This window comes from Halichoeres trimaculatus, unplaced genomic scaffold, assembly GCF_033239565.1.
Source record: "Halichoeres trimaculatus isolate MK-OKI-2021-1 unplaced genomic scaffold, fHalTri1.1 fHalTri1_scaffold_10, whole genome shotgun sequence".
In the NCBI taxonomy this organism is placed as follows: Eukaryota; Metazoa; Chordata; class Actinopteri; order Labriformes; family Labridae; genus Halichoeres; species Halichoeres trimaculatus.
Window position 1 is genome coordinate 19674657 of NW_027437187.1, and position 144179 is coordinate 19818835.

At 40.6% G+C, this 144179-nt stretch overlaps 2 protein-coding genes across 3 annotated transcripts; both read right to left on the reverse strand.

The window, feature by feature from the left end:
* Positions 1-6787: 6787 nt before the first annotated feature.
* On the reverse strand, positions 6788-50442 carry sema3ab (sema domain, immunoglobulin domain (Ig), short basic domain, secreted, (semaphorin) 3Ab). 2 transcript variants are annotated; one of them, XM_074678235.1, is made up of 19 exons: positions 50308-50442; positions 29059-29183; positions 28574-28949; positions 21869-22029; positions 21363-21425; positions 18581-18700; positions 16997-17087; positions 16152-16271; positions 15530-15672; positions 13949-14063; positions 13767-13836; positions 13539-13683; positions 13225-13444; positions 13039-13130; positions 12902-12943; positions 12268-12425; positions 10988-11055; positions 9571-9716; positions 6788-9368 (listed from the first exon to the last, which is right to left on the reverse strand). In XM_074678235.1, exons 3-19 carry the CDS (start codon positions 28689-28691, stop codon positions 8841-8843), a joined length of 2400 nt encoding a protein of 799 aa, XP_074534336.1. In that variant the 5' UTR covers positions 28692-28949; positions 29059-29183; positions 50308-50442; the 3' UTR covers positions 6788-8840. The 2 variants fall into 2 exon arrangements, with proteins under 2 accessions (XP_074534336.1, XP_074534337.1); XM_074678236.1 differs by lacking the exon at positions 50308-50442 and having other exon boundaries at positions 29064-29403.
* A 27234-nt stretch (positions 50443-77676) lies between these two features.
* sema3d (sema domain, immunoglobulin domain (Ig), short basic domain, secreted, (semaphorin) 3D) lies at positions 77677-109343 on the reverse strand. Its single transcript, XM_074677578.1, has 18 exons — positions 109086-109343; positions 100333-100591; positions 96715-96875; positions 94231-94293; positions 93985-94104; positions 93799-93892; positions 93305-93433; positions 90596-90732; positions 88908-89022; positions 88604-88673; positions 88373-88517; positions 87607-87829; positions 87122-87210; positions 86367-86408; positions 85481-85638; positions 83849-83913; positions 83537-83676; positions 77677-79448 (listed from the first exon to the last, which is right to left on the reverse strand). The coding sequence occupies exons 2-18, from the start codon at positions 100538-100540 to the stop codon at positions 79017-79019; spliced, it is 2391 nt and encodes a 796-aa protein (XP_074533679.1). The 5' UTR covers positions 100541-100591; positions 109086-109343; the 3' UTR covers positions 77677-79016.
* Between the last annotated feature and the right edge of the window lie 34836 nt (positions 109344-144179).

Consider the following 144179-nt stretch of genomic DNA (forward strand, 5'->3'; position numbering starts at 1 on the left):
ATTAGAGGGTATTTCAGAGTTTGAGAAGTGGGGCTGCTGACTTGTTGCTCACAGTTACTTTATGTTTAAAGTTGAGAAATGAGAGATTTATTCAACCCACCGCCAAAAGAGCAATACTGACTTTTTTTTTTTAATGAAATACTGTTCAACACGTGTGTCTCTTCATCTGCAGTCTTCAGTTCCCAAAAGTTTCCCCCCAATAACATTGAAGGGCAATAAATTTATTAATAGGTTACAGTTTCAGACTGACGTCAATGTGGGACAAGTGAGAGCCAGTAAAACTTGTGTCTCCATTCTCTGATTGTTGCAGGGCTCCCAAACCTCCAACGCCTTTATTTGTCACTTCATGTGCCAGTAATTACTGGACTTACATTCCCACAAAAGCCAAAGTGAGATCCGCTCTGACTCTTTGAAGAGAAGAAGAGGTAAACACTAGGGTTTCTCAAAGTCAATAAAATCAGCACTTCATCTCCCCTGACAAACATGTTTTCAGGAACAAAGCACCCTTGTTTTGGGTCACATTTTTCAACCCACAAATGTATACTCATCAGCGCAGTTTCACACAACCAGCAGGAACTGTGAAAAATACATCGTGTGGTAGCAGGAGGAATTCTTTTCTCAACCACTAATTGGTAAATGTGGCAACAGCACAAAACAAATGTGCTTTTTTATATGTTAACCACATGAAAGGTGAGCTGGGGTTCAATTTGGGTGAGAAAACACCTCAGAGTTAACACCTAAGATAAAGCTCCTGCTGGACAGCGCCTTTAAGCAAACTTGTCATTTCATCCTGACAGGTAAGAATGTACAAAACACTTTGTAAGATACCTCTCAGTCTCTGAATGTCCAAGATTAATGTCAGACAGAGCTCATTGTGAGTCCAAATACCTGTTATTAATCTTAGTGTATTGGCTCTGCTTTGTACTTTCTAAAAGAATGTGCAGTAGTTTTAGAGATGTAGACATATGCTGACACATTTTATTTGCAGTTACATCTTTCAAGGACATCTTGGCTGAGATGGTATGGTTGTCATTAAACATGGTTAAGTGTTTGTTTTGTGCACTCTGCATTATAAGGCTGCACTGGCTAATCTACTCTGACAAAGATTAATTTAAGCGGTGAATGTTTAAGTTTCTATGTCTGCAATTCATCTTGAATTACATCAACAAAGGAAGCAGAGATGGAGATGGGGATTTGTTTGTTCACTCTTCAATTTTTTGGAGACTTTGATGGAAAGAACTTTAGAATCTGACCTTTTGATACACTTGTGTATCCTCAGTTTCTTTAAATGAAAAGTAAATTATGTCTAAATCTTCTAATATTTAGTCACAAGAGCTGAGTTAGCCTGACAGAGCTAAACCCTCCAGTGGCTGATGTGTTCCAGGAGCTTCAGCCAAACCTCACTTGAGCAGCCCGCCATCAGTCACAGATTACAAGTGTGGAAGGCAGCAGCCAGGCCACAGTCTGACACACGGCAGGCTACCCAGACACATTGAGGAGGAGGAACTGACCCCTGCTCTTTGGCTTACAAACCTTTGACCCCTCCTGGGGTCAGCTGGGGTTTGTCCTAAAGCCCACTTTATCCATTTTCTGATCATATCTTATCCACCTCTGTCAGCAGCTTTCATTATAGTGTTTATTAGCTTCTCTAAGACTTTGAAATATCTTCAGCAAGGTTTTCTTTAATTCAAAAATGCTCTAAAGTCCTTCAGCCTGATGCAGGGAAGATGAAAAACGGAAATGTTTTCATAAAATAAATTCATTTCCTCCACACGGTCCAAAAATGCTGTGGCAGAAAAACTCTCACAACATTCTCATTTTGGTCCACTCACGTTGCTGCTGATGCTTGTATCATACATTCTAGACAATTATGTTCCACAGAGCTGTAAACTCATTGACTGGCCTTGGTTCATCATAGCCACTGGGTAAACAACTCTAGGAGCTTACAAACAGACTTGAGATGATTGACCATTCATAGTGAAGTTTATCTCACTATAATTGCATGTTTATAAAAGCTCTGGATGAGTCAAGTGGTGGCTTGTCGAGGTGAAGGCAGAAGAAGACTTCGTGTTTCGTTTGTTTACTTTATCTGTGAGATGTTCCAAAATGCCTCAAGTCATTGGATCTCTGGTGAGAATAAAAACAGACATGGTTCAGATTTGTTAACTGACAAAACCGAAATAGTTGCAATTATAAATGACAGTTTTCAAATTGCCATGTAATTTTGACGGAAACCGATAAACTACTGAAGATGATCATTTTGTGGAGTAAGACGAGTTTTTCATCTTACCGCGTGTGGCTCAGGCACAGCAACTTGGGTTTTAAGATCTAACTCTGGTTAGGTGAAAATATGTTCAGCTATTTTCCTTTTACATAGTTTAAATAAAAATACCAGCTAACTTCCTTTAATGTGAAACCTTTGTAGAAAAGTAAACAAGTTTGGGGATGATAAACTGCATGTTGGCATTATGTAACAAAGCAAATGGAACCATAATATATGACTTGTGACAGGGATAAGAACAACACTGGAGCAGGTCTGTTGCAGAGAGGAAATGAGCTGAAGCCCCTGTCATACTCAGTGTCTTAGCCTCTTGTGCTGTTCTGTCTCTCATCGCAGGGAGGCCTTGAAGGTGCCTGCCAACCGCTCAGCACACCAGCAGCACTACAGCTGCCAAGCTGCCACAGCTAAATATGCTGTCCTCTGTTTTACCCCGGGCAAGGGACATGCCCCTACATGCTAACACAATGCTAACATAATGCTACACGTTTCCAAATCTGACTGAGAAAAGGACACATTGACTCACATTGACTTGATTGTACTTCAAAGCATCCACTGAAGATCTTGTAAATCCCCCAGGCTCTCTAAATGAGGTTTTCCAGATAACAAGATTAACCCCAGACACCAACACTCTCATACACACACTGAAACAAACAGTATTGACTATGACGCAGTACAGGGCACTGCCAGAAATTTGTAAGCCTTTGACGACTGACAGCTTGAAGGGAAAAGAATGGATCATTACCTCACTCAGTGATTTGAAATACCATTCTACTTGTATGAAGTATGGTGACAGAGGCGAGCTATGACATATGAATGTTATGTCTTGTCTCTCTAATGAGCTGCATGCTGTCAGGGTTCACTCTCAAGTTCAGTTAATCTCAGACATGTCACTGAAGAAGTCGTGTTTGGCTGCACTGCAGATTTGTGAATGATGCAGCTCATCATGCTTTGTCCTTCGTGTTCTGTTTAAATGGAGATATGGGATGTAACAATAGGAGTGTGTGTATAATTTGCAGCATCCACATGAAATAAAAAAATCACAACTTAAAGAAAACCTTACTGCTCTTTATGTTGTTTCAGCTGTTTCTGGATGCTGCGGATGCACTCAGGTCATGTTAAAACTGACATCTGCCTTTCCAACATCAATACAATGAAGCTGACAGTTAGCTTAGTGCAGCACTGATTAATGTGTCCCACTAGTCGATAACCGGTCGTTTCAGTCTGTCACTAAATGGTGAGTTACACCCAGCCATTGATATTGTATTTATTAGCAAGAAATGCTATGTTAGTTGAGATGCCTTTGTTTATTCATTAGCTACAAAGGTAACGCTAACTGATAGCTCTGTTGTGGGGATGTTCCCTGTTAGGACTTATTTCTTAATCATTTGAAGGAAAATCTAAATTCCAACAAGCCAGATAGTCCCGAGTAAGAAAACGCTCAGGGTTAACACACAATCACAAAGATATGGGTAACTAAAGTCAAAATGTTTTTTTGTTTGTTTGTTTGTTTGTTTTTTTAGCATGGCTAATCTTAGCAGAGATACAAGTACTGGCCTTCAGTTAACATTCACAAGTCTGAGCTAACCTGACACAGACATTCTACAAGTTACCATCTGTCATCTGCTTTTCACATCCTCATAGTTGAGTTTTATTGCATTGTTGCAGTTGCCATTAAGTGGTTCTACAGCCCTGACTAGTGGTGTACCAAAGTATTGATAACTTGACTGGTAATTCTTGAGCTGATCGGTGAGGGTGAAAGCATTTGACAGTAAAGTAGATTAAACATACATATCACTCATTTTCAGGGTCATTGCCCAAAGGGAGGGGGCCCTTGCTTTTTTAGTGTCTATTTCTACACCTTGCCATGGGGAAGGAGATTTTTAACATTTGCACAAAGTAGCTGGTGAAAGGGTTTAATTTTCTAGAATGATTGAGAAATTAAATACATTATCAATTAAGGAACTACATCCAGTTCAAACTTAATATCTGGAGAGTTTCCAAAGATGCTAATGACAATAACTAGGCTCCAGGTTTAAATATTTTTCTAATACTTTAAAGAGGCTCAGTATTATTTACACAAATCCTTAAATACATTAGGCTTGATGCATCAGGTTTCCCTGAGCTTTATAAGAAAATAATCCAAACTGTTTGGATTACTCATGTCTTTGGTTTACTGTATTTAACAGGTATGAAAATGTTTGTACAAAAACTGGAGCTAAATCTTCTACTCTTGGAATTTCCCATCAATCTTTCACATGCACTAAAGTGCTGTCTCACTAGGTGACCCAGAGCAGAGCATCTGGAACACACCAGTGATCTGTGCATGCCTTTAACAGAACCCTACTGGGCCCAGTGAAGCACCAACCCAGTCTATTGTCCCAGGTAAAATAAATGGCTTCATCTCTGCACCATTTCACTTTTTCCAAGCATCCTGATAGGAGGGAACACGGGGATGGTTCTCTCCCACAGCTGCTGTAAAGGATGCAGCTGCAGTAAAGATGATGAGTGTCTGTGGGAAGGAGTCTAATACAGTATGAGTTTATGCATTTAAGACACATATTTACCCAGGTGCATGCCAGATGACTCCTAATCCACACCTTTTTCTTAAGCATACAGGGAAAGAGGAGAAATAGAGTTATTACAGTCTAGCTTCTGTTAAAAAAAAAAAAACTCTTCAGGTTATTCACTTTCTCCAATAAATACAGATAATTAAAACGTGCGGCTGCACACATAAAATAAATGGAAACACTAATTTATTAAATTGAATGGCATTTTAACAAAGGCCAATAAAGGCTCTACCTTGTAATCCTCTCAATCACCCATGCTGTGTTAAAAAAAATAAAACAGTCAGTTTTTCTGTTCAGTGTGGTGTTTCTTTGAATCAAGATGACTCTTCTAACTCATACATATTCTTGGCTCACAGTCAACACAGAAGCTGCAGTTTTTCCATTACGAACCATGGTGGGATGTTGAACCAAATTAAAAGAAGTGACTTTGGCCACCAGAGGGCAGTCATACCCTTTGTTACAAGTATGACTGAAATGCCAGAGAGCATCCATATTGGAGAACCTTTGTGCAAAAAAAGACTAGAAATTAGTACTGTTGCTTGACTGAGATGAATAACAGTATTAAAAATCTACTGTCTTTTTTTATTTAATGGTGTTAATTCATTTGCACCCACACTTGTTTTTGTATATAGGCATGGTGCTTTATCTGCTTACTTTTTTTCTACATTAGTCAGGAGCAAGAGTCCCCTACTTTTAAGTAGTCTATCCTTATTTAAGTAGTAACTCTAAAACCCTGTAATGCTTTTATGGATGAAGACCTTATCATAGACTCCAAGGGATGACCTACACTGTACAATATGCAGGAAAATGTCCTGATGAACACCAGAGTTGTGGAGAGTTTCTGGTCGAGAATGGTCTTGTTCGAAAGTTCGAAAGAAATTTTGAAAGACAGAAAAGAAAGAAAGAAAACAGTGTGTGTGTGTGTGTGTGTGTGTGTGTGTGTGTGTGTATGTGTGTGTGTGTGTGTGTGTGTGTTGTATTCTCCCAGCTGACACTATCAATACACGAACCTCACAGTTAAACTCTTTTGAAGTGTCGGAGTGTTCATGTCTGAAACTCATGAGTTCCCACAGCAGCCCTTCAACTGGCTTCAGAGGTGAAGGTCAAAGCCAAGGGGAGACATAGGCCAACTGACCTCTGACCGAGGATCAAAGGTGCCCTGAGGGTGTCAAGTATGGTTCTCTGATAATATATTGCCTTTTTGTGCTTTCTTCATTGTTAGAATCCTCACACATCTTTCACTATTGTTTCATTACTGTAAGCTGTAGAAGTGATTTAACCCTATGTGTTTCTGAATTGTGCTTTTTTAATAAAACCAGCAGAGGGCAGTAGTAACACACATTTGTGCGGTTGTATGAAGTCTTTAAAAATCCTTTTTTTCTGATTTTTACTGAGTTTGTCTTAAACAGCCAAGGCTCCGATGTTATCTTCCCTAATGTCCTGTCCATATGCAAATTTACCAGCTGGGTTTCAGTAAGACACTGCCGGAGACCTCGTGTTTAATTTGCCTCACATTAAACATGAGGGTCTTGCAGTAATTGATATTCTGCCTTTGGCACAGCATGGTACACATCTGTTCTTTCCAATGCACGTTTTGAGATACTCTTTTTTTTTAACCTCTTGGATATACAATACTTTGCAATAACTTTGACTAATCTAATTTTTTTCAATATGAATTAACTGTCAGGATGTGTCAGATATTGAAGATGTAAAAAAGATCATGAAAATTATTCTCATTAATATGTAAATATAGGCAGCCAGGTACTCCAACATCTCATCAGATCATCTACACCACAGGAAACTCTTTCTTTCATAATCACACAGCAGTAGGACATTACAGATTAAAATCAGATTAAATGAAACCAGGAATTTATGAAGAGATTTATTAGATCAGTAGAATACACCACCACCACCACCACCACCACCACCACCACCATCATCAACATCATCATTATGCCAAAAAGCAGCAGCAGCACTTCATTTCCGTACTTTCACTAAACGTCCAAGTAAGATGGAGGGAGGCATCTTCTTCCACTTTAATTATGAAGATCTTATTGTGTGCCCGTTTCTACTGAAAGTCCCACAACTCTGGTGTTCAACTTAGTGTCCGCGGACTTTCTGTCCTGTTTCAGTTGTCATCTGCCATCACTTCTAAAAGCAGATGAGGTTTGCACAATGGATAACATCTTATAGCATACTGATCACTAGTGTGATGTAATGTCATTGTGCATTGTCAATTACCATCGAAGGTTTAAATCTACAGCAAGACCCTTTTAGGTCTTGTCTATAGTATTTCAATGAATACCTACCTCAGGAATTAATATTTTTACAGCTCAGAGTCCTAACAGAAATAATATGTACATCTTTAATATCAGGTACTGTTTAAGCAAACAACAAAATAACACAGACAAACACAGGACTAGTATATTACCACCATAGCAAAAACGGGAACACTACAATAGTATTCACATGCACCAGTTAACAGTGTCATACTTGTCAAACATAGACCATAGTATTTATATTTACATAATGTTCACAGCTACATTCCAGGTTTGTTTGTGTGCAGTGTACAATAAAAACATGTTTTATCCAGAAATTAATGAGCTTTTCTGTCACATGCAGTGAAATGAAGTTTGACCACTGCGCTGCCTGTGAAGAATACGAATATGAGGCAAGAGAGGAGATATACGGTCTGGATCCTGGGTTATTGCTCAGTGAATATGATATGTGATGGTGAGCAGGATTGTTTAATAATTTATGACAGTAGCCTGACTATAGTTACTGCAGTTAAGAGATTAATGATGTCAAAAAAAAAAAACATCTCAAACCAAAAGTGATAAAAATCAGGAAAAATATGGCCTGCACATGGAAAATATTTTCACATAATTGTATAACAATAAATACACGTGTAAACAAACATGTATACAAAGGAGACTGAAGATGGAAGAAGTCAGTGCAACACTTTTAGCACTGAGACGATGCACCTGGCAGACATCCATAAAAACTGACAGCCAACTTAATGACTGCCGACGCTGGAAGGAATCTGATAATTCGAATAAAACAGATTGAACAACAATAACAAAACCTGACTGTTTTTGGCGAGCTTATGTAGGGCATAGACACACAGATTTGTACAAAATTTCCCTGTCTACATCTGCTTTCCATAGCCACTTCTTAAATATATTTATCTATTTTGGGAAGAAAAAAAACAAAACAATACAAGATGACTGCAAACCATTCCCTTTAGTATGAGGAGAAATCCTAGAATACAATATGTACACATATTAGCTACATTATGATATATATTGACAAATAGTGAATGTCCAAAGTTTCTTGCAGCGCTTGGGCATTTTCCTTTCCAATGATGACTGATTTCACCATCTTTAATACCGAAATGTCACCAAATACCCCCAAAACGTGCTTTTCACAAGTTCAACTTATTTTGTGCTTGGAGTCCAAATACAAGTCCATTCACTGTGCACAATGTTTTTAATACAGTTCGACCTCCTCTTCTTTCATAAATGTGAAGTAGGAAGGACATTGTTTTAAGTTATCTACCAGTACTTAGTTTTACACTACAGCTAAGTAGCATGCCATGAGACGATGCCACTGAATCATCCTTGTCCACATGGAGTCGGTCATGTCTGAAGGATGAGTTTATGTGTCCTGTTCTTTCTGCTGGTTGATAATGTCCATCTGCAGAGCTAAGGCCACAAAGGCCAGCTAAGATAATATGCTCCACTGATCTGGTGTGATACAACATCCTGCCTCCTGCTGTCCTCTGCACCGGTATACTGTAAACATGGCTGCCCACGCAGGAAAGCATCCATGGTGGATCAGGATGGTTTGATATAACCAGTCTAACTTTTCTATCCTTATGGAGGAAGTCGTTATATCATTATGAAGGAGAAAAGTGGGGAAGTTAATAAAGATTACAGGGTGAGAACTGGGAGTGGTTTCAGGTTTGGGTGTTTACAGTCATGGTTTATGGGTTAGACGCTGCGGGGCGCCCTCTCCAGTTCATGGGTCCTTCGGTTGCGTCCCCTCTGCCTCTCTTGCAGGTGTTTCCACTTGGCAGCCAGCCCTTGAGCATGCATGTGTGGGTGAGGGTTCACCACAACCTTTTGCTGCTGCTGCTGGTGTTGTATTTGTACTTGCTGCACCAGGTGAGCTTTCTGCTTCTTGTGCTTCCTCTCCCTTTTCCACACCTGCTCACAGAACTCATCCACACTGTTCAAAGTCGGGTGATTGACCAAAGATAGGAAGTCTCTGTACCACAGCTTTTGATTAGGAGATTCTTGAGGAGGGGATCGGTCCTGGGTTAGGACGTTGGCTTCTTTGTCTCGATGTAGCAGATCCTCGAGGCGCTCGGTGTCGATCACCTCCAAGGTTACCTTCAGAAGCGTCTGCATGAAGCCGTGCTCTACTGCCTGGCACAGGTAGATCCCTGAATCCTTCTTGTTGAGAGTGCGAATCAGAAGGCCCTGGTCTGTGCGGATAAAACGTTCATCGGATTTGACCTGCAGAAATATAAAACAGGCAGTTTGAGACAGTGAATAAAGAGATAGCAGATTTAAATCAATCGATTACGTTTTTTTTTTTTTAACTCTGACATTAAGTCCTGATTCCCGAGGACATTTTAATACCACAACAATCATTTGTTGCTTATAGCTGAGTGAATTTTAACAAAACAGATTAAGTGAGTCCAGAGACAGTGCCAACCTCCAGTTTGCGGTCATCAGCGGTATGCTGATACTGCCAATATGTGAGGGCTCTCTGGGACTTTGGACTGCACTCAAGGAAAGTGCTGCTGTTCTCCACACCATACACCGTTTTATCCTGGAGAGTCGCCTGTCCACTTAGTTCATCTAAATGACAAAAACAGAACCATTATGAGAGGATGATGAATTATTAGTTGCAGTTGTAGCGAAAGATATGTGGAAATTATTCAAGAAGCAAAATGGAGACAGCTGTATGGAGGATTTTCAAATGAATTTTCATTATATTAGAAAAGAAAACAAAATTAAATCTCTTCGTTCTCTCAATTTCTCTGAGTACTATCAAAGAAAAAATGATTCTTCAACTACATCTCAAGGCTCCCACAGTTTTGTCTTAAGTGGGATCTTAAAGAAGTGAGGTCATAAAGTCTCTAAAAGTTTTCATTTCACTTGTGAGAGGTCATACATTTTATAAGTATATATATGATTATATTGTCATACTTGCTCTGTCTAGTTAGAGGTATTTAATTTTTTAATTAATCTTTTTCAGTGATTTTCTTGTAGAAATGGGGGTAGTTAGGATTATCAAGTAATCTATGAGCCTAAAGTCTTAAATTTAACTTCAGAAAGTGTGCAGCAACCCTGTTGCAGATAATGCTTTCCAACACTGGAATTCAAAACTATTTTACCAGATTACCATGTCTCTCCTTTTATCTCCCCATCTTCAGAAGCTCCCACCACAGGGGGAAGTCACAGGAGGAAATGGGCTGTAACCAGGCCTGGGTCTTATAAAGTAAAGTAGGTGCCCCACTATTCTTTCAGAGGGCTTTGGCGCATAAAGGTCAGGGTTCTCCTGCTTGATCTCCTAAATCCAGCCTGCAAATTTTACAATCCTCCAGTGGAATCCAGTGAAATCTGCTACCGATTATTTTTATTCCCTCACTACCTTCCTCCATCCTTTTTTATGGAGTGATTTCCCTGGTTTTTAGAGCAAATATGGGAAATTAAAAATAGTATGGGTACATAAAGTGACAGCAGCTTGTGAAAACTTTTGATTTTTCTCTCTTCAGTTTAATGAAAAACATAAATATATACTGAACAAAAAAGTGCATTAGACTGCTCATTGAGCTCTGTTTTTACACTAGGATGTCTAACAGGGCAGTGGAGTGGAGAGTTTGGCGACAGGCAGGAGGCTTGGAGGAATCCTGCCCATGTTAATTACATGGCTGACATGAACCGACTGTAATCTTCACACCACCAGAAACACATAAAACACAAGAAACAGCGCCACACACATTCTACTGGCTACTTAAAGGTTTGGATCACTCTGGGATCTTCTCTGTGCTTAAAGGAGTACTACAAATTCTCAGAACTGAAGGGTTTTTTTTTTTTTTTAACCATGCACTGAGAAAGTGTTTTACCATGGTGCTGCAGATCAGTGCATTGTGTGAGTGGGTCTCCATTCCTGATATCTTGCCTTCTCGTTCTTCTGCAGAAACAGAAACATAAAAAGCTTTATGAGTCAGCAGACACAAAACTCCCTTTGTACGTGCATGAAACAGAATAACGGGTTTACGGGGTGTTTATGTTGGCATTTGATTGTGACTTGAATGTGCAAGCAAAAAGAAATAGGCAAACAAACAGCAGACAACCAATGGTGTCACTCACGAGCCTTAATTATGGGGTGTGCATGACAAAGGAATTTAATCAATCATTTTTAACCGTCATGTGGCTGGGGTGCAAATGCAACTGGTGGTGTTTGAAGAATAGTATCAAAACCAGCACTGAGGATATTTTCTACAATCAGGGATTTGATAAACTTGACACCCTCAACCCCCATCCCCCCTTTGCCTCACATTGTTGTGAGCCTGGTGTGTTGAGTAAACAGGAGTAAGAGTTTATTCTGGTTGTCTTATTTTTGAATGTAAGACTCTGGAGTCCAACTAACAGCAAAAACAGGATCCTGTGCAGCTAGCATTCAGATCAATAAACCCTAAGGAGCTGTGAGTGGGAGGCTGCACACAAGTACACACATACATGCACACTTACAGATCACTCCATAGCTACAACTATGGCACTACAACCAAGCCTCTAACAAACACCAGCTCACCCCTGGTTCACCCAGACAGCCTCCAGACATCACCGACACTGCTTCTCATTTACAGTAAACACATAAGGCAGGTTATATTTCCAGCTTTCTGGTAGAAACACGATACCAGACCTTTAGGGTTTTTTTGGCAAATATACAAAGCCTGCACTATAAGCGTATGCAGCTCAAGCCCTGAATCTCAGCCTGACTGCATATGTCCTCACTCTGTGGGAAAGCTTTCTATATAATCTAGTTTACGATAATCTAAATATGGTCAATCTTTCACACAAAAGGGATTCTATCACTGGCATTTCAACATTTAAATTAAATTTGGCTGATTGAAAAGCTCATATGCCTTTCTGTTGATGCTTACTTTGTTTATATACCAACTATGCTACTTGAGAGTCTAGGATATAGTTATCATGTAGCCGAAGAGTATGTGTCATGCAGGTTAAAGTTTAAAAGCAAATATTGTGCTGTATGAAAACTTCAAAAATATCTGCTCAGTGCTGTGAAGAACTGTGTACATCTATAACACCCTGTAAAAAAAACAAGGGCAGGATAGCAGTATAATGACAAGTACTGTATGGATGCAGGGCATGTATGGAGTACCTCTTAGCCATAGGGAAGTATCTGGAGCACTCAGTGCCATCCCATGCACAGTAAGGGTCCCTTGCCAGGCAGCATTCAGCGCAGGCCTTGCCATAAACCTCACACCGATGCAAGGGCATCTGGGACACACCAATGTCTGAACCCAGGTACAATTGTTGCTGTACAAGGACAAAAAAATATTTAGTTTTTTTTTTTATATATATATAATAGGAAGACTTTTCTTATTATAAATAACGTTTGAATTTAAGATTAGGAATGTGACCAAAATGAGATCACATGTTGCACAGTTTATGTCTGTTATTGCGACAATCAGGAATGTGGATGGACCGTCTTCCTGCAGGTTCTCAGCACCTTCCTACCCGACAATTTACCAACTCTTCCTGTCATTCAGATTTACAACATAACTGCTGCTCAAAAACCAACAACAGATATTGTGTGACTAAGTGTTTGACCTCAGTGTTTAGTGTGCACAAACGTGTTCTTATTTTCTATGTTAACCAAGTAGCAAGGTATGTCAGCCTTAAAGCAGTACTATAAGTCTCTGTAGCCTTAACTGAACCTCACTGTGGGGTTTCGCTACTGTTACAATTATCTTGACGTAAGCTGGAGGAAGGTGGGAGACCTGAATGCTTACCTGCTTCGTAGAAAGTTCCATGGCTGTAATTGCTGTCGGCTCCTGTGAGAGACAATGACAGTAGACGTTGTTGAATACATCTGTTGCTTGCATTGATATGGCATTGAGAAATTACGGGTGAAAAGAGAATAACCTACCCGGAAAACAGTCATTTCTTCCAACAGGACCTCCTCCAGGTCATGCCAGGAGCCTCGGGGGATGGATACGACTTTTAGTATTGTTCCCATGTCTGGCAAATGATGAAGGCAGACAATGAGTCTTTAAAGTCAGTCAGTTATTCAGTAGAAAGTTCAAGCAAATGAAGAGAGAGAAAAAGTACATACCTGTGCCAATGAACATGACATCATAAAGGCCATCCTCTGCTTCAACTTTATCCACAACTATCTGGGTGAACTGGTAGTCCACGTCTGTTTTGACTATGATTGGTCGATTGTTGATGGGGTATACAGGGTTGAACATGGCTGGGTGGCTTCTGGCAAAGGTAACCACCTCATCGGGAAGGTCTTTAGTTGTATCAAATCCTCCAAATGTCTTACTTGGGCACTGTGGAGTCAGAGAGGTTGTTGTGATGACTTTGTTGGACATTGCTGGGAAGCGGTTCATTGTACAAATTGCTGTTATGACACACTGTACTCACTGTGCCAGGCCGTGGATAAGGCACACGTCCTTGAAAGGGCACCCACTGGTAGTTGGGTCCATCTCTGTGAGCATAAGGGCCCAAGAACACTCTCCTGATGTCTGTCATGCTGTACATACACACAGCCGAACCTTTGAAGATGTTGCTAACAGGCAGAAAAAATGAGTCAGATACAGAAAGGTCACACAGTCATAGTCTCTCAAGCTGTTTCAGTGTTACTCTCAGTACCTGGAAGTTGTAAACACTGCATAGATGGTTGGGCTCTTAGGATCCTTTGTGCTCATTAGAAAAACATCCTCTGATAGAAAAAAGAAGACATGTTATAACACATGCGTTGCAAAGATTACCTTTTAAATTTGAAGTACTATGTTGAAAAATAAAAAAAATAAAGTGCAGGAGCAATTACTCACGTAGTTCATCAAAGTGTGTGTCTATCCCATTGCTGCCAGGTACAGAGCAAATGAGTCGAGCTTTCAGGAAGGTTGTCCACTTATTGACCAGACTTCTGTGACCCCCAAGATCATTCTGTGGTACAGATAAATGTACAAGTCAAGCAGGGAGGTTCATTTACAAATCCCTGACATTTTGACTTCTGCACATGCAAAGAACTATTCTAAACAGTATTTTACATTTGGTATAATTTTTTTCTCTTAAGAATTGAAGAAAAGTCACAAGTCAAGAACATTTTTTTATAGCTGTAAACACATTTTTGTGCAATTTTCTGATTGTTAGGGTTAATCCAAGGTCTCCATTGAATTGGTGCTGCAAATTGTCCATTCTCACTTTTTTTACAGCAACAAAACTATTCTGGTCATCTGTTCTTTTTTTTGTTTCCCCTCTAATAGTTTGTTGGTATTTATACATTCAACAACCAACTTTTAATCCATGTAGTGCAAGGCTTATAGAGCAAAGACAAGAGACTTCCATATAAGTTACATAAGTGCACATCTGTCTTACAAAGCTTAAGTTGATAACTTTCAAGACTGCTTACAGGTTTACAGGCCCCATAATACACACAGTCTATGCAATAAAGGAATAACTTGTGTCTGTCGGTCCTATAATGTTTCAATTTCTGAGTTAAACTTGTGAATAGGTTTTGATAGTCTTTATATTGATTGTGTATACTTATAAAACAGAAAAGAATTATCCAGCAAATAATCAAGCATCCTTTCGGCTCTTTGATATGTCTCATTATATAAACAGATGCTGCCTCCAGAAGTTTATTCCAGTACAAATCCTTTTAATTCACATCTGTGTCCCACAGTATAGTGTTTGTTTTCAGGACACTGACACAAACACAGAGGCACAGAGAGCTCATAAAAGCCTATCCCACATGGTGTTGATTTATGACAGTAACTCAGAATGTGTTTAAATATGCACAGGCTCAAACTAATACCACATCTTCCCTCCATAATGGATAGCTTGTGTTGTGTTGAGCAAGACAGATTCTTGACATTCTGCGTAATCAGGATGCTGTGACAGCGGCTAGCTAAATATGAGGATGAGGCTGGGCATCAACGACCACACTGCAGCCAGCTGGGTGGATTCCTGTTTAATGAAAAGGAATGAGATTTGGAAAGTGAAAGCTGATACCAGGCCAGCTATTTAACATATATTAATCCATGTGGCTCGTGGGCGGGGCAGACCTAATCAGTGCCAAAGCCTGGCATTAGGATAACAGTGTTTGCCTCCCAGGTTCTGGTGACATTTAACATTTCTCTCAGGTTTCTGTCTTCAGGGGCAATTGTACCACACACAACAATGCCCACCCTTCCCCAGGCTAAAAATAATCACAGATAACAGCCTTTGAAGCGCTGCCATGATGAAAGCCACACAGACACCTGTCAAGTGTTTTCCAGATACAGACGCCATTTTTCGTAATGCCTGTGTGAAAATGTGTCTTTGACTCTTTTCTTTTGTGTGTTTATTTTTTGTTCTTTTGTGAAAGCAGGCTTGTGCAGTGGTGTGTTTGCATGGGTTAGTGTGCATACTTTGCAGAGCTGCCCAATGCGAGCATGTGTGGCCTTCCCAGCGTGCTCTCCATCAATCGCGTTTTCCTTAAAAAACAGGTAAATTTTGTCATCTTCTGGGTTGTCACTCTCAGGGATCTGGTGAACTCCCACAAACCTTGGATCTGCAAGACAGAAAGATATACTGAGATGTGATGTACACATAGTTTTTAGACTACATCTTGAGCTGCTGACATCATGATAACAGCATTTATTCATGTTTTATTTTGCTTTTTTAATCTTTTGAAATTCAAATGAAGCCTGGTAATAAGGGCAGTTTTATCTTAATTTAAAGTGAGAAAAGTGGCAGAACAAGCCGTCATTTTCCTAATTAAGTATAGCTGAGTTGATTTTGGTAGGCTTACAAGTACAGCCGAGAGTCATCTGCATAAAAGTGATCACAATATTAAAGGCCTGAGAGCAGCCTGTGCAGCGAAAGTCAGATTTACACAATAACTGACCCTCGAGGCTTCCCTGAGGTCATCAGAACCAAGGTTGTAATTTTCTGGACATCATTATGAGGAAATGCAATAAAATTGAGGAAGATCAGAAAACCAAAAACCGCAACATGAAGCAGTTTTCATATTAAATACATTTTTCTTACCATTCAGCCACCGGGAGTCATGTTGCTCCGTTCTGATTGGATGATGCTTGCCAAGAGTGCGAAAGATGGCAAAGTCCCGCCCCATAAAGTCGGCCGATGTCCCAGCATACAGCTCCCCATCTGAAGAAAAAAAACCCAAGTGTGTTAGTTTTGTAACCCTGGATGAGATAACAGCCTGAGGTCATTTGTGCCTCATGGTGGAGGTGTAAAAGTCTGAGGAATTGTTCAGGGGCTTAGCAGTAAAGGTAGACTTGGGGTCCTGAGAGCACACAGACAGTGACGGATGTGATGAGCATCAGGAGTGTGAAATTGACATTATCCCAGTCGGCAGGGCAGAGGGGAGGGAGACTAGGTAGAGATGAACAGTCTAGAGGTGTGAGACAGGGGGAGTACATAATAATGCTGGGGAGAGGGGAGGAAATAAGGGGAGAGGAGATTAGGGGTGATGGGCTGGAAAATGGCCATCTGCTAGGTTAAACGGTGTGATATAACACAATGTGACTGGCAATAATTGGGGCCAGAGAGTAGTGACATGCCTACGTAGCCCTGCTTTATTTCATTCAGTGCAAAAGAAACTCAATAAAGTGTCATCTGTCATGCACGCCCAGCATTTAGAAGAAGTAAATTTGGATGGGAATAGAGTTTACAATCCTGCCAATAAGGGGTTCAAAGAGCTTAAACACCAACTACAGAGCAGATCCACTTTAATGAAAGACAGGAATGCACTGTTCTGTTATCCACATGTACTTTACACCCTGAATATCCGCTGAAATGAAAGAGCAAGCAGAGGGTGTTTTTATATGCAACACAGAAGAACAGCTTAGCGTATCCGGTCTGAAACTCACCAATTAGCATGGAGGCAGTGAGCAGCTTGGGGTCATAAGGACTCTTCCCTCTGCCGTTTTCTATGTGAGGCTCCAGTCTGAACACGCTGTCCTGGACATGAGGAGACACAGGAGAAAAAGCAGACAAGTTGAAGTGAAATATCAAAACCAAGCATTCACAATGCTTTTGAGTGACGAGTGTTTGAATTACACGGACAGAAAACAGATGAATTATTAAGAGCGCGATTCTGTCTGGTGAAGCCATTATTGTGTCAGCACATCAATACTTCAGGTTAAAACTAGTATTTTATAAGAATCTGCACTCTGATATCCCACAGAATTTAATTTCAAATTCACATCCATCAACAACTGGCTTTCTGGAAAATGTAAACCTTATTATTTATCATTTTGCTTTAATTTGTGATTTTAATGTGCAGATAAAAAAAAGGGGAGGATGAAAATTACTTTTATAGACCTAAAGAAAACAACTTTCAGAAGCAGTACAGTTTTAGACTGTTCTCACCATGATATACAGACTGATGGGAGTGAGATTTCTAAACAATAAATCTTTCACTCCTTTTCACATTGTGAGCTTGATGCTCGCAGGCATTCATCAGATAAATTACATTTGAAGGTTATGATCTATGAACAGAATATGGCTTTTTCTCTGAGTAATCTTCTGACTCTAATTGTCTGTAAATAGCTATCTAATGAATGGGAAACAGACATTTATAGGACTGACTCAGTGACATTTGGAGGACAAAAGAGCAATTTCCTTTGCTCACTTTTTAATGAATACACATGCAGCAGCCCCATGCTGGAACGATGAATTGAAAATCCTGCAGACTGCAAGACCCTGTGTTCAATTTTCCAGCTTATTTTGCGAAAAACATTTTTATATATTTATCAAGTCATGTATCTGAGAAGCTTTAACATTTTATCATGTCACTAATATATGAAGTCATAGATGATACAAAAACGTGATAGCTCAACTATAGACTGTATAAAAAGGTTGAGTCTCATTGGCATCCCTCATAGGTTTTTAAAAAAGGTTTGAAATCTTTTAACGTCTGTCACCATTTCAGAAATGCTGACTCAGCCTAACTTCTGGTTAATCTAACTTGAGGCAAATTGGTGGAATCAATATGACTCCTTTATTTTTTCATTACATCACATTGGGGAAATTCAGCCCAAATTTGTTTCTTTTGTACAAGGCTGTGAATATGGACTTTTTGGAGTGGGTGCATATGTAGATAGTAGTGCTTTTTATGCCAGCCTCAAGTGGACACCCAAGGAACTGCGGTCTTTAGCACCCCAACATCAGTCTCACTTCTCAATCCCAGAGGTTAATGGGGCACAACACATCCCCCAAAGGGAAGCCAAAAGTTTTATTGCTTCCTTTGGTGACTGACTGTAGTATAAGTCTAAAATACCTTATAACAGATGGTACAAATTCATCATTCTTTTCCTTACATTTAATAATAGTAGTAGAAGGATGCACACTTTTCTATATTTTAATTCAGTCTGTTTAAAACTCAGAATAACTGTCATAACTCTTTGCAAACTTTTAAAGTAAATGTTTAGAAAAATGAAACCTGCTTGTACCTCTGATTTCTTGCCCACTTCCAGGTAGGAACACACTGGGTGGAAGGCCCCTGTCCCACACACATAGATATGGGTCTGGTTGAATGGCTGCAGCACCTTGATAAAATTTGAGCACTCCCTCTGATGGAAAGAAAAAGCAAAAAAGGCAGAAGGAATAGTTAACCTTATGAGACCACGTTACATGTCATAATTGTTTTGCAGTCTTTCAGTGTTTGTGATTGCACACTCCCCACATTTCCTTTCTTTCTTAAGCTGTACTGTTTTATAAAGGCAAAAAAGGACCCAAATGAAAACAAAAAAGTGGCAAAAGTGCAGGATTAACCTCACCAGGAAGAAGGGTCATAGCAAAGGAAAATTCAACACTTCAATAAAGAGATCTGCGATGATAGCTGGGAGCAAAGCCGACTGTAATCTATTGTAATTCCTCAGGGAATGGCCTCCGAACCCTGGCAGTCTGCTGAGTAATGCTCCTGAAAATAATATCATCACCAGACTTAGTATAATCATCTATGACTCTGGACTTTTTCCGCTTCATCTGCATAAAGTAACCAACCCCTGGCCCTTCTGTTTCCTATTCCTGTTGAACCCAGTGACATCAACCACTGCTGACTTTGCCTTGGCTGTTTAATTTCCTGTGCGATACATGTGATGTCCATCATACAGGAGGGATTGAAATGCAGAATAACAAAAAGACAGGCAACAAAGCCTATGATTATAATCCTATATCAGTGAGAGTAAGAAAAACGTGAATTTACCACCAATCTGTCAGTACAGGAGACAGAAAAGACATTAAGACAGCGTTCTGATAGTCTCTTATTTCTTTGTGTTATTACTGGAACGTACCAATAAGCATTTTTCTTGACCTTGTGACTTTAATGCTTATAGAGATTACTGATAACTTGTGGTGCAGATGTTGTTTATCTAATCCCTTCCTTGTGGCTATGCGTGTGTATGGTAATCGGTATGTTTTGCATTTATTGCTCTGCCACCATATGGCAGTACATATTTCCTCGTGCTCACTCAGCACGTGCCTGTGCAGACCTGACCTCAAATAAAACTGAATGTGTCATCACATATTCAAAATGAAGAAAAAAAAACCTGAGAGAATGCGACCACAAATTATGCATGGCTAAGTTCATCTGGCTTTACTGGGTCATCGGCCGACAGCAGCCTCTTTGTGTGAGCATTTATTTTTCAGCATCTGCCTTGCTTTGGATTTATACGGTCTATACATGGGTGGGTACATCTGAGTGATGATCATCATTGTGGAGAACAGAGACACTGCTGCCAAGTGTCTGATGGTAAGGTTTCAATGCTTCCCCCTGGATATTATGCAAGATAAAACTGACAACAAAAAGCATACAGGTGCGAGTAACCTTTGAAACCACTGATGGGTTTGAGATAAATAAAGTGTGAACAGAGTTGTTTATGGTGAGCAGATATCACACATTTCATCCATGCAACAAAAACAGCTTTCTTTCTCTCTTGAGGATACACAGTCAGGCCTTTCATACCTATCTATCTACTTATTTCCTCTCTGCTTCATCCCCAGAGGTGTTTGCTTACAGTACATCAGGGGGCATCAGCAGCCTCTCTCTGCCTCCCTTTAATTCTCACTCCCTTCTGACTCTCCAACAGAAAGACCACCCCTCAGGGCACCAAGTGTTTACAGAAAACACACAAAGGGCTTCATGGTGCTTAAAATAAGCCATGGAGAAGCATGGAATGACAGAAGGACTTGCCCTGTTCTGGCCAATGTCCAAGAAATTAACTGAGGCATAAAAAAAGCCATGATTTCATATTCCAGCATGTTGCCTAAGGCCTTTTTGAAGATAGATTTCATAACATGGCCTTCGGAGAGTGGGTACAAGCTCCGAACGTCTTTACATAGAAAACTCCACTGGACCACACATGAGGGGGGGCGCTTGGCTTGTCTTGTAAAGGTTGAATTAGGTAAGAAGACAGAGACAATCTCAAGCCTTACTTCAAAACAAGTCAGCTTTTGTGTTGCCTCAAACCTTGTGGCCAAATTCAATAGCGCATGCTAATATTAAAAAAACACACAGTGCAGGACTGCGATTTGTTTTTAAATGGCTTGCCAAAATAATGTCATCAAAGTAAGTAAGAGAGAAACTCATGTCCAATCTCATATTTTTCAACAAGCAATCAACTGTACTGTAGTTTGTCTAACTGGATGGTATTAAAGCTAAATGGAGCCATGTTTTAATGAGCCTGTGTGGTCAATCAGATAATACCACAAAAGAAAGGAAACACAAACAAAGCAGTTAGAGACAACATGGGAAAAACAAATGAGTCTTACATAAAAGACTCAAATGTCCCTGATCCCTGAAAGTATGACGGCACTAGTTTTAATGCAGTGTTACACCAGTAAGTCTGGGACAAAGCGCAGTGATTGCTGAGAACTCAGTGTTTAATGGAGCCCCAGAGGCTTGATACGTGATTAAGGTCAAATGATGGTCTCAATCTTGGCTTTGAGACTTTAATCAGGGCTATGTTCATTGTCCACATGGCAGATGAGCTATTTCAACACACTGGTATAAACAAACTGAGAGATTAAAAAATGTATACATCAGATTGCCAGTGTTGGAAAGGCCTTATAGAGCACTTATGCAGTGCAACTGTAACCAAGGTTCACTGTAAGACCTGCAGAGTTGCACATCTTTTGCAGTATGGTAGAACAAAGACATTTTTAAAACATCTGTGGGAGTGCAGGGGCAAAATGCTGACACCCACTTGCGAGATTGATGTTTTTAGCTCTTACCGAGAGATCTTTTCCTGCCCACTTGCATTCGTCTCTTCTGGTGGGAGAAGCTGGCCAAGGGATCTGCAACACAAACAGTTTCTGTGCATGTAAGAAGAGAATCACTTCCATCTTGAATCAATTTCACACACTTGATCAATACAGATACATTTTGGTGTTCCTGCATGTGTGTATGTGCAGGTTGAAGGGGTCACAGATGGGATTTGTTATCCACTTTGTTTCAGTTTACTCTATTATTCATCCAGGTGTGCGGAGAGCAGCTAACATGCCTTGCACAGCGTGTGATGGTGTGCGACAGCCCCGTTCTGAAATATTCACGAGGCACTTTTCAGTAGAAACAGAAAAGAAAGTCCCGAGATACCTGAGCCTCTGACCGGCACTCTGGGTAAAGAGGTGCACTCGAGATGGATATTAAATCGGTCAGAAACGCAAACAGACTTACACTCATGATAAATGGATAAAACCTCCACCAGACAGACAGACTGAAAATCAGACACTGGTTTTACCTGAGCGTAGTCTCTGCTGATGTTGATGAGGTTAAACGAGAAGATGTGATCCTTGGCTCCAACAACCAGTCTCCCTTTCTCCTCGTCCAACAGGAATGTGTGGTAAGACGAGCTATTAGCTAGACCTTCAAACGTCACAAGGTTATTAGATTCCAGCATTTCTGCAAAGGAAATGTGAAGAAAAGCAATGATCAGCATGTTGTGATATTCAAGTGGTGAAAAACATGCCAGTGTGGGCAGCATGTGAGTGGAAAAAACACATCAGGTCAACATCTATTTGAATGATTTAATCAGATTTCCCAGGTGCTTTTCAGAGACAGTGCCTTCATTTTAAAAAGCTTTTAGCATTCCCATCCACCTAAGAGTTTCTCTGACCACAGGCTCTCACTAATGTAGCATTGTAAATTACACACTGGTTTGTTTTGGCTGTCCTTTGTCTGTGCCTCCTCCACAGATTTTTAATGCTTTAATTTGGCCAAAACATTGTAGCATCTCTTCCAGTTCATATTCCATTAAACATCCTCGACAAGCAATGCAATTGACAGTCAGTGAAGAATCACTGCCAAGCCAAATTGGACTGGGCAGGTAATGGCAGTACTGGGAGCCAATGACCAAACTGTCTGCATGGTGGCGGTGACCTTGACCAGAGCAGCCAAGCAGAACTTGGTGCGGTTTCAGTGGAAAATTGAGGGGAATATGTCATGTCAGAAGTCTTAGTGAATATTTCATTTACAAACTGCAGGATTGGGCAAAACCACATTTGCTATTAGGACATGTTGCTTTGGGCAACAGCTCACGTTTTCAGTGGTATGCCAAGTCTGACACAAGAGCCACATTTGCTTTTACAGTGGAAAGCCAAACACACACTGAACATTTCATTACTGTAACAACCTCAAAGGGGTATATTAAAGCCATGGCATTATAACACCTTTTGTGTAAAAAACGTGCACGCTGTCCTTCTCACATTTTGTTCCCACCCACAAGGTCTGACCAAACAAAGATATTAACCACCCACGTCAAAGGGTGGAGAATTATGGGACAGAGGACACCTGGTTCTTCTGGTGCTCTCACTCTCTGCCTCCTTTCCTTTCACTCTCACTGTCTCACACGCATACACACACAGCAACCCTTTTCTTTGGGAGTAAATAACAAATATGATCATAAATGTTTTAGCAAGGAGAATGCCCCCTCTCTGAAGTGTGTCAGAGCCCGAGAGAATGAGAGGACACATGCATCAGCATCCATAAATTCAGATTTTTTCAGAGAAATTGCCAGTCAAAACAGAAGCTGAAAGAGTTACCAAAACAAACTTTAACAATCATATATTTAGATCTGATTTTCTATATTTGATATGAAGCTGTGGGCTGCTGCAATAACATGATTAATAACCAGAGTTTATCCTTTACATTTTATTACTACTACATCAAACTAAACAAATTAATGCAAACTGTTTGGTCTAACCCCCTTGACAGTGCTTTTGAACTCTGACTTACAAGAGCAACACCAACCAGATAACACTTCAAGTCAAACCAAACTGCTGGAAAGAGCTGCTGATTACAGCTAAACTCAAATTTGAACAAAACTCCTAAAAATGTTCCCAAAATGCCCCTCGGACTGAATGAGTGAACACAAACTTCACTTTTCTGTCAGCTCCTTTGCAAAATTTCAGCAAGAACTTGTGGTAAGTCAGTGTGAGAAGGCAGCAGTACGTACTTGGGAAATTTCACCACATGGGAGTGGCTGTTTTTGATGACATTTATATTATGCAGCTGGTGAAAGCTTGAGTGGGATGCTTTGTCTCATGTTCTTAATATTACAACATAGTTTTTGTAGAATACATTTTGATATCGTGTCCTGTTTTAAGGCCCAGTCGGCTAAGTGTGCATGCAACTTTGGTAAGTCCTGGGCCACAACTCTTGTGAGCAAGAATTTTAGGAGTGCCTTCATTAAAGAAGCTGTTTAATGCAATCCAAAGAAGATCTTATCCTCACATCTATAGAAGATGTATTTTATGTGAAAGTAAATGCCGCTAGAATATGAACTTTGGACAAACAACAGCGTTCAGTCTGCTATCAATAACTGAAAGTGCAACACAACCTCTGTCTCCATCTTAAAAAAGAAACTCAAGGACTTGAAAAGTTTCTGCAGAAGTATTGCTGTACACAGTCCAAAGCTGTGTCCTAGATTTATGTTCCCCCATAACTTTGGTGATCAATCATAAGTGGAAACACTGTAAGCCCTTCACTGGCAGCAAAATAACACCTGCCTGCTACATCTGACCCTTTTACAGCTGCAGCATGGTCACAAAAAAACTGGAGAAAAAGATAGAGAGAGAATACTTTCTTAGTATCATTGTTTAATTTCTGTTTTATACACTGAAATGCTTATGGCTTTCATATCGCAGCAACCTCTCTACTATCATTTGGCATCTAGCATGACAGTTAAATACACACACTAATAAGTCACCTGCGTTACAAAGCAAAAATAAGAACAGTGAGTTTTAAAACAAATGCACAACTTGTGTATTGTATATAGAAATGATTAATAATATAAAAATATGTATTTCACAGACAACACGGCTGCAAATTGTGCAGACATTAGAACTTCTTTTCTCCTCAAACCACATCCCTGTGTGAGTGGTGGACAGCATTACCACATCCATCCAACGTACACACAATACACACAATACACACACGATGCTGGTGTGTGGAAATGGTCCATGGGAGTAGTGACCATAGCAACAGACCATTCAACAGAGAATACAGCAATGTTATGAAAAGCTATTCATCCAGGAACACGTTCTCTATGGATATTGTGTGTGGAGCTGTGCATGTTTGTGGAACATGTTGCATGTTCTTGGAAAATAACATGAGGTTTCTAAGCCACGCCAGAGGTAGTGTCCTCTACAGGTCTACTCTGGAGTGCCTTGTGGTTAAATACCCAAAGGGTTGAAATTCTGGGTATAGAAAGAACAATGATGTTTTTCACTCTGTAACTTCACTGCATAAACCAGAGTTTACATTTATTTTGGCAGCAAAGTGGGTTTGATGCCGCACAGTTTTAGCTCAACGTCTGCATTCAGCGTGCAAGACTGTGTGGCCAGACACTTTCCGACTGTCAAACAAACAGGAACACATAAAAACATGTTGAGGCAAATCTGTGGCCTGGAACAGGTGTCAGCTGCTGCCCTGCCATATTTTATGAAATTACTCTCTTAAGTGTTAAGGTGAGCCCACCAATAATCAAACAGAAGGCACTACTCAAAAGTGTTTGCTTACTTTCTCTTTTATGACCTGGTCCTTCTCTATATTTTAGAAGCCATCTGACTTCTCTATTGTTTTTTGTCTCTCCCACATTCATGTCTTCCTCTTCTAAAACAATTGAAACATAAGGAAAGGATTGGGAGCGCAGATTGAGAAAAGTGGAAAGTAAAAGAGAGCGTTAGAGATAACGGGGCAGATGGAATGGATGCAAAGAATCAACAGTCCCATGTGAGACCGATAAAAATAAACTCTTTTAGCCTACATTCTCTCCAGCTTTCTCTCTTTCTCCTTCTCGACTGGAGGGCACAGGGAGTGTTATCTAAGTGCTTCTGAAGAAAAAGCAGAAACACGTCCCAACAATAACCCACGTGTGGCAGCACTGTACATGGGAACACTGATGTTTGGCCCAGGTTCAGCTGCTTCGCTGACATTTATCATACTCAGGGCCAAGTGTGTGATTGCACATTGACAAAACACTAAAGTGTGTACAGTGACTGATTCATTCATGCCTAAGGGGAAAAACAACACAAAGCTTCATCAGTGCTGTAATTTGTTTGGTGTCAAGAAGGAATGAAAACAGCTCCTCAACCGCTCTCACATGTTTACAGACTGGTTTGAGGCTGAAGATAATCACTTACATTTTGAGAAGCTATTGTGGCATTTTATAGGCAGGGAAGTCTGACACAGCCTTCCTCTGCTATTTACTGACAAATTTAACTGATTAAGTTTTTTTGTGTAATTTAAATCTGATCTTAAATGTCTTACTGATTTCAGGCATGCTACTCAGCTCTAAATGGCAACATGCCTGTTTGTCAGTCAAATTGTGATTATGCAACCTCAGGATCTCCCTGTAATATCAGAGCAGCAGCAAACAGTAATCAAAGTGATTTAGGGGAGTATAAGTCTAACAAAAAAGTGAACACAGCCACCCGCTTCCTGTACGTGAATGGAACGTCAACTATTCAGAGCGCGAGAAAGCCTCCGAACATTGGGGGCGTTTACCTTCCATGACCGTCAGAGTTTGTACTGTACACAGGAGGAGAAACCCTACTCCGCTCTTAAGATTTTCAGCATGCTCATGAGCTAAATGTCTCCAACAGAAATTTTCAATTCTGTAACTTGATTCATTGGTACCAAAAACCCAAATGTGTAGTTTCCCTTTTTTTAACTTATAGTTTAGTTGTACTGGTGTGATTGTACTCACATGAATGTGTGCTTGTAGATAAGTGTATTCACTTGTGTTCAAGTCCTTGGCTGTGCTACAAAAAGGGGTGGACAGGTTGGAGAGAAGGACTACCCTTGGCAGGACACTCACATCCTATAAAGCTGAAGTACCCTCTCTTCCCTTCCCTGGAGAGTCAACAACATGTGCTCTACTTCTTGTCGCCCATAAACTCACAAACCATATGGATCCTTGTTTACTCCCACGAGGCTCCTTTTACCCTCGGGGTGCCAATTGATCCTGTATCAGCTAATGTAAAAGTGTAATATATGTGAAATTGCTCCATTTTAAGCACTATGTTGGGTTTACTGTAAAACCATCCCCACCCACTTCCTCATTAACACCCAGTCGCATACTTGTTGATACAGTTGGACCTCTCTCATGTTTAGGTAGCCATGGGGTACCTTTGTTATCTTTCCCCCTACTCTAGTGCCCTTCTGCCCCTCCACCCTCGCTTTCAAAGATGTTTTAGATCCCCCAGGGTTCAGCAGGGAGGTTGGGGATGTGTGTGGGTGCAATTCAGTTATATGCATCTGGGCTCTTATGGGGGGGCATGCTGCTGATAAGGTTCACACTTCCCAAATAAACCCTTCCTTGTTGTGTTAATATGAGTTAGGTTTTAAGGAGAGTTAAAAACAAGTGTGTTTTTCTGCTCCCACAGGGACACAGATTTTCCCAGTATTCCCAGTGACCTGTAGGGGTCAGGGTTCCCATGTGTCACAGATCAGAGGTTGTGCTTGCTCAGAACTGGCCAGCTTCTTAAGCTGTCTTGGCAGGTCCTGCTGTGTACTTCACCACAAGGAATCATCTGATTTCCCACTATCCACAAGTAAATCTGAGTCTGCCTCACCTATCGCAGGGGTAATACATAATTTATATGATGGTATAAATGATTCATAGTGCAATAATCCCATGTCACTTGCCTAATGGGACTCAGAGTTTGATGAATTTCTACAGTATTATGTGAATAATATTTCCACCACATTGCAGGCTTGAAAACGATACCTGCACACTATCCTCTGGCTAGAAAGATGGTGCCAAATATTGTCCCCGCCTGCCCAGATTGTAAGTAGTGGCAGTCTAATAACCCAGCTGTCCAAGCTGGTACCTGAAGTCTGACTTCTAATAGAGATATCACTGCATGGGCGTGTTTGACCAATCTGACAGCATGTTGTTTTAAATGACTGATAAACTCACAGGTATCATTAACTATCTACAGATGGCCATCCAGTGATGTGTGTGTACGTGCATGCTTGTGTGTATAATTATGGATCTCCCAGTGCTGAGCGAGAGACATTTCTCCTTGTGAAAGCCATCTGCTGAAACAGACCTGCACCATTCATCCTCAGTGTAATTACCATGCAGAGAAGAACGGAGCGGAAAAATGACATCCAGGGAAAAAAAAAAAAAAAGGGGGGGGGGGGGGATAACTGTAACTGGCAGGAAGTCTATGCGTGGCACCACTTTTCAATGAAAATCTGACAACAGTAGTTGATCAAAACAGGGAGAGGGAGATGGGAAGACAGAAACCATCAGAGCCTGATTTTGGTTGTACTATAAAGATGTATCAGGCAGGAGGGTTTCCTCTGATTTGGCAAAGAAAGTTACTTTTCCAACACCATGAAACTCCTCTGTTGGCTTGATAGTTTATAGAGTGATCCATTAATTATAATAACTCCTGTTTGTAAGCCCCAACTGATTATTTTATTAACCCAGTTAAGCTCTGGTTTAAATGCTAGTACTGGGTTACTATTAGAAAATTGAAACTGTATATTACTTTTAACATAGGATGTTAACTTTGATTTGGTATAGAATTTTTTGTGTTGTTTTTAAAAAAATGCTTCCACTTAGTCAGACTGATTTACATCATTAAAACACAAAGCCACAACTCAATAATCATTGTAAAAAAATATATATATATACATGTTTTCTCAACCCATTTCCTTTATCTATTTTTTTTTCTGAATATTTTTCAAGGAAATCGAAGTGAATAGACCCTCTATCTCATAGAAAAGTGACAAAAGCAGTTACCACAACTTCAGAAGGCACTGCCTTTCTAGGCACCATTTCATCAGCACACCACATGTGGTTTGAGGAGGAAAATCTACATGATGAATCAGCTGTAGCTGTAAGACACTAAAGCTCTACCCTCAGACAAAGCAATAAGCTGCTGAATCATCAAGATTTTAGCATTTATGAAATACAAAGAATTGAGCTCACCTTTGTAGGAGAGTTTTAGCCGGGGGACGTTGTTCTTGGTCTCATGGGCTTTGTTGCCCTCCGCCCTGAGGAGAACCATCCCACACAGCAGCAAAATGCTGCTCCAGAGAGAGCCCATGGTCCTGGGGCAATACAGGCCAGAGAGGTCCTTTAAATACACACCTCCAGTGCGGTCAGTCTCAGATTTAGAGTCGTAGAACAAGTCCTGATAGAAAAAATGTTTCTGCCGTCCACTGATTAAAAAAAATAAATAAAAAGCAGCTTGCGTTTCGGTCCACACTAATTCTCAGCAGGTTTCTTCCCTTGCCAAAAATCAAAAACCTTGTCCTGTTCCAGGGGTCAAAAGCCAAACTTTAAACTCCAGAGGAGACAGAACCTGCAAAGTAGAGTTTGGGGTTATGGGTCAACGTCACAGCAAGAGAGCCTCCCACACTTTTTTAGCCCAATATTAATGTAACCAAAGTAAGCAGATATGAGAAGCTCACCATACTTATTGCTAGGATGAGTGAGAGGGTGTGGGTACGACTGCCATGTCTCTGTCCTGGTGCCCAACCAGCATGCAGCTCTGTCTAAACAGCCATCCACGTTACTGCTGAGTTCCTACCTAAGGCTAAAAAGAGAAAAACAGGTCCTGTTTGTTTCAGCTGTTAATCCAGTCTGCATGGTAAGCACAATCTGCACCGTCTCTCACTCACTCTCTCCCTTTCACTCTGTTTTTTTTTTTTTTTTTTCTGTCTGCCCTTCTCTCTCTACTTAACACCGCTGCGGACTTGTTCAGCCCCACTCAGCGCAGCTCAGCCCTGTCCCCACAGCACAAGGCACACAGTGCAACTGAGAACAGCTGAGGCAGACAGCAGAGTCAGAGGAAGAGAGAGGCAGAGGGAGGGAGGGAGAGAGAGTGTGGTGTAGGTGGGAAAGAGGGTGAGAGAGAGCATAGAAAGCATGAGAGGAAAGAGTAAAAGGAAAGGTGGATGAGGAGGAAAGGGTAGGGTAAGAGGCTATAGAGGGTGATGAAAACAGCAGAACATGAGGGCAGATCTTCAGGGGCAACATTTTAGATTCCAGTGAAGACATCCCACTAAGTATGAAACTTTTTTGTTTGACTTAACAATTGACAAGTCAGATGATAACTGATACACACTGAAAATGTGTTTTAAATCAACCCTTCCAATACTGTCAACTGCTGTTTAGTTTTCTCTAATCATTCGATTCTTGCACTTTTTAATGTAATCAAGTCAAAGAAAGAAAGAAAGAAAGAAAGAAAGAAAGAAAGAAAGAAAGAAAGAAAGAAAGAAAGAAAGAAAGAAAGAAAGAAAGACGAGTATATTAAAGTCTTAATCTGTTGGGGATACACATTGTTTTCTGGTGGACAAAGGCAAGGCCAAACACTGAGACTCCAAATGACCTACACCAGCTGAATGATATGTAACTTTTCTCCAAGCAATGGACATCAACACCAGGAATCTAGTTCATCTGGGACAGATTGATTTGTGCTCAAGATGACATCACACTGATGTAGCTTGTGCTCCATGAGAAACTATCTGGACAATAGACAAATACATCTCGTCTGGCCCATCTGTCTGCTGATGGCGCCACTTGAATTCAACAATCACATGGGTGAACACAGGAGTTCCTAGAATGAATTACAAGCTTACATTCATTTTCAAGCTAAACCTGTCTCCATAGGTTGAAGTGTGATGAATATCATCCTGTGGAACATTATGCCAACTGCTTCTCCTGACATAGGAAATCATTCCAGGAATGAGGTACAGTACAGTGCTTTTAACAAATCCAGGCACTCATCTGGAGAAGCTGAGCTGATCATAGTGATAAACCAGAAAGTAGAAAAGAACATCCAATCTAAATTTATACAATTTTCCCCAAAAAATTAGCAGACCAGATTCAATCTGAGTTAGTCACTTCAGAACAAAGACAGATTGATCGGGGCATTTGTGTCCTACTCCATCATAGTCTGAAGGGGAGGTTCCTGTCTTTTCTTTCAAACCATTCCAAATGAGATGTCAATCTCTCTCTAAACAGCAGACCCTCAGTGAGCTGATTCCTCCTCGTGGTGAATTATAATGACTTTAGTGGCAATGGTGTGGTTAAGACCTCTAACAGGCTGTATCCATCTGGATAAAGAGCCATCAGACAGTGGGAGGAGAGCTGAACTAATCCTGTAGAGAGTGGATGGGCCTCTCGGTTATGCTAATGCAAGCTGGCGCTTGGAGGTTTCAAGGAGAACACTGGAGACTATGAAGAACAAGTGTCACGCCACAGTCCCTGCTTCCCAAACAGACCAGATTAGGGGCTGGAACAGACAGGTCTCTTTCTTTGCTGTGTGGGATTGGCAGTGTTGACGTACTAGTTCATTATTCTAAGGATCGTGTAACACAATCTGCCATAACTGAGGCCAGCCTGAGGGATTCTCCAAGGTGAATGACCCTCTTTGGACTGTTATTCCAGACTCTATCTGGCCATACTCAGTGCATGCTGATTACTGCAGAGTTTTCTCGTTATTAAAGTTTAAGCAAAACAACGTCAACTACACAATTACTTGAAGGGATGTTACAGAGTTCTGCGATTTTAACTTCCATCCAAAGGAAAGTAAACTCAGTAAAGTTTTAGCATAGTTTCACCTCTTGTTAAAGTTGGGGGAGATACATGCTTACAATCATTTTCATGATACAATTTTGCTCTAAACAAATAGCGAATGTTTGATTTAAAAAAATTGACATATTTATGTTTTCCCAGATTTTGACCTGGTCCAGTTGTCATCTAGCTTTTGCACAGGTCTACCAAGACACAAGCTAACAAGGCAATTTGCTATCAAAAGTCTCCACAAAGAAAATAAAAAGGGACATATTGTTCCAGTCAGAGGGTTCGAGCAGAGCCTTGTTTTCAGAGTTCCAGCTGCAGACAAAATAAAACATGGATGGCTCAATAGATCCCCCAGAGTGACTAACAACAGTAAAAACAACAAGACAAGCAATGTGCAATGTGTCTGCAAATCTGAGAATGTGCACTACACTGTTCAAAGCAGTCTTATTGGGAACCTGAGGCCTTTAAATTACAAAATGTTGCCAATGTGAACTCAACCTAAAGCCGCGTTTCCACCAAGCAGTCCGGGTCGGTTCGTCTCGGTACGGTGCGCTTCTAGCGGCGTTTCCACTGACTCATCCCGGGATGGATCCCTAAAAACCGAGACGAGCCGTCCCACTTTTTTGGGACCCTTTCGTATGGGTGCCAGACTGAACCGATCTGCTCTCGGGAGGTGGAGCAACACACTGCAGACGGTTGATTGGTCAAAAGAATCGTCACTTACCCCGACAGCGGCTGCATTTCTCCTGGCGGCAAACAGACTTCTCTGAAACGAAGCTTGATTGCACTTTGTAACAGAGAGTTACATGAAAATCACAGAGAGGACGAAATGCTGCATGTCTTCCATCCGTGCTCTTTGTTTACTGTGTCGCGTTTTCTTCTTTGTTGGATTTAATCGCGGGGTAAGCTGCTACGGCGTCGCGCTATTGTTTACCAGCTGTGGCTTCCGGCATGCGGCTTACACGCTGCCCACCACGAGAGGGCACAGTTTGCTGTGGAAACGCAAACGGGATGAGACATAACTGTCCCAAACCGTCCCAAACCGTACTGAACCGACCCGTACTGCTTGGTGGAAACGCAGCTTATGTGATTCGCGTTTAGATGAGACACAGAGGTGGGCCTTTAGCCAACTAGCAGATAGCAACATGGTGCCCTAATGTCAGCCAGTTCGCCAATGCCTTTATAGGCAAAACATACAAGCTTTACGGTTTCAAAAGGAGTTATAAAACAATCCACCCCGGTCAGTACCCTTTATGCCAGATTTTGGATTCATACTTTTACAAGAAGATTCAGGCAGGCTGTCCATATTCATGTTGAGTTAATAGTTTCCTACTTAAAAGTTGTTGTACGTATACACCCTGAATGCCCTTACTTATTCATTGTCTCTTTAACGTTTCTCCTTTTCTTCTTTTATTGCTTTTATCTTCTCGATTAAACCTCAAAGCTGTTACCAGGACACAAAATTGCAGTGTCTTGTTCCCTACAGTTTATTTTAGGTTTCTATTTTGTAAAACTGTCACATAGTATCCTTTTTTGCATCTCATGCCCCCACTGAGATGGGGTTTATCCTTGACTCTGTGTGTTTTCACAGAGCCCAGAGGCAGCTGAGTAGTTCAAGGGGATTCCCCTTTCTCAAGCACCAATTTGGCCTGATGGTCCAAACTCTTAGATTCACCAAAGACAAAAGGCTCTGAGTACCCAGAGATTCGGGTTCATCAACTCATGTGTCCAAATACAGAGGGAGAGTGGGTTTCTTTAACATGTGGAGGGTTATGGTATGTATGGAAGTTGTGCTGATAAGTGCTGTGCAGAAGGTACAGCATTGGAGGAGTGAGCCCCCCACATCACAACTCACTCAACCCTCTTCAAACAATACCCTCCACACCTCAGCACACCTCCTGCCTACACAAGTACACCCCCAACCCTCAGATCTCTCCACACACAAGCTGCTTTTCTCCCCTGCCTCCCTTTGACCATCACCAACCCCCTCTCCCCACTCCAGCCATACATCAGCCCCTAACTGCTGCCATGTCCGTCAATCCCTCTGCACCCACACCCCACATGGAAAACTCATTCCAACACTTTCTCCATTCCTCTGTCCACTCCTCCTCTTAACTGTTTCATTCATTCTGACCTCCACCTCCTCTCAACAAGCCTGGGAACACAATCCCCTTAATGAGAGGATTTGGTTCAGCAAAATGATGCACAAGTCCAAGACAAGCAAATTAACCACATTTGCCGCCCACCTATCCTTTACAATACCAGTCTGCATAGTTCACCCATGCACCCACCCACCCACCCAGCTGTAGTTAAGATTAGCTTCATGGAAGGCAGCACTGAGTGATTGGAGCAGCCAGCATGTGTGAGAAAAAAAAAAACTCACCACTACAGAAAAGTGCATGAAGATGGAATATGTAGAGGACAAAGGCATAGTGCAGTTTTTAATGTTTCCACCTGTGTTTGTTTTTGACTGATCTGACTGGAATAATGTTAAAAGAAGCCTTACTCACATGTGCACAGAACTCCAGATTGGACTAGGATTGTCTACCTGACATCACCCAAACTTTTACCTGCCAGCCCCCTTGTGAAATTTCAGCAAGAAGTCAGGTAGTGCTGATATGAGAACATAGCAGTAAACATTCAAGGCAATCCACTGCAATGTGAGTGGCTAGAGTATCAAAACTTGAAACATAACTATTTCAACCCTGAAACGGCAACATGAGTTGTGTTGTATATAAACTTCCAAAGTCAAATATGGACAGATTTTTTAAGATGAGAACAGGGATGTCTGTCATCTGTCTTTTTGTACCTAACATAAATTTAAAAGATGCACAATACAGATTTTCTGAGTTGGTATGATAACTGATACTAAACTACTGTTGATGGCCAAAACCAATAAATTTATCATTTACCTGAACCAAACCAAACCAACCAAACAAGAGTCAATGGCAAAATAAGCTGTTTGGCATTGGCAGAGAAGATTTGGCAATTTTTTCATGGGCACAGCCCACATATTCAGCTCCGCTGCTCATCACACAAATGGATGTCCATTACAAATGTGGCATCATTTAAAAGAGAAACAAACAGGCCTTCCAACGGTATAAAATCTATTGCCAAGAAGCATTTTTGCAACAGAGAGATAACTAACAAACAGAAATTTTCTTAATTTTTGTGCTAAGTTCATGCCATTAAGTCCCTGTGACTATAATCATTAGGGACAGGTATCGAATTAGGTACTTTTCTTACTACTGACTGAATTCTGTCTGCAGTATCGAGTACCGATTTTCGTAAAATCCTGTAAAACCCCGTTTCGGTCTAAACGCATCTTTGTGACTGTGGGGAGTGGAAGAGTAGGCAATTTTTCATGCTGAACACAGTATTGTAGGTTTCTGTAATGAGAAATAAATATGTTGAATTGAAAATTTTTGAGATTTTATCATTAAATAAATCAATATTTATTACCACATAAACACACACAAAAGTATTGAAAATTGGTACCGTTCAGGTGCCAGGCTTGGCTAATATATCACTTCAAATGTGAAAGGTACCCAACCCCTATTTATCATGCCACTCATGCTGTTTGGATGTGATTAAACTAAATAAGTTTTAAGATCACCTCATACAAGATGGGTTAGATTATCTGCAAACATCTTAAGAGTTTTGCAAATGTGCCATAAGTGAGAAAAATTCTTACGTTGCGTACCCACCGAAAGCGTGGAGAGCAAATGTATTCGCACGTGAAATCGTGCCGCGCTGGACGCTCAAGTTCTGACGCTGGTACAAATATGCAAAAAACGCTCACCGCTCGCCGTGGCTTCGTTGCACGAAAAGTCCACCATCATCATTTCATCGTCAAACATGGCTCCGATCACCACCATCGCTGCTCTGTACCTGCTGTCAAGAAGTCAGCTGCGGACTAGGCGCCGACGTAGGTACTGGATGCATGCTACCCTACAGAGACGGTGTGAGCTCAGTGAGTTCCACCGTCTCTTGCAGGAGCTGTGTCTGGACGACGGCCGGTTCCAGCGGTACTTCAGGCTGACCGTTGCCCAGTTTGAAGACCTGATATTCAGGGTTGGTGCCAGGATCTCCTGCCTGGATACCAACTACAGGCGCTCCATTCCAGCCGCGGAGCGCCTGTCCATCGGTGACGATCTCCATGCTGGTAGGCTGTCCCGGCGTGTCGAGACGCTCGCTCGCTCGAAAAGTTCAATTATTTCAACGTGAGCGTCAAGCGTTGAACGGTGAGCAGCGAGCGTTTTTCGCTAGAAACACTCGCTGCTCACCGCTCAACGCTTGAACGCTTGCTCGCCCCTACACAGCGTCAATTCGCAGTTTTAAATTGACTTTGTATGTAATATCAACGCGCGAAAAATTTGCGATGCTTTCAGTGGGTACACACTGTTAGAGTTTGTCACAATATGGCTCTCTGTTGCTTGTGACACTGTGACACTAGATTTTCAAGCCCTGGTTTTAGTGGGACCATAGACTGTTTAAAACATGGACATAGCCTCCACGACATCATTCATCTGTTCCTGATACTGTGAAATGAAGCCAATCTGTGGAAGCAGCCACATTTGATCTGACACTGGTTTTGAGCTTCATTAGGGCGCAGTCACACTGGCCATCCAAACCGTGCTGTGCTTTAGCACGATTGCCCCCCCCCCCCCCCCCCCCCCCCCCCCCCCCACAGCGCTGTTCCTCAGTTGCAGAGTACGGCCAGCGGTCACGCTTCTCCTATATGAACCACACTTTAGCAGGTATCACACACGCGCATGGCCCGCCTGAGTAATCGTGAAGCGTCTGTTTACATGAAGCGCGATCTCATCAGAGTCAGCACAATGAGACACAGGGAGCACTTTAAACTTTAGAGACTTTTGGACTTGTAATAAGTCGTTTTCATCCGACACACCCCTCTAACACCCCTCTAACACCCCTCTAACACCCCCGCTTTGTTTAAAATGATTGTAGAGAGATGCACTTGCGGCGATCATATGTCATGGATCACACGCGCTGTCCACGTGCTTGTGCTCGTGCATGAAGTAAACCGTGCCAAAGCCCACCTCTACGAAGCGTGCCAAAGCACGGAAGCGAATCGTGCCTGAGCATGGCATGGTTGCGGTCACACTCAAACGAGCTCTAGGGCTGAAGCCTGGTTAGGCACGGCACGGTTGGCCAGTGTGACCATGTCTTTAGTTCGCCTGCCGATCATGTGAACTGAGCTGTGTCTCTGATTGGACAATAAAATGGTCCTAACATCTGATAGCGAAATCAGTGTTTTAGACCCAAGCCACCTTTTGAACCAGGCTGTAAATATAATGCCATAAAACTCTTTTTTTTTATGCTGGGTGTATAGGTGATTTACAGTCATTCTGCAGCCAGCCTCATGCAGATCCTTGATGAACAGCAACTTTTAGCACTTCCGCATTGGCTTCATTTTTCTAAACCTGATGTTGTCCCTTGGGTGGGAGATTTGATACAGTAACACAGTACAGCCTGGATACTGAGTTACTACCTATATGACAGGACTGATATTTTGGCGTTATGGTTATTAGGGCCATAAATCAAACACACAGACTCAAATACAAACACGCGCACACACACACACACACACACACACACACACACACACACACACACACACACACACACACACACACACACACACACTCTGATGGAAGCCAGCTGTCTGAGCACACAGGACTTAGTATGAAAGGAAAAAGGAACAAGAGCTACTGGGATCTTTCCTAACTAACAGACCCCAGGGGAATCTGGGAGACAATATACAAGAAAAACATATCAGATATACCCTAGCTTAACACTACTACTACTGTTTTGAACACTAGTTGAGACAGACTAAAACCATACTTTAGCACATTTGTCATTGCTGTCATCAGAGTGTGGAAAACTCTTTTCAACTCTGGATCTTCTGTGTAAGCAGGCTCATGAGAGTATGGCATAAATAGAGTGTGCCGTGTACTATTCATGACTGAATAAACCACACGCAGTCGGTGATTTACTCTTTCTTAATGAAATATGGATGAAAAATACAGCAAAAACCTCAGAGCTATGAATAAATTACTCTGAACAGTACATCATCTTCAACACAGAGGCAACCACACCCATGTGATGGCAACCAGAGGGTCCAACGTAGCTTAACTGAGGGTGGGCTTTTTGACAGTTTGAGCATATACCCTGTATGTATAAAGCATACATCCTGTATGTACACCAAATATTGAGGAAAAGTCATGCTGCTTTCTTGAGCTTAGTCAATTTTTAATGAGTATACAAATTTCATTTCATTCACAGCGTGTCTTCTCTTGAGGACAGAGCTGGTTTGCCACAGATGGCATTAACACTGAGATCAGAAGACACAGAGTCTGCTCGGATGTGCTTCACTCTTTCACTCGCCACATGAATTTATCATCACCATCAATATTTAAACCTTTGGGCTACCTGCTTCTCACCTCTGCAGGGAACGACAAAACTGCACAGTCTTTCTCTGACTCACATGAAGTCACCCAGAGATCACACGAACAAGGACAAGGCCAAACACTGGCAAATGTTAGCTGTTATTCAAAGACATTTAGGTCTTGGAAAAAAAATCTGGCCATAAAAGCTTGACAGAACTTAAAATCAACAAAATGACAATACAACTAAGCTTTGTTTGTCTTGCACCCTGGACATGAGAGTGCAGGGTCAGCTGCAGTACACTGACCCAAAGGTGGCAGTGCTTCAGGATTTTTCTGGCTATCTTAATGGCACTTTTGAAAAATGAAAAACCTCCCCCACTATGGTTCCAAGTACCTTAAGGTAGTTTGATAGCACTGCTTGGCTCACACATTTAATTTCTTTGGCAATCACTTCCACAACTTTGCTTTGCTTTGATTCACTGCATTTCACAGTGATCTACCACTGTGGTAAATTCACTGCATCAGATTTTTGTGGGTTGAAGATACAATCCACACATATGCATGCGATCCTGTTGATAAATATTATTCCTGAAGCTTGGAAATTGTAAACTGAATTTCTAAGAAGGAGCACACTAATAAATATCTTCACTGATCCTGGCAGCCCAAAAATGTATTTTGATTCCTCTAAACATTGTCTCTATCACTAAATCTACAAATAAAAGGTCTTCATTAAAAACACATTGCTGCGAAAAAGTGTTAGCTCCACACACTGTTAGAACTCAAACACAAGTGTTTTCATCACATTTCTGGTAAAATAGTCTTGTTGTATTTATAGGAGTCGCATTTATCTGATAAATGTCTTATTTATAGATATTAATAGACAAAAGGGTTTTCTGAACTGCTTAAAAAAAACATCTGCCAACGGGGTAAGAACTCTCATGTAAAAACAAAAATAGGTTTAATGTCTTAATACAAGAAACCAAATGATTTTTTTTCTCATGCATTGGCAGATTTACTCTTCACTCTTGCAATTCGGGCATCATTTTTGTCTTTTATTGTCTTCAAATAAGACTTTTTTGAGACAACCAAACTTGAAAAAAGTCATCATTTCTTCACAAAAGTCTGAAATTGCAATTCCAAATTGTTAAGACTGTTTCACTCCACCCTTAAATCCAAACTCTAAAACATCACTTTTTTTCTTTACAAGGTTAGGAAAAGTAATTAAATTTGGCAGATTTATCACACTTTGGTTTGCAAAGAGTCAGAGCAGAGGCTCACTTTCCAGATGGGTGGAATAGAAACTGAATGAATGAGTTATAATGTGTGTTCCTCTCTCTGGCAGTGTCAGTGTGTGTGAGCGTGTGTGTGCTGCAGACAAGCTGAAACCCATCGTGGATGCTGTTTATTGACTCAGTTCAATGTGGCAGCAGTCTAGACATCACACAGCACACTTGGTTGACGCTTTAACAGACCCAACTGACATGACCGTGCACTTTATTTTCTATCTCTCAGTCACGCTCCTGGTGGTTAACATAGCAAACCCAGTGTAGAGCTGTGAAGGGGAAAATGTGAGGAATGGGAAGGAGACAGAACCCAGGAACACCAAACCAAGGCCCAGCATGTAATGTTATACCCTCTGGAAGTAGACATAGCTATAACCTCTTCTGCGCAAAATAAGACTAGTGCAAACCTTTTTTCTACTACAAGGGAGCTACTTTTACACCTGCTTCAAGAAGTTCAAACCTACTGCTCAGGACAGAGGCATCATTTCCTGCTCACCAACCTGCACCAACCGTTACATGTCAAGATACTTAAAACACTAATTCTCAAGAATTTTGTGCTATTAGGAGCAATATGACTGTCAAATGGGAACTACTTGTGAACTACTACCCTGTAGCTTCAGGTGCGATTCAGCTTTGGGTGCAGTAACTTTTAGTTCCTGCTCAAACATTCCTCAGAACTTAATTGTTCCCATCTGTTTCGATCAGGGGGGCAAAGAGCTGGGTAGGGTAGCAAACCAGGACAATGACCTGATGAGAAAAAAAAATACAGATAATATGAAAACACCACCAGACCAGCAGAGGGCAGTAAAAAAAACAAAGGCCTTTAAATGAAAATGAAACCGTAGAAGGAGACAGAAAACCTATGTAGCACGGCAGTTAGCCTGTTACCTTTAGGGATATTTAGCCCATGCTGGCTTCAGTGGTGCTTTATGGAACTGCAGATCCATTTGTTGACACTAGAGAGGAGCCAGGCACTTGTGACAAAGCTGTTGACAGTTGAAGCCATTTCTAAAAGTTTTACACAGCTATGACCTGCGAAACAGCGGACTGATCTCTCATCTAAATTATAAAGATTGCAGAGATCAACCTGTGTTTTACCTTAAAAATGATCCTGTTAATGGAAGACATTCAACAGAATGCATTATTCTCAAACAGCTTTAGATGATTTTGCACTCAAAGCAGCTGGGATCTCACAAACACGTTGAGCAAGCTTTACATGGTCATTCTGTAAACTGGAAGGGCTATTTTCAGGGGTACATTTACATACAGAACTAAATTTCTACCCTAGCTCTGTAGGTCAAAATGCAAGTAGTTCCAGGGGGGAAGCCCCTCGTTACATGGGAAAGTTCCTCTGGTCAAAACGCAGCTTCATTAACTTTACAGAGGAACCAACATGACAGCCAACACACGGTGGCTTTTTTAAAAGCACGCTGAGGCATACAAGGGGTTAAAGGTTTGACTTCATTAAAAAACAATACTGAAGACTTAGGATAACACCCCTGCTGGGTCTTTGAAGCGAGTCAGATAAGAGTCTGTGTCACTCTGCGTTAAGCTTAGCCTCTGAGCTTGTCACTCTGGTAGTCTGAAAACAATACCTGGAAGTGAGGTGGAAAAAATGACCCAAACTGAAGCTATTAATCTCAGCAGAAACACAGAGGTCAAGCCATATTTATAATAAAAATTTAAGATGGGCCAACTCCAGTCTGCAAGTATACATTTTTATTTGTCAGTACCTCTTTAAAATGGAGATTGTCTTTGTCAAAAGCTGATGGTGCTTTTTGGCATCCCCCCATTTAAGACTTTACATGTTGATTGTCAATGTAATGCCTCTTTCTGAATTTTTATCACGTCACCTTGCTTGCCACTGCCGACCCCTGAATGTGCACATCAGCAGCGTCAGGTGATCCCATAAACATTGTGCATTCTGACATCTAACGATGGATTAAATGACCTTGTCAATAGCAGGGCAGCCTGTAGGATGGGGCTGGGACATGATCGATTGAACCAGGGCATATCTTTTAATGGGGCCCCTTGTGTTAAGCTGAGGTCAAACAGAAGGGATCCATGAGCCTCTATCCTTCCACCCTAGATTTATACCTCCAGTCAGAACCTTGACTCTGACATAAACCCAATAACTCCTGTTCAGCCTTGGACTGTTGTGCCATTATTGGATACCATCTACCTGCTCTAAATCACTGGGGTTGGGAAAGGTGTTAACAAGGCATGGAAGAAAGAGAAGAACCAAAAGGACACAAAGAGAGAGTTGGAAAGACAGTGAAGTTTCAAATCTAGGACAGAAACAGGGGACAGGAGCACTTTAGGATTGTTGAGGAAAAAAGATAATCCTTGAAGGAAGTGTCCTAAAAAATAGAATGTCAACAATTACAGGAATAATCCTGCCCAATCATCAGTTCTGGGCCTCTTAACATGTGTATCAGTGTCTGTGTCTGCCTGGAACCCTCCCCTTTGCCTTTATGTTGATGTTTAGGTCGTCTCTGGACGTTTCTGGGCAGGGAGCAGATTTGGTTACATCAGCCAACTGCTGCGCGCCCTGAGCGCAAGTGACTTTGCATGTTGATTATCAAGTGGGAAAAGTTATCTCGAGCAGCAACGATAGTGGGCATAGCACGAAGAAAAAACAACACCGAAGTGAAACCAAATGCCAAACACTCGAGCCTGGCTCGGCTTTCACTTGCTTTCGGGCACTTGGAGAGCAGCACAGGACAAATAGTGATGTGAATTGGCTTTCTGCTGAGCTTGTATGTGTCAAATAACCCAATGATTAGCTTGTGCTAACACACCCAGTCAGGTGCACAGCTCTCGAGTCTCTCCCACATAGAAACACGATTGCTGGGCTAGTGAATGTGTTCATGTAGACACGGTCAGAAGCTGTAGGTGTACGCTTCTGCTGGCACTGAGCTAAGGAAGAGGAGCCTAATTTGAGTTTGTGTTTACAAACAAGTAACAAAAAATTCTGAAGACCCTATTTTTACTATCTGCACATACCTATCAACATCAAGTGCAAAACCATAGGCTTAATATTGCTCCATGACTCCATGAATCCAGTGGCCATCATATAACCTGAAGTGAGAGCATCTTCATCGGGTCATCATGAGGGTCTCTATCACAACCATGAAACCAACAAAAGGATTTATGTTTCAGCCCACATTGCCCTGCATAAAACTAACAGACAACATCCTCTGTCTTTTTCACATTACATCATCCGTGTCATGCCTGTGTCTTTCTACACTCATTCAGATACCTTCAGTCTTTCTACAGCTCTAGCTAGAGGCTCACTCGGCTAAAGCCTGGGGGAGGTTGATAAAACAGCAGCAATTCCACACTAATTAGCCAAGAGGAAATTGCGCCTCATTTTGGCTTATTGCTGGACACAGAGTAGAAATGTGACACAACATGTCTTCCATCCTGCCCGGTCGGCCCAGGTGTTGACTCTTAATTTACCGCTGTGCATTCCCACTAAAAAAGTAAATAAAGTTTTTCTGAGAAGTGTTTTGAATTTTTGCCTTCCTTCTCACCAAATTCCACCAACCATTTCACCTCCGCCCTGCTGCATTCTTTTCTCATTCAGTCGCAATGAAGACACAAACACTTCAGCCATGTGTCACGCTTAAATTTTAACACGTTATTTTTACATCTTGCTCATAAATAATCAAAAGCCTTGAAGCATTTGGCATTATTGTTCCTTTTACTTAACGCATCCCTTGCACTGAACCTGATTTTTCATTGATGTTAAGACTTCATGCAAACATGTTTTCAACAGATCACATTTCATGTCTCATGAGCAGCATTTATCATAATAAGTGCCCTGCAGACAAAAACAAGTCATCATGAAAGGCTAGTGAGTTTAGTTTCACTTCTAAGAAGAAGGCCTGCATTCCTGTAAGGTAATATACTGCGCTTACTGACTGGGAAGGGTTTCTGCTCCAAATTAGGCAGGAAGAGCCCCTACAACCTGCAGAAAGAGAGGGGAGTATTATTGTATAACCCTGTTAGCTAAAGTATCAATAACTCCTGGGCTTTTCATGGACGAGTGAATAGGAACAGCACAGATTTGCCTCTCCATCTCCAATTTCAGCATGAGTACCATGCACTCCATGCTAAAATAATGTCAATATTGGGCAAGCAGGCCTAAGAAAGAGCAAAGAGAAGCTTACAGCATCCTCTTCTGTGAAAATATGTGGGGAAAATGGTCCAGCTGTCCAATTAAGCAGAAGCTCCAACCCAGAAACTCATGCCCAGGAAGGAACCCTTGGCCTTGCTTTCAGTACCCAGAGTATCACGCCACATTAGTCAGGCGCCAGTCTCTGCCAAGGCATCAAACACAACACAGCCACTGCTTTCCAAGTCGAAAATCTCATTTATCTCCCCCTTCCTCTCCCCACCCAAATCCATTTATCTCAACCTCGTCCAAGCCTCATGTTCTTCTGCTTGGGTGCCTCATCACAGTACCCATAGATGTATAGTCTAAAGTGACCCACGGGTGAACAAAGATGAAGGCAGCCACTGTTACAGTGAGCGGACACATTCTGGTAATGCTGCTGATTGCATACAAACATAAACAAAGGATTTCGAAAAGCATCCTTACATGCACAGTTATTCTATTTCTGTCTGCGACCTCTTTACCCCTGTGTTCAATGGCTCTGCCGTGCTGCCACTGATCACACAGGGTTTGAGCCGACAACCTGCCATCCCCAATCATCCCACTGTGTTCTGCAGCTTTCATGTCTCCGATCAATGGGGAAATATTGTGTAACTGCATCATTTTGTTTTCATCATTATGACTGATCCATTGAGTATGAGCACTCTGAGTGTTGTAAACACGGGTTTAAATGATTCTTAATGAGGGCTTAGTTTTCTAATCTACTTCTGTTGAGCGTTCACTGTTTCAAGTTCCCGCCATGTCCTGTGGATACAAAGTCTCTTAATGTGAAAAACAACTTTCTTAAAACACAACAGACTGTGCAATGTTCCTGATGTTCTTTATTTAAGAGATATAAACTAACCCAAGCCAAACTCCTATCACTTCAGAATATGAACAATCACATAAAGTGGAAGTAGGGGCACACTAAACTTCAACACTCTGAATCTGGAACAAGGCATTATTGAGAACACAGTGTTGCTGCATTGTTTAATTGAGTAATTAACCAAAACCCACAGTGAGTCTGCTTGGCTCCCTTCCTGTCTGCTGTATCAGATAGTGTGTTAGAGTTAGCACCAAATAAGAAGTGGTTCTCCAACTCAATATTATCTGCAAGTAGCCTGCAGCTCACGGGATCCATAAGTCTACAGTATATTACACCACAGTTCATAACAATAAGGTTATGAACAAACACAGACACTCATTTTGATTTATATTCATGATGTGTAATATTTCTTCAAGCAGCAGACTTCCCATGGAGCTTCTATTCTGGTTCCTGTACTCTATGAAAAAGACCAATTTGTCTGGAAACTGGTGCACAGAGGATCTTTTAGAGACATGACATATCTTCTTACTCTTGTCACTCACACCTGCACGGAGGAGCTCATCATAACCCAGCCAGGGGAGGGGAGGGCGGTCAGAGTTCAAGGGGGAGGAACAGGAATTAATGGCACACTTAGACGGCCTTCTCAAAACAAAGTGAAACTTACCTCAGGCCGTTTGGGTCATTAAAGCACTCACTTTACAAAGACTGTCACCTTTACTTCCTAAATTAGGTGGTTAAATACCCCTCAGGCACCTTGTCTCCTTCCTCACATAAGTTGATCAACAGGCTATCTGTATTTGACCATGTCATATCTAATTTTTAATAGGAACCCAGTTTAAGTTATTTACAAATGACATCATATTGACTTTGAAAATACATCAAGCAATATCCTCTTTTTCCACCATTTAAAGAGCCTTTGCAAGTTTTTACTGCAGCCATGTGCAGAGATTCCCATGGACTGACGTCTATACAGTCATGATCTTGTGTCATTAAGTGCTTTTTATAGGAAACTAGATTTCTCAATCTGCTGACTGCAGCCTCCTTAGTTATAAAACATGTTTGCTTTCTGTAGCAGTGCTTTGCGTACCAGATCATTTACACACAGCTTTAAAGGCATAGAATGCTAATGGCTAATAATTGGGCATTAAAATTTAGCAGAGAAAGATACAGTGCATCACATTCTCAGTGCAAAAAGAAAGAGATTAGAAACAGGTAAAAACGGCCTTGCTCAGCTCCTCTGCTGGCTAAATACCATGTTACTTCAGAGTTGTTGAAACCAGAGTCATGTATTGTTATTTATTATACCCTGATGGGTTCAACCCCACTTGGCAATAGAAGACCTTCACAGTTATTAATACACTTAATGTTTCTTACCAAACATTACTTGCAGCAATCTCTCTTTTTAGTCTCACTGACACCAAATTAAAGCTTCTGTTGGGAGTTTATTGCCAGTTATGAAACAGAGTGAAATTAAAACAGATGTGTCCCAATGAGTTACTCAAACAAACAAGACCTTCAGTGGCAACTGTTGCTATTGCTTAATATCAGATGACACAACAAAAAGCAGACTACTAAATTTTATAGTTTTATTTTCCACGTCTTAATAACTGATTCTATTGTTATTGAAAACAGGATTCCTCTTTTTGTTTTTTTTTTAAACAACAACAACAACTAGCTTCACATGCAAAAACAACAGAGATCAAATGCTCTGGATTGTTTACAGGGGATACCAAAATCAAAGCAAAGTGACAGTAACTAACAGTAGCTTCCACACATATAACATAATCAGTCTACCTAACTATACAAAAATGGTGTCACCCACAGCATAAAGCAGCCTAATATCATATTCTAAACAAGACACATCTGTTTTAAACTTTAGTGTGGCAAAAAAAAAATGCTGCACACGTCCTTTGGAAAATACTATGCACTAAGTGATGGGAAAGAGGAGAAAATACTCCACTAAAGTCTCTGCTAGTGTCAAAACATCAAGATAAATCAGCAGGATAAAGCTTCAGCATCTAATTTGAGGTGGCTTTCTGCAGGGAAAGCAGATAATTGTGATAAGGGAGAGGCAGTAGATAATGTATAAATGGGCATAACAGACAAGTCAATTCATCACGTCTTAATTAGTCTTACCTTCATTAACTTTTATCTTAATAACACTCTGCAAAAGTTAATGACTCATTTAGCTAATTAGGATATCTGTGTGTGTGTGTGTGTGTGGGTGGGTGTGTGTGTGTGTGCGTGGATTATACTGTGCCTTGGAGTCACTTTAGCATCAGCCAAACAATCATTTAAGTTAATTTAATCAGACTTTGTCCTTCAATGACACAGCCGTAACTTTTATTCAGAGCAGCAGTCTAACCACTGAGGATTTCACTCATTTGGCCTCCCTGGAATGTGTGTGTGTGTGTGTGTGTGTGTGTGTGTGTGTGTGTGTGTGTGTGTGTGTGTGTGTGTGTGTGTGTGTGTGTGTGTGTGTGTGAGAGAGAGCACGCGCAGACATGTCTACATGTGTCAGTAAACGTGCGCACCTTGTGGTGCAACAAGAGTGAGATGGTGATACGGAGGAACATGCCCAGATCCCCTGTTCCTCCACGCTACCTGCACATATAGAAAAGGGTAAATCTGATACTTTGCCACAGTTTGCAAACAGAAGCGTCCGGTGGGGCAGAGAAGGTCACTTAATGGGTCAGCTAGCATGAACTAACGAGAGCACCCATCTGTGTCAACATCAAGATGCCTTTGGGTGGAGAAGAAGGTGGGGTACTAAGACAAATGAGCATTGGTAGTGAAGCAGAGGTAAATAACTCCACAGAAGAACAGTGAGATGATAGACTTACTCATACCTTTGTATTTTCTGTGGAACATGAACCACAAAGAAAGCTTTGCTATTTTTTGGCATTGTTGGGGATGTTGACAGTTTTATATTTCATCAGAAATATATTAACCATGTGTGGTCTCTGTGGTTAAACTATCAGCGTGGTGTTTTAAAATTAAATAGTGTTTCAATCTGAACTAACTTGCTAAAGGTGTTGCACACAGTGGGGTCTCACAGTCAAGGTAGTGAAAGGTCTCCATGATTTTTTTTTTTTTTCCGGGATGCAATAAACAACAACCACCATCGTCAATGCTGGGAGTAAGAAATCTCACAAAATATAACCAGGTCATTGGATAAAAAATCTGACTGACTGGTGGAAAGTCAGTGCTGAGAGATTTCACAAAATTGGCTTGCAAGTTTCTCTACAGGCCAGCAACAGTGCCCTTAGCATGTTTTCTACTGCCCTCCTGCCCTCCTGGCTTACATCCAACCATGTGACCACCAATTCAAAAAAAAAAAGAGAAAGAAAAAAAGTTTGCAGTAAACAGGACACTGTGGGTCTGAAATCTTTTTCTGTTCAGTCTTGTTGCAACTAATCCACATTTAGTAGTTTGTGCCTCGCTCAGCATTACAATGTGTCCCAAGATCATAACCTTCTATTCAGTATTTTTAACAACTTATATACTTCTAAATGTTTTACAGCTGTGTAATATTTTGGTTACATAAATCATATTGCAGAGAAGAACATGATTTAGGGTGAAATGTATGCAAACTGTTTTGTTTTTTGTTTTTCGTTTTTTTCAAAGACTAATCAACAACTGATTGTCAACATTTCCAAAGACTGGTCACAGAAAATCCTTTGATCCCAAATCATCTTCCAATGTTTGGGTTCTTATGTGCTTCAGAGTAGACTATTTAGTACCATCAGTTGCCTGTTATTCTGAGGTTAGTGGTAAAGCCCCATACTGGAATCAGACAGACTAAAACTATGTAAACTGTGCTCATCTAGCCTAATCAGCTTCTGCCGTTTCCATCAAAACTGAGACAGAAGCAGGTGAAGGTTTCAAAAAGAAAATAGGCGATGTGAAAATTGCACTATTATTTGAAAAAAAGTGTGTGAGTAGTTAAAACATGTTTCTAACAAACTTGACTTTTCTTGTCCAGATAAGGCATTTCAAAAGCAGATTCACTAACAAGTGAAGGACTAAAAGAAATCTGATGGGGTTGAGTTACAGTGGCAGTCGGCAGAACTGGTTTTAAGTTACAACATCGCAGGGTGAACAAAAGGGAGAGCCACAAAAAAAGACAAGTTCTGAGCTTTCTGACTGGTGAGTGGAAATCTTCAATCTACTTCCTTTACTCAAAAACACACTGTTAGAATTGCTGAGATTTGTTTTGTCACAATTCCAGAAACAAACAGGGCATTCATCAAAGTACAAGTTGTTTGCATCTTTATAAAAATCATCATTTTTTTTAAAGCTCAACTCATTTTCTAATAGCCAGAGTAATCAGAAGAACACAGGTAATTTCCCTGATATCATTCATCCTAAGTGGGTATTTTTCCATCTCTGGATATCATCTTAGACTGTTAAAACAAAGATGTCTTTCATGGATCTTATTTTAACAGGTAAAACCTGAAAGTTTTCCCCTGAAATTCCTCTGTCTACATCTTTTTGAAACAATCCAGATTTTCTGGATCCTGGATCCAGTCTCTGTTGAAAGTAATACTCAACTTACAGGAAACATTTAAAGGGAATGTCTGTTTCATGATGAAACTATAATATTCAGGATTTGTCAAAGCTCAGTTCGCCCTGTGCTCACTAATCCTTAAGAAGGTGTAATGAAAGAAAATGGCATATATGACTGCTTTTTACTGCCATGTTTAATGGTAATAAATAGCTAAAAAAGTTACAGGTTGAAAAAAATCCATTCAATGCTTAAAAAGTTTTATACTTTGAGGCTGAGCTCTTCAAACTTTTCAACAATTTCATAGTAAGATCAGATGAATTTGAAAGCACAAAATAACTTACGTAACCCAATTTCCTCTGTTCTCTTTAAGCATATGAAAACAAACACTGCTTTGACTTTCTTTATTTCTGTTTTTGAATATTTCATATTGTAACACTGATCCCTCTTTCCTGCTTCTTAGAAACCGTTTAATTTCTACAGGCTCTGGCTGAGCAGTAGCAGATGAATTATGCTAACCCCTCTTGACCTCCCGACCATGTGGTAACAGTCAGCTTCACTTAATAAGAAGTGCTCTGTTGAAATTTGCCCAGAGAAACAAAATCCCTGCGCATAGTTCTGCCCTTGCAGCAGCTGATCATGCGAGAAGAAATATTAGACTTAAATGTCAGGAGACAATGCATTTTCAGTTCCAGCTGGCCCAAATATGAAATGCCCCAACAGACTTAACACTTTGTGTTCTGAATAAGGGTGAAAGTTTGGGCCCAGACACTGATAAACTTGTTCTGTTTGTTAACTATAATGTGATGCTTGTTGGAGTTGAAGCATATGAGTTATCCAAGTTTTAGTTTTTATCTGCTCCATTCTGCTGTAAGTTTGTACCAAACAGGGAGTGGTCTTTACTCAGTTCTTCCTTTCCCTCTCCTGAGACAGGGCAGCTGTGCACTATCTATCACGCCCTAATGGTTGCTGCAACTGTGTGTGAAAGAGAGAGTGTGTGTGTGCACGTGTTACAGTGTTCAGACCAGCATGTTCCACTGTCAGCACCTTTAACTAGTCCCCACGGCCAGCAAGGCAGTAAATAAGCTTTCACGCCTTTCAGCATTTAACTGAGAGAACACATCCCTGAACAAATTGTTTCATTAGAGACTGTAAAGACCAGTGTGTAAAAAAAAAAAATGCAAATGTGACAGGTGACTACTGTAGATTTCTGCACAATTTTCACCACTTTTTTTAAGAATGGTGACACCCCCATTGATATTCAGCAAGGTAATTTCAATTTTTGTATAAAGTCATGACCTTTATCTATCATCACGTGATATCTGATAAACTTGTGATTAATTCAAGTACTGGAATGAACACAGCTCATTTTGAGCATTTCCCCCTGAGACCTGCAAAACAACGATATGTGATAATCAAAACAAAGTATTATTTTTCTTTCCTCAGGCATGAAACACAAGAGCTGTCATTATTTTACCAGACATAAAATTCATCTCAAGCTCCAGACCAATATGCCAATATGAGACTCGGAAGACTTCATAAAGACCTGAAGTCTGTAACTGAAAATTAAGTGCTACGTAATTCTTCAAACAGAGCTGCTGTCATAAATCACAGTCAAGCACAGAGTTGTTCGCCTAGTTACTACAATGATGTCATGTCAACAGACTAACGCACACATGAGCTTATAAAGAAACAACAGTTTTTTTTACAAGATGACATTCAACCAACTGTTATTGTGAGTCATTTTATTGCACTGACAAAGGATGCAATCACTGAACTCCTCACCCTGACAGCATTTCATGAGCGATGACAAGACAATAGTCCTGTGTATGAATGACTAACAACAACCAACACCTGTAACCCAGATAGACATATCACATATCAGATCTCTGATAATTATGTTGAAAGAATGCAGTCAAGTAAAAAAAAAATGGTGCACACTTACAATCATAATCCAGACTGGTGTTTGTAAAGAGTCCTGTGTGTTTGGAAGAGAGTGTAAATGAGAGCTGGAGGTGTATGAAAGAGCGAGAGGCGTGGATCGAGTCCAGTCTTGTAGTAGCGTTGGGGGTTGGAGTAACAGCAGATGAGTTTAAGTGGGCAGTGATATCCGTCCTAGCTGCATCACTCCACCATCTGCCAACTACTCATCATTAGCATCCCTCTCCCTCTTTCCATCTCTCTATCTCTCTCACCCTCTGTTTTTCAGCATAAACAGTTGTGCTTGTGTGCATATAGATCCTACCTGGTAACAAGTCTGATGTGAAAATATAGATGTGAAAGTGTTGCTGTGTCTCACAGTATCACCTGGGAGCAGAGCAGTGACATCAGCTGCTCTCAGAGGAGGACAGACATTGGCGCCAGGCATGCCCGCCTGCCTGCTGCCTGCAGGTAACCAGGGACATGGGAGCAGAAGGTTATTTAGTAAAGAGTGCAAAGAAGATAAGGAGAGTGTAGGTGTGAACATCTCCCCAAGGAGAAAGGATGCAGTGTTTACAAACATCACGCCACAGAGATCCTTCCGACAAGCCCAAGGACTCATCCGTGACTCATTCATAAAGACGTGTGATTGACTCTGCTTTCCAGATGCCACAAACACATTAAAAAAGGCTACATTATGTGCGGCTTATGGTTCCCAAAAGACAGTGATTTACAGCTCTCCAGTGTGCCTTTCACTGTTGAACAGCGTGCCTGGTAACCATTCAGAATATTCCAGCACAGCAGCAAATCTTTCCTCTACAACTGTCCAACACATGACATCAGTGGACTCATTTACCAGCAAACACACACACACACACACACAAACACACACACACACACACACACACAAGAACATGAACGAGTGCTGATTTGGAGACACGATTCATTTCATTAAATGAAGTCAGGTCACAGTAATGTCCATCAAGTGGAGACCACATCCACTTTGCTTATGCCTCCATGAAAACACACACGCACAAACAAATGAACCACATACGGGCTTGGCATTGCATATGGTTTCCATCATCACACACTGTCACCATTCTGCAGCAATGGAAAAGCCACATATCAAGCACCTACAGAGCAAGCACTTTCACAATAACACACATAAGTGACAAGTCCAGCTCTGACGAATTAACCCCTTTATGTGTGTATCTTAATATTGATTATTTGGTTGAAGTCATAAAGCAAAACATGTGGACCACACCATGCACTGTATTTCACTCTGCCAACATGCTCTACTTTCTCACATTACGTGTACTTGTGTGTCTGTCACTGAATCCATACAGTGTATATCACATATCATTGAGCAGCTCTATACATGCAGCAACCAAAATGATTAATCTCACCCATGATATTTCTACAAGATTCAGATATGTTCATGCCAAAAACAGCAGTGCTTTGGAGGAAAAGAATGGAGAAGGGGGGGGAGAAAACTCAGGCTGGAAAATACAGCCCTTTGTTCAAATACTTACAATGAAAGATAAATGAACAGCTCTGGAAGTTTCCCCCTTACCAGATATTCTTTTCTTCAGGTTTATACACTCTGGTCATGTAAAAAATGCTGTGTAATGTCTTATCTGAAGTACGTTCAGGACTTTGACTCAAGTCTGATCCTTATTTTCAGGACTTGTGACTCATCTTGAAATGGAGCACTGATGGCTCATACTCCAGCCGTGACTGTACTCACATCCAGAAATTAGAGTGATGGACCCAAATTTCTTTATTGACTAGGACTGTTTTCCTGTTTTTATTATTTATTTATTCATTTATTCATTGTTAGGCCTAATAATTCATTTAATGAGCTGTAAAAGAAAAAAAAAAGGAGGAAAGGGACAACCTCAGACCCAGAGATGGGTATTGTGCTTTTTTAGGCTTAATTAAAAGAAACAAAAAACAAAAAAACGAATGCTTTGTTTTAGCTGCTGTCTCTTTGTGGGGGCAGCTATGGCGAATGCTCTGCCTTCCCAGGTTTGTTGCTTGGCTCAATGAGGGGGAAACAGGCAGTTGGTGTGTGTGATGAACACAGGTTACAGGAAGAAGTGTGATGGTGGAGGAGGTCAGTGAGGATTTCTATAACGTGAATAGACAACATCCAGAATGAATTCAGAAAAGTAAGTGAGATTCTAACGTTACCAGGACTGTTGATAAGTAACTGCTAGCTAGCTGCTTAGTCTTAGTGCTAGCCTCAAAAAAGACTCAACCACTGGTTCCAAGATGCCTCATGATTAAGTTTTTGAAACCTGCCGTGATGCCATTAACCTTGCAGAGCAGATGGACCTGCCTGATTCAGTTTCTGAACTCGTGCAGGTCCATCTTGCCAGGCTCCAATGACCAACGATTTAATTCAGCTAAATTCTGACCAGCCCAATCAGGGAAGAGAGGCAGGAGCTGTGGGAGCAGACGTGACGTCAGCAGACTTTCGTACTTGTCAGCGTTCCTTTGATTCTTAAGTTAAATTTATAAAAACCGAAGCTGTCATCTAACGCCTTTTTTCACAGCTGTTTCTCGTGATTCAGTAGTTGTTCATCTATTGTTTCTTAGAAGCATCGGCTCACATAAGCTACGTCATACCGTGGCTTACTGTGGATTGGTCCGTGGTGAGTGTGTTAATCAGAACGGTCGTCCAATCACCAGCTGCAGATTTTTTTTGAAGTCCCGCTTCTGAAAACAAATCGGAAGAGCTGCTACCCAGATGAACTTGTGAAATAATTCCGTGGCGGATATATGAAACTGTTCGTCTTGCGTGTCAGGTTATGATGCCACTGCAGCAGAAAAAAAATGACTCTGTCCCCAAAATAAGAGAGACGCCAAAACACAGCCCCGTGACTTCATTGATGATTTAAATCTCCAGACAGGTCAGCAAGATCAGTCAGAATCTGGAGCCCAGCAGCAGTCCTCCTCATTAACCCCCCGGTTAAGGGTACTCGGACTTGACCCCCATCTCCTCTGGTGATTCAGGCTTGGCTCAACTTGGCTCAAAAAACCACACAGACCCAAGGTTTTTGTGACTTGACTGCAACACTTCTTACCTTGGCACACCACCAAGGTCAAACTGAGCGCAGCTGGTTGGTAATGATTGCATACTGACAGTATGTCAATATTGTCAGCTGAGAACCGGGTTAAGTCTGCCAATAGTGAAGACATTGAGCCATGAGCTTTCACCAAAGCAAAGACACAGTCATATCTCTTTTCATCCATCAACACCAAGTAATGGATCAATGGAAATCTGATACAAGAGGTGCTTTCTTAAAAATCAGAGTTTACAGAAAGGATGCATTTCAGATATGACGCTGTCAGCAAAGAAAAAAAGAAGAAGAAAACATTAAACTATATTCAAAATGCACTTGTGCTACCATTGTTTTCTAGATAAGTGTGTATGGTTGGAATAATGGTGTTACAGCCTTGAAAAGAACACAACATTCAATGAAAGCTATATGAGTAACTATTAAAATTCTATTTTTGACAATATTATCATTATTTTTCCATAAAACTTTGTTCACTGTGTTATGAATAGCTTCATTACATTCTCTAAATAAGAATTTAGAACGACTGATCAAGTGGTGATCATCTGCCATCATAGGTCAGGTTTTTTAAATCCAATTTTTAATGACGTTTGTCTGAGTGTGAGTGTGTGTGCATGTGTACAGAGGGAGAAGTGGGAGTCTGTCCTGGTCCCTGTCCCAAGCTGTGCTCACCAGGGTCGTAAAGTTATCCTGTGTCACCACAGGACTATTGGACTGCTGTCAGCACGCTAAATTAAAAACCACAAGCACGCAGTGTTTAATTTCTGTGTTTTTACCCCTAACGGAGTGGGACTGCCTGTCGCCGCAGTGCTGGGAGTGTGTGTGCGTGTGTGCACATGGATGCATATGAGCGTGTGTGTGATACCTTGACAAAGCCCCTCTGTTCTTACAGTTCTGCTGTCTCTCCTGGCTGTCTTCCTACGAGGACAGAGCCAAGGAGACTGAGCCTAAGCTAATCGCATTACATAAAACAACAGGGATGAATAAATTGTCTCTTATGAGAGTTATTATAATAGAGTTAACTTCATGATGAATAGTTGAACCGAGCTCTGACCCATTCCATCAGCAAAATCTCATTTAAATCATTCAGCGCAAATGACAAGACAATCAGCCTGACCAGAGAGTTTTGCGTCTAATGAAATTCAAGGAACAGTAGAGCCAGGAGACAGAAAGAAGTCTTCTGAGATAATTATGTGTCTGCACAGATTAGCATACTGTCAGTTAAGTTGGTAAACAACAGTTATTCAAGGCTCCGGTGTGGTTATTGGCAGAACAACAGAATAGCTGTGTGAACTAAGTGCTATTTACTAGCTTGAAATGAAACTTAACAGTCTTAATTGGAGACTGTTTAGCCCTCCAAATTATAAGTACAGTTTTTCATTAAAAGCCATTGAAGCCATACTTGGAATCGAACACTTTTGCTAATTCAGCAGATGTGACAGAATGAATGGAGTGATTTATTCAATGGAATACGAGGACATATATGGGTGCACTATACACTCTGTAGTAGCAACACTTTCAGACCTTTGCAGACTTTCCACGGGGCATGCAAGTGTTTAAATACATGACACCTCTGTGACCTCCACTGTAAAGAGCACTGCACAGGAACAGAGACACTGCAGATGCCCTTTAACAACCCATACCGCAGTAATGCAAAAGTGAAGAGAGAAACAGATGTGACCAGACACTTCATTAAAAAAAGTACAAGATGTCTGGACCTACTTAAAGTGGAATAATGTGTATTATCTGTGATCATACTTTTCAGACAAGACAAAGAGTGTTCTGTAAAGAAATTGCTTCTTGTTAGAGGCTCTCATGTAACAGTGTTTCATTTTATGCTACTTTGAAGTGTTGGAGCTTCAGCAGTCGTCTTTATGAACAGTAAAAGTTCAAGTTATTGTGAGTGAAGAGACGCCTTGATCACGTCGACACAGTGCTAATATTTTCATTCATCAGCAGTTTATCCTGTTATCACATCACTGACATCCTTCTTAGCCACACTTTACATGTTAAAGAAATAGATGACACCAACCTGCACTCAAATTTTGAGAGGTTTTTTTTATTCCATTTATACCAACATGCAGTAGCAGAGTGAATTGTAAATACATCAAACTAAGTAATGATTTGTTTACATCAGCCCAGGCCAGGAAGTTCTCTTTTGTGCACACTGTAGCATGCAGATTAATATCTGACGCAGTAAATCCCTGACAAATTGCTGTGTAAAGTATCAACTCCAAGAATGTCTGGTCTAAATAGACATTATTGAAGGTCGTCAAGCTTTAGAACATCAGATAGTAGAGGTTATAAGAGAGTAGCGACATGGTAGATAAACCTGGGTCATTCTTATAAATATAAAACAAGGGTTTAAACATTTCTATTCTATACAGCTGGAGACCAGGCAACATTGAAGGATTTAATGTATTGTTTGACTGCATCTACATCTTCTGGTTCCTTGTACAGAGATTAACTGCATTTCTTTTTCATTTGTTTCTTTTGCATCTCACCTGATAGTTTCACCTAATCATTTGAAAAATGTTTTTTGAAATCCCGCCAAACAATTGTCCTGATTTATTGCAGCTGTTAGTTTCACAGGAGCAAGAGAGCACATGTCATGTTCATGGAAAGAGAGGATATTTACTCTGGATGGTTTTCTCTCTCTGAGACTGTTACATATCAACAGTTAGTCTGGAAAGACAATTATTTTGCTGTGACACAGGCTTAAAATCAAGTTGAAAAACCTTTTTTTTTTGGTAAAGTAAAATATGAGTACTTTTCAGTTTCCAGGACTTTTTTGCACTCATTTTAGCTTCAAAAGCTCCTGTGATGATTTTTGGGGGGCTGTTGAGAAAACATGAAATTTGTATTGATGGTTTTTCATGATCTTCAAGAGCAAAATAGGCATTCTGCATAATGATTGAGTATCTTTATAAAGCTTTTAAATGTCTCAAACCACTTGCAGGACATAGGTGAGATTATTTTGTTATTATAAACATGTTCAGGACAGAATCAGCAGCAAGATTTGAGGTCCCCCCCCCTTTTTTTTTCTTTTCTTTTTTTTTTAGGACTGTGAAAATCAACACAAACCAAATGTTCCACACAGGCCTTTCGAGGAGACCCAGGAAGGTCAAGTGTGGATAATTTTGTTTTTCTCCAACAAGCTGAATCAGTAACAGGTTTTTTATTTTATTTTGTAGCTTATAACATGTAGCTTATTATCTGAAATGGTAAGTCCCTGTTGAAATCTTGCACTGTGTTTCTCCTTCCACAGAGTCGTATAAGAGGTCTGGTCAGGCCTTAGCATATCAAATAGCAAGGATGGAGTGCAGCTAAATCCTGGAGCTGACTAAAGTGAGTGGAACCATCTGTGAGGCATTACAGCTTCAATATGCAGCCCTTGTCTTCAGCTGTATGAAAATACACACTGGTGTCCATAATCTGACCTGCCCTGCCATATTATTTATTATTGCTGCTTTGGAAGGAAATGTTTAGTAACAGGACCTGCTTCAAAATGACGACTGCGTGGTATGAAGGTGGCGGTACAGGATGGGGAGCTTTAGACGGGTGTGCCCAAGCAAAGACGAAATTATGGATCCCTTGCAAACAGCTCATTTTGGCCTGGGAGTAAGCTTTCATACTTAACAGCACTGCTTAAAAATCATGGTGTGCTGCTTCTGTGCGATGTAAAATGTGATCCAGACATTCCAGTGTGAGGAACAGACTCATAAGTTTGAGGTTTATTGGTTCTCAAATCCCTCCACAGCAATTCAAAATACTGCCAGACCGTATTTCACACCACTGGAAAGTTATCACTTCAGGAATTATTTTAATGAGGAAGAAGTAAAATTATGGTATTTTGTATAATTAAATTGATCCATCAGGAATTTTTGCTTCAGTGTATTTTGTTGGCTACTAAAGCTTACATTCAGACAGATCCTTCTTTGACTGACATAATATTGGCTGACTTAATATTCTTTACAGTAGAGCCTGCTGAATCTTCCCCCCACTGTGTTGGTTGTGCTGCCACTGAATGAGTGAAGAAGCACAGATTAAACAGCTTAAACTTCCATGAAAACAAGCGTTTTCCTCTTGTGTAGTGTCATGAAAGTTATCATTTGATATTATCAGGCTTCTGCATATCCACATTAGCTAGTATTGCCACCAAAGCTTTTCTAATAAACTGGAAACACTTCTGTACCAGCCTCCCCACCCTTAAGTTTCTGTCACCTTTCAGCACCTCCTTTGTTTTAAGTGTGGCTGAACAGCAGCTGTTAGTGACACTGCAGACTAGTTTATACATGTGTGTTTGTCAGTACATCTTCCCAACCGAAAGTGTGTGAGCTGAAGGTGTTTCTGAGTCCTGTTATTGGTACTGATGAGTCACATGATGAGTGAACAGCATTAAAAAAGGGAAACATCTTCCCTCTGACCAGTTCACTGGAAACAGGTTTCTCAATGAACCTGGGAGTTGAAAGTCTCCATTGCCCAAAACACATTGTGTAATCAAGTAGTTTTTCACTCTTGCTATCCTTTTGTCACTCCACCAAATTGCTTGTCCACTATTCTTTAGTCACAGGTGGCTTTATACTGGTGTGCATGACAAGATGTTGATTTACACACACACAGCAGGAGCTCCGCACAGAGTCCAGGACCAACCAAGAAAGAGCAATAAAAACAACACCTTGTGAGTTCACCGTGAAGCGAAAGTGAGGGAAAGAAACTGGAGGGGCATGAACTCAATAAAGACTGAAGTTGACAAGCAATAACATTTTCTAGGGACTTGGGGATTAATTGGCACTCAGCGGGAATCCTGGAGAACAAAGACACACTTACTCGCCAATATTTTCACTCAATAAATCATAAAATACATTAACATGTCAAAAACTGTTGTGGTAAAGGGTCAAATTATTTTGCAACAAAAGATTATACAATGCAATCCAAGAGGATATGTCAAGATACAATATGATGGAATACAGCACAAATAATAACTAGAAAAGCACTCAGAGAGCACAGACCTCCTGCAAGCATATTGTGATTGGCACGCAACACTTTAGTCCTACTTTAATGTTATACTCCCTTTCAGCAGACTGTCTGCTACAATTTGGTGTTAGTTGCAGGTTTGTACGATAATTTGTTTCCTGACAGTGTTGAAAATGATGATGACCCAGTACATCTTTCATATTCTGGATCTTAGTATCCAGAATATTACGGGGATCTGCATCCTACTTTTACATCTGTCAGAAATTATCGTGGCCTTGTCTTGTGTTGTTTTGCAAAGCAATCTGACAATTTATCGTGGGGTTATATTCACATATGGTAAAAATGGCTCTATCTCACAGTGATAAAGAAACCTTTCAAAAAATCCTGGATCCAGGTGGTGATCCGGATCACCTCTAAAATGTAATCACTTCTTTTTTATCCCATTTTGAAAATTTCCTGAAAATGTCATAAAGATCTGTTTGTTACTTTTTCAGTTATGTTGTTTACAGACAAAGAAACAGACAAACTCTAGCAAAAACCTAACCTTTTTGGTGGAGGTTATAAACTACTATGCACACGCATAAACACACACAGGGAAATTCCTTGATTGTCCAGCCTCAGCACCTGGTCAGAGAGCGAAATGATTGGTCAGCCATTTCAGGACAATGGTTTCACTGTCTGTCCTATGACCTCTCACACACTCACAACCCCACTGTGAAAGATCACAACCGACTGCACACTGCCCCGGGCCATGCCTCCTGTTGCTGTCACTGTCTCTCTCCTTTTTCTTTCACTCTGGATCCTTCCTATATTTTTCTTATCCATGTCTTTTTCTCTCACTATTTTGTTTTAATCCGTCATTTTCGTTCACCATGAGCGTCCAAAAAATTTAAAACCACCTGCCAAAACCTTAATGCAATCAATCCATTTTTATCAACTTTAGAATATAACACTCTGTAGATATTGAGTACACAGCCTAAATGTCACTCCAAACTTTGTCACTTGTCCAACATTTTTGAAGAGCATTGTGAGCATTGTGAAGAGACAACTATGATAGATATTGTAGGCCATTTTCAAATTCAACAGTACACTAAAAAGAGCCAAGCTCAAAAGTTAAACACAAAAAAGAGGGGAAAAAATCAAGAATACAAAGTTTAACTGTTCAAGGAAGCTGAAGAAACTTAGTTTGATGTTTTCTTACTTTTAAGGAACACAGTGCTTCGACTTTACTTAGTGTGAAAAATTTAGAGGCACAGTATCATGAGCAGCCTGTCTGTGCATTTGGAAGACACGGCCAAGAATTTCATCTCTGCACATATAAATACAAATTAAATAAATGCTGCTGTCAGAGAGTTAACCATCGTATTATTCTAAAAGCTTTCTCACTACGTTACTCAGGGCTTTTCATTTTCTCTTGAGCCTCCCTCTGTGACGCTCCGCCAAACCACAAACGTGAAACACAAATTTAATAGATGTGAAAATAGAAAGAGGAAAGAAAAGCTGAACTTGGGAGATGTGTGTGCGTGTATGTGTGTGAAAACAGGTCATGTAGGCTGTAGAATGTGTTTGCGTATACAGTCCATTCACCTCCAGAGCAGGGCGGGGGACGGGCTCTATATATAACTGCAGTGAGGGTGCTTTGGTGTGGCTGCTCATCTCACTGCCCTATAACTGACTCCAACTTAACTGACTACAGAGGTACCAAAGTGAAACCACAGCTTCCTCCTCAGTGTCATTACAGCCCAAATTAAACAGAGACGGATCACTTTGCTCTGTTTTAGACTCATTCAAACGTCACCTGATCCTCAGAGTTTTCTTTCTCTACAGTTGATTATTCTGTCTGAAATATTTTTAATGACTCTACATTCTACTCTGCATCTTGTGGCACCTTTTATTGAGTGTTGCCTTAAAATATATAGTTATTTTACATCTCCAACCAGACTTATAAAACTTTGTTCATCCAAACACTTTTTTTTTTTTTACCTCCACAGTGGTCCTCTAGTCTATTATGAGAGACACTAACACAATATTTCAAAATGAAGTTTTCACATCTGATCCGTATTGAAGTGCCTCAAAGAAGGAACCATATCCACAGCAGGCCTGCATGCGAGAAGCTGAAGCAGTACCTCAGTTTGGTGCCCCGTCTGTGATTAATGGGTGTGAATGTGACCCTGAACTTGAGGGTGGACCTTTGTACTCTGGAGGCCAGAGAAACTAGTAAAACACACACACTCCTCGGAACCTTGTGAAATAAATAGCTCATGTGACGATGGTGACCGTGTGGAGCCAGAGCAGTTTTGTTTTTTTTGTTTTTTTTAAAGTTTGCACACGAAATTGAAATGTATTGAAAAAAAAAAAAAAAAAAAAAAAAGCTACGGGACCTATAAAACCAGAAAATAACTTCCAACATTTCAGTCTGAGTTTGATTTTAAGTTCTGGTTCATTGTATACTTTGGTAAGCAGAACTGACCAGGATAACAGGGATGTGGTGTGGATAAATGTCAAGTTTGCAGCTTGAGCAGACATACGTCTTCAGCTGAACAGCCCATCCATCAGCAGGAGTCAGGCTGGCTGCAGGGCTCTGGGTCACTTTACAACATGTCTCGCACCACAATCCCTGCTTCTCTTCAGTTTTAAGCCATGTCACCTTTTTTCATCTCCATCTTGTATCACCACATCACACCCTCCTCCTTTCATCCCAATACTGCTCTCTCTTCTCTTACGACTGCTTTCTCTTTCTATCTCTCTGGGCGTCTGTTTTTCTTTCCCCCTCGGGCACCATCACTCTTTCCCCTCCTCCTTCCCACAGGCTGGGCAGTAAAACAGGAGCAGGCTCATGGGAGGCTATTAACCACCAGAAACTCAGCAATTCAGCAGAGGACAACTACTGACATCAAAAATGAAACCAGGTATGGTAGACCTGCTCTGTCCATTCCACAGAACTCTGAGTCCTGCACCCATGCACTGTGAACAGTGATCAGCAATTTATCAAGTTTTTTTTTTATTTATTTATGTTTTTTTTTTTAGTCAAAGTTACAATGACAGAGAAAGGGAGGTTTATTCATTCTAATGTTTCTGTTCTGCAGTTGTTTTCATTGCTGCCTAGTTGAAATAGGGGAATACCACAACATTAGTCGCATTAGTCCTACTTTATTGTTATACTCCCTTTCAGCAGACTGTCTGCTACAATTTGGTGTTAGTTGCAGGTTTGTACAATAATTAGTGACCTGACAGTGTTGAAAATGATGATGACCCACTACTTATTTCATATTCCAGATCTTATTATCCAGAATATCCCCAGGATGTGGATTGTAATTTTACATCTGTCAGAAATGATTGTGACCTTGTCTTGTATTGTTTTGCAAAGCAATCCAACCATTTATTGTGGAGTTACATACACATAAGGTGAAAACAGCCCTATCTCACAAAGATAAAGAATCCTTTAAACAAAGGATGGTGATCTGGATCACCACAAAAATTTAATCACATTTTCCTTAGACCATTTTGAACATTTCCTGAAAATTTCATCAATATATTTGTTACTTTTTGCGTTATGTTGTTCACAGACAAACTCACGAAAACATAACCTCCTTGGCCGAGGCAATAAAAATGGCAACAAAAGTATACCTCCTGCAGCTTAAAGGCCACTCACTGTTGCAGAAAAAAAAGCACTATTATCATTGCGTGATTGATAACTGGTTGACTTGCAGCTTTTTATGCTTTAATGGCACTGTTTTGTTCTGGAGGGGTCAATTCCGCCAACATTTTGATCTGAAGTTGGGGCTTGAGAAAATGAATTTCTAACTCATATAAAATTACAGCATGTGATCCAGAGAATTTTAAGTTGTTTAAGGAGAAAGAAAGCCCGGCCTTTGTGGAATGTACCGTAGCTTCAGCTCTGAGTTGGGCATTTACTTTTGAAAGTGTCACTTAGACAAACTGCTCCGGTGCATTATTTTCATAGTAATGGTGGTAGAGAGGGGTTATCAGTCAGTCTGTTCAAAGTCACTACCAACTAATAATCATGGGAAATAACAATTTTGATAGTCACCTTTTTAAGATAAAATTACTGTCCAACTTGTTGAGGTATTGAGTTACACAAGTGGCCTGAAATACCATCTGGCCAATCAGAGAGCTGGAGTTAGCAATACCTACAGCTGAGATGTGTTGTAGTGAAGTACAGCAAATATTCAGATGGTTCAAAGGAGCTTATGAACAGCTTGTGTTAAGTACAATGAAGTGTGATAAAACAGCTTTTCTTTTATTTAACTTTTCTAATTCTCTCATTTGACAAAACTGACTGCTGCTTATTGTACAACTGAACTCAGATTCAAATAATAACAGAACCACTGTAGCAAAAGAAGTTAAATCTTTTTAATGTCTTCAATGTGGTTTTATTAATACCTGGAATTATTTTAAACAATCTGTGGCACAGAGAAAGTAGCACTTGTGCCAGGTTGTTCATGTGTGTGATGTATGTGGAGTTGACTGGGTCAGTCCAGGCTTGCACGGCTGTCACCCTGTTCAGGACAGCTGCGCTGGGGACTAACCCCGACCTCCGTCCTCACCGCGTCCCCTCCTATGCCACACACAGACACACGCTGATGGGATTTTCTCCCCTCTGCGAGGCTTTAGCCGAAAGGGTGTCAATCTGCGTGTGGTCTGTAAGGCAATGCCCTTGTTATAAAGCACTACGTGCTGGAGACGCTTACTTCAGGATTTACATGAGTGGAGTCGATGCTGTAGTCCTGGTCCAGACATGTGAAGCCACATACACTCCACTGCAGCCGAGGGCCAGGTGGTAGTGAGTCACTAATGAAGACAGGCAGACTCATTGTCACATGAAGTGTGATGGGAGTAACACATTTGTCATATAGAGCAGAATTATCATGTAGGTCAGATTTCCACTATCAAGTTGCTCAGAAGAGGGTTTGATTACAAGGTTCAGGCAGAGCCAAAAGCCTCAGTTTACAGAGCTGGTATCTAACTAAACTGAATAGATATGATGGAACTTTACGTGAGTCTTTTCATTGCTCTGTCTTTATTTTACTTTTTAAATAAGTTGGACAAAATTATTTAACTTTTGTCTCTGCTGCAATAAAACTACATTTTAAGTAACAAGTTCATTTAACGTCCAAGATTTTGTAGAAAAAAGGTATGAGGAATCAAAATTATGAAGAACAGTCATAAAGTTATATTCTGAAGAGTAAATACAACTTAAGGTTAAATAACTAGTCAATCAGTAAATTGTAAGAGATTCAGAAAATGTGTTTCCTTCTATTTTTTTTTATAAGTTTTGTTTTTGTTATTTGGTATTTCTTTGTTGTTCCAGTGACTTTTTTCTGAATTTTAGCCAACAGAAACCTTAGATCTAAAAGAAGGAATGCGAAAGTGTTGAAAACTGCAGTTCTTTGAGATTCCACTAGAGGCTGGCTGTAAGAGCAACAGAAATCAAACATACACCAATTCAAAAGCTGATTTTAACAGTTAAAAAAAAAAATTTCAATGCCTTTTTTCTTTGTTCTGAAGCTTGATTTTACTCCACCTCTTTACGTGTGGTTACACTGGCCAGAAATTAAGATGTTAGCAGTCATACAGCTCCAGAAAGAGCTCAAAGAGCTGATGCTACATCTGTTTCATGCAGATTAAAGTGTCAACCTTTCTTATGCAACAAAACTGGGCAGTTCACAGGGAGAGTACCCCAAGTTATTTGCTCTGATCCTAACAAGATTTGAGGATAGGCACAGAAGTTTTCCTATTTTGTTCACTCAGTAAATTTAAAATAATATTACAATTCTGCGTGTACTACATTGGCATAGTTTTAACTAAAAGTTTTAGTTATGTGTATGTAAGCTATCTGCAGGTGTTTTGTCCTAAAAATACTTAATGCCTAAAAATTGACACCGAGTAGTGTAATGGTTGAGTAAGTCAAAGTAACATGTTTACTGCATGCATCTCTATTAAAGTTTTCACTTGTGCTGGATCTCATACTGAGCGTGTTGTTCCCCAAATTGGTTTGAGCAGTGAGAGATCAAATAGAGACGTCTGAAGACACCTGTGTGCATGTGTGTGTGTGTGTCTGTGTGTGCGTCATGTTACAGAGACCCCTTGACTGCTCCCTGGAGACAGGCTTGACACAGAAGCTAAGAATAGCGGTGGCTGTGTTACCACTAGGAGGGGGGCACATGACACTATGTCTCATGGGAGGTATCCTTCAGTGGACATCTCTCTTACCTGGCATCAATATGTACACATGACTACGCTGATGACCCCTCTGACCTCTGTAGAGAAAGATTCAGACACACAAACACACACAGGAGTGCACACTACTGCTGCACATAAGGAGGCGGTGTCAGTCATGCAGGAGCTTGGAGCCTAACCTCTTATTTTTAGACTATGTAAACAGTGGTCTGTGTTTGAGATGTCCATCATCGCTGGGCGTGATGCCATGAATTGTGGGAGGTGGGAGGAGAAGATGAAAATGAGTTGGAGGGAAAGGGGGAGAAGGAGGCACTAGAAGGAGGAGATGGATAATCATCAGGAAGTGGGATTGCCAGGGTGCTTAGACACATTCTTAACTTTGGATTCATGAAGACCTCAGGCTGTTATCGCTGATTAGAGGACAGAGAGAGCAATCCATAGCACACTATGCTTACTGCTGTCATTCCAAAAGCGCTTCCATTCCTCTAGAAAGCCATATTTAAGAGTCTAGAGAGATTAAAGAACTGACAGACAGACAGACTGACAGGAAGAGACAGGAACAACATACCAGTAAATGCCGAACAGTGTGACCTGTGCTTCTCACATGTCCCACCCAGACACACAGACACACTCTTGTCTCACATGTCAGGTGAGAGGTTGTGACCCTGCACTAACAGCTCTGTTTCCTTTACCATCCAATACGACAGCTTCATCTAGGATCCACAAATGGTTCAGAAAAGGAAACACTGCTCTGAGTGACCTGTCAAAATAAAGGCATATGACAACAGGCCAAGGACTGCATGCATGTGTGTGTTTGCATGTGTGTCCCTGTGTTGACACTGAGTAAAAAAAGAGATGAATGGCTATATTCAGCACGGCAAAATATCTGCTCCAGAGGTGGTGCTGGAGGAGTATCAGTGATGATGTCTGATAATCACCCATCATTGAGATAATTGGGTAATTGGGGTAATGTGTCTCACTGTCATCATTACAAGCAGGTATGGACTGCTATATTTACGCCATCCACCCGAGCTGTGCAGAGGCATAATAGGATGATCCAGATATAATGGCCTGCTTTCATATTTTTATTTTTTGTTTGAACATAAAAAGTGGACAAAGACAAATCCAGAATTTCAGGGGAAAGTGAGACTGAGCTAACATATTACCCAGAACGACAAAAATAACTATAAGAGGCTCTGCCAGGTGGTTAATGGTGGTTCAGGGCTGTTCATTGTACAACAGGGGGAGAGGCGGTGTGTAATGTGAAAGCAGCCTGACATTAAGGTCTCACTGCCATTACGGATTTAATGGCAGTGGGTGGTGTCCAACTACATTTAACGCGCTCATCTGCATAATAGAGGCACCCTTACAACACTCGCAGGGAAGTATAACCTCTGTGTGATCAATCTGCTTCTCTTTATCCCTCAAAAACACACACATGCACACACACACACACGGGCTCACACAATGAAATACAGCAATGAATGAACATTAGCATGCACTTTGCATCAACAAAAGCAATGGAAAAAATTTGTACTGGGAACATTTGTGGCCATAAAATGTGATTACCTGAAGTTACACGCTGTTAAAAGTATCCCAATAACATTTAAGATTTTATTTGTTTATTTAGAACTTGATATCCTCAGCAATGTGATTTATATATACTCTTTGGTGACGGAAATTATAGGACAATTGGAGACATTTCACAGGCTAATAAGTGATGTTATGGAGGTAAATGCTTTTTATGCAAATGGTGCTGAAAATGCAGTTCAATGGACTTCAAACCCACGTTCTGTTAATCAGTCTCCAGAGTAGATAGCAGACACTAGTGACAGGAATATTTGAGCCATGAAACCGATGAACGGACCTGAACAGCTAGAGGCCCTGTGACTCATGAATCTTGTAAAATGTCACTTTCCAAAGAGAATGTTATACCATTTATCAAGTTCATTGTGACTTTTATTTCATCCCTTTTTCTCCCTTGCTCTCTACCTCAGTAAGACGTGTACACACACACACACACACACACACACACACACACACACACACACACACACACACACACACACACACACACACACACACACACACAAATATATATCTGTGTGTAGGAATCTATGCCACTATAAAATTCATAGCAGGTTAGACGTGACCTCCATGTCTGCTTTGAGATATATGCTCTGCTTATTCTTCCACATATTTCAACCACAAGCATGGCTGGTGGGGCCATAAAATGGCAGTGAGTGCAGTCACCTGTCACTTGCAGAAGGCTAAGAGACATACACTGCCCTGATGAGAGCACTGCCCTTCATGCTAGCCAAAACTGGTGCCTTGATACCTCTCACTATGCGGTGCAGTTCTTCATTAAGACCTAAGGTGGGCTCATCTATGAGTCTACAACTATATGGGATGACTGACTGAAGAAAAGCTTTTAACTTTAGTTTACATTTTCAAAAAAAAAAATAGCAGTATAAAAATATGGTGGAAAATTATATATATGTGTGTGTGTGTGTGTGTGTGTGTGTGTGTGTGTGTGTGTGTGTGTGTGTGTGTGTGTGTGTGTGTGTGTGTGTGTGTTTGGGGGGGTGCAGGGATGTGTCGTGAAGCCCCATGCTCAAAAACAGGAATGTGCCTGCTATGAGGCAACAGCACAACCAGCACACACATGGATTTGGCCTAGACATCAAAGACCAAGCCATATGGATAAGGTTAGAAAAGCCAGAAAAAGAAAGAGGGAACGTAGGTAGAAAGGAAGGAGACAAGGAAGAAACAGAGACAAAGAAGATAAAGGAATGGAAAGAAGGAGGGAGGAGAAATAAGAAAGCTGGGGGTGAATGTAAAAGAAAAAAATGAAGGAATAAAGTAAAAGAAAGGAGGAAAGGAGGAAAAAAGGAAGTGAAGAGGTAAGATCGAAGAAAAAAGAGATTAAAAGGTAAGGGAGAAAGGAAGAAAAATAGGGTACAAAAAAGGGAGGCAAGAAGGAAAAGGAATAAAAGGGTACAAAGGAAGAAAGGATGGAAATAAATTAAATTAAACTGAACTAAAAAAAGGAAAGAAAGGATGGAAATAAATTAAATTAAACTGAACTAAAAAAAGAAAGAAAGGAATTAAAAAAGGAAGAGAGGAATTTAAAAAGGATGAGAGGAAAGGAAGGAAGAAAGAAAGCAAATCAGATGAACTGAGGAAGGCGGGAAAATACAGAAAGGATGGGGAGAAAGGAAAGTAGAAGAGGAGGCAGAAACACAAAGGCAGGAAGACAAAAAGAAAGGAATGGGGAATGTAGAAGAAAACAGAAAGAAAGGAAGAAAAAATTATAAAGACAGAAAAAAAGAAAGATGACAAAAAAGGAAGATAGACATAAGAGAAAATAGACAGAAAGTACATGAATGTTAAAAATATCATCCATTTTATTGTCTACTATAAATAATAATCATTACAGAGCACCATGTGTCTGCTGACGATTAAGGAAAGTAATTAGCCAGAAATGAATGTAGAATGAGCTCATTAAGACGAACGCTTGCAGACGAAGTCTTATCACAGTACAAGCAGCTCTTCCTTTATGAAAGCACTGAATCATCCCCTCATAGAAATCAGCTAGAAAAAAAAAGAAGACCTGCTGTGATCATCAGGCTATGGCATCAGTTTTTAAATGATGAGTTTGGGATGCAGAGCTTCCGATTTCATTTTTCATTTGCAGCTGTACACAATAAGCCTCGCTAACTGGACTGTTTCTCTCTCAATGACTGGCATTCATTACTGGCACATCTGACTGGCCTTAAATCAGAAAAGGAAATTCACTCTGTGCGAGCATGGCTCTTTCATTTATCTTTTGAGCTGAGATTGATAAATACTAAGATTGCCAATGCTCACTGCCACTGCTCTGCTGCAGTATGCTGTGGTTTCTTGCAGGATGCCAGCACTGAATCTTGTTAGCAATCATAAATAGAAATGTGACGCGTCAAATGCCTGTCTATATATATCTTAGTCTGGTGATGATATTTCTCTTTGCATGCAGAGGTGTAAGCAGCACTTCAGGTCATTTCAGAATTGCCTGCTGAGTTAAATAGTCTGATTACTGCTTTTATAAAGCCCCTAATACCCCCTTTTATTGCCTTACTTTGCAAGTTAACTTCATCCAGGTTTTGTCTTATGCAATGCTGTTGTGAATTTTGCTTGGCAGCTAGTGACTCAAATCAAACTGCCCTTGGTTTCAATAAAACGACTCTGCTTGGATGTTATCCACAGTCAAACAGAGGAGGACATTGTGTGTGTTTTTGTTGGAGAACAACAATCCGTTTGCATAATAGCTAGAGTGAATCTTGTAAAATAGACGTGTCTCACCAGGCAAAAACATGAAAATGTCTTCAAACTATTTTTCTATAAATCTTTCAGCAAATGAATACAAACCTTTCTTATTCCTCCATTCATTAGAAGCATAAGAAAAGAGTTTCCTGCAGTTTCAATGTGCTCTAAGTATCAAGTGGAAATCCACAGTGCTTCAGCTGTTATAGTGACAAAAATTTAGTCTAAGCTTTTGATCTCCCGACACTGGCAGCCCATCACCATTCACACTTCTGGAAAATACTTAGAACATACCGAGTGTACCCCCACACACACACCAACAGATATAAACACACTTTCTTAAAGGCACAGATGGCTCTACTCTTCCTGTTTGTTCATGTGTTAAAAAAAGGCTATGATATTTTTTCCAGCTCACAAAGAGAGACACTAACATTTAACAGTATTACACCCTCTCATGCATGTTTGTTTTATTTATAGAGATGTTCAGATTGATTTATCTCATTACAGCTGCCAATACTGCACTGAAAATTTTAATGCGTAATTATAAGTCATTTCATGAGAGCTGTAGCAACAAGCCCAACTGCTGTCAGTGACACACAGTACCTTCTCGTTATTTAGTGTCGTGATGAGGGGAATCTCCATCAACCATGAAGATGAAAGCAGATGAAATTGTTCCTCAAAACAGAAAGAAACACAGTCTGCAATACCAAAGCACAGTCCTGCTGCACTGTTCCTCAGCTAAGTACCCTTTTTAACAAGTGACCCTCAAGAACAACTACCTGACCATTACAAGAGAGACAGGTTTAACTTTATTGTTTTCAGTAATACTGTAAACTTAATGGACTTTCAAAATGAGGAGGAATGTCTCACCCTGGAGTCAAGCTGAGAGAGTCCAGCCTGAGGCCTGGAGCGTTTGATTTCATCTGCCAAATCCTTGGTGATTTAAGTTGATGTGGTACGACTGAAGGAGCAGGAGTCAAGTGGTCACCTGATAACCTTGACCACTTGGCAAGCATCCTACACAGCCTCCGGGATGAAAACCTCAATTTATTATCCCTGCCCCTCTCATTGCTTCTTTGTGGCTTTGTGTGACTGTAGCAAACAGAGAAGTGCATGGATTGGTGATTTAGTAGCTTTATGTGGACAAATGTCTCCAGGTTCAGTAGAACCAAAGTAAATATTTGATACAGCAGTGACTTAATGATAACTTGTTCCTAAGTGGCAAGCTCGGCTGTTTCAGTAGAGCCAAAAGCTGTTGTTCCTCAACTAAAGGCCTAAATAAAAAAAAATTGACAGCAGAATTGAATTTAAAGCTTGGTTTGGATAACATCATCTATGGGGCTTTGCTTGTCCTTATAGGTTTAAAGAGGTACAAAGTTATAGGCATGATCACTCCAAATGGCAGAATGCTGGTAGATGTCTGATTATCACTGGCTTAAACCTTTTGGCTATGTTTTTTTTTTATTATTTTTTTTTTTTGTTGTTGTTTTTTTTGTTCAATGTGGATGTTTTTTTATGCAGAAATATGGACAAAGACATGACAAGCCTTCGGCATGCTGCTCTTATACAGAGGTTGTAGTCCTGGTCACATTAACTATCATTTTTCAACTGTCAAGTCAAACAAAGGGGAGCAGTTGGAAACCTCTTGATGCTCCTTAAATGAAGAATAAGCCTGGGATCAGTTTTGACATTCAACCAAAGGTTCAAGAGGATTAAAAAAAACACAAACAAAAAAGTATAATAAAGAAATAAAAATCAAAAGGGGTCAATTTTTTTTTTAAATCAAATTGGTATTTTATCACCATGTAGATCAATAAAACATACTTCCTGTACCTGCCTTGTAAGCTTGTTCAGAGTTTATGAACACATTCATTTGTGTGTTTAGGGGCCATGATTGTTGTTGGCTTTGCTTCAGAGATATTATTGGTGTTTTTTAGTCCCTCACGCCTCTGCAGCCACCATGTCATTCAGAGATGTTCAGCTCCAGTCTGCCACATTTGTAAGAATACCGATATGGCAGCTGATTGCTGGAATGCCAAACTCAATGCTGCTGTTGAGAAACCAATAGATGATATCACAGTTGCTTGGTCCATTATTTATATAGTCTATCCCCATTATGCACATACATATCAGGATATAAATAGTTTGGAGAAAAGCCAGAACTCGGTTTAGTTACAGCTGGTATCTACAACAAAAATGTTTTCCAAATGGAATTAGTCCAGCCAGCATGTCAGTACAGCGAGGATGAATTAGAGATATGAGCAATTGGAAAAACTGATTGAAAGGTGAAAGGTCAATGAGGTGTGGCATCAAACTGTACTGAAAGCCATATCCATTTCATGGATACCCACACTGTGTTTGCCCCAAGGATCAGTGGAAGCCAGCAGTAATCTGAGACACACACACTCACACACAAGCAAACACAGATACTTGTACCACAACATACAGAGTTAGGAATGTGGTTTGCCCCAATGCTGTATGATGTGCTGTACATAGAATAAGCCACACATTGCAATCAGTAATCCTTACCCAGATGCTACATGATATATTCATTCATCAAGAGCTTTGAATGAACTGTATTGTTTAAACTCTCTGTAAAACAACATTTCTAAATCTTTCAATCAACTTTTCAGTTAAAAAAAAGTTAACTAGATTAATTTGACCCTGACTTTAAACGTATAGCTGTATGAATGAATCTCAGTGGTATACATGCCTGTCATCTTTGAAATCAATACTTTTCCAAGCGTGGTGAAAAAAAAAAGATATTAACATCTCATAACCACATTTCCATTAGGTATTCTTAATGGAAAAATTGCAAGTTTTCCAAACATTAATTTTCATTTGTGAAGGGTCCGAAAAATATTTGTTCGGCTTTACAGGATATCTTTGACTCTACTGTGTTAATAAACCTTGGTCAAGTTAAACATGTCCTCTGTGTGACATAGTGTAAAAACATGGAAAACTGATTCAAAGCGAAACAGAGTCTCTTTTTTTAACACAACACAATTATACAAATTCCAAGACTGACAGAAAAAACAAACATCTGGCTTACTTTGAAGCTCATAAATGATACAGCCACTCAGTCATTTAAATTCTCTTTATTTTCACACCTTAGTATGAACCTTGTAGGTCAATACTGGGCCATCAGAGCGTGAAAGCACTTTCCTGGAAGTCCTGCATACTTTAAGTTGTGTGAACAAGTTAGACTATTTGTGTTGGTTTTCATAATCAAGCCTTAAATTTAAGAGCTTTCTTCACACCTTGACATGGAAAATAGCTACAAATCCTCAGTGACCAACAATGTTCTGGTAGATTTCCATGTTTACTGGGCTCATTAACCTTCATGGCTGAGGGTACTCTCTCGTGGGTTTGGGTTTCCATGATACACAGCAGACATGGAGCAGCCATAGGGTGTTGCTATTCATGCACAATGCTTTATCTCTCTTCACTCTGCCTTTGTGTACTGTTCTTTCTCTTAACACTTCTCTCAATCCTTAGGGCCTTACCCCTCTTGCCAGGAAAAACAGCAAAATTATGACCATGCTAAAGTTAATAACCTATATGCACGAGGGGGAAAAATTGTGACAATGGAAAGAGAGTCTTTCACCTCTCAGTTTAAACCAGGTGAACTGGAATCTTGGAAAGACGCAGTGGAATTGACATCTTTTTTTTTTTTTTTTTAGAGAGAGAATTAAGCCAAACTTAGCTCTAATAACTCATATAGCACGACAGACTACAGATTCACATAATAACTGAAGTGCTTTTATGATTGTAAAGGAGACTATAAAGATCCTGCCAACTGCTCATTTGATAGCACTGTTGACAAGTTTGTTGTGCAAGAGAGCTCTACAATTAATTCTTTGGGAGTTAAAATAAGGTTACTATCCAAATGATTGAAAGAAGGACCAAGCTTTCTTTCCAAAACAATCTGGATGTGTTGTGCAAGTTTACACCGAATGTGAGCTGGATTAAAGCTCAACTCAAACAGACCGACTTAAACCAGCTGGTCCATTCTTCTAAATTTATTTTAACTCTGTTAGAGCCTACGAGGCCCTGAATCGTTGACATTTCCTGAACTTAATAAATTTCTGTATTCTACTATAAAATTAGCAATATATTTATGTTTTTTTTAAATCTATATTCTATATATATATATAGAGAGAGAGAAAAATCTTGCTGGGTTTAGGGGTTGGGGCAGCTTAGGGTAGTGTAGGTTTAATCAGTATTATAACTACCTGGAGGTGGTAATAATAACTAGATTAGGGTTAGTTGGGGTATTCTGGATCAAGCTTTTTCCACTCGAAGCAGCTGGCAAAAATAAAGCCAATTCTATCAGGAAAGCGCTTTGAGACAGTAATCCACACCTTTGTTAGCACTGGGCTGGATTATACTGTAATGCATTGTATGTGGGGGTCGGTGGATCCTCCATTGCCCATCTCCAGATGGTTCAGAATGCTGCTGCATGTCTTTTAACTGGCACTCATAAATATGACCACATTTCACTCATTTTAGCCCTAATCCACTGGTTGCCCATACAATACAAGGTTAATTTTAAAATTATTTTATTGCTTTTAAATCTATGGTCTTACCCCTATCTTTCTGAGCTTCTGCACCCATACACACCCATCTTCCCCCTCAGGTCAGCTGATCAGCTGTTCCTGAAGGTATCAAAAAAAAAAAAAAACAAGCTGAAGCTAAGGAGGGACTGGGTGTTTGCTGTTGAGGCTCCAAAACTCTCTGGAATGAGTTACCACAGCATGTAAAACAAGCCTCTTCTCTGTCTGTTTTTGAATCTCTTTTTTAAAACCCACTTCTTTCTCACCAGCCTTTAACACACAGTAATCATTTTATTTATTGATTTAATTATTTATTTTAATTCTGTTTTCTGGTTTTAAACCATGTTTTTGTACTTTGCTTGTACTGTTCTTTTGTCTCATGTTGGCTGTTTTATTTTTAATTTCATTCTATTTTATTTATTTATTTACTTTCTTGTACAGCACTTTGGTCAACAGTGGTTTTTTTAAGTGCTTATCAAATAAAGTTGGATTGGATTAGGTATGATGGATGTTAAGAGATGGCATAGTGTGGGGTTACAGTCTTGAAGACTGAATCCTTTAAACAAACTAGTAGAAACTGTCAGAGAAGAACTTCTGTTTTATTAATTTCAGTGCAGTCTAATACTGCCAGCATGCCTGAAAACTTTTAAAGTGCAAATATTATTGTAAAAGACATTGTGATACCACAGGAGTCTCGGTCCGGAAGTGGTTTTTGTGACTACCAACCCCAAAAGAGAGGAGCATGGACCTTATCATACCCTCTTGAAGGATGCTTATATCAGTAAATGCGCATCACCAACTGACACTAAATATCCAATCAGGGGTAATGACCACGCACAGCGCACAGGAAAGCTTACATCCAGATTCAGAAAGGGAAAGGTCATAGAAGAGGTATCTCATGGAAGTGGCTTTCCCAAAGCAGCTCCTTTAACAAACAAAAGCATCCATCACAGGGTGTGTTTAGGTGATCCACTTGATCCTGTCTGTCCTGCTACAAACCCTGGAGTGAGGACAGATTATGTATGGCTGTAAATCAGGCAGAGAAGCACAGGTAGTCATTACTCTGAGGGAACAACTGTTTCAGGCTCACACACAAATACCTCTCACCTTCTAGCACCTCAGGCAGCCATCAATACCTCCTGGCCTGACGGCTGCCATCCCCGGTCCGAACACTCACTGTCAACACCTGACAAATGCACACATCTGCCCAGCTGTGGATACCCTGTAATATAGTCCCGGGAACACCCCTGTGCCCTCAATTCTGCTCTCTTCTGATGATCTTGGTCCCTCTACTCTTTCTTGACAGGCTGTTTGATATCTTAACTGTGACGTGGTGCTGTGAAGGTTTACTGTGGGACAGTGTTCATAAGAAAACACCTTTTCCTTTAATCTCTTGCACCTGGAAATACAAATATGTGCTCTTGGGTGTTAAGATAATGGATGCAGACAGAATGACAGATTCAGGTTGACAGCTATTTGAGAAATCTGTGTGGTGATTTGTAAGTGTTAACCAACACCAGCCAGTGACATAATAGAGCCTTTGTAATTCCTACTATGGTATATTTTGAATTTTAAACTGCACTGTAGCCTCTTGGAGTCATCAAGCGTTTTTTGATCCAGTCTCAATTACATACAGTCTTTCCCATAATTAAAAGCATGTTTAAATTTGAACTGAAAAATTAATAAAACTTTGCAATGCATCTAAACTGAGGCATAGAAAATCGTTGGCAAGGCTCTGCATTGTAAATTGCAGCCCATACCGCCATAGACTGTTTAGTCTACCCTGGGAAACCTACCAGGCCTGACCCCAGTCCTTTGCACTGTATCTGATCTTGGTGGTTGATTTTGGGTCACTGCACACAGGAAATAAACAGGAGGATACTGTGTATATTAGCCTTTGTCTGTTCCTAGGTATTAAGTCAAGTCACCACAGGGGTCCTTCACAGATTTTTTTTGCTCATTACACCAATCACATCAAATTAAGCACTTTCTTCCGCAAAATCTGATTTTCTTTCCATGAAATCTATTTCCTGTTTCCTCCCCACCGTGTCTGTGTGCTTGTCTATCGCAGCAAGACGTCTTTACTCATGGGTTCATCTGTTCATTCAGCCTGTTGGAAAGGGTCAAGTTATCTCTTTGCTTATGTTGATCCCTGGGTGCCTGATGCTCAGTCGTGGTCTACAATGTGAGGAGCCACTCATGAGGAGGTGAAACAGCTTACAACGGATCTTTTACGTCAAAGAAGCACTTAGATTTTAGTGCTTTGGGTGAATGATCTGCAAGAGGAATCATTTTTACTGATCTTGTCATGGCACACATGGAAAATACCAACAGCAACATTCAAAGACATAGGAGTTCTTTTCTTTGACCTTTTACCCTCAAGCTAATATTACTGTCTGGGACAAACTGTACATTGATAATTCTGTTTTTACCCAGCTGTCTTAATCTGAAGCCCAAGCTTTTGTCTGGTGTGCATTTCATGTTTCTCTTTTCTATTCAGGATAATTAAGACCTAATAATAAGAACTAAACTTGGTCTTTGTACAGAAAGTTAAAGGATATTGGTTTCATTTTTAAGTTAAAAGTTATCAGTTATTTGTTATTTGTGTTATTATACATCTATGTCCCAATGACAATATAACACCAGTTGACGAAGTTAAGAAGTATGTAAAAAGATCTGTATTTTATTCTGCTGGAAAGTATTTCGTGGCTTAATTTTGTTGTAATTGTGGACACTGGAGCTGGACTAGCAAAAAGAGGAAAGACAAGAGCAGAAGAAAGCTAAATACAAGAGCGATAAAGCACAGGCTAAATGCTAAAACATGGGCTCACAATGATTAAATATTGTCATGTTCCAAACAATGGCTTTACATAACTGTCGATGAATACATTACGTCATCACTTTGTATTTGGTAGAGAGTTGTCTAGAACAAAGAAAAGTACAGTTAACTCAATATGCCAAACATATATATGTATTAGATGTCTATCTCATCAGCATGATAAATAGTTTAATTAAAAACCCATTAAAATAAAAAATAAAAAAGTAAAAAAATTATACATTTATATTTATTCTACCTCATTCAAAATTAACATCACACAACAGGCAGCTAAAATTGTATAAAAACCATGTTCAAAATGGCTGCTCTGGTGAAATCATCCACACACTTTCATTTGGGAAAATCATTGATAGTTTTCATCAATTTGTGTTAAGAATAACATCTTAATTATGACTCTTTTTAAATATTTTCTGAATTGAAGGAATGCATATTTACAAAAAAAGTCTCAAGCTTATTTCTTTATCAGCATAGTTTTGAAGATAGTGAACTTATATGCTTTGAATAATGAAGGGCATGGCTGATTTAATTGTCAGGCATTCAAACTACACAGACTTCGTGCCTGTATCACATGGTCTGTGGTTGTGGCACATTTCAATTCTGCCTGTTGACATTGGGACAAAAACAAGTCATCATTCTATTTATTAATATTAATATTAATATTTATTAATCTAGAGAGCAAAGGTCATTCATTCTGTAGTTAATAAATGGTCAGGCAGTCACCAGCATGGAAAATAAGAAGAAGGGAGGAAAGAAGTGAAAGCAGCGATGGAGGATGAAAATAACAAGTTATGGGTACCTTAATCAGGTACCATATATCTTTGTGAATAATTTACAATTAGCATTATAGAAATGCGCCTTTAATGATGACAACTTTGTTGATAATGTTGAGGATGTATTGTGAAAAAAAAAAGTTCAGTTAAATGTAAACTTGACTTGCAGAAGTAGGCTGAAATTATTTTTTGTTGATAAATTCTTTTGCTATCTCAATCACTTTATAAACAGGTTTAGGAAGTAATAAGAACTCACAGAATTGAATTGACAAGCCAAAAGTTCAGATAAGAGGTTTACAATAATACTTATGATGCAGACTGTTTGATTTCAGGTTTCAATAATGTTTTATTTCTGTGAAATAAAAACATTGTCTACTGTCTTTATGAAAAAATATAGCTTCATTACTTTGTAGACATGTGGCATTCATTCCTTTGCAGGCTGTCTTAAAACCTGTTCTTGTCTTTGCCTTGTGTCCCTTTTCTGTTTCCCATTTGGGGAGAAGTAGTTTGTTCTATGCAGCTGACTGATAAATAAACTATAGACAAAGAGGAAGTGCTTAAAATATTTATTGTCTTTGTTGCAAGAGACATGAAAAAAACACTGTGGAGTGATAAAATGCGAGATCTGAATGTTGTTTGTATGTAGAGATGTATACAAGGAGCAGAAGCACATAAAATAATTGGTATGGAGATTTCTGTGATGCAAAAAGCTGCATGAAAAGTAAGAAGAGAGGAGGTTGAATCTGGAAAAAAAAAACTTTAAAGGAATTTGGATTTCTTTAAAATGTCAGATTTGTTTGTGGCACATTTATACCCTGCACAGCGTATGGAGTTACTGACCTTATTGTGGGAGTCTGAACTGCTTTTCAGGTCACCTACATTGAGTTGCATAATGTTTCACGCTCATGCCACTTATGCTGATAACTTCACGGCTGCGCAAGTTCATTCTGGGAAATCTCTTCCAGTTTGGTGGCAAGCTTTTTTATTTTGCATGGTTACCCCTAAGGACCTCAACTTCCTAACCTAACTTTTATCTGTTTTGTACATACACACAAATACACACACACACACACACACACACACACACACACACACACACACACACACACACACACACACACACACACACACTCACATACACACACACAAACTCAATAGCCAACCAGCTGGTCCTGAATCATTCTGACATCTGCATACAGTGTGCAGGGACTTGCGTCGCTCTCAACCCGCTCTCAACCTGTCTGCTGCTAGCAAGAGACAGCCTGGAACCACATGAGTATCGTTAAAAATTCTCCGAAGATCAGATTTTGCCTCTTCACAGAATGTAAGGATGCAAATCAAGGGGGAAAAAAACAGGCTCCAAGACCAATTTATTTACATAACTTTTCAAAAAAGTAACATCAGGTAAACTTACAGTACTGAGGAAGTGTGAACATTTGTACAAAAATATGTTTTGTTAGTCCAAACATAATAAATGATTATTAACGTTACACAGATCAGTAAAAGGCTAAGTCGAGCATGCTCTATCTCCTGTACATTTATTAAAAGTATTTACAGACATTCAACATGAATGCAATCTCATCCACGCATCCAAAAAGTCTTAGCTTTCCCATCTTTATTGCTCTCACCTCACTGTTTCAGTCATATGTTTAAATATCATTTCATTAGCATCAGAATGTGCTGTTGGGGACAAACTTTTCCAGTAAAGTCTGTAAAAAAAGAGCAGTCATGTTGCAGTCCTTTTTCTGGTCAGTATTACTTAAGCAGCACTGAAGCTGAGTCATAGAGTTGATAATGAGCTAAATTTGATGTTGAACTTGAGAATGATACTGCAAGAACAGCAAGCTCTACTGTAGTAAAAAAATGTCATCTAAGTTATATTTTAGTGTCAGCCCATTAGGCTCCTTCATCTTGGCTTGTTTATTGGTTGATTTGTCGTTGTAACTTTGCAGTTCTGTGTTTAGGAAACAGATCAAGATCTTGATGCTGCACTCACTGCTCAGCCATCTTCACCACCCTCCCAGGTTTCTCCCACCTTCCCCGTGATGTCTCCTGTTCCTGCTCTTCTTCATTTCCTGAATATGTTTCCACTTGCCCGCTCCAAGGCCTTTACCTCGCACCTTCGATGGCCGTTTCTCCAACCACAGAGAGTCGCAATACTCCTCCAGAGAGCCGAAAGGAGCACTCATCACTCGCAGGTAGTCTTTGTAACGCTGACGGGACTCGGCTCCATGACGCAGCTCCACCATGGGGTCTTCACTAGGTTTAGGCCGCCCGTTGCTGTGTGTGTTTGAAACTAGTTGTAGAGTGAGACGAAGGAGAGTGTGTGTAAAGTGTGAGTGTTCTTGAGCCACACAAACGTACACACCAGCGTCCGAGGCGTGAAGGGACCGGATGAGGAGACCTCTGTCTGTGTGCACAACTCGATCATCCAGCCGGACCTGGGAAACAAACAGAGGCAATTTCAGTACAAAGGTCATGTGACTCCAGATGTGTTTACCTGGACTATGAGGCGGAAGTTACAAAGTAACAAGTACATAAATAATGACTTTCAAGACTGGATTCAGTCTTTTTCCTTCACAACAATCAAACAGAATCTTCGAACACCAACTTGACACCTGCCACCCTGTTTACATACGCACACATTTTCATGCTGTATTTGTATCCAGGGTGTGTTAAACATGTCAATGACCCCTGAAACAGGAAACACATTGAAGTAGGTGTGGTAAGAGTCAACCACAACTTGGGGGGCAAAGAGTCATTATGGGGTGTAGAGAGATTTTTAAATGCGTGATGAGTGTCAGCAGTTAGCAAAGGCAGAAGATGGGATGTCCAGGGTGTGTGTGTGTGTGTGTGTGTGTGTGTGTGTGTGTGTGTGTGTGTGTGTGTGTGTGTGTGTGTGTGTGTGTGTGTGTGTGTGTGTGTGTGTGTGTGTGTGTGTGTGTGTGTGTGTGTGTGCGTGTGCTTGTTTTTAAAGTGGGAGTAGCATGCTAATATTTATGGTCCCCTCTTTTCATTTAAGATCCAGCATGATTTATCAGGTGGTGTGGCTGCTGTCAGGGCCTAAAACAACACAGCTGTGTGAAGACGATAAAGGGAGGGCAGGGTTGTGTGTGTCCAGCGTGTGTCCATGCATGTGAGGATGCTTCAAAAGAAAACCTCCCACAGCTGTGCTCTGACCCCCCAGAGGTGCAAGACAGCCAGAGAAGGAGGCCCATGCTTAGCTATGCGCACAAAACAATGAATAGTAGCGTGAGTTTGTGTGTGTGTTTGGCTCAGGTTTAGAAAATTCCTTTGTTTTTGTTGTGTGTTTGTGTGTGTGCATAATTGTGTCCCAATACAGCACTGTGGTGGTTTCTGGGTCTGACACTGATGATGTGTTGTCCAGCCAGAAGCAGACTCACAGGCCTCACAGGCTCTTTGGACCTCGACCTTTACCCACATTAGACTTTTCGTCTGTCTCCTGTCACATTCTCATTTCCTGGCACACCTCGCTGACCTGACAAAACCCATGGGACTTTTATTAAAATCATAAAACTCCACTCAGGCAAGACTCTGGGGAGAAGCTGAGCAATTTTAAATCATTAAACCAGTATTTTATTGTGTTATTCGTGTGCCTTTGAGGCTATCCCCTCTCCGCTTTCCAAAACAAAGGCATCTGTGACTAAATGACAATGCCAAGCATTTAAACTCACCCAGATGGTTGGTCTTTATTTGTGTACCTGTGGGTATCTTGGTGTGTGTTTGGGCAAACAAACTCCTGCAAAGAGTTTAAAACATAGATCCTGATGTTGTTTTTTCATAGGGACACTTCACTGCATATTTGAGTGTTTGGAAAAGTGTGCCTTGATGTGAAGCAGCCCAGTGAAACACAGCTTTTATTGTCAAATGAGTTTCAGCAAAGTGGCTTAGGCTGGTGCTTTCAGGAAGGCTGTGTTTGGTTGTTATAAACATTGTGGGTTACATTCAACATAATCCATTCTTTTCTTATGACAAGTGCTCTAATGGACCAGCATTTCATGCCCTGGGAGGTGAACACACACGCATACTCACTGAGAAACATGCTGTGAGAAAGAGAGAAATCTCACTCTTACATCTGTAATAGCTGACTTTTTCACAAAAGAATAAGAGGAGGAGGGGATGAAGAGCTGCAGGTGCTGTGAGCAGCTGGTGGAGGTTGGCTTGATCAAAACCCATCAGGAGGCAAAAAGTGTGGAAGGAAACAGAGAGGGATAGAGACTGTGGGAAACTGTGGAGATGACAGGAAAAGTATAAGGAGACAAAGTGAACGGTTGGAGGAGCAAGACTCGGGATTAGGTGAAGAAAGATAAGAGTGGATAATGAGGGAGGACGAGGGGCAAGAGAGGGAAAGGGATGACAGACAGGAGGAAGCAGAGTGGGCACAGGAGGTGAGAGGGTGATATGAGCCAGACACTTTACAGATCACTGCATGTCCAGCTGTGAGATCAGGTGGACCACCTACTCCTGTAAAGGTAACCCCAAAACCTTAGGATGCAAGATCAAATGGACTATCATTCTAAACATCTTAAAATGAAAATCATCAGAAATTTAAAACAGTTTTTAAATCCAGTCTGAGACAGAGAGAAAAAACTGACTAATGCTGGAAAGAGCAAAACCAAAAAGAAAGAAAAGCCATGTCTGTAGCAAGTAAGGAAACTACTGAACAAAAAAAGCCAAATACCATCCATTATGGAGACAATCAAGGAAATTAGGTCACAAATATCCCAGTCTCCTCCATCACCGGTCAAAGTACAAGCTGACTTTCAATTTGATGTTATCTACTTGACCTCCATTACTTCCTTGTGAGCAGTTCTGTTTATGTTCACTTGCAACAAGTTGTGCTTAATGTGAACCAACATGAAGAAGATTCCAGCTGACCTGTGTCTTCACAAAGAAAGTCTTTTCTTTCTAAAATGAGAGAAGTATTAGTTCAGGCCATAAAGTCAAACTTGGCTCACAGTACATCAGCTAGTCTTGATGAAACCAGTCCCAATCAGCTGACAGCTCATAAAAAATATTCTAGATTGTAAAAGCTTCAGTAAATATCCAGAGATCCTCAGACACAGAGTCAAACAAAATGTAAAATTCAAACAATATGATTTTATATTGCTTTTGAAAGTAGTTCAGGTTTTCTTTTAATCCTTAAAGTTGAACATTTTTTATTTGGTGTCTTCGCCCTTCTGAATCCTTCCCCTCGGAGTCCAGAGGGAGAAAGAAGTCCTGCATTCACTCCTTTATCACTTTGTCCAGAGTACAATAGGTCACATATCATCGCATGCCTTCAAAGACAAACAGCACAGATACCCCGTTACGTTCATTACCCCAAAAACACATGGCCGTCCCCAGGGCGCACTCTGTTATGATTTCTGCTGTGGGAGATCCTAAAGAAACATACATATAAGCACGCACACACAAACAGGAAAAGTGCTGCATGGACCAATAAAGGAACACATGGGTATTGGTGACCTCTGCACCTGTCACTGTGTTTACACTCACCCCCTGAGAGAAGGAGAGAGAACAGGGGAGCAGTTGTGGGTGCAAATAAGTGTTGGGGGAAGTTAGGACAGAGAAGAAGAGAGAACAGAAAGAGAGTCAGTGGGTAATGGGTGGAGGAGAGTTTGTATGTTTGGATAGGGGAGGAGGGGTACATTGAGGTGCTGAGTAAGCAGGTCTCTGTTGTCTCTTTCAGGGGACGAGTGTCATCATCAATGAGTTTCTTTCAACACCTCAAACACAAACACATTAGTTTCCTGTCCCTGTGCATCATTTTCTGTCACCCATCCTCTCTCTAAGGATCTCAATTTCAAAAATAACCCTTTGGCCATACAATCATAAGTAAAATTCAAAAATATCAGATATATTTTTACATCTATGCAACTGATAGACTCAACAAAGGTATACACGTGACAAATGGCCCGCAGTCGGACAAACATCCCCAGCTGATCTCTGGAAAAAGATTTTGTGCTAGCTGAGACATTTGATTGTAAAATAAACAAGCACCTTGAAATGTTCAAGTTGGAACTACTTCAACCCATAAAAGTCACAAATTTCTTCTCACCCTTGTGTTTAGTATTTACTTAAGTCAGCAAGGTAAAATCAAACAAGCAACAACCTCTGCTGTTAAAATGAGGCCTGTGAGGAAGGGCTTTGGGTCCAAACAGTTTTAGGACAAGCTGGACCTGTTTGATGTGATTTGTGTCTGTCAGTAGGTTAAAGGTTCAGACCTCTTACAAAGTGAGGCGAAAGTCAAGTTTGAATTTTTGGGATGTTTTGATGTTATGTAAGAGGTTTTAGTGGCAAACATTTATCTCTGCATACATAACTTCTCTGTTTTGTGACCCTCATACATAACTTCTCTTTTTTGTGACCCTCTGACAGAAAAATGATGTGACCTCACTTGAACAGTGAACTCAAGAAAGGCAAAAACAGGCACATTCACAGAGTTCAGAGGGAGTTAAAAAAAGAAAGGAGTGGCATGTTTTAGTGTATGTTAAGTGAAATAGCTGACCTCTTCCCTGCGTTCAGATCCAGGTCTCTGTTTGTACCAGCGGATCTGGGCCTGCTGAGATTTGGGGATGCACTCGAGGAAAGTGGAGTTGGTCTGAACCCCAAAAATGATCCTCTCTTCTGCTTTTCCCCCAACAAGACCTGAAGAAAACATAGCTGTTACTGATTCAGGAGTCTCTGTTGTGCTCTAAATCAGGCATGTCAAGCAGTTTTTCTTGGATGAGCACTACAGTCATTTTATATTCAGTGATGCATTTTTACCTTACAAATTCAAATACATGCTTCACTTCGTCACAATACAAATTTTACATACTGTCCTCTGTGTCCCAGCACTGACTGGCAGGGTCTCCGTGCTTGATGTCCTGCCTCCTTGCACGCCTGTAAAAAATGAAAACAGAAAGCAAATCAAGATCACTTTTAAGTCATACGATTTGTACTTTCTCAATTTCTACATGCCAGACACATATCACTGAGAATACAAGGTACCCCCCATGGCAGCTTCACATTATTTACAGCAAATCTCTATTTTTCTCACACTGGTGTTTTAGAAAAGCCTTATTCCAGCCTATGCCTGAATCTCTTCTATGTCTCTTTAAGGCTCTCCACTCCACAAACCCACTTTTTCAGATTGGTCAGTCCTCTTGAGTCCTCTCAGAGGCAAATCCAGTTATGAGTTCCTCATGTAATGACCTCATCATTTCAGCAAGTCTTGGGACTATCTCGTGATTATCACTTTTTATATTTTTGAATAGACTGTTTTGAGCAGTTTTAGCGGTTTTTACAGTCAGATTCAGGGATTCATACAACATATAAATTAGTAGTGCTTTGAAAGTCTGCACATGTCTGGTCTGAACAGCCAGCTTTGCGGCTTTATATTCATGTTGAAAGTACAGGAAAGCATGATACACTTTCTTTTAAGGACTTGTCACAAATAAAAAATTAAAAACAATCCCTTACATGAATATAAAAAAAATGTAAAACTTTCATATTGTTCGCCAGAAAAAGGAACACTCAAAAAATCATATGATGGAAAAATCAAATGCTTGTGACCATGTGTTCAGGTGTCTCAGCTCAATGCACAATGTTTTAGAATCACACCAAATTTGATTAAAGACAACCTCTGATTACTGGTTACCCTTGTTGGTTTAACTGCAGCTTTAAACCTCAAAGCACAACAAAATTTCTCTAGTTGTCTTCAGTTGCTTGTCATTTTCTTGCACAAAGTGCCCCGACTGTTTTGTTTACGGTTTAGAAAAGTTGCACTGGCCTCTGGCTGAGTTGCTCACTTGGGCTCTCTCAGTTTGTATTGATTTACCTCCTCTGCTTCCTGTCAGCCCTGCATGTTGGGACATCTGCAGCCTACACTCACTGACACTGTGAAGATCAGTTTTCAAAGAGCCTCCTTTATTCCACAGGCCATAACAGCATCCCCACTGGACAATAATGTGGCAGTGTGACCTCTAACTGTGGGGTATGCAATCTGCAGAGCCTCAGTTTGTTCAAACTGTCACGCAACAACATGACAAAAACACAGACATACATAAAGTATGCACACTTTTGCACTTCATGGACTGAGTGGGGAGACAGTCACATTAATCAGCTGAGGGTAGCATTTCTAATCAGAGCTTAAAATGAGTAAACACTAAGTCAAAGAAAAGTGCTCTAGACCTTCAGAGAAGCAAAAAAAAACATGTTCAGCTCGATAGAAATCATATGACATCATCAGCAAAGAGAAAACACACGTTCGCACACTGAGTACAAACAGACAAAACAGTTACTTTCTACACCGATGATACCACACCGAGAATTGTCAGATAATTCATAAGCAGTAGAAACTAAACCGTGATTAGTGAAACAAAGTGGGTGTTGACATTTAAATTTGAAGAATGCTACAAACTATTTCTTGGCTGATATAGCAAAATGAATTGTGTAAAGGGTAGCATACCTCTTGGACGCAGGGACATATCTTGAGCATGTGTGTCCATCCCAGGCACAGTAGGGGTCTCTTGCCAGGCAGCATTCAGCACAAGCATGACCATACAGGTGACATCTACTGAGTGAAACCTGGGCCAGACCTTCACTTGAACCCACGTAGAGCTGTTGCTGGAATGAAATACACACCACGAAGTGCTTCAGGGAAGGCAGACTTACAGATTAGTTTCAATGTCAGGTTTACTTTCCATGCAGGAAACTCCTTTGGCTTTGAGAGGGTAAATAAAGTGAAAGTTCAGTTCTCTGTTTTTTACTCATCAATACGAGAATTTTGTGTGACACTAAATGCTGACATTTCCTTTCACAATCCAAACTTTTCAGAGTTTCCAAATGAAAAAAAAGGTTGGTTTGGTTCTTTTTACTTTTTTAAAACCTTAAAAAACTTGAAAAAGGTATTTTAAGAAGTCCTCAACGTGAGGAATTTACAAACATTTTTCAAAGAATCTGCTTGAACTTGCCTGAAGTTTAAGAGATTCCTCATCAGAACTTGAAACAACCATGTAGTAGACTAACAAGCATGCACACACACATACACTCACACACATACACACACACACACATACACACACAGGTCAAACCCTGCAGAGATTAATAGAAGCTGTGATTGGGGCTGAAGTGTCTACTGACACCACTGACCCCTAACATAATGAAGCAGAAGTGGGACAGGGTGCTGAGTGAAAACAGTGAAAACACAGAAAACAGGGAAGAGGTGCAAATGAATGAAAATGAATGATATGAGGTCAGGAAACAGTTTGTTTTCTGCTACATGAAGAAAACAAAAACTGTTGTTCAGAAATGATTTAGGAAAAGGATAAATGAGAAATAATGAGTTGTCGAACCTGCTTTGAAGACATCTCTATGCTGAGGATGGGAGTGGATGCCTGTTAGGAGAAAAAGAAACGTACAGATTAGTGGATAGAGCAGGGGTGGCCAACCTGTGGTTCGCGAGCCGCATGTGGCTCTGTCTTCCAGTGTGCGGCTCTTTGATCCATTCATAAAAAAATACGTAGATATATATGTAGTTATAAGTAGTGGTGTGCTGATCAATCTAAAATATTGATATAGTGGTGCCTACATTGGGATCAGTATTGATCAATGCTTGGGTGATGAGATTGATACTTAAGTTTCGGTTTCTCTTCTCTACATGTGCTCCTCTCAATTGCTCATGTGCTCATGTGCTCATAGATAGATAGATAGATAGATAGATAGATAGATAGATAGATAGATAGATAGATAGATAGATAGATAGATAGATAGATAGATAGATAGATAGATAGATAGATTAAAATGTATTGCTTTATATCTTATGTTATTTCGTTTATGTGTGAAAGGAAGTGTGTTTGTAAGACCACTTGTGTGATGTGGCTCTTTGTAGTACCCTGTCTCTGACTGGTTGGCCACCCCTGGAATAGAGCAACATGTGAGCTGCATGAGGCTGATGATGAACAGGTAAGACAACTAATCAGTGTCTTGGGGTTTGTATATCAGAGTTTTCATCAATACTTTGCCTTGATATTAACAGCATTATGTCAAAGCAATAAACTAGTTGTTTGTTTTGGTGGATTTCACATTTCTTATTATATCCTGCACAAACCTGGAAAACCTGAAGCTCTTCAAGCACCACTTCTTCTGTAGGCCAGTTCTCTTGAGTGATGCTCACCACCTTCAGAACTGAGCCAGCATCTATGTTGAGGAGAGGGATGGCGAAAGTAGAGGTGATAAAGATGAATTAAGAAAACAACACAGGATGTGTTTTTTTTGTGATTAGCATTTACTTAAGCTAACCAACCAACTACAAATACTATATTGTTTTTAAATTTGAGCACTTTTGGTCCACGCATTCACACCTTTCACCTACAAATTAAAAATCTCAGGTTTGAAAGTTAAGTGTGGTAGTTCCTTCATCCAGACCATGGTATAAGACTTTTAAAATTGCACACCAGCAAAACCTTCACAGTATCAAAAAAGGCTGAGGACAATTTCTGATGATCTAGTGTCCTCTGCTGGTCAAATGTGAAACTTCAAGAGAGGCTGTGGGAATGGTAAAAAAAAAAGGAAAAAAAAAAAAGAGTATCTTACCTGTTCCCAAAAACATGACCTCATACTGTCCGTCTTCTGCCATAACTCTGTCCACCACAATCTGAGTCAGGGTGTAGTCCACTCGGACACGTGTGAACACGGGTCGTCCAGTCAGAGGGTAGACAGAGCGGTACATAAGAGGGTGGAATCGGCTGAAGCTGACCACTTCATCTGGGAAGTCTTTTGTGGTCTTGATCCTGGGATCATACGTCTTACTTGGACACTGGAGAGAAAAAAAAAAGAACGGTGCACATTTCTCTGTTTAAAGGTGATCACCACTCTCACTGAAATACATTTCTCAACACTAACCCCTGGTTTCCAACAGTTTGTTGGTGCATGTCTCCCTCTAGTGGTCAGACAAAAAACAGCAGGGGGCAGGACACATCTGGAACATCTGCGTAACTCCTGCTCCCTTTTCTGTGTATACTAAAGCTTGCTCAGCTTTACATATGAAGCACTCTTTATAATCCCTCTCTTTCCCTTGATTACAGTTTAAACATACAAAACAAAAGTCTGATTAACATGTGGCATAGCATCAAATCCAAGGTTATGTCATCGATCAAGGATTGCAAGTGCAGCTGTGAGCATGCATAGCCTGCAGCATCATGAACATTTCACCCTGAAATCAAATCTCTCACATTTGGACTGTTTGTTTTTCTAATTAGTATCCAAATTGATTTTTTTTTCTACAATTTCTTTGTCTAAAGCATAATCTTTTTAACAAAAATGTACTGGCTATGGGTTTGCTCTACACGAGACGACTTACTGTTCCAGGACGAGGGTAAGGTATCCTCCCTTCGTATTCAACCCATCGGTGGTCTGGCCCTTCCTTGTGGGCATAAGGTCCATTAAACACAGCCCGTATGTCTTCCATGCTGTACACACACACTGCTGACCCACGGAAAACCGAGCTGAGCGCAAAACAGATAGAAGGAGCAGTTTAGTCATAGAGGAGTAAAGGTGGTGTTGACAGTGGAGTCATAAACACATCACTTACCTGGAGGTGGTGAAGACGGCATACACTTTAGGGTTTTTGTCGTCTCTCGTAGGAAGCAGGAATACATCCTCTGTTAGACAGAAGAAGAGGAACATAAAATTATTTCCTTGCAACACTGGACCCCAACATCAGACTGTAGTTTCTGCTTAGTAGTAAATAAAAAATAACAGTATAGAGACTCCTGCTTACTGAGCCACTGTGAGTACAATTGGAAATTCTTTCTTGAATACATTCACAAAGTATTTCCTGGAATACAGATCTCTGTTTGGTTTGGTTTGTACTCTTGAGGTTCACTTTCACTTACGGAGCTCATCAAAGTGTGTGTCCACTCCATCTGGTCCGGGGATAGAACACACAAGTCTGGTTTTAAGGAAGGTGGTCCATTTATTGGTCAGACTCCGCAGCCCACCTACATCATTCTGAAACAAAAGAACACACACTGTAACAAAACACTCAGACTCAGCCTCATGCAGCTGTCCAGTATGGCTCAAAGACAACCACAATAAATAACAAGCTGACTTAACCACAGTTTTGACAGTAATCCATCTAAAAGACTTAATCACAGAGACAACACAAAGCGCTGCAGCCTGACTCTGATTTCACTGTGCTCATTAGGAAAATAAACAGGTGAAACACATGACTCTAGTGTGGATATGCTTATTATCTGGCACAAAGGAGCCCTCCTTGTTAGGATAATGACAGTCAGGAGTAATTGCAGAGGTAGAAGAAAAGGAAAGAGCGGAAGCAGAGAGTGAAGACGGGAAACTTCAAAGGCAAAGAGAAACAAATGGAGGTGCAGTGTTGGAGCAAGCATTAAACCTTATCTTAGCATATGAATTGCTGTTTTAAGTAGCAACCTCTGATTGAGCTCTGGTTAGAACATTCAAGTGCTCCTCTTTGTGATGCTCAGAAAATCTACAAGTGCCTCTTTATTAAAGTTAGCCAGCGCACCAACTGAGCGGTATCATAAAGACCGTTAAGGTTCAACACCCTCAATAACGTTCTTATGATCAAGAGGCCCAAAAAATGTAAGCACTTAATGAGAATGTTTCACAATGGTGATTATCTTCAAAGAGAACTGAAGTGAAGTGCCCCTGATTCCTTTTCATGAAGGGATAAACACACTCAAAGATAATGAAAGTGGAGGAGAAAAATACAAAGACAAGGGGAGAGAGATAGCAAAGAGAGACAGGAAGAAAAAAAAGAAAGAGCTGGAATCCTAAGGATTCTCCATCCAGTCTGCTTTACAGCTTACTCCCAAGTCATAAAGATGCCCACAGCTTTTCTCTAAGAATGTAGCAATAACCCACTGAATGCTAATGGAAAACTGCTGTGTGGGCAAGTCCCATTTAGAAGACGAATGTTGCACAAAATGTAACGCAGCGCAATAAGAAATGTAAGCTCTGTCATGCAAAGTACATCTCTCTAATGTCATAACACTGATTCAGTGATCTCTGTTGTGCTGTATCAAAACATTCAGTCTTAATCTACTTTTATTAAAGACAATGAAAAAGATTTTTCAACTACATCAACCCCAATCACCGTGTGGGCAGCAGAAAGACTGCCCCGTCAGCAGAGCACAAAAAGGCTGAAAGCATGATTAAGTGCCCCTGACCGACTCTTTCTGATGACTACAAGGAAAGAATGTGTCAGGAAGGCCTCCTCCTGGGGGACATAAAACTATCATGCAGGGGCCTAACACAGAGATCCTTATCCGATCAGATCACTGCTGGAGTTGTGAATCAACCACACACTGGAGAAGGTCCTTCACTTCCTTTCTCTATGGCCCCATCATGTTTCAGGGATCCCAGGCACATTATAAACTGAGCTTAACTTTTTTTTATTATCCTATAGTATCCTTGTTGGGCCTTTTACACTTCCATTCCTGTCTTCCCCCCTTGTTTGTCCACCCATCCTTCACACCCTGGCCTACCCTCTCTAGGACTCTGAATACCCCCTGACTTTCACCACCTCTTTTGGGTAATATCTCACCTTGCACACACGAGCCACTCGAGACACGATGCTCTTGTCGCCACCCTCCCACGACACCTCACGGAAGAAAAAGTATATCTTGTCATCGTCTGGATTGTAGGTGTCTGCGATGGGATGAGCAGATATAAACCTGGCCTCTGAAGACACAAGGAGGAAAAAGGGGAGAGTGAGGAGTGTTAAAATGAGTCAGGTAATGGCTTTACCATGAGCCGTAACCTTGAGGTGACACAACTTTTAGCACTTGTTCAGTTACAGCTTTACTGTACCTTCACAGGAAGGCCAGAGTTATAACGAGTTTCGTAAACTTTCTGCTGTTACGCTGATGGATGTAGAAGTAGGTTGAGTGATTTTGTTGAAGGTGGTCCAAAGCTCCTATAAGGAGTTTATGACTTAAAGTAAAAAAGTGACACTTTTTATGATGTAGCAAAGGTTTAAAAGGAACATAAGCAGCAAGTTTTTTACAGAAGCTTTTAAAAAAAGCAGTTGTTATACATTTAAATTGGCAAATCTAAAATAAAGTATCTTCATTTTACTGAGCTTTTGAAAATATTCAGATTCTTTTCTTTTTCAATTCTAATGCAGGCAATGGGTTATAACTTCAAATCTTAAGACAACAGTCAAACATGAATGTAATATTAGGCCAAAAGTGAGAATTTGGAGCTGCTAAATACTTCATTATGTTTACCATTTAATCACTTCTTTGAACTGTCTTCCATTATGGAAAGATACCTGCTGCAGATGGAAATAAGATTAATTGAATTTGTTCTTAGAGAACAGAAATTTAAACCGTGAAAGGTCCCAAAAAGCAAAGCCAACACATCTAGTCCTCCGTTAACTGACAGTCTAGACTATAGCTCATAAAGCCTGCAGTTTCCATGCTAACAGCTAGCACATGAGTCAAACTTGTAGAGTGGCTGCATTAACTCAAGCAATCTTCATAAGAAGAGACTTGCTGCAAACTGTTACAATGCAAATTTAAAAACACATGCAAGTCCACAATCCAAAACAATGTCAAAAAAACATATCACAAATAAAATATAATGCTGCAAAAAGCCAAAATAACTGCAATACCAGCAAATGTGCGGTGAATGCAAAAATGATCCAAAGTCAAGACACAAAATCAAGAAACTGCAAAAAAACACCGCAAATTCATATTAAGCAGACCACCTCCAGGTCCATGAGAGCGCTTAGTGCTTCAGCTCTTTATTGACCAGATGGAAGAAGAAAGCTGACACTGAGTTTATAACCTCTGAGACCACCTAACCAAAAACCTGAGTGGACCTGATTGTGTGTGAGGACTATGCCCAGATGTCTACAGTAAAAAATCCCAAGTTTTACAAATTTATAAAAGAATAAAAGTTCTTAAAGCTATGCTAAAGTAAGAACTGTAAGTGTAGTTCAAATTATCTGTGACCTCAGTTAGCCACCAGTGGTACAATTAGCTGACTTAAACTGATGTCAGACTCAAATTAAGAGGGAGTGTTTACTTCTCTGACAGTCATTGGAGTTTCAATAATCCTTTGTCATCACTTTTCAACAACAAAAAGAGTTTAAGAAGATTTTTGTTTATTGTTATATACAGCAAGTCGCAAAAACAGGTCTGATTAGCAAAGCAGCTAAATGCTCCAAAATCACTGTTTATTATGGTTTGAAAGAAATGTTTAGAGTACCGAGGTTCTGTGAGAACACATTACATTCAATTAATCCATCCTGAATTTTTGTTTAAAATCTTAATCTGCTAGTATTACTATCAGAGAAGGAATAAACTCTTTAAATAACATGACCATAACGGGTTTCAGGGCTGATACTGTGTGTATCCAAACATCAGAGAAACAATACTTAATGTGACAAGATATTTTTGGAACAAAGAATTACACCCTGTTCATAATGTAGGTCATATCAGTGAGGAGAGGAAACTGTGAACAGCATGTTATCCTCGATGTCCTTGCCAAGCAAGGGAGGGACAAGTCCAAAAGCTTAACTTTTGCAGTGACATTACATCAACATTATTTCAGCCCCTAGAAGCTGAGCCAAGCACCAGAGGGTGATTCTCTGACTGGAACTGCTTAATGTACGACTGCTAACACTTAGGACAGGGGGTCATTGTTAGAGAGATGTTCCATGGGCTCACAGGGAACAGAAACACTGAAAGAAATTACACGCTGTTTTTCTCTTCTCTGCCCGCCCTGAGCTAACACAAACTGGGGGAGAGAGACGTCATTGCTCCAACATCTCCGACTGTGCGGTTGTGAAATGTGGAGACCATGTGTAAGGATTTAGATGCTGGTGACAACTGTTGATACACGACAGCCCATCACTGGCTGTAAAACACTGGAGACTGGAGATGTATACAAAAAGAGGAGACTCCTTCCTGATGACTCTATATATGTGCATGTGTTTGTGTGTGTGCGTGTGTGTGCTAGTGTATGATGCTGTTGTGTGACTAAGAGTAAAGTCATGAACTTTGTGGCACACTGTAAATTCCCCTGTAGGTGTGGTCCCTGTTCAGCTTTGGCATTCATATAAAAGTTCCAGAGAAATGAATAAGTGGGCTGTTTCCTCCACACAGGAATGCCAATAACCATCCTGAGGGCACAGAGAGGCTCTTTGTATCGGTCGAGAGGCTGCGAGTTTGGAGAAAAAAAAAGCAATAACAAGTTTTGAGTGCACTCAGCATGTTAATGTGGATATGTGCAAGCATGTGTGTACCATTGATCCAGTAGTCTTCAGAGATGTCCGTGCGTATATAGTGCTGGTCAGGTGGAGGTCCGAGGGAGCGTGTGAATGTGGTGTCTTTGCCCAGAAAATCTGAAGATGTGCCGGCATACAGGTACTGATCTGGACAAGATGAACAGAAACGACGATGAAACATGTCTTTAAAGTACCCAGAATAATTTCAAGGCCATTAAGCTCATAAGTAAAAATTAAAAAACTTACAGAATCAAACATGAAAATGAGACAAAACTCAAAAATTTGTCTTGATCACTTTCCTATCGGATGGCTTCTGTTGCTGCCTGTGAAATTTCTACCTCTCTCTAGACCTCAAGTATATGCAGAAGTATTTGGGGGAAAAAAGTGCACTCAGACTACTTTGTGGTGACTTGAGGAGAAACAATTTTTACTCCTATGTGAAGAAAAAACTCTGGCGCATGAAAGATAAGGCAGCAGAGGACTGCGAAGTGTTGTGTGACGACTCATCTTACCTGTGAGGATTGAGGTGAACGGCTGCAAGGGATCAAAAGGACATTTCAATCTGCCAGACTCCACTGTGCTAGAAAGCAGTTGGAACCCGCCGTCCTGAGATGAGACGAAAAGGAAGACATATTACACTTTCAAACTTGTGCTATAATCATTTCTGCCAGGTTTCGCTGACTCATTATCTGCTTTACCTCTCTGCTTCCGGTGATTTCAATAAAAGCACAGCTGGGGTGGAAGGCTCCAGTTCCACATGCATATACATGTGTTCGATTGTAGTTGTGGAGGACCCTGATAAAGTTTGCACACTCCAGCTAGCACAGCAGAGGCAGAAAAAGAGTGAAGTGTTACATTAAGTCAGACAGAAGTGGTGTAGTGTAACACTTGATGAATCCCTGTGAAGATTTTTTCAGGAAGTGGATTTTGTTGGAGGCACTCACATTTGCGTTTTTGCCTGCCAGTCTGCACATTTCTACTCGGTCCTGGGGAGCAGGCCAGTGAATCTGAGTATAGATTAAAAAAAAAGGAGTTTTATTTCAAACAATCATAAAGTATGTTGGTCTTTACTGCTAAGAAGGTTATTTTCATTCAAAGGCTGCAATAATTCCCTTTTTAAAATCTATCATAGCACCAAGCGCTCCCATTTTACAAGTGCTCTTTAAATTACAGCAACTCCTCAACTACTAGGGCTAGCAAAAAATTTCAAAATTCCAAAGACAAGCTTCACAGTTATATACAGGATATCATGGTGCTGCAGAGGAATCCATGTGCAATGACGTTCCAATCACAGGCAACAATTAATGTAGGATGTTCTCTGCACCGTAATTCTTCAAACATGTGTGCAAGCAAAATAATTCAAATGATTTCTAAAAGAAGAAAAGATGAGCTTTCTTGGCGAAACCTCTGACTCTTTTAAGATCAAATTAAAAAAAAAAAAGTCCATGTGGCTTGTATGATATTTGAGTGATAAAGGGTTAAGGTGAGTGCTTTACCTACTAAAAAACGACTTAAAACAACTAGAGAATTGGACAATATTCTCTATCAGGTTAGAGCCAATTAAAAAAGAAATACACCGTCTGCAAGGTGCCACAGCTTCAAAACTCACTGGCCAGACTTACCACAACTCCTGAAAGGAGACTGTAGGTTTTTTTGGTGACTTAGCTTTAAGTGATTTTTAAAGAAGAAAGTTAAATTTTATGGAGCACTTTAAGGCGTACCACTAACTAGAGTTCCTGACCCCAACCTATCCAAAGCCTGAGTGCAATCCAACGCTCATTTTAGTGTCAGGAGAATGGGCCCTTACTTTTAGGGCTCCTTAACTCTGAAACATACTGCAGACAAGGCTGAGCTGGATTATTTTTACTGTTTGATCTACAGTTTTTGTAAGTATTCATAATAGTTAAAATAGTCATTTAAATTCAGAAAATGGGAAATCACCCCGTGCCTCTCCCTCTTCTACACCATAGGGATTGTGAAAGCACTGGTCTCAGTAATGCGATAAATGACCCTCCTGGTGCTGGTACGAGTATAACATCTAGCACCCCTCGATCGTACCCCACCAGCCATGTTCACACATGTGTTATAACAGGCTTATGTGCTTAGCCTGTTACCTCGCCTAAATCCTACCATGGAGAGCTATCGCCAAACTTATTCATGGGTCAACAGAGTCGGGATACACATGCAAACGCACCACAGCAATTATTAAAACATCTCATGATTTCAGACCATAGCATGCCGCTGACGAGCTCTATCAGAAAAGACTGTGCAGAGTGATAAGATGACTGGGTACTGTTTAATTTAAGGATTTGAAATGCAGAAATAAGGAATGATCGGTGGCATTGTTTCCCATTTGCTTGCATAGGTGTTCAAAGACTGCAGCTATCTCTATATAATCAAGGCAGGAACAGCTGGAATGCTTTGGAGCGGTACATTCAAGTTTGTTTAAGAGCCCCGGGGTCCCTTTTCAGGTATGCCTTTTCATTAACTGATAAACACCAAGTTTGAGTTTCTGGATCAAATTCACTGTCAAGCCCTGGTCCCAAAAGGCAGAGCCAGTGAGACTTTTGCCGTATCTCATTGGCATCAGTATCAGCGACAGGGGGAAGTAACACAAAAGCAACACTTTGAGAGCAAGACCGAGAGTTAAAACAACCAGATAACAATCAAATAAACACACTGTCCCCCAGCCTCTTCAGGATCAACCTCAGCTGCATAAACACACACTCACATCGACAAACTTAAACATATGGCATCAGTCCAAATGCATTTGTGTGCTTGTGTATATGTCTGAGTGCGCCATGAGCGTGCACACTCTGCAGATTTGAACGCATGTGCATGTGCCCTCCGACAGGACAGCCCTGACCTCACCAGACAGACACTTTCAGATTGCTGTTGACTGAGAGGGGAGCTCTTCTTTGAAACAAAACACAGCTGAGTGCATTTCAGCTCAGAAACACCACACAGTAATGGAAGAAAATACCTTACATCACTCTACTTAATGGATAGACAGGTATATAGTGCTCTGAGCTAGAGCTAAATGAGTGTCTCTTCAATAATGAGCCATACAAAGTAAATAACAGAGGTTATTAGCATGTCTCAAGTGACTCCAAGCCCTGAGTTTGCATGTCTGGGGATTGGTGTGTGGGGGAGATACTCTGTCTCTTGTTCAAACTTGAATTTCTTCCAGCACTAGCCTCCTGTCACAGGGTGTGGAGAGTCCTGAGACTGCTGTAAACACTCCACAGTCTACCTAAACAAGCCTTCAAGAATAGTAAATGGACTGAACTGCTACATAACAAAGCGCTCCTCTTTATTTATCACACCAGACTCATTCTTGACCTTGTTTTTTCCACCTCTAAAACTGAGATTGCATTGTTAAGTATCCATTACTTGATCATTTATTTTATAGGTTGTGCTTGGCGAACCTTTCTAGGGGCTTTAGCCAGATTGTCAGGGTCCAGAAGGTAGATGTGATCCCTGGCTCCAAAAAGAAGACGACCCCTCTCTTCATCCAACAGCAGGGAGTGGGAGTGCAGGCCATCAGAAGGGCCTAAAAACACAGACAGACTGCCGGCTTGCAGCAGCTCTGGTCCAGAGGGAGAGGGAGAAAAAAGAGATTAATAAAGCCCTGCAGCACACATTTTCCTATCTTGTATTGAATTACACTTGTGCTGATAGCTTGGCAAGATTACCCTGTCAAAGTTATTTTTTTTCTAAGATCTTTTCATGACAAATCATAAAACAAGCATTGGGTTTCCTTTTGCAGAACAGGACATGTCTTGGCTCAGCTTGAAACCACCTAATCCTCTGTGGTTCAACACCTTCACTTCAGATCCTGATACAGGAGAGACACAGTAGCTAACAGTTTGACAGCACAGAATTTCAGTGTACGCCTTATCGGATATCGCTGTGGGGGTATTTCCAAAACTTCCTCATTGACCATGAAGATGTTATGGTTGAATTCTCTATTTTGTAGCAAGATGGCAAGATGATTGTACAAGGGCTGGTGGGATACATGTTAGTCACCATTTAGATGGTGGTAAAGTTTGCTGTTGACTTCTATATAATTGAAAGCAGTTCATAATTTGCAGAAATAGTTAAATTATATTGCTGCATCATGGGTTGGTAAACTTTGATCAATTTCACTTTCTATTTCAGGGAGCTGAACACCGCCTGCCTTTTTGGTTCAATATTGTGTCCTTGGTCTGGCTGATCTTGAGGAAATCTCCTCTGTCACCAGCTTCTTTTCTCTGCGCCAGTATAGCAACATGCCCTGGATAAACACAGGCTCAATACGGGGGAGTCCTGTGGGAGTCACTCTGAAAGGATTGACATTGTGATTACCCTCTTGGTGTGAAGGATTGGAGAGGTTACCAACCTTCAATATTTGAACTTCAAGGAGCCCTCCACACCACACAATCCTGCTTAATACCTCCTCCTATACACAGCCTCACACACACACACTTTTTGGGCCCCCACACATGCTCATATCTCCCACTCCTACACATACATCATGCTCCAAGCAGACTAAACCCTACAGAGAGATTAGGCCTGCTAGCCTTCAGCTAACGCTAATCTGTTCTGTAAACACGCCGCACTATGAGCCCATTCAAACAGCCTGTTTAGTTGTTGCTGCTTAGCATGGAGCTCTGCATCTTTCTGCAAACGGCTGAACTACTCTTGATTAGCCTCTCTGCTGGAGCTTGGAGGCTGGCTCATTCACACTTTTCTTTGAGTAAGACATCACAGTGCTGGCTTATTGCCAACAGGTTGAGACTTGACTGATGCAGTAAATCTAAAGTGTGATGCTTTAAAATCTACTTTCCAGTACTTCTAATCCAGGATGAGTAAGCTAATGCTACATCATCCACATCTGGCAGGTGTAGCAGGAAGAGTGGGAGCATTTAAGTATGAATAAGTCAAAATGATGATTGTACTCTGCATTTAAGTAATCTGAGGTGAGGTCACTGTCTCCCTGCTGCACGATCACAGCCTCAGTTTGACATTAAAATGCAGTGTGGTATGTTCTGATTGTGGTTTCAGATCACATTAAATGACATCACAGCCAGTTTAGCATGTTAAACAGGTAAATTCATGAGAAACTGATGACGATGCTGATACAGATTAAATTGCACAGTTCAGTTTGGGAGCTGTTTATAATCAACCCATGTAAAGTATCTTGATTAATAAACCACAGCCACAAAACTCTGAGGAGGATGAATGTTGTGTGATTTGATCTCTTTGGTTGCACATTAAGAATATAGTTCGATGGGAAGGTGCAGTATATCAAAACAACGAAGAAAGCCACTGTAAACACTCCACGCTACGTTCTTTTTGGCAGGAGGCTACATGTCTGTGTTTTGACTCTTAGTGGAACTTGAACTTGAGCCTTACGATTTGGTTTTTCAGAGGAAAATCTGCAAGTTTGGATCGGAGAAGAGTTGTTTGGAGGTGTTCGCTTCAGATTTCACTTTGATTGTTTCCCCTCTCAACTCATCGGAGCCCTCCTTTCACGGGAGGCCGATTAGATGTGATGTTTGCAGAGTGATCACTGCTGGCTGACTGGCGATACTTGTGAAGAGTGTGCACTGATGAGATGATGACATGATGTGTGCACTGAGTTGGAGGTGATTTTGCCTTTGATTGATTCTCTTGTGCTTCAGTCATTCAGTCGTAAAGGACCAAAAATGGACATTGTTCTGGTGTTTTAATTGGCGGTCCAAAAGAAACCAATGCATAGTCAGACACTTGTTCTCCTGAATGAACTCTAAAGTTTTGTCAGCCGTGCTCAGAGTCAAAGCCAAAAGACACACCCTAACAGCGAATAAAAAAATCTGCCCCAAATTTGTGACCTCATTAAAACGCAGTCATGTGTGAGATGATGTACTGCTTTGTTTGATCTGCTGGCAGGTTCGGAACCAACATAAAATGAGACAAACTGTAGAGCTAAGTACAAGCCTCTCTACAGCATAAACACAGTCCCTGGCAATCATTACTCCTGCAGCTACTTTCATGTATTTATTTTGGAAACCCAGGACATATACATGACATACGTCTATTTCCAGCCCTACCAGGATTTAGAAGGCTCTCACCAGAGGAGGGCTTTCAGAAGTAGGAGTCAAAGAGAGTTTACTTTTAGGTCACAGTGGGGATTCACTTTTATGAAGCAGGACTGAAGTTCATTTGTGTGGTTCCTTGCGCCTCATACATTGCATGAGGGATGGAGACTTTGAAGTAAAATTTGCACAGGAGTGTAGAACGGGTTTGAAAGGGAGCAATAATTTAGTTTCTCTCTGGTGACACAGAGCAAACAGACTGAGCAAATGCTAAAACCAAGAACATGGATGCACTACTCAGTGAAGTAACTGGTTACTGTATAAATAATAGCTTCACTGATAGTGTTCACTGTGTGTGGAATATGTAAAAGACACCACTGCATCCAAATGATTTTATTGAAACTGACTGCAGGTTTCTCTAACAGGATACTTCAATAAGAGGTTTAAGAGATTATCTTCTTTTTGCACGAAAATTGACCATTCTTATGCCCGTCCAACTAAATTTCTGAGTTGGCTAATGGATAAGTGAGTATGTCTCAAATCTCTCACTGTTCTCCCACTTTACAGCAATGTTTCAGAGACCATTTATTTTAACAGAGCAACTGAGACCGCTAATCCTTCTTTATTTTTCCTCTTGGCTGTGTGCACAAAACCGCAGGAGAAACAGAGACAAGTAGAGAAAAATGTTGCAGAGAAAGACAGATGATGTGGATGTATGAATGGTTTGAATATACTAACAGGGATTAGGAGAAGAAGATGTAGAGGAATCAGATGGGTCACAGTAGTCATATATCACATGCAACTGTAAATATAACCCCAGTAAGGGCAAGTGCACTGATGATGTATGCTGTCTGCCTGACATGAGAGTTTGAGAATGACTTAATTTTTCTCCTTGACACTCAGAACACCAACAGTAAAAATGTAGAAGTTATAAAGTAAGTGTGAAAATGTACCAGCCATTAAAAACAGAACTATTTCACCTCTTACCTCTGTGGCTGAGAGTGACCCTTGGGATACTTTGTTTGATGCTTGCTCCAAATGGGATGGTGGCCAACAACATCAGTCCCACTAATGGGACCCCTGGATGGGACAGTACCTTAATCCTCTTCCCTTTGGCACCATAATTTCTGGCAGACATGCAGCACTGAGTCCCAGCTTCATCCAGACTCTGACTATGAGAGTCTTCTCCCCTCATGGTGTGTGGACTGGTCTTGTTCTGTTTTCAGTCTGTCCTTCTCTGCTGACCCTGGAGGGAGACCCGAGAAGAGAGTTAAGCTAGGGAGGAGCAATCAAAGTGTGTGTGTGTGTGTGTGTGTGTGTGTGTGTGTGTGTGTGTGTGTGTGTGTGTGTGTGTGTGTGTGTGTGTGTGTGTGTGTGTGTGTGTGTGTGTGTGTTTCCAGTCTCATCTCACTTCACGCAGGATATGCTTACAGAGTTGTGTTAGGACTATTAGACTGTATCACCATAGAGCCCCAGAGGCATGTCTCCTCTCTTTACCCATCATACATCAGCTGTTGCCTGTCGCTGCCTTCTCTTTTGTATCGTCTTTAAATCTGTTTGCCCAAAACAAAGGTCAGGCTAACAAAGCCGTCTCATTCTCCTATCTTTCACCCTGCCATGCCCTCTTTCAGTTCCTCTCTCAGCTCTGTCGTCTTTTGACTGGGTTAACTCATTTAATTATTCATCTTATTGATACTCGCCAATAGTTTCTGAGTTGGCTGATGACCTTGTCAGCTCCTTCTTTATGTCCTGTAAAAAATAGACCATGTCCTGGTTAGGACTTCATAGTGTGTTAAAGAAGCTTGAAGCACAGACATTAATTCACACTCAGTGAAAAGTAAGCCGTATGAGGGGACAGTCATGGGAAAACTCACTGTTTCTTCTGTTATAAAGCAGGGAGAAATTGAGCAATGTGTGTTTATTAGTCACGGGACACACTGGGTTCTTTCCAGTGCCAGAACTTAAACATTTCAACATTAGCTACTTGCACAAACTAATTCTTCATCAGAATTGTATTTGAATTCCACTATGATCACACTACTCTCCAAAAACAGTGTAATACTGGTGTCCCAGAGTGTGATTTTACATTAAGCATGAGAGGCACAGCATGTATACACACAGTGGGAGCTCCATTTAAGCACACACTCAGACATGCAGAAACACAGCGATGTCCTGCTGGCTCCTTTACTGCCTCTAACAGAAGATCAGAGGTGCAACAACTTCACCCCACCATTGCACCTCTGTGTGCTAAACACGGTGCAAATCTCCTTCTCTGCACTGGTGAAATATAAGAGCCTAATATAGACTTGCTAATATGATGACGTTGAAAAGTTGTCTATTAAATTAAATGTGTGCTTGAGCTAAAATAAGTGTAACTTTTTTTAAAAGCTGATGATTTTTAATAAGCTTGCACCTTTACAAATGTCTCACTTCTTTATGGCAGTTGCAGGGGGTTTTGTGGGTTTTGTGTTACGTTCAGTATTTTTGATATTTCAGTGTTTCTGCTTGAAGGAAGAAACCAATGGTTTAAATTTATGCAACTCCTTTCTGATTACTTTATTAAAAGTTTGTTGCCATGTTTACCCAAATAAAATCTGGTTAACAAGCAATACATACCAGTGGTTCAGTGAACTTTACTTTTGTGTCATTTTGACTCTACATAATTGTTGTACATCATCCAACCTAAGACCTTTCCAAATGAGTTTCAATAGAGATTATACACGAGTAATTCTGCACTTTTTCAGCTTTTCATTCGGTTACCAGCTGACCATCTGATTGATAAAGAAATCTATAATTTTGCCTCTCCTCTAAAAGACCAGATTGCTATATCTGACTTATTATTTTCCTACCACTTCTCTCTGATAACACACATCAACTCGTCTTTTGACAACATAAACAGTGTCAACCTAGATTAATTGATCCAGTGTACCACACACAGTCACTTCTCCCTAACGCTGGAAAAAATGATGTCTAGAGCAGTTGAATCTACAAACAAGGGGACACACTATCATGATTTTGTATGCATATTCACAACACCGTAGGTAGGAAACCATATGAGATGGCATTCAGAACAAAAATATCAATCAGAATATGAATAAACTCTTTGTATGGCGCGTCTCAATAAAAAATGCACATTAGCAGACAGTTATAAGCAATAGATGTACAATTTATATCAGCTTATTTGTTGAATCTGTCCAGTCTTGTCATCCAAATTTAAAGATTGAGCTCATGACTGAGAATCTGGGCAGAGTGGCACCCATCCAAACATTCTGGAGCTTCAAACCAGAGAGGATTAGGCCCTGATAAACAGACTTCTGTTTATCTGAGAAGACAAATTGAGGCACCTTCACACCTTCAGGGTTAGAAATACAGATATAGAGCTGTGAGTGATGGATGAGCAATCGGCAAAGAGGGTGAGGAAGTGTGAAGCTTTAAATCTGTGCAGTCTTTGCACACACCAGAGATAGCACCGATGGTTGGATTCATCTTCACCACACTTTCTTCAGGGGGGCATTGACATGATTTCACCCCTTTGAGTGGTGTTCAAGTAATGTATCTGCCTTTACTGCGAGAGTGCCCACATCTATCAGGAGTACAGATCCATGCAGCACGCCAAACAAAGGAGAAGAAAAGGAGCATTAAAACTTCCATCTGGTGAGAAAAGGATGACAACAGCAGATTGTCACACAGGAAAAGAGATAATAGGTGTTGCTAGTAGGTCAATACCACAGAAAGAGTGGTTAATAGAGATGTGAAGAGAGATAAAGCAAAAAGGGAGAGAAAGAGGGAGAGAGGGAGTGGGAGGTGTAAAAGAGGAGAAACAGACAGCTTGTGCCATGTGGGTTAAGCTAACACCCTCGTTTCCTGACGGCTAGAGTCCCTGTTGTCTTTGGCAGCATGGCCGGCACACGGTGCAGGGGGTGATGGGAAACAATCTTGATGGTGATGGTGACAGATTTAAAGCTGGCAGCAGATACGGCGCTTCTGGCTTCTGATCTCCTCCATAAAGGATCTCGTATATGTCAGCTTGTCAAAAATACTGCCTTGTTTAAGTTTGAAGTTAACATCAAAGGAAATCAGTGAAATTCAAGAATAAAAAAACAACACATAAAGATGATGCACAAAAATAAATAAATAAAGGAACTTTTAAATGACACGATACCCCCTTTGGAAGTTATCAGTAGAGATAAAGACGGAGCAGATGGTGAAGAAGTGCTCCGGCCATGGGCATTCACACACAGAGGCCACCCCTAATGAGGCATTTAGCAGCACCCAGGTGTCCTGCAGAGCACTCTATTATCAAACTCTCCATCTCCACAGGACAGAGTGCATTAGAGCGGTTATTTGTCTATATTCCCTGGCCACAGGCACTGACCTGGCAGAGCAACATAGGTAATTGTTTCTAACTCTTGAAACATTTGTTTGTCTTGGCTGCAGTCAATCATCTGTTTTTCACATTGCATTAAAGCAAGCATGTAACTCCCCTGTGAGGCTGCGAGAGTTCATGTCTCACAGGAAAAGTAGAGGACTGCCACACTGTTTGTGTTTTCACTGCATACAAACTATAAAGAATATGAAAGGAGCATTAAATCTTAAGTTGTTCTAGTGGCTATAACTCATGTTAAAGATGGCAGTAAAGAAGGAAACACGGCACTTCTCAAACACAGAAAAGCACCACTCTTTTATAATTTGTCATTTTTTTTTACAGTGAATGTTTTCAAAGAAAGAACATTTTATTTCATTTTTATGAATACATCAAAAAAAATCCTGTCAGCTCTGTGTCCACAGGCTACTAATAAAAGAGATATTGTTGATCCAACGGGTCCAACACTAATATATCTTCTAACTCCTGTCTGAACCATTTAGCTCCAACAATGTTAACATGACATATTTAGTACACATCTAACCGTGTTTAACTGCACCCTGGGAGTAAACTGAATGTAGTGAATATGAAACATGTGATCCCTGTAGGGATAAAAGATAGTTCTGGACTCAGATCAAAAACCTCAACCCATGTGTGCTCAAGTTTTTTGGCATCTTAAAAAGCACCACTGCTTCTGTTTTTTTCTTTTATTCCTTCACTCAGGTTATAAGGTAAACATTAAGACAGCAAGCTGGGCTTCACTTTGGAGAGAAGCTCCCTATATCACCCAACCTTATCTGAGGGAAACACACACAGCATGTGTTCCTCTGGGAAAATAACATAACAGATGTTAAATGAAAGGGAAATTAAAGCCAAAGTATCACTTTACCTACAAGATGTTGATAAATATGGTGAAGTGCTTTGGTTGAAAGGTTAAATTGAAATCACTTTTAAATAAGGAACGTCTGCATTGTACAAAACATGTTAGGTAAGGATACCTGATACCTCCTATGGACTAGAACATTTGATCCCCTGCCATTAGGAAAGTCTGTATATCCTGCAGCAATCCCCCTTTAATAAATCCTATAAATTCAGTCTCCAAAGTCAGTCTGTTACACTCACTCACACAACTTCACAACACTGTGGTTCTGACAGTAAACCCCACTGCCCTAGTTAGAGGGATTAGGTGAGGTTTTCCCTCCATGCAAACCATTTACAACCAGTCATTTGAATCACATAAACAAATTCACAACAGCCCAACAAAACTGCAGCAGATTTCTCATGAAATCACGTTTTGCTTTTAAACTCCTTCATGGGAAATCAATGAATGGGATGAGACAACATTCCAGTTGAATTCCTTCCGTTTGGGAAGTATAGAGTACGTCTTTAGGGAAAACCCAAAGGAGATGGATAAAATTCCAGCCCTGAGGTCCTGTCTGTCCACGTTTTGTCCCTCCCTACACTGTTATCTGAAAACACTGGTGAAAGAATACTTAGGGCAACTGCTGGTATGGTAACAAGATACACCAGAGACAGACACTAGACAAATGAAGTCCTTCTGCCTCTTCCTCTATCCCACTTTTCTTGGCACAGATGGCTGTTCCCAAATTAGTCTCGTTTTATTTGCGGTTTCTGCCTGTTAGAAGGAAGCCCTCCCTTTTCACTGTTACCAAAAACTTGCCACTTTATGGAGTATTTGTTAACCTCTGCAGATAAAACTACGATTGGAATAATCTCAGAGACTCTATATGCAAAGTGTGGCAAGCAAACTATTGATTTTGCACTGTATACTGTGTATAAAATGGACAATTAAGTGACTAAGCTCATACTGTTGGTTGTGCCTTTGTTTAAAACCTGTCCTTTTATTATGCCATGTGTTACTTCCTGTTTCATTTTGTATTCTGGTGTGTTTTTATGCTATCAGTTTTATTTGCCTCCATTGTTCTGTTTCCCACCTTTTTAGGACTACACCTGTGCCTCCTTTGTCATTAGCCTGCCCTGTGTTTCACCAGTACTCTGCCAGATCACCATTGTTGTCCTTGCATGTTCCTGCTGTCAAGCCTTATGCACCTGGGTTTGCTTGCCTGTTTTATGACTACTTGGACTGGATTGTGGATCTTGGATTTTTTAAATGGACTCTTTGATTTTTTTGGCCTTTATCTTAACTTTCTGTGTCTGGGGTTTTCCTCTGCATCTGATTCCCTGTTTTTGCCTTAAAATTGTCACATGTCCACTGCTCCACTGCTGCCCCATGCTGCAAAGAGTAGCTGTGAAAATTAGGTGAAGTTTCACTTGATCTGCAGTTTTTCAATGGAGAGAGTAGCAACGGAAAAACAACAAGGTGGAAACAAAGAGGAGCGGCTATTCAAAACCAAGAAGCATCCATGTAACTGAGTCCGCAATGCATAAAACAAGCAGATCACTCTGTAGATAAGGGACAGCAAAACAAGTATCTCTATAGGTGCTGAACAGGTCATGACCGGGGTTGGGTATCAAGAACTGGCTCAAATTTCAGATCTGTGCATTCAATAAGACGTCAGCTTGGTTTTCAATTTCGGACAGCAACATAAATCTTTTTAAGATCAAACCTAAGTGAGGATTTTTCATCCCACCTCATTGCCTAATCCAGCTGCACTAACATCACAATTGGCATTTGTGATTCATGATGTCAGCGTAAAGCAAACCATGTAAATTTGGCCAAACTTTACTTAAAATGATAATGACAAAGTGTAAAAAAAAATCATGCCAGTGAAGAAGCACATCTTTGTGACAAAGCACTCACTTCATATGGCAGTCTTCTGTTCACAACAACGCTCCTGCCACAACTGGCAGTGGCAGCTTTAGTGACATTTGTCTCACTGAAGTACAAAACACTACAGAGCTCACATTCACATTCTATTCAGGTTACATCCTGTTTATAAATAGTTCAAATGTACTTTTTTAAGATACAGAGTGTCACCTGAACTCATAAGAAAGAGTAATGTTTATTCTGATGCATTAAGAAAAAAGAAAAACCCTCATCTAAGTTCACGCTTCACTTTTGAGCTCCAAAATGTCCCCCAAACAAGGAAAGGCTCTCGAAATATTTGTAATTTATTTTTGCCCTAAGAAAGTTAAAAATTGATTTGAACCAAAAGAACTGGAATCAGATTCAAAATCAGAATCAAAATCAGAACCAAGATTAATAAAATGGAAATACTACCCAACCCTGCATGCAGCTCTGATGTGCATGCATGTCATCATGCATGGGCACACACCATCCCTCTGCAGGCAGATGAGAGCAAGAGGGTATGGAGACAGTGAGTGACAGTTTTAAGTGCTCTCACTTGTCTCTTGATGGCCTGAGGACTTAGGGGTTCACCCAACTATGCTATGTAAAATCTCCTCTCAAGAGCATAAAAGTTTACTAAAGTCATGGAAAATACGCTCTATTGTTCTTCCTCAGCCCTGTGAAGGATTTAGTAATGTGGTTACCTCTACACTGGCTCAAACACAGTTCAGTGCAGATGGAGGAAACACAGAGGCCACAGAGCTGCAGGGCAGGCCAACCCAGCCAAGCTGTCTGTCTGCAAGTCATTGGCACCTAGCTGTTGTAGACTCTCTAAACACACTCACATCAGCACTGCAGAGAAGGTGGCCAAGCTGCTTTGTCTGTCTGCTCTAACGGATTCAGGCAAAATGACCATAAAAGGCTAGGTTAGTGTGCAGCATGGCTACAAGTATGTTTTAATAACACTTTCCACCCAAATCCCGTTGAGTTTTGAGAAAGTGCTCTTTCAGTTTTTAGTTTTCATCACCGTCCAGAAAAGAGCCTCAGCATGAACTGTGCTACACTGCCTCAGAGAGCAGGATCGGTGCTGTAGGCCACTGAAAACACAGCTGAATATTGATGCTGTGTGCGTCAACATGCCATAAAGACCATGAGGGAATCAGAACACCCAGGAGCCTCAAGGTTAGCTCTTTATAGTTGAAGTAAGGGATACAGTAAACAAAGTAAGCCACACATCCTTCTTAACCCTTCAATGAGTCTCTCATTGTATGTAATTATCAAATACAGAGCCAGAGACATGAGATTAAGATAAAGTTTCATCTTTGAAAACATGTCATCACTCAAAAGGTGTCCTAAAGGTCTACTAAGCTCTCAAAATACAGCTCTCAGGGCTTCGATTTCAGCAGCTGCATCTGCTGTAAATCTGTGACTGCTTGTGTTTATGCAGCAGCCTGCATTCAGCACACCAGGCAGACACCACCTAGTGACCCGCTAATTTAACAGAAAAGAAAAAAAAAATTGTATGACTTGTTCCTTTGTGGTGCAAAACAAAAAACCAAACGACGCAATCTTCAATTCTCTCTCAACACTCCCTCAACCAAACTTCTTTGTAGGGCGCTCCATAAACCTTTAGAAGTGTGTTTTTGAGACTATTTGGCTGAACATGGAGAAGAAATAGAAAGGCTACACTAGAAAAGAAAGCATCTTTTGTTGGAGAAAAAAAAAAAGAGAAAAAGGAAAGAAAGAAATAGTCGGATAGAAGAAAAAAAATTATCTCTAAACTTGTTAATTGTACTGTATCAAAAAAGCATGTGAATGTTCAGATCAGGAATAAGACGTTGGAGAAGAGCCTAATAACATCCAGTCTGATAGTACTGGAAGCTCATAAGTTAAACATTCTATGTTCAAACATCTCCACCATAAATAAAAACTTTCAGAAGTTTGAAATTAAGAGTTAATGTGGCTCAGTAATCAGCTGCATTAAATGAAAACATTAATTCTTTCTTAATATGCTTATGTTCATTAAAAAGCCATTATCCCATTCATGTTTGCATAACTGAGAAGCACATAACTGCTCTAACAGCATTGTTAGAGGAAGATTGTTTATTGTTACATTGTTCTAGTTTTTCGAAAGGATTAGCCTACATGCCAATCATAAGTTAGGGGAATTCTCTATGGGATCAGAGAATCTTTCAAGAATTCATTATATTGTGGGAAAAGTTAGAAAGTTGCAATGCTTTCAGCAGAGTTTACACAAGTCTACACTCTTGAGCAATGTGAGAGAAAACACTGCTTTCAAAGAGTTGAATTATAAAGAAAATATTGTTTAGTTAGTAAGAAAAACAACATATACAGGTTAGCTGGGGAAATAAGTCCATAAAGATCAAATTTCTCACTAAAGTAACTGCAACAGGCTGGTGAACATCATAGCCTCGTTAAGCCCAATCACACTTATAAAACGCGTTTAAGGCAGTGAAACTGCACTACAGCAAACGGTGAATAAACTCAAAGTATTCTCCGCTGCAGCTTCCGGGAAGGTGTTCAGTTTAAATGAAGTTATAAATATCTTTACTATCTCGCGGTCGCTTTTTCAGCATGTCATCCTACCTGTGCATCCAGCTGTCCTCTCACGCACACATGGAGCCGCTGCGTCACTCTCTCTAATTGGCTGACTCACAGAGAAAAGGCACCAAAAGTGTGACTCTCGTCCCGACCAAACGTAAAGTGAATGGATACACAGAATTCCTCTCCAGAATAACACTTCCACTCTCCTTAATTGTAGTTCAACGCACACTGGCGCTCTTGAACTCTTGGTGCACTCAGCGTGTGTGTGGGTGTGTGTGCTGGATGGCTGCTTCCTCTGTGGCAGTTCACTCCGGGAAAGACAGACAGTAAACTCCCAATTACACTGCTGGAGGGGAGGGGCCCTCAGCATCTGTACCACTGCCAGGGCGGACGAAGCAGTCAGTCGCTGTGCTTACTGCCAAACAATTCATGATAACCCTTTAATTTTAGCAACTCTGTGTGATTGAATGGTGCAGCCAGGATGCTGAATGCCTCAAGCGAATGTACGTCCTCTTGCACAAACTTTGAATAACTTTAAATCAATCATCAAAGCAATTTTATAACTGGTTTCGAATGGATGATGAACCCCACATATCCTGCAAAAGCTTTTTTTTTTTTTTTTTTTTTTTTAATTCCAGCAAGTGGATAATCAAAAATAAACATATGGATTTCTTTTTTGTTTGTTTGTTTTGTTTTTTAAATAAAAAAGATATTCGTACTGACATATTTTATTTTGCAGTCTAGCTGGGGAGTTGATTATAGCAGAGGCAAAAAGAATGAAGGATTGGTTTGTTTGTTTGTTTTTTCCAAACTTTTGCACTTCAGTAAAGGGGGGGGGGGGTTAAAATCACAGGGACACAGTGGAAATTTTGCCAAAAAAGTCAGTTTATTTGGAAAAACAAAGTCATAAATCTGTCAAAAATGACAATAAAACTGAAAGAAAGAAAGAAAGAAAGAAAGAAAGAAAGAAAGAAAGAAAGAAAGAAGACCTTTATTTGAAAAATGTCACTACCATATATATCATTTATATATTACGAGTTATAAATGGCCTATGTTGAAAAACAATTTGATGTTTTGCTGGGTCTCAAATACACATTTAACTGTTTCCAAGGTTACTTTGTTAAATCACAAAACATATGTCTGATGACTCTTAGCTAACTATAGACAGTAACACACTAGCTAGCTGGTGTTGTGTACAGTTGCTTTTTTGCACATATGTAATCTGTGAGCTATCAGCTGACAGGGTTGCCACTAAGAGCAGTCGATGTGCTGTGGGCTGAGACTGACTTCCTGGCCTGTCTAAATAAAGGCTATGCTCTAAAAATATTAACACCTGCTCTAAACAATGCTGCTCACACATAGCACCCTCAGCGGCTCCCTGGAAACTTCTACAACATGATGGTGGAGGATTATCCACAGTCTAGCAAAACATCATGAAATATGGCAGGAGGCACAGACAAAGAGCCTTGCACAACTTAGTTCTAGTAGACTGGATTAACTGAAATGGATTGGAGCATGAAAATATGTTATACCTCTTAAACAATCTCATGTGTTCAGCATTTTTGAGCATGTCCAGTCAAGGCCTGTACTGACTTATGAGCCGACGTTGGTTCCTCAGGCGTCGGTGAGAGGAATGAACCAGCTGCTGTATTTGGATTGAGGCAGCAGATCCTGCTGGGTGGGATGCCTGGGCCGCGTGTCTTTTCAAGAAAGAGCGTGCGGTCCAAATCCCCCGCTTGATTTTGAAGTAAACATGGATTTCTTTGGCACTTTCCTACATGCACACTCAGACATGAGTCAGTCCAAATCCACAGTGTTTTATTTTCTTTATAGTGGGGTTAGAGCCAAGTGCATGCAGAGGTCAAATTCAGATGAGGTGAGAGCTCTAATGTTGGAGAGGGAAAAGAGAGTTTCAGTTTGCGAGAGAAGATGGAATCTGTTTGTTATTGCCCTTTGGTGGTAATTAACCTATTCCCGCTCTGGCTTTGGGTGTGTATCTTCAGTGGGATTCGCTGGATCAGATCACAAGTTGACAGGTTAGAAAGTATCCTCCCTTGCTTTCAGGGTGTGTGCTTCCTGAGAGCTGCAGACAAATCTGACAAATTTTGTTAGTGATACGGGACAAAGGCTTTGAGTTTAAGAGAAACAGTTTTACAGCTTAGGCTTGATTAAAAACAGAGTCTAAGTATTTTTGCTTTTGCTGCTTTACAATTTAGGAAGAAACAGGAAGTAGGCTGGTGGGTAAAAAGTGTTTCCTGCAGTGGCGTTTTCTCCCGGAGGCCAAGGGAAGCCATGCTTCCTCTCTTTTTTTAAACTGTAGCTGTGATTTAATGAAAATATTCCTTTTTAACAGTTTCAATACTTCTTCTGTGTTTTGTCACCGTCATCTCTTCCTTACCCCTCTCCTCTAGTTATTGAGCATTTTACAATGTTTAAAACAGCACCCTCGTAAATGTTCTGTGGCGAATGCGTGGTGAAAATACGATACTGCACGCTGTTGTCCGCATGGAAGCCAAGCAGAGTTGGCATCCCTTGATGAAAAAAAACAAGAATGATTAACCAATCAGATGAGGCCGTGGTCATGACACTGCTCATCTGTGATTGACCAAGACTGTGCCAAGGGAAGCCACCCCGTCTTTGGCTTCAAACCAATCAAATCACAGTATCGTCATCCTCGAGCCACTGAATGAAATCAGGGAGGTTAGCACATTAGCAGTGTGCATGAAGCGGCCGGTTGTGTGTTTAAGTGGGCGGTTGAATTAATTAATACGATGTTTAAGCTAAGTCAAGAGGACAATGTACGTGTGTGAATGAGTGAGTGAGGGTGGGAGAGCTAAAGGGCGTGTGTCGGTGTTCAAAGTAAGTAAAACGAGCGCTCTCTGGGCACTCTAACAGGTCCGTTACATGAAATAGCGATACAAACTACAACATAGCCTTTTATGTACCCCACTCCCTAAAAAAAATACAGATAACAGGCTTTGTCTCACTTGGCTTCCTCAAAAAAAATTTTCCACGCCACGCCACTGGTTTCCTGTTGGATTCATAGCTGGGATATTGCAGTTAGTTATCACCATCTTGGCCTGGTAGCCATGACAATATCTCCAGAAGGCTCAGATGAAGTATGCAGGGGTTTGTGGCCACTTATGGTGTAAAGGACTTGACATTTCTCAGATAATTGTAGTGACAAATGAAAAAATCTATGTTTCGGTTCAAAAGGTTTCTTGGCAATGTTCCCAGAACATCTGCCAAAATCTACCCAAAATCTTAAGCAAAGTCTAATAACAGCCCAGTAAGGGGTCCATCCTAGTTAATCAAGTTAGTCAGGTATAGTTAATTGAGAGCTGGGCAATGGGCGAAAGTGTTAATCATTTCTCATTTACATTCCTTCAAAAGACATCTGCCAGAAACAAATGTGCACCTAAGCTTTCAGTGAAATGTGCAGCAAACTACAGCAAAATTTGTTATTATGATTTGGTTTCATTTTATTTTCAGGATTACAGAAATGAGACTTAAGTAGCACATAAACATACTTTACATGCATGCATTGCATATATAGTTATATTTATGTTATGTCTTTTGTGCTTTCCTATCTCAACCCCCAGTGAGTGAATGGAGAGGATTTGGCAATGCGGGACATGATAAAGAAAACCAAAGAATTGCCCCTTAATCCCCACTCATTCCTGTAATGCCATTATCCAGGTGATTCCCCATTTAGAAGGATCAACCACTCACTATGGTTGAGGTGGAAAGCTGAGGACAAAGCAAGATCTACAGCTAAGTGGATTTTAGAGGTATATATCATCATGCTAAGTGTGTATTATTCCCCAACTGAAGTTTTTTTTTTAGATAAACAGAAGATAGTGTTCATCTGAGGAGGAAGTGGATTTTTTATATGCAGTCGCACAGCAGAGTTAAAGTGAATACTGTATATGCTCTTCAAGGATGTACAGTCTTCTGTCGTTCGAAGGGATTATCTCTTGAAGGATTGGAAACACTTGCACTTGTGTATTATGTGTTTGGATTGTGTTGGGTTTGAAAGTGTCCTATAAATCAGTTCACAGTTTGTGGTCTGCATTCCCTCTCTCATTTTCATTCGGTTTGGCTAAAGCATTTGGCAGTTGGTAAAACAATGGAGGCTGAGTTATAGGGACATGAGGCGAGAGAGCAGAAATTCATATAAACTTGGGCATTAATGTTCCATTAGTAGATTCTCAAACTCCGGTTGTTTAAGGAAAGAAATAGCCTTTCTTGCATGCATGTGGTATTCCTTTGAGAGAGGTTGTTGTGCTCAATCGCACTAATGGCAGAATGCAGTGCAATCTGTGAGTAATTTCTTATAGTAATCGTGAAAATCTCCAGTGAGAGGGCAGGCAGCCAGGCCTGGTCACCCAGGGCGCCACTTCTTGGAGCACACACACACACACACACACACACACACACACACACACACACACACACACACACACACACACACACACACAGAGACATACACTGATGGAGGCCTTTTAGCAGTAATGCCAGTAGAGTTGTACTGAGTAGCTAATCTCGATCACTGGCTGCCACCAGGCTCGTAGTGCTCTTAAACAACTGGAGCAGAGCTAATTATTAGTGGTTGTTACTTATCAATAATAAGGGATAAGTGTCATTAATTAGATCTCAATGAGACATGTCAACAGAGATAGAAGGAGTTAAGAATAGTGCATTAGGCGTCAATGCATACATAGCATGTTTGCCACATATTCATTTAAATAACGATCCAACGCGTGGATGATGTGAAGCTGTAAATGATAAACAAAGTTATTGTCTGTTCTGGATCTTCATGCCAGTGCTGATCTGAATCAAACTGATCATTCAGCTTTCATCATACATATCAACCTCTGTGTATCCCCTCCAATTGCTGAGACTTTGTGTATTAAGTCTACCTTGGAAAAATAAACCTATAAGGATAACAGCAGCCAAATCTTTGCCTAGTTTTGATCAGACTGGTACTTCAGAATCACCCAGACTACTACCAGAGCAACTGTTGCCAGACTCCTATTTGTCTTACAGATTATAATTCAGAAATATACAAAACATAAAGATCATTGGTCATAAGGTAAACTAAGCCGTGCAATATTTGGGCTGCAGTGCAGTTCCAGTTAAATCAGGGAACTTAATGGAGTGAAATCGAGCTGATACACTACGATGCTGTACGATATGTTATGATCAAACAGCAACCTAAGTTCTAAGAATATGAGACAACGTGGAAGTGCTAAAATCTGCTGTTTCTCAAGTGTTCACTCGAGGCTAACACTGGAAGTACTGGAAGTCACATTCACACCAAGCCAAAAAAGCTATTTTCAAAGCAGAAATTAACCTATTTACAGCCTGGTTAAAAAAAACACTAATTTCACTATCAGCACCCACTGTACGGGGGGTGAAGTTTTTTCTAACTCGGCCGTTCAGAGGATATTAAGATCCCGAGCCCCCCCGATAAGAGGCACAGCTGAGGGTCACAGGCGCCCTATTGCTGTACGCAAAGCCCTTGCCACCACCAATATGGCCGCTATAGATGGGGCTTCATTTTCCATTTCAAAAACAGATGGGTGACGTCGGCGAGACAACGTCCATGTTTTAAACAGTCTATGGTTATGATACAATCAATACAACATGATATCACCGTATCCTTAATTGGGGAAATTTGTCTTTGGCTCAAGTACTACCAGCAGACATGGTTTTTTGGAACAATCACCACAAATCTGTAGATGAATCAGTATCAAAGAAGTACAATAGACACAGCCTGGCGGTTCAGTAGCCCAGGTCTAATTCCAGCCTGTTCATTACCCTACTTTTTTTTTTTTCTTGCGCTATCCACTGTCCTATATTCTCCAAATAAAGGTTTAAAAGTTCCAAAATATCACCACAAGAAGGCCTTTCAAAGGCACTTGCTAAATGGTTGGAAACAGTTTGGTCTAAGGAACATCCTTGGGTCGAGACTATTCATGTGACATCTTTGAGAACAATAATTTCACACATACAGGACCTGTTTAGAGCAGAAAAAGCAACTAAAGTGGAACTCCAGAGGAGTTAAAATGCTATCAGGGCATCATAGTCAGGGATCGCTGGACATCAGTAAGTAATAAAAACTAGTTTAGAATCATTGCACACCAAGACAATTCTCATGGGACATGTACATGAAGAGCTGCATTTTTCAAGATGTGTAACAGTATTATCCTTTCAAAATAAAAGAATGTTAAACCTGCATTTAAATATTTCAGACCATACTGGTGTAGTATAGCATTCATATAAAAAATAAATCTACATATCTTATTGTATTCATTTAATCCCCAAATCAGAATTGTTTTGCATAATTACTCAGGACTTTGAAAGAAAAAAATAATAATTAAAGAAAATATTGACTTTCAAAATTGATTAAAATGTTATGAACTATTGAAATAATGCATTAATCACTACTGTTCAAAAGCCAGAGTTATATTGAAAGACGTGAGGAATTTTCATCATTTCTAGGTTAAATGTGCTGCAGTAACACATCATCTCCTCTTTGCTTTCATTCTTCCCCTGACTTCCCACTAAAACTCTTTCATCTCAATGGTTTTTCTAACCTTTATTTCTTCATATTGAGCCAAAAATAAATCATTTTCTTTGTCCCAACCCCCTGAAGTGTTCTGTCTCAGACTGCTCACGTAGTGACCCAAACAAAACATCAGCCGACTGCTTTTCCCTCAACCAAAAGGGAAGCAAACAGCTTCAAACACCACATTCAAGCAGTCTAAACAATAAACCCACAGCCCAATTAAATGCATTTTACAAATACACACACTCACTCAAACACAAACTTTAACACAAACACTTTAAAATTCACCAAGCCATACAGCAAAAGGTAAACACTAAACATATTGGTCCATTAAGCTTTGACCGTAGAAGCAGAGAGGAGCTAAAACAAGCACTCACCAAGAAAATTACTCACTTTTTCTGCCTGTCTCCTTTGTGTTTATTTATGTTTTCAGTTTGTTACTCATTGTCAAGTGTCTGAGCGTGGGACTATTTATTTTTGTGTGGTATTCAGAGCAACAAACCGTACAGTAGGAGTGAAGTGACCTGAAAGTGGAAACGGGTGGGATGCACAGCAACTGGGAGAAAAGACAGTGTGACACATCTTGAGGTGTAGGAACAAAAACGGCTTCAAAGTCCAAGATGTATACAAAAAGTGAACAGTTACTTTATTAAAAAGAAATACTTTCTGATAAAGAAGTCATTTGATAGTTGGTAAAAACAAAACGAAAGGCCTTTATTTCTTGAGCTTCATCTCTTGTTTCTGATTATTTCCAGTCATGGGCCTGTGCTGAATACCAGCTGCTAAAACGTCTATTCCTCTGTGAACACATAAAGATATTAAAGCATTTCTGTATAGCTGAAACTCTACAGAGCAGGAAATAACCAAAGGGAAACCACAAGTGTCCCAAATGTTCCAGAGTGAAGTGCTGCCAATATCAGCTTCACTTTCTCTGATGCATTTATCCTCTCTGTGCTGCAGAGTAATGATCATAGGAGGGAGGGTCTGCGCGAGGAAATGGATGGCTGTTATCTAGCTGTGTCTGGTAAAAATGAATGTTATTGTAAGGGAATTCATGAGCAAAAATGGGTGTAACTGGAAGTCAGATCAGGGATGTTAAAATACATTTCATATTCGCTAACAGATTGAACATTTTTTGGATTCTTCTTTTAACCACAGCACTGCTTCTTCTAAGGTGCTTCTCTTTCAGTCAGAGCTCAACAAACTGTAGAAAGATTAACTTTTTTGGTTCTTTGCCCAAAGAGTTAAGCACATGCCTGTCTGAAATCTTGATAGTCCAAACATTTCTCTCTGAGGAAATAAACATCTGTGGATCTCATCTGTTTAGCTAACATCATCCCTGAAGAGGAGCAGGAGACTAAAGGTGATACAGGTAGAAGCATAGAGTGTAAATGAGACCTTCAGGGGAGGAGGCTGACATGCTGCCTCAGATGATCTGCGAGTCTTTCAACAAAACACATTTAACAGCATCCTCCCCAGTGTAGTTAGTGCGTGTCTGTGTGATACAGCACAGCTGTGTTTTGTGTCTCTTTATCAGGGAGACCTCTCCTCCCTTGAATCAGCTGCTCTCACTATGTAAAATAAATCTTAAATCTGCACTAACGATTTAACCACATAAGGATTTTCACTCGCTCATCCTGTCATACTTGAGTGTTAACTGCTGAACAAATATGATACGTTTAAACAAGACCCACGCGTCATGACTTTGGACTTTTCCTTTTTTTATGAAGTGAGAACCAGATATGAAGAGATAACTTAACACTTTCAATGAACAGGCACGGGGCCATGATGCCTTTTGCTTATCATCTTGAGGTTTAAACTTGTGTTTTGAGGATCAGATGTTGGCATCAAGGAGCGGACATGAGGGCAGCAGGCATGTGCTCTCAACTTCCTGCAAAGAGGCTTAATTATTGCCACGAGGGACGGCAGAATTTTTTCCTCCCTTCCTCAGTTTCTCTTTACCAAGCTCCCCTCTCTCCATCTTCAGCGCTTCATTTTTGGACTGTTACATAGTTGACATATGATTCATATCTACACTTTGAGTCCATCAAACAGTGGAAGTATGACAGATCTGAGGGGAGCAAGAGAGAGGACTGCAGAAAGAGATATTTTCGACGCCTGTGGCCCAACCAGGCTAAATTTACTGCAGAGTTCTCACAGCTTATCAAACATCACGACTCACTCAGTCAGGGGTGGCATGAGGCGAGGGGGTAGGTCCCCTCAGGTGGTCCCACATTCACAAACACTGAGACAGGTCCCCCTTTAAAGATGCAGTGAGGATTTGACATGCCAGAGTAAACAGTGTGAGGTCTGATTCCAGCGAGAAAATGTGTTGTGCTTTAGCGCGGTAACCCCAGAAAACACTCTGCTGAAGTACAAGAAAAACAGTTTTAATTATTACCAGATCTGATTATAAATACAATGCAGCTTTGAAAAGGACACAAGCGTATTCAATCAACACCTGTCATGGGCGCATACACTTCAGGCACAGTTTTACATTTAATCTTTCTGCGTGTATGTGGGTGGGATGCAGGGCTGCAGGGGGAGTATGCGTTTCAGTGTGTCAGCTCTCTGCATTCCCTAAATGAATCATTTTAAATCACTGCTGCATCCTGTGCTGGCTTCAGCTTGTAATTGTGGTCACTCAAGCATAAAGAGCAAGAGAGAGACAGAACGAGAGCCAGACAGGGAGAAAAAAAAAGCTGAATCGAGTGAGAGATGGATTCTGTGATAATCTCAGTACCCTTACTGAAGTACAGTAAACTTAGATTTGTCGACTTTATGCCAGTGAGGTCTCTCTTGAACGATTCACTTCTTTCCCTGCTGTTGTCAGTTCCTGTCAACAAATACCAGAAAGTAAAGATTTTTTTTCCACATTATCAAGGGCAAAAGTCTCTCCATCTCCACCTTTCATTCCTTCTCTTGTAGCTAGAGGAGACATTCCAACATACCGGAGCCAAAGTTGGACTATATGATCAAATTACTGATACAGCATCAACTCTGCTGTTATTTCTAATCTTCTTAACCGCGCCACTGACTCCCCTTTCCAGACACTTATAATTAGGCATTCATTCCTGCAACTATTCATGATAACAATGGGATACATTTACATGTCTTTCAGTACGTCTCAGAGGAACATACCGACGATAATATGCATGCTGGTGAAGCATGACTTCTCTATCCACCAAAGTCTACCTTAAGTGTGTTTCAGATCGAGGGCTTTACTTTGGGGAAAGCTCTGTGTCTGAGTCTGATGCTGGCTGGCCTGTTGAAAGCCGTAAATCACTCTATTACAGTATTCCACACAATTGAGAAGAATTAAGAGCAGTTAAGCGGCCAATTACTAACACATTCAGGTTATTGTGGAACCTTAGTGTCATTATCGAGGAGTTCAATACGGTCACGATCCATGCTGAAGGGATTCAGTAACTCACTTACCTCCATCATAAAACCAAGATTTAACTGACCAATTTAGACTAATTGGAAACAATTCTCAGCAGTTAGAAGTTTCAATAAAAGTGAGGTTCCTCATTGAGTTGGGGCCTACAGTCAGGGAACTTTAGAGAGTGCAAGGGGAAAAGGTGAAAAACTGTAAGGTTTTGGCAGGGTGGTAGACATGACAAATCACAGGTACAGAGTGTATCTGTAAGTATTTGTGTAAGGAAATTTGTAATAAGGTCCTCAGGGAGAGTCTTGTGTGGCACCTGACTGGCTAAATGGGCTAGACCAAGCCATAAAAACACCTTCACCTCCATTAGGCCATAATGAGTCCTGTGTCAGAATGGTGAATACTGCGCTCTGGCTGCTACCACACAGCAAAAGCCTTCAGTGAAGAGGAAATGAGGAGTGATTGGTACAATGACTCACTGTGAAGTCAAAGTGGCACTGGGACAAGCCAGGGATGTATGCTAGAGGTAGAGGCTGGGTTTCCATGGCGCATGATGCTTATTAGGCTGCAGGATGTTGGTGCTGAAACAGGAAGCAACTTGTAGCCTTTGCATGTGTGTGTGTGTGTGAGTGTGTGTGGCTGCACATGGAAGGGATAAGAGAAGCAGACTGTGTTTTAAATAAGGAAAATCACTCTCTGGCACCAATCTCCCCATTGCCCCTTGTTAACACTCCTCCCTTTCAGCACTGTCACAGGCTGGTAACACCTAATTGTGTCATGCAACGATAATCTCAAATGGCTGATTACATGAATACAGATGGATTACTGTGTGGAAGCATATGGAATAGTTATGAAGTGGAAAAAAAAAAAAAAAAACGAAACAGCCAAAGCACGTGACGTGTACTCAAACTATTTTTCAGCCAATTTATTAAATGTTCTTTTACATGGCAATGAAACTCCCCAGAAGTTAATTGTTCTGTAATCATTTTATTATAATTCTAACCAAAGAATAAGTTTCTTTGCTGCCAGTGAAAACTGTTTTGTGCTATAGGCACTTAGAAGTCTGGTGCAGTAAGCTGCTTGACTTTGACACCAATAACAAGAGAAATGGACTATAAATAGAGAGGAAAGAAACAGAAGGGGCAGAGAAAAAGGGGTGCCACAGTGATAAAGTTTGGAAAGTGAAACCCTTTATCTGCTTTTCATTTGTGGTGATGGTCATTAGCTGACTTTGTGCTAGCCTGCAATAAAAAAAAGTAACCTTTTAATCATGAGGTCATAACTGAGAATCAGTAGAAAGAGATGGTTATAAATCTGAGGGGTTTTATTTTTGTCCACATGGGATAGCTCATTAGATCGAAGTAGTGCAACTGAAACCAAGACCATATGGCTGTTAACAGAAGAAACTTCATTAGCAGGCGCACAGGGTCATACCAGGGCATTCGGTTTCAAGGGAGAGATGGATGGAAAGAGAGGGGGAAATTTGTAAAATAGTGGAAAAAAACAAACAGAAACTAACTCTTACTTTGTGATTTTAGAAATCACTTAAGTCTTTCTTCTGAGAACAAGCCAAACATCCAGAGGAAAAAATAAATCCAAATAAATAAATTACTGTAAGGACTGGCACACATTCTTCAAAGAATATTTTAGAGTTAAAAAAAAAAAATAGCTTAGGTCATGTAGAAAGGACAACCACTCTCATAGCTGAAAACTATTTGAAGACATAGACCGGAGCAATTAGATTACCTTATTATAAAGACCAACTAAATATCAGTATTTCAAGCTCACAAAATGCTCTTTTTCAACCACTGTTTTAAAAGTTTTGATAAAAAGTTTGGTGTGTAAGGATCCTGGCTTCCTCCTCTCCCTTTCTCCCCCTGTTTCCTTTTTCCTTGAGTGTCTTGTTTGTCTTCTCTGTTCATGTAGAGCTGGGCAGGATCACCACAACTTGCCACCAATCAAATCTGCTACACTGCTACTCCTCTGCTGTCAAGCCACCTCTACTCCCTGCAGTTGACTCAGTCCTCCACTTATCACAAGATTCTCCATTGTCTATCTTCAGTATCTTTTGAAAGTGTTTTGCAAAGGTGAGTGTGTCTCTTCCTCTGGCCAGGGGCTTAAACTATATAGCTGGTTAACCATATCTCAGACAACTTCATTATACTGATCCAGAGTTCTCAATCAGTTTGACAGTCTCTAATATCCCTATTGACGGATAAGACTCAAGCTTCTGTAAACTCTTTGTCCCCTTGAGAAAAAGATATCCCTGCTGGCCTAACTCACCATTTTTCTGCCATGACCCAGATCATAACCCTGAAACACAACAATAACTAGTGGATTTAACTTGTGTCCTCCCTCAATCTGACTTTTTCAGCCCCCCCTTTTTCACCCTCTAAGCAAGGCCACCTGGGAAATGGTCTGTAGTCCGCGCTTTCACCTCTACCTGTTTGAAGACTCCAGCATGAATCATGACCTCATTCTGGGGAGTTAATCACATCACAGAAGCAGGAAACAAGACTTAAAAACCAGGAAGTTCAGACACAGGGACAGCCTGAGGCTTGTAATCAGTCATGAGGTGTCTGGTGTGGGGTCACCTGCATGGGCTTGTGTGTTACTGTGCGTCTAGAGCATTTGTTTGACAAACATGCTAAGTTATCTCTCTAGGTCTCTAAGTTTGGATGTTGTCAAAGATCAGGATTTGCTTCTCTCAAATATGGATCCATCCTCACAGAATCCTTTCTTTGTAGTTGCCAGCAATAACAAGAAAGAAAAGCTACAATGATCCTTTATTTTGAAATTTATGGACATGAAAAAAATACTGATTTTCTCCTGAATGAAGTGAACTATTGTTGAATGAATTTTTAAAGTTTTTTGAGAGGCTTCCTAGAGAGTTTGAGTCTAATTTCTTATTTTTCCCTCGACATATTAACTCTGAACTTATTAAAATTTTCAAAAGTGACTGTCCTTTTTTTTTAAGCATGGGTCTCATAATGTAGCTTCTTTATTTATGTCTATTGATTAGGTTATTTGAATTCTGTCTAGCCTTCCCTTACGTTTTTCTAGGGCTGCAACTAACGATCATTTCAGTAATCAGTTACTCTGATGATTATATTTATGATTATTCCATGAATCAGGGGAGAAAAAAGGATGAGAATACATAATCATAAAATTCGCAAAACAAAGCATGCATTGTTGTTTTGGTTGATGACTATTGTTTGCTTAAAGATGTATAAAAAAGAAACAACATATTTGAACACAGTTTAAAGTATAACAAATGACATGAATGTATTGTCACTTAAAGAACCAACAGTAATGCAAAATAATAGAAAATATGTTGTTGTGTCAGCAGATTAAGAACTTGGTGGGCCTAAAGGGCAAATAAATAAAAGTGTGTCCTCATTCAGTAGCTACTTGCCTCGCTGTTGAGCTCCCCAGCTTGGCATCGATGAGCTGAACATGTTTGCGTTTTAAGTGCTCATTGCATGCCATGCAAGGTCATTTTTGCAAATGTTACAAGTAACACGATCTGTACTTTACTCAGTGTGAAATACTCCCAAAGTCAGGAAAAAATTTTTGAACGAACAGCTTTTCTCCGGCTAAATAATCCAACAAAAAGGAGGAAGAAAATTAAACTCCAGACAAACTAATGTAGTAATGGCGCAGCACAAGTGCATCGATTATGGAAAAACATCTTTACTAATTGATTTTAGCGATTTTATTGTTGCAGTCCTAATTTTTACCACTCATCCTGGCTCTTCACTTTGGCTGGAGTTTGCAGAAAGCATTGTTTTTAGTAACATAAAACTGTGGTTTGGTGTGGACGACATGCACAGAAGGCACCTGCCCAGCTAGGGATTCAAACAAGGAGCCTTCTGTGAACAGCACCACTATGCAGACCCTAACTTGTCAAAAGAGATGAATATACTCAGAAATCAGTTATGATTGACTGAAACTTAGAAACACAGCTCACTGCAGGTTCACACAGTCTGTGGGTTAGCAATGTCAAAGTGGTTTGCCTAACATTAGCAGAGCCAGCACCACCAGCCTCAGTTGTCTTTGCATGTTAACATCCTCATGACTGTGCTGGGTTACATTACATTACCCTGTGTAATGGTTGAGGGCTTTGCTTAAGCTGACACACAACACATGACTGTCATTTCTAGCCTACATTAGTTTGTCTAAAGAATCTGTTATCTTGGTGCTGATTAGCAAGGGTGATAGTGTTCAATTACCTAGCTAACACAACACACATACCTTGTAAAAATTTCTATAAAGAAAAGTATGTTAAGATTGTTTCTTCCAACCTGTCTTCTTTCCAATTACATTTAACTTTTTTTTCCAAGCAGGAGAATTTGTGTTTACTTTTATCTTTCAGTTTAAGACTAAAGCAACCCCTTTCAATCCCACAATCCCTCAAGGTAGAACAGAGGAACACAAGCTGTCAGCAAACAAGAAAGCAGCGCATCCTGCGCCCTGTGGCATGTGTCGCTGGTTAGAAGAGAAACAGATTAATTCCATCTGCTGACGGTCGGTAAAATCTGATTTTGGCAACACAGCAGTAATAAATCACATTAATAAGGAATGTATTTCATTTGATTAGCTTCCTGCTTCCATGGGTGTACACACACACACACACACACACACACACACACACACACACACACACACACACACACACACACACACACACACACACACACACACACACACACACACACACACACACACACACGCAGGAAAAGATGTCTGCATTTTTCATGGAGTTGCTCTGGTAATTGTGCTGCTCAGGTTAAACCTTATGTAGCTTGATACAGCCCACCTGTGGCTGACGCACTGAGTGACTAAAAGAACAGGTCAGGTCTGCATGCGTAAACTCTTCAGCTTTTCACAACTTACTCTTAAGTATTCACTTCATCTCTTTCTGTCAACCTTCCCTTCCCTTCCCTTCAGCCGTTTTTGTCAGACTCTACTCACCAATAAAGCTGGTAGCTTTTGTTAATGTGGCGTATCATCACATGTGACACATCCACCTTTCATCATACCTCTTTACTGTCGACCAAATGTGTACATTATGTTTTAGAGAAATAGAAACCAGGGCATAGAGCAGATTGTTTTGATAACATCTCCATTACAACCAGTCCTTGAACAGGTCTGTTAAAGTGTGCAACACACGGTCAAGCCAAAAGTTTAAAATACAGCAAACATTTTAAATAGATGCATCTCTCCTTCAAAAATATGCATGAGGTCAATGCCTCCAGAAGCATTCTGATTTCACCTAGTTATGAATATATTTCAGATCAGGAAAACTGGTTTAAGCTGCAGTTTTTCACATTAAATAACTGGCATTGACTATATTTAATGTGTGCTGCTTCATTTCTTGGAAGGAGCCGTGGTGAAAAATTGATATTTTACACAAATCTGTAAACTGAAGGCTAGGAAGAAGAGAGTTGGTTACCTCAATTACTCACCCCAAAAGTGAGTAAGATGCCAAAGTTACTTAAACTTTTATCACAAGAAGTGGTTTCTAACTGAACAGTCCAGGATGCATGGTCAGTCTAAATTCAGATTAGTATCTGCTGGGTTCAGGATGTTTTTGAATACATTTTACAACTACGGTGATACCAACGAACCAAAAATGCGAGTGCTGTGGGAATTTTCATGGGATGGGGACTTGACAAGGTCTCAGATTCCAGTGCCACTCTGGTGACTCCCCTTGAGGTTAAACGTTGAGGACTCAGGACTCAATTTGGGCAATTGGGGACTCAAAAACAACACATCTTAATAAGTGATATTCCCTTCATTTCTTTACACCTGCTCTGCAGTAGTGTGTCTTTGGACTTGTGTACTTCTCCAAAGGTTCCTTTTGACAAGAAGTAACAGGAACTACTCATACAGTAACTAAATGGTTCTTGCATTTAAAAAAAAATAGAATAAAAACAATCAGGGTGCTCAGAAGTGTTTGACTTGCAAGCCCTGTCCCCATAGTTCCTGGTCCTCTGGAAAGTAAGTACTACCCCCAAGCAAGGCCATTTCATTAACCCAGAACTAAATTCACACCCTAGTTCCTGCACCTTATTTTTAAAGTGTGGATGAAATGGAAGACAGGTGTTGGGTATTTACTCAAATAAAAAAAAGAAAAAAAAAATTGAGTCACCTGGCTATCCATATGGTCCTTTTCTTTATAATACCTCTGTTTAGTTTCTAAAACTTGAGTCACCATAAGAAAGAATATCTTCTTTTTATTTTCTCTCTGTCACAAGCTGAAAAGTTTGCTTCCAGGTGAGGTTCTTTGCCTGTAAGTTAGGCAGTTTACAGAAAAGCGCAGCAATGGTTGATTACTAATACCTCACTATTCAGAGCTGCAGTTTCAGACAAGCGAACAATTCAGAAACTTCACATTGGATATGTCAAGGATTAAACATCTTTATTGTGTGAAAGCAGCTTTTAAGATGTTGACAAAATCTTTAAGCTGCATCCCCGCTGACTTTAGCCACAGCGTTTCTATCCCTTTCACCAGTGAATGTCAGTGTTGTAAACCTGTTTCATGGGCTCCCTCTCCTCCTTCGGCCAGTGCATTTTATTATGACTTTAAAAGGAAATGCTCTGTTGACTGTCTGTCCCAAAGAGCTGATGCGGTTCCTCTGTTTGAGGGGATGGACAGAAAGGAATGAAAGGACAGATGGCGCCAGAAAGCAGTGAAACCTTTGATGTAGGGTTAGTGATCGAGGCTCAGGTTGACGTGTTTGATGTCTGTGAGCTGAGCTGAGCCCAGCAGGTCAAACAGTCAAACTCAGAGCACACACCTGGAACACTGTGAAGTAGATGTCTTATCAAAGGGTACTGCATAACCATGAAAAACAAGGCCCACATATGTAGGTCAGGTAAAGGAAAAGTTACCTTCATACCAAAATACACACAGTTAAAGAAAAGTCAGAATTACCATTTAAAGAAAATTTGGAGAAAAAAAAAAGTCCAGAGGATGCAAAATGTATAATCACTAAAGCCGCGTTACCATCAAGCAGACCGGTTTGGTTCATCTCGGTACGGCGCGCTTTTTGCGGCGTTTCCACTGACTCATCCCGGGACAGATCCCTAAAAACAGAGACGAGCTGACCTACTTTTTTGGGACCCTTTCATATGGGCCAGAATGAGCCGATCCGCTCTCGGAAGGTGGAGCAACACACTGCAGACCGTTGATTGGTCAAAAGAATTGTCACTTACCCTGACAGCGGCTGCATTTCTCCTGGCGGTACACAGACTTCTCTGACACAAAGCTTGATTGCACTTTGTATCAAAGAGCTACATGACAATCACAGAGAGGACGAAATGCTGCATGTCTTCCATCCGTGCTCTTTGTTTACTGTGTCGCGTTTTTCTTCTTTGTTGGATTTAATAGCGGGGTAAGCTGCTACGGCATTGCGCGATTGTTTAACAGCTGCGGCTTCAGGCATCCAGCTTACACGCCGCCCACCACAAGAGGGCACAGTTTGCTGTGGAAACGGGATCAGGCTTAACTGTACCAAACCGTCCCAAACCCTACTGAACCGACCCGGACTTCTTGGTGGAAACGCAGCTTAAGTGTCAATTCACGGAAACAGTAGAAATAGATGGCTGTAACATTAAATTTGAATTACTTGAATCCCATAACCTCTGTTAAAGGAACTCTGGGATTCCTCAAGCCCAAAAAACACCCACAGAAGAGTACAAACACAGAAGTTGTCACAGGATCTTTCAGTCTTTTTTATTGGGACCTGTCCTCTACCAGCGGGTTTTTAAAGAAGCAACAGCAACTCACCTGTAACTGTCCACACTGAAGATGGGGATATGTAAAATAAACTTCACAGGGGAAAGCTGTCCTGGCAGCGGCATTAACACACTCTGAGGCAAGGTGCTGTTAGTAGTTTTGGTCTAGATCTTCTTTATCTTTTTCTGTTTAAAGCAGTTAGCAAACAGTCTGGCTGAATTAATACATCACAAAGTTTTTTTTAGATGAGAGCATTTTCATTAGTGTTTCATTTATTTCACTAGTGTTGTATTTATTTATTTATTTAACATCTAAGTATTCAAAATCTTGAGATGTCAGTAATTGTTGTGTTATTGTTTTTTTTCCTCCTCCAGATGTTCACTTCTTGGAGAGGTTTTCTTCCTTGACACAGAAACTCATCAGTGTTGTTCCTAAGAGCATATGAAGCTCACTAAGTGCACAGAAGTGTAAAAGAGCTGCTTTTGTGGTTGTCATAAAAGTGTCTGAACAAAGCATTGCTTGCAATTAAACAGTGGGACTCTATATAAGTACGCACACACACACACACACACACACACACACACACACACACACACACACACACACACACACACACACACACACACACCTGTAAATGCAAAAATACAGAAATGGAGATTCAAAGACTCCCCTGATGATGCCCCAATTAAGCTCTACCATATGGAAGCCATTGAGTGTGAAATTGAACACAGTGACAGGAACTCCATTATGATGTCTGCTCCAACTTCACAGTGGCACTTCAGTTTAGTTCTTAAACAGACACCCAGTCCACATTTAAGAGCTAAGAGGTGATTATTCAGCACTTTTTTTCATTTATTTATTGAGTTAACTATTGATACATCTGACTTAAAGAAACACCAATAATTTGGTGTGAAGTATTCATCAAGAACACGAAAGTTTTGGCACTAATGTTAATTCTGTAGAATTTTTCCTTCTTTTTTTGGCAGCACACTTTGTGAAACATGAATAGAGGAGCAATTACCCTTAAGGTGCTTCAAAAAGTGCAACTTAAGTTAAAGCGTTTGATATAAGTAGCTGTTGCTGAGCAAGATTTGCTTTAGTTATTAACCATATTCATGTTAGGATGCCTAAAAGGAATTACAGAAAAATAAAGTCAAGAAAAAGACTTTAAGGTTTTTTTTTTTCTCATGAGCTCCTTGACAAAATTAAGCAAGGATTATAGGCCTCGGCACAGAGAAAAAAAAGGAAAGAAAAAAAGAAAACAGAAATAAACAGAGTGACAGAGTGTGGCTCATGGATTTCAATGGCCCTGAAGGGTGGGATCCTATCTTATAATGTTCTGCACCCTGTGGACAACACAAACACTGCTGTCTTCTTTTACCCAGTTTAATTTAATTAAGAAATTAAGCTCTCACTTACAAGCTTATTAGCAGCGATAAAAAATAATACTTGGCTAATGATATTGAGCTGTGATCCTCTTAATTTCCATATGTGATAAGAAGTGAACCCTTGAATTTTGGGTTAATTATTTCTCTGAAGCTTCGAGCTCCTGAACTTCCCCTGCCACAGGTTTCAAAAAGGGGTCAAAGGGGGGTGTATACAGCTCCAGGGATCAGAGTATCTCCAGGGCCCTGATCTTCCTCATACCTAGGAGGCCCACAACTTTTTGCCTCTTTCAACCCTCCTTCCCCTCGTTTGTCACAGAGCCACTTTGCTGACAGTAGGCCAGCTATGCTCCCCACGCTGTCAGCTGGAGGTGCTGTGCTGCATGTCCACATCTTCCTCACCTGGGACTGAGCATCTCTGGGATGCTATCTTTTTTATCTGACCTGGGTTCACACTGTCAACGCAAAGTCACAAAAGTGTAACCACTGCTGTTTACTGCTCAGCGTCTAACCAAAGGGAGACACAGAGAGAGTCAGCCTTGTCTGCTGGGATTCACAAGACCTCAGAGGCCGAGGCACTGATATACTGATCTGTCATCTCTTCCTGTCTTCTTTTATCCCATCTGTCTGTTTGCTCCCTGTAGGGGCTGTGATGCGTCTCCTCTAATGCCTATTTAACATCTCATCTGCCCTGTCATCACGCAGTTAGGGTGATATCTCTCCTGCCGTTCTGCAGGACACGCTGTGGGTTTGATGACAGAGGCACCGCTTCTGTACAATCTGCTGGGGCCTGGAGCTCTGGGTCTGTCTGCCTTTTCACTCCTCTATCCATCCTGTCCCTCCATCCCACCAGCTTTCCTCTCCCGAGATTTATATCTCATCATCCCCCCCTTTGTCACAGCTTGTCCTGTCATTACTCACCCTGGCTATCTGATGACAGAAGAGTGCAGACAACAGAAACATGTTTCTGTGTGTGTGTGTGTGTGTGTGTGTGTGTGTGTGTGTGTGTGTGTGTGTGTGTGTGTGTGTGTGTGTGTGTGTGTGTGTGTGTGCGTGCGTGCGTGTGTGTGTGTGTGTGTGTGTGTGTGTGTGTGTGTGTGTGTGTGTGTGTGTGTGTGTGTGTGTTAACTCAGCATCTTATTACATCGTAATCAGTAGTGTAGCAGCCAACAGCAGGGAGCAAATCACATTAAGATAATTGGGAAACACTTCATGTTGGACAGCTGGGGTTGTGCTGGATTGATTAAATAAATTTGATGTCACAGAGGAAAAACAGCCTTCCCAGAGCTTCAGACACTGAGGGAGTGTGTGTGTGTGTGTGTGTGTGTGTGTGTGTGTGTGTGTGTGTGTGTGTGTGTGTGTGTGTGTGTGTGTGTGTGTGTGTGTGTGTGTGTGTGTGTGTGTGTGTTGGCGAGGGGTAACGCAAAGGCAAAGGTTCATGTACCTGCCAGTGCAAAACACACAAAACAAAATTAAAGCTCTGGAGGAGCTGTGTTGCTCAGAGCTTGGATTCCTCATGCTGACCACTAGATGGCACTATAATCTGGGTTAAATGATACTGCTGCTCAAGTTGACATGTTCAACTCAAACTCATAACACTTTTATAATTTTATTCACAGCATCCCCCTGTTGGATTTTAGCCCACTCCTTTCATAACGTTAATTCCTTGACCATTTATGTCGATGGTCACAAAGCAGATGATGACTCTGGCACGTCTGCAAACACACCTTATCAAGAAGGATTTGATTTTGGAGGGGTACACTTGATTAACTTGACGAACTGTGCCATTGTTGTTCACATTTCTTTAAGGTCACCTCAACTCTTCTGACATAAGAGCATACTGGCTCCAGCTAAGAGTATGCAAATGAGCGGCAAGTAATCAAAGTTCAAGCTGAATTGTTTAAGAGTTCATTGAACTGGAATAAAAAGATGTGGAGGAAATTACTTCAGTTTGTCATCGCTGTGGCAAATTAGGCAAGGACTGAATAAATGGATTAGCAGAGATGTGTGTGTGTGTGTGTGCGCGCTTGGTGGATGTGTGTTAGAGGAGGACAAAGTGGAGGTATGTGTGGCATGTGGTCGTGCATGTGCATGCACTCTTCTTTCTATCCATACACACGATTTACTCAGATTAGGGATGAGATACTGTGATTTCATGTTTGTGTGTTCCCGCTTGTGTGTGTGTGGCGTATGTCCTATTCCTCCCTGTGTTGTCATGGTGATGTGTCCCTTACCAACCTTTTTTTAGAAAGGTATGCAGGGTTTGTTTCTCCTTTCCAATCTGGTCCACATACAGCTGTATTATTATGAACATATCACATTTTACCAGCTTGTTTAGACGCTTCACAGTTATGCATCAGATTCAGAAACTTACTCTAAATTCATGGAGATGTGCTGAACTCACACTGAGGCCCATGATAGACCTCACGTTAAACTTAAAGAAACCTTGAAGGGTGGGAAATAACATTTTCCTTTCCTTATTCTGAGTTATGAAGGCCCTCTTTGGTCAAAATTCTTTGGATTCAAACTATCCCCTTTATAAATCCACCTTGCTCCACCCCCTGAGGTGTAACTTTACAGCACAGAACTTCTCATGCAAGGCGGCGGTAATCAATTGAGAGGAGAAATTAGGGCTTGGACACTGCCAAACTTGAAATGCATAGCTGATCTTATTTAGACTTAGCCAAGGACAGACGCCAGGAGAAGAAAGAGGTGTGGATAGACAGGCTTGACTCTCTTATCTGCAGCCTGCGGAAACATCCTCTTTTCACACCTGCTGTTCTATCTGCTGCCCACACAAACACATAAACACCCGTCATAACACACACACACCACACACACACACACACACTTAAAGACATTATGCGTAATAGAAACATTGCTGGATGATTAATTATCACATGTATTGGCAACATTTTAACCCTGTTAATACATGTATCACAGTAATTGGCTGTCATTACTTGGCTCACACAATTTTAATACTAATTTGTTCTGTATTGATTCAGGTAAAAGTAAAACGATTATATAATAGTTGGCGTGTGCAAAATTTAATACACCTGTAGCAACTCTATTATCCTCAACCATAGCCTGCTTCCTATTTTCCAATTTCCTCTTGTCTTCACCTTAACACAGCCTTTGTTCTGCACAGCCACATTCAGCAGAACCTTGTAACACATTATTATCAGGGCAAACAAAACAAACCATTTTCCAGTATGAGTGGTTTCCTATTACATTTGAACAGGGAGCAAATTAAGATGAGGAGACTACTGCTGATGAGAAGTGTGTGTCTGGATGCCAGGTGCAGTGGAGAGCTCATTTTGCATATCACAGAAGTGCTATTATGTGTACAGCCATGCATACCCTGCATTTGTGGATGTAATGGCCGAATGAGGGGCTGACTAAATGAGGGGTTACCACTGACACATCACACACACACACACACACACACACACACACACACACACACACACACACACACACACACACACACACAAACATAGGCAAACACAACCAGCCTCAAGCTCTAACACACTCAGTCGTCTACTGGATGTGGAGAATGCAGGGTCATCAGTAATGGAGCAGACTACGGGAGCGAGGGCGACAGTGATGGATCCGCATCTCCATAAAACCTGTTCTCTCTTCCCAGCCTCCATACATATTCAGACAGGACGACTGAAGCCGTGCCACATCGTTAGCAAATGAAAAGTAGTTTAGCATGAGAATAAGCCCAGGGGTCAGACGAAGGGAGAAATACAAAGACAGAACAAATTCCACTCGGCCTGTAATTGGCCCAAGAGGAGAGTGAGACAAGAGAGAAGGCTGGAAAAAAAAAGAATTATTTTCATTTATTTTAAAAGCGTTATATTCATAATGCTGCCTTTATCTGGAACCATTTTTGTTAGGAACATCTGTTTGCATAATGGTCGTATTGTTAATAGACCGAGCCATCTGATATTGAAATCACATAGGCATTGGTGAGCAGGGTTTCATATTCAGGTAAGGTGATGCATTTGCATCTGTGAGGGCCAGAGTTCTGATTTGACACAATGCAGCACGACGACTACCGCCTCAAAAAATCTCATGTATTTTGAGGGGATTGCAAACCAGCCATACTTTGGAAACTTTAGCGTAAACATTCTGATGACAGTAACTTTGAGAGCAGCTGGCATCCTGTTGTTGTCAGGGATTCATTAAGGCATGTTTGACATCTACTGCTGCACCTCGAGCTCTCCTCATACGACCCACTGTGCAATGCATCCATAACATCTCCACATCCTGTTGACTGTGTGGTCCCTGTCAACAGAGTTCTGGCATTTTGCAGGTTGTGAATTGATTTATGGTGGGGGTGGTATAAACCATGTGCAGAGTCACACTAAAACATCAAAATGACATTGCTCAGGTGATCATTGAATGGGCACGTTCTGCCACCGTGAGCTGCTGCAAAGTTTTAGCAACAGCTGTCTTTCTACTGGAAAGAAACATGTAACTAGATGAAACTGAAGACAGTCTTTAAGACGTCTTGTAGGATTACATGAGCATTTGAGAAGCAAGCTGCAGATCTTCAATGAGAAGCGCTAGCTTCCGAGTGTGGTCATTGAACTAGAAGCCAAGTCTCAGTGAGACTCATCAGACTTCTCCAACCATATTTTTATAACCTTAAATTTGTGTACAGGAGCACTGTCATGCTGAGCAACAAAAGACTTTAACTTTTTTTTGTCCCAAAGTTTGAAAAAGCCACAAAAAAGCCTTGATGTCTTTTATTCCACAGTATTCTGCAGAGCATTCAGTTGAGCTTAAGAGCCCCACCAAAACCCTGAAAATCATTCCCAGACCATTATCCTCCCTTTTCCAAAACTGACTGTAAGCACTGGGGATTCATGAGGGTTTCATTTTTCAAGCAAACGTCACACCTAGATTCATCCATCAGACTGTCAAACAAAATGCATCATTTAAAAGACCATGTCTCCAGTCCTCCAGAGTCCTGTTATGGACTGCTTCACATCTCTCCGGTTAGGGTTTGGCACCGTGCATGTGATGGGATGAGGCCCCTGACACACAGTTCATGTGCTGCTGATGTTTCTCAAAACTTTGTTGTGAGTGATGCAACAGAGAAAAGGCAAAACGTGCTCTGTGTTTCAGTACCTGGCCCCACTGGCAGGGTTGCATGGCCGATAACCTTTGTTACAAAAGAAGACCAACATGGACCAGTCTTGTTCTTATACCTTGGTTAAATTATTGACTTGATCAAGTTAAACAGAAATGCTCAGATTATTTTTTGTCAAGATAAGAAACAGTACCAGTGCCAGTAATCAAGATCAACCCCAGTCTGAACCAATTTATACCACCTTAGAGGACTGGGCATGCTTCACTGATCATCCCAACCCCCTTTTCTTTTCCTCCCTCCTCTTTTCTCTCTTTCTTTCTCACTCAGTCTTTCTCTGTCCTTTCCCCTTCCTCACTCTTCTTTATATGTAATCTCTCTTGCCCAAGTTGTCCACGGAGCAGAAAGTCATTAAGTGTTGGAGAGGGGACAGCACAGTGATGGTTCAGCCTGAGAGAACACGGTTTCCCTGAGCAGGCCTGACCATGGCTGCACATGGATTAGCTTATTACAGGTCACACACTCACTCTCTGTGCGAAAGCAGGGACGGAGAGAGACAGAGAGTCCAAAGGGTAGCCAGGTGATTTTTCAATGGGACCTTTTTATTTGAAAATCAGTTTGAGTCAACTCTTTTCTTTTCTCGAGGTACCTTTCTCATTCATAGTCCTTCTTTGTTTCAGCTTTAACAGAGTTATGAGAAGTCAACCTCAAAAAGCAGCTTTGTCCTAACTTATTGTGTCTGTACACACACACACACACACACACATATATATATATATATATATATATATATAGCAGGGCCCCTTTTAGCTATACCAACCTGGATGTGATACATGCAACATGTCTCATGCTTCCCTGTCAAATGTTATTGATGATACACAACAGAATGTATGATACTCAAGGCAAAATAGGCATCACATCTGACATCTGAAGATCCGTGTGTGTGTGTGTGTGTGTGTGTGTGTGTGTGTGTGTGTGTGTGTGTGTGTGTGTGTGTGTGTGTGTGTGTGTACCTCATTAGGCCCAGAGCAAAGGATAGTAGCTTGGCCAATTACATTGAATTCCTTCTTCCTTTCCCTTCAAACACCTCTTTACTCTCTCTTCCTCGGTGTGTCTTTCCCTCCGTCTCTCTCCTTCCCAGACCTCCCTAAACAAGCACAAGCATTTGCATACTGCTTAATGGGTTGCAAATCATTCACCCCCCCAAAATGAGCTTAATTGAGGTAATGCATCATATTGTCAGCAAATTATGTAAGGACGATTATTTCTGATGTCATCTTTAAAGTACGTGCCTTCGTTGTTTTGCAGATTTTTCTTAATCAACAATTCTGAAAAATCTTTAACAGGTATAAAAAATGTTTTTAAGAGATGGGTCTAAGCAGATCTGAAGAAGGTATTTCACTGAATTGAGGGATATAACGTGTGATAACACTTAAATGACAGGTTTTGTTTGACCTTCAGTTGGTATGCATGCAACCAGGCTTGTCTTTCTTTTCTCTTCCATTTTTCCTCCTTAGGGCCAAAGGCTTCACTGTTCAAATATTTAATAATTAAAATTTACTGCCTGAAATCTACGTGTAAATGTGTAATGAAGGGCTCCAACCTGCGTCACATAGCTGGAAGTAATATTAAAGAGAAGGTATTGTGCTTTTTTATGGCTTTATACTGTCCCTCTGGTACCCCAATAGTAGCTTTACATGATTAACAGCTTGAAAAAAGCTATATTTCTTACACTGGTGCTTTAGAAAAGACTTATTTCAGCTTCTGTCTGAAACGCTTTCTTTTAACTGATGTCTCCCTACACCACAAACCCCCTTCCCTAGGGCCTTCCTTCCCTCTAAAGGCCTGCTGTGGCCAGGGCCATAGGCCAACCGTGTTTTGTTCATGTCATGTCGTGAACCTATTAGGAGATCCTTATGCAATGATCTCATCACTTCAGCCTTACAAGTCTCATGAAGATTCCATGAACATAAGGTTGATTTTAGAATAGATAGTTTGAAGGAGTTTTCATACAGATTCATGGATTTCTACGACATATGATGGTGTAGCAAATTAAAAATCTGCCCATGTTTAGTATAGACACCCAACATTCTTACTTGGTATCCATGCTTAAAATATGCGAATCCGTAGTACCTCTCCTACCTCCCCTACCTCCCCTAAGCAATGGGTATTAATGTCTCAGTAATAAAAGAACATTCTCTGAAAAGTACCATCTGGATTTTGACCACCATGACAAGGATTTCTATGGTCTTTAAAAAGTGTTTCCTTTCACTAAGTCACCATGTTAGAGTAATGGTACACGGGTATAATCACAAATGATATCCAGTACTAAATTTGCCTGGCTGGAACATAAGCAAGAGACTTAAAGTAATCAGTTCATGCTGCTTAAGGAATGATGGAAAATCAGGTATAATGGGCTACCTCTCAGTAGCTGCTTGTCTGTCCTTAGTAACTCAAACATTTAGCACCACAAAGCCTGCCTGGTGACAGAGAGGCTGTCTCTCTCTGAGCAAAATTTGGATAAGCATTGTCGGAAATATGTGGCTCACACTTGCAAGTTGTCAAGGTCAAGTTTTGCTCTACCTCTCTATCAACATTCGCAAGGTTTAGCAGAGTCTTACTAAGGGAATCATATGGAGCCTCCAGAAGCCTTGAGCAGAAAACATCAGAGAAACCCATTCATACATCTGTCATGTGTCTGCAAATTGCAAAACAAGCATTGAGCATAGTATTTATTTAGGAAGGCATCAAAGTCAAGCTTGGCCTACAGTACATCAGCTGGCAGCTCAGGTGATTACATGGAATTGTCAAATAGTAAAAAAGACTTTTATGTAAACTGCTTCCCCTGCAAACCGCTTTGCAGTCCACCTCCTTTTGTGCTGTTTGATTAAACCAGCGTCATGTGTATTGTCACTAATGCCCGCTTGGTTCTGTTCTGTATCCAAGGGTCTTTGCTGCTGCTCAACCTGCTTTGGCTTTTTGTGTATGCACATGACAGTGATGAGAGGTGTGCTCTCCCTATCTCAGACTTTGGCATTCCATGTTCAGGCATGGAATTGCATGCAGATCAGAGAACAGAGCTGTACTGACAAATATAACTTAATGCATGCAAACAATAAATTCTTTTCACTAGAGTGGGAGTGCTTTTTAATGACCAAGTGCAGAAAACCTGTAGCTTTGTTTACGTAGTTTTCCTTCTTGGTAGTTTTCTCAATGAGAGGGCTGAACTGACAGGCAACCACTATCGGTAGTACATGTACCAGTGACATCAACCCATACAAACCCAGTTCAAAACTAAGGGAAATATTTCTTTAGCTGTCATTGAGGGATGTATAGAAAGTCCTCTGTTTGAATTTCCAGGTCAGCTGCATGGGCGCGATGCTGCCTGAAGTTATTGTCCAATCCCGGACGCCTGGTGCCTTGCTCTTAAAATGCAAGGTAGCTTTGCAAAGTTAGGCCTTGAAAAACTTCAGGGTAAAGTCCTCCATGTATTAAACCTTTCAGACCACAAGGCGTGACAAAATATAGTCACTCCACAGAAGCAACTTCTTGAGTATTTTTGTTTGTTTGTTTCAGTTGGAGGTAGGGAAAATACAGCCATGTATTCTTTGTCTATCTCCTATTTGGTTTCTGCATTATCCTCATTGAACTGCTAAAGATTAGATGATGATATGAATAATTTCATTTCAATTGCAGCTGGACTGTGAATTGTATGCAGAAAGTACTGGAATCCTTACTTATTTTCAATGATTTGTCAATCATTTTCTTTATTTTCATTTACATTAATATAGCCATTTGCACTATAATCAGTGTAAAAATAGAACACAATGACAACTTGTCAGTGAGCCTCTGAGTCAGAAAGTACAAGTCAGGGCATGCAGACCTATAGCTGCAAACTAGATGGCACAAACAAGTGGTGTTAATCTGCCCTAGAGGGTAATTTAATTCTGGGCAACAGAGCAATGGGGATAGGCACGGAGTCACACTACAACCTCTGATGACTATGTGTGTGAGTGTGTGAGTGTGTGTTTGTGTGTAGTGGGAGTGTGTGAAGTGATGGCCAATGGAGACCCCGAGAGAGCAGGTTCCCATGACCTGTATAGTCCAATGTGAGGTGTCCTCAACTTGTTAAGACCCAACACTGCCAGAGAGTGCACACACACACACACACACACACACACACACACACACACACACACACACACACACACACACACACACACACACACACACACACACACACACACACACCACTTTCAGTCACTCCAATCCAATCTTGAGCAGATTTGGCAAACAGCACCATCTTTATCTCTTTTCTCTCTTTTCTCTCTTTTCTCTTTTTCTGCTTCCTGAAGATTCCCAGAGAGAATTCCCAAGACTGCCCATCTCCTCTACACATACACACAGTAAACATGTACATTAAAGCATGAGTTTACAACAAGAGGAGGATCCCCACCAGAAGTGTAATTCTGGGGTAATCCAAACAAGTGTCTGACATCATCAACCATCAACTCCTGATGGATGATACAGAGTTCAAAGAAACTTTGAGACACATTACATGTCTGGACAGCTGAATCTTTGACAGAGATCCTCTGTCTAGTCTGAAATCTTCCGGGGCTCTCATCTGAAATGATGTGAATATTTATGAGCCGAGAGGAATGAGACACAGTCGTATCTAAAATATGAATTTCCTAATCAGGGCTAATAAATATTTGACTTGTGAAGTCTATTGTGTGGATTAATAGATATTCAGGGCTAAATTGTTAATGTGAAGCAAGCCATTCAGTATGGTTTCCCATTATCGCCCAAGTCTTCTCTGTCACTCTCCAATGACAATTTTTCCTGTCTTTATAATTTTGGACTTTCCCATTTCTGGGGAATTTATCTGCCCATGTTTGGTACTTGTCATATTAGAAAGCAACACTTAGGTTATGATTATTAGTGAAATTTGTATCATTCTATTTGCAAATGTAGGTGGTGTAAGGCATCCATGCAGAACCATCTCAATGACTTCCGACCACTGTACCCTCCTCCTCTTTCTCTGGCTGGGCACACAGTAGATGACTTCTGGATCTTAACAGACTTTAAAATTTTCTGGAGAACACACACATTAAGACAGCTCAGATCAATTTTCAACATGGCAATCCCTAGATCCCACACACTCAACGATCAATTAGACCATGACACTACACACTTTACATTTGGGGGTACCCCTTCCAGTGACATGAGATCTTAACGAAGCTTGCGTTACCAACAGGGACTTCAGACGACAAGCAAGTATGTTCTGTCATACAGCTACAAAAAGCCAGGGAAGAGTATGGGTAAATAATGTCTCAAGCTTGTCTTATTAGAAATTTATTGAGGAGACACATGATTCAGGGCAGAGTCCTGCACTAGGTCGGGTACCTGCGGGTACCCAACGGCTAGTACCTGCTGAGCGTCGCTTAAGTCTGGACAGAAAGTAAGTCTACTATTACACATGTAAAGGTCCTTTTAAGAGATTAAAAGTTTAAAAGCATTAAACAAAAAAAACGAGTGATTTTACAATTGTATGTGAGAAGATCACTGAGTGTTGATGATGGAGCTGAAGTCAGGCTTTTATTGGAAGAGTTGCTTCATTCAGGTGCGTTGTTTTCTCACTGGCATCTGAACTCTGGCGACATACCGTTCAATTTTCAGAAAATATGACCCAAAATGATTACTTTAAATAATGTTAAGGGTTGGGCTGCGGGTTGTGTTTCAACGGGTCGGATCAGGTTGCGGTACTAATCGGGCTGATGAGCGGGTTTGCGGTTCGGTTGCAGGTACGTCCCCGGGTCAGGGAGGGGCAGATCTTGAAAATTGGACCTGTGCAGGACTCTGGTTCAGGGTACCATGTTTTGGTACCCATGCTCTGGTAACCCCTAATTACTAAATCTAACCCTAAACTGTAACCCTAATCCCTATCCCCAACCTTGACACTAGTGGTGACCCTTACTCTAAACCTAACCCTAATCTCTTCTCCTTGCTCCCAACCCTCACCCTAAACCTCATGCCTAATTCTCAACCTAACATATCTACTCAGTAACGAAGTGAGAAGATCGCTGACTAAAATAAAGCTTGAAGGGTTTACAAGACAATTTCCCCCCTCAGATGGAAGTTGAACTGTGTGAAGACTACAAGAAAGTAAATATGTGCTAGTGTTTGCTTTTTAAAGAATGTAGTCAACACCAGATAGTTTTCACTATTTGAAGCCATCACACATTGCTTTAGTAAATAGTTATGTTCTGCTTGTACTTGCTTGGGTTTCAGGTGTTTTTGTTTAACCAAAGACCATTGTATCTTTCATGCAGGTCTTTTTGAAATGATATAACTTAACAACATCTCTTTTCTACCCTGGGTTTACAGATATAGTAGATACACAATAAAAGTCACTGTTCACTGACCAAAAAATGTGCATCTGCTTTTTGATATTTTAAGCCATTCATCCCATCAGCCTTTCATGAGCAGAAAGGGGAGGAGAACAAGAGAAAAATGTAGGAGAATGAAGAAGGGAAAAGAAAGGGGCCCAGTTGCTTTGGGTCTAACAATAGAAACCCAGAGTCAGAGCCAGAGCGGAGTCGATTTGAATTCCCTCACAAGCAGCCTACAAACTGGACCTCATGCTGAGAGTGATAAACCAGTGGATGTATTTATCCACCTCATACTTCCCACTGTGGCTATCAACATGTAAGCATCCATCCAGCTGAGGGAAACTAGACTAACACAGGAGAGGGGGGGTAATGAAGTGATATAAATAGGTTTCTCTTATGGCCGTCATGTACAGGTGTGTTTGTTTTTTCTTGGTGACTGTGTTCTTGCCTCACCAGGAACCCCAATCTGAAACTGAAACAGAGTTGACATTGCTTGAAATAGAGCACACCTACTCATGCTTTTCATAACAGAAGGCTCGAATTTAGTCAGTAATTTCAAGGTGCAACATTTATTACTACCTGGATTGAAGTCATCAAGACAAAAAGTCCCTAAGAAGTGGAAAATTCTGCCCAGTTTCTTAAATCCCTGTAGTCCTCCAAAGCTTTTCTTAGATTTTGACCTTAAACTTATTCCAGAGAAAAAGCAGTTCTTTGCCTTTAAATACTTTAAAAATTATGACCCATTTACCCTTGTGTCAGGTTGGATATTTTTGAATAGTAAGGTAAAGAAAAAGTTTCCTGAATCCTGTACTCCAAAAAAAAAAAAATTTTTTGAAAAGTACTTTATGACACTTGCTGGAAGGATAAAGTTAAGGATCTCTTACCATGTCTATGAGACACTGAAGGGGTGGGCCTGAAACACCCAGCTCTTTCCATAGCTCTGCCGACAATAGGCCTCAAGAGGACTGGCCAGTCAGAGGGAAGAGGATTTTTGGAGTAGGGACCTTAAAGAGACAATGGCTAAAAAGAAGTGTTTCGCATAGAGGATGAAATAACAGTTTTCTAAAACACCAGTGTAAGATAGAGAGATATTTTTTGCTGTAATTCATGAAAAACATACAGGAGTCACATAGGGACAGTATAAACCCTAAAAAGAAAAAAAAAAAAACAGTTATACCCGCTCTAAAACCTTAAGGTTTCAGCTTGGCACACCAACAATGTTTTTCATTTAAAACTGAAGGTAAAGCACTCAGAAAGAACCTTTCACATCTACCTTGGCACAGTTTGAGTGTTAAGCAGCACCTTGGACAGCGACAATAAGAAAAGTTAAACTCAGTTAAAATCAGAGTGTGAGTGGGTGGGTTATTTAAGTTCAGCACAGTTCAGAGAGCTCAGTCCCTGTTTTTTTCTGTCTGTCTCTCTTTCTTGTTTCCTCTCTCTTCCCCTCTCCTGCTCTCTAATTCATCTGCCAACAAAGACATTGAACAGTATGCAACACTTGGCTTTGTGCTCCCGCACTACAAACACATCACCTAATCCTTGAACATGTGCACAGGACTAATTGCATACTCATACACAAACACGCACACACACACACACATGCACATGCACAAGCACATGCACAAGCACAAGCACAAGCCCCCTAATGTGCACTGACTCTTGTCTAAAAGCTGCACCTGTATGGGAGTTTGTCCTCAAGTCAGGCAGGGAACACAGTGATTATCTAATCCCTGCCCAAGCTGTGTGGGTTGGAAAGGCTTGAAGACAAATGTTGTCTGGTTGACATGAGGAAATGGTGAGTGGTGGTCAAACCGTCAGGTCATGATCCCCCTGGGAACATGTCTTTAGCAGATCTTAGGATTGAAAGAGACAAAGGAAACAAACAGAAACAAAACCTACATGTGTTTGCACATGCATGAACACACTTTTTAGTTTAGCCCTGACATTTTTGCAGCGTATTCACAGCATGGAGGGGGCTGAACACTCGGCACGATGCACAGCCAGAGAAACGATTTCTTGAAGAGACAAAATCAAGGCCAAACACTAGTGTTGATTTACCATGTTATGTAAAAGAATGAAAAGGCACGGAGCTGTGTGTTGGACACGTATTATTTGATTTATTGAAGATTCCTGTTTATCAATAGAAGCACAGTGTGGAAAGTCTTATGTTTGCTTGTACCATTCAGTGACATCTGAGTGAAAGAGAAAACACAATTTGTTTACAGTTCATCTTCACTGTTAGCTTTTTGAAAAAAAAAAAAATTTCAGATCAATCAATATTTTATATGTTAATCAGTTCAAGGGAAGACATTTAATTATGACTTGTGACTGGATTTTATGAAAAATTGAAAGAAATATGTTAAGGTTCATGAGCTGAAACATTGCTGTGGCTCCTGTTGTTCTGCTCGTTAGCATTATGTCACGTTTTTATTCTTATCTTGAATGGATCATATGCACACATTCCCCAAGCATAAGAGATTCCACTCTGAAAATCAAACACTACATTTTCAAGACCAGACAGTTGTGTCTGCAAGCCCAGCATGGAGGAAGTGATGGTGGGAGTTAAGAAAGAAAGATGGGGCATGGGAAGAAAGAGGTGGAGAAGAGCTAGGGGAAGAGAAGCTTTCTGTGATCATGTAAGATATATAAGGCTCCTGTGGTTCCAGCCAGTCTGGAAATCGAATCTACAGTGAAGCCACAAATATAGCAAATGGATCTTATGTAAGTATGCAAGTGTGTATTAGTCTGGAAAACAAAAAACATCAGGAGAAAGTTGGAAAAAGGTAAAGGGCTGTCTTCTTTAATACCTGTACAGCCTGACCTCTTGAACAGGAAACTGCAGCACACCAGCTAGGGTACAGTTTTCTGCAGACAGAGATGATTCTGCCATATAATTTAGAGATCATTTGCAGATGCAACACAGACATGCTCTGCCTGCAGCGCACTGCTTATCAGATTTATAGTGTTCATGTCACTGATATATTATGAGATTGACATTTTTGCATGTCAATTTTGCATAATTATAGTTTTGGAAGATCCGACAATTGTCCGCTTCCATGCATCTTCTCCTCTGCACTTTTACCTTCACATTCTCCTGCTTTGTCAAAGTCTAATGTTGGCAGGTATGCTAAAGTAGAATTTAGAAAAACAGTAAGGGGATCACAACAGTCTTTAGGGCTTATCTTCGAAAAAGGTTCATGTTTGTTACAATGTTATATGTCATGTCATATTTCATGTCAGTACATCTAAGAGATTTTGAGACGTCACCAGACTGATTCTGATTGTTCAAGTCTCCTTACTTATATTGTGGTTGAGTCTCACAAAGGTCTAAGAGATTAAAGAAGAATGTATGCTCAGCAAGGAAATGGACAGGCAACAATAGATAAAACTCAAAGTCAGAAAACTTTACAAACACAGACAAAGTCACAGAGTTAGAGTTCTGTGTTGTATTTTTAGTTGTTGATGTTGTTTTTGTTAATCAAACCAAGCTTTACCTTGTTGCTTGCTTTATTTCTGATAACATGATTACCCCTAACAGGTGGCACAATAGCCCCTGACTCTTTAAAACATATATATTAAATCTACAAAAAAAAAGGATACACCTGTTCATACCACTTACAAGGCAAACAAAAACATGAGAAGGAGAGAATCCAAAGAGTCAAGCGATCAGATTTGCTGATATAACCTGCAGTAAACAAGGTAACTGCTCTGTTGTGTTATCAAGCTCATTTCAGTGCCTGCTTCTCAGATTTCCCATCCCCCATTTGTTCAAGCTCTTCAGCATTTGTGGTACAATTTTGTCCAGTATCATGCATACTTAACAGTCCATCATCTGGATTCCTACCCCGTTCCACTTGTTTATGTAAATGCTGATATGAGTATCTGTCACTCCACTCAATATCATTATGATTAATGTATGCTGCCCCACATTCCCGGCTAACAGATCTCTAAGTCTTCGTGGCAGAGGCTGCCAGCAGTTTGATAAAAATGCAGAAACAAGCAAGATTTTTATTTTGTATTTAGCAGCATACATGAGGATTTGAGGTGTTTAGCATGAAAAAGCGATTGAGTATTTAGATGACTCATGCAATCACTCAAACACATTCCCAAGGAAGAACAACTGTTACATGTGATTCCACTGAGGGATGGATCTCAAAAGTGTACAGTATGAAGGCTAACAAAAGAAAACCCTCTGCTACAGGCAAAGGTTTTCTGTAAGAAGCAAACGCAACAATCAAAATGTAATAAAATGTATACAAATACATTTTTATACATTCACAAAAAATGCAACAGAAAATGTATTTTAACCAGTTTTCTCAATCAAAGTTCTATAGACCTGTAGACGGCACTGTGCAGATCTGCTTGATTTTAACTAAGGGGAAACATAGAGACAGAGACCAGTCACCAAGTGGCAACCTTCGGTCTAGGGTGCATCTCAATGCGTTAACTTCGTGCCTCCTCCGTCCTATCTCCTCTACGGCACCAGAAGTACTTTCCCAGTCGCCATTTTGAAGACTGTGCCAAAGCGATAATTGAGCTCAGAGGAGAGAGG

Excerpts from the sequence above, each read along its gene's own strand:
- sema3ab (XM_074678235.1), bottom strand. The coding sequence starts at position 28,691 with ATGGGCTCTCTCTGGAGCAGCATTTTGCTGCTGTGTGGGATGGTTCTC. Across the intron at positions 18,701-21,362 it reads GGGCAGGAAAAGATCTCTCG|AGGGAGTGCTCAAATTTTAT; the intron begins GTAAGAGCTAAA and ends TCTTTCCATCAG. Across the intron at positions 13,445-13,538 it reads CTTATCCACGGCCTGGCACA|TGCCCAAGTAAGACATTTGG; the intron begins GTGAGTACAGTG and ends CTGACTCCACAG.
- sema3d (XM_074677578.1), bottom strand. The coding sequence starts at position 100,540 with ATGAGGGGAGAAGACTCTCATAGTCAGAGTCTGGATGAAGCTGGGACT. Across the intron at positions 93,893-93,984 it reads AAATCACCGGAAGCAGAGAG|GACGGCGGGTTCCAACTGCT; the intron begins GTAAAGCAGATA and ends GTCTCATCTCAG. Across the intron at positions 88,674-88,907 it reads CACACACTTTGATGAGCTCC|AGGATGTATTCCTGCTTCCT; the intron begins GTAAGTGAAAGT and ends TCTGTCTAACAG.